Here is a 143,008-nt window from a genome sequence, read left to right on the forward strand (position 1 = left end):
TAGGACATAACTGCCCACCATAACTGCTTTTAGTTAAAGTTTAATTTCAGACCATCCTTTGTGGTTATTTTAGGTCTCTGAGTCTGCTAGGCTGCCAGGCAGGCCTTTCCTGAGCTTGTCAGGTCAGCGTGTGGCCCCTTTCGTCCACAGGTTTCAATGGTTTTTTACGTTAACAAGAGGAACAGCTTCTCTAGAGGCAATACCCAGAACACATATTCACATGCAATCTACTTTCCCCACGACATAGGACTCAGGATGGACTGGGACTGGGACTGGGAGGCCCGCCACAAAAGCCTTGGACTCAGCAAACACACGGAAAACAGACAAACCTAGGAACATAGACATGGGACAATCTCATGGCATCGTTGTTATGGGTTCAATCAGCAAGATAGACCACCAACTCAGAATTTTAAATTTAAGAGCCTTTATTAAGCTGGCCAGGTGACTACAGCACGTCCCTCCTGTAGGGAACCTCGTACTGCAGTGCCGACCGAGGGTACAGCAAAGCCTTTTATCTGCAACACTACAAACCATTTCTTAAAAAAAAGAAAAAACAAACTGCAAAGTGGCTCATTAGCCGTTCCTGGTACTGGCAGAGTAAAAACTTTACATAAAATTTACGAGCAGGGTCACGCCTGGCTGGGTTTAATCATAACACATTGCTTTTCTAGCGAGATAATTAGCAATTTTTCTCTCCCATGGTCCCTGCCCCTCAGCCCACTCAATAATTCTTCTCTGCCAGGCCCCTGCCCCTAGCACAATCGTGTCTTCAAGATTTGGATTGGGGAATCCCCTGACCCAGCAGCGATGCTCCTTCAATAAAGGTTTCTCCAGGGATAACATTTAGCTTTTCCACCAGGATGACACAACAAAAATACCAGGAAACACAATATCGGGGGCGGGGGGCGGGGGGGGAGCGGGGAGAGAGGGAGAGAGAGAGAGACAGAGCTCCAAAATGGTGGTTTCCTAACTTGTTTTATGCATGCATTGAAAACAACAGCAGACATCAATGAATGACTTGAAATCCATGGCTGATAGATGGGGGAGTAGGGACAAAGCAAAGTGGACGAAACCTCTGAGGTTGGACAAAAAAGAAAAACTATTCAGCTGGGTGCAGGGCACTTCAAAGTCAACCATTCACAGAACCTCAAGAACAATACAGGCCCTTCTGCTCCGACTGAGCCAGGGTGACGGAGCTGCACCCTCGGGGGAACGGACAAACGGAACTCCAAAGGCACAAGGACATTTCACAACTAGCTCATCTAATACACAAATAACAAAAGCCTGCATCTACATGCAAATGCATCTTTCTCAGGGAAGAGATTGCCCGAGGACATGACGAACCACTAGAAACTCACTTTTGGGTCGAGCTTTGGCTTTTCAGGCCTTTCCTCACGGGGGACGTGCAGTCTCTTCCCTTGGTGAGGCCACCGTGCAGCACTTCCCTGAGTGACTCACGCAAACCTGCAAACGGGACATTCAACACACCCAGGACTCACGATACCGCAAACATCCCATCTGCTTTCTCCTGCTACACTGCTACACACTGTTCAACGCAATTGCATGGCATCAGCGAGTCCAACTCAACACTCAATCCTAGGATTCAAACCACATGGGGGCGGGGCATGGAGAATTCCAGCTTTTCCAATGGCAGCGACCAATTCATTGTGCAAAGCTTACATCCACCACCCACCCCATCTGAGGTACTCACCCAAGATGCTCAAACACCTGGGGAGGCGTGAGCTCACAAACTCAAGCCTCCACGGACACAGGGGCACAGCGGGGGGGGTGGGGGGTGGCACGGACCCTCCATCCTCACATGGCCAAGGGAACTCACCCCCCAACGCCATCCATCCTTCCAGGAAAACACCTTCACATGCTTCGCCTGGGAATCCCACCATTTTCTCAACGACTCACACACCGAGCCTCTTCCACCACCCATCACTCGATTGCATGGCCCATCTGCAAACCAACCCCCCACAGAACCGGCTCCTCACAACATTGGGAACTGCTGGCCTCGGTTCCAACACTGAAGCCTGGGGGAGCAAAAAAATGCACAACACTATGGACGGGGGACCGCGTGCCTCAGGAACATGACAAATGGCAACACACCTTTTTCCTTAGCACCACCTGACCTGGCACGCGGTCACAGTCAAGCAGCAATTTCAGGGGGGATGCAGACAGGATTAGGCATTTGGGAGAATTCGGGTCCATTGAAAAAAGACAGGCACCCACTGGGAGAAGGGACATGGCCACAGCACAACCAAGCCAGGGGCACTCACATCTCCATAACACAAGGGAGCACCAACACTCGCATTTGCATAACACAAACGAAATGCAAATACCCCACAAAGGTCAAGATTTACAAAATAAAGACAAGGAAGCCCTGGATTCAGGTGGAAAGGAAGAAAGCCCAGAGGGAATAAGAGGCGAACCTATTACACGCGTGTCAGAGGCGACACGCGAACTCACTTTTTTGGTTGATGTTTCTTTGTTAAATGGCATTTTAATATATGAAATAAATATCAAAAATATAAATCTTTGTTTTACTATGGTTGAGAATATCAAAAAATTTCTATGTGTGACACGGCACCAGAGTTAAGTTAGGCTTTTTCAAAATGCTGACACGCCGAGCTCAAAAGGTTCGCCATCACTGGACTAGGGGAACCAACTCCAAGGGGAATATGGTCCCAGCAGAGGGAATATCAGGCACCAGGATCTGCACCCTTCACAGGCCATATGGAAAGGAACCCAGTGGGACCCCTTTCATGCTCCCTACCTGGCAGTCTGCACTACTTCTTCAACACAGCTCCACACTGGCTACAACACTTTCTGGCCGGAAATTCATTCTGCCAGTCCAGCCGACAAAAAATACAGGTTCCAGTACAAGAAGGACAGAGCCACGGGATCCCCCCTTTCAGACACCCGCTACAAAGGGGCACCTCTGCCTCGGTGCCCACTCAGTAGCCTCACACTGTGCACGGATGACAAGCAAATCACTCCAACACACACACACACACACACACGCACACGTACACGCACACGCACGCGCGCACACACACACGCACACACGCACACACACATTCCTCCTCAGCTAGCTCTTGGCTCCACCTGCTGAACAAGCAGGGACAGGCATTTCCAATTGCACTCCTCTCACCAACAGGGACAGACACACATGGGCTCCCACACAGCTTCCTGGGAGGAACTTGACAACACGACGATGCTCTCCTCCCTCCATCCTTCCATTCCAAGGAACAGCTTTTCATTAGGAATGCCTGTGCTTTCAGAAAAAATCTTCTTTCAGGAGCATCATAGTCGCACAAGGAGTGGAAGAAAAAATATAGCATAGAAACCTTTCACTTTCAACAAGGAGCGCTTCACTTTCCTCAGCTGATTTCACACACAGTGATTTTGGATTTTGAACTTCAAGGGATTCACAACATTCAGAAGCGAGGATGCACTGCTGGATGCTGATCACATTCACATTTACAATACGGAACATAACACAAGAGTCCTACTTCATCGCATGGCCCCTTCAACAGGAATGCCTATGCCTGCCACGTGCTCAAAACAGGGCAAAAGTACATGTTTATTTCCGATTACGGTGGATGGAAATGGTTTCAAATTGACAGAAACACAGACACCACGTCCGTCAGGAAAGGAGAGCACAGCCCTCTGCTCTGCCTTGTGCTCACCATGGAGACGGTTCTCAGGGTCAGAGTCCCCACAGGAGGCTCAGCACAGGCCACAGTGAGAGGCATGCAAAGAGCCAAAGGGCTGGACTGAGGGCCTGGACTTTATCAGGAGACAACAGGGGAGTGGGGTCCAGTAACGTGAGGTGGGTGATGCTCCGCAGGACAGGAACTCCCAAAAGCAGGGCGTGTGAGCCCGTTCTGTTCCCTGCTAAAGGGAGGGCTGGTCTCTGAGGAGCTGGCTGGGGCTCTAGAGACAGACAGACAAGGCTTCCCAAGCATGCTGTGCCTTTGTGCTGGCTGGTCCTGGAACCTAAAGTCCATGGGAGGGTCCAAAAGGGAGGAAGGTGTGGGATCCCAGAGACCGGCTTCCACTGGGACAGGCCAATGCCCAGTGGGTGGAGCCAAGACTCCTCAGTGAGTAGCACCCATTCAGGTGGCCTGTGAGCAGGAACTTCAGGTGATGATGGAGGCGGCTGCAGAAAGGGCACACTGAGCTCTGAGAAGGGAGGCCTCCCCGGCACTGTCACTGAGGGTGGCTCTCGGGCGCATGGACCTTGCTGCTGCTCTATTTCCCCATATCCTGGATTCCCCACTGAGGGGGGGGGGGATAGGCAGCCCACCTTAGTCTTAGAAACAGTCTCAGGCCTGGAAGGACCTTGGAAGCCAAACCTGGGGCCACCCGGTGTCTCGGCACCTGCCTCCCGCCTCCTCCTGCCCCACAGGAACCCCAACCCAAAGACCCTCTTGTCGTGGGAGGATGGAACTTCGGTTCTCAAATGTAGGACCCGCCCCTGACGAAGATGGACTAGGAGGGCAGAGGCATGAGGCTCACAGGGACCCCAGACTGGGGCCGAAATGCCGTCAGGGCCCACCTGGTGTACAACCAAGAGGGACCTGCCAAGAGTCGCACAACAGCTGACAGTGGAGCTTATCGCTCCTTTTTACCACCTCAGACCTGAGGCTGGACGGAGTGGGGTGGAAAGAATGGGAATCGGGTGGAGAGCCTGGGAGGACTTCCCGGAGAGGGTGGTGTGGGAGCAGGGTGTACAGAGGGGGCAGGGTGTACAGAGCTGGCAGGGTGTACAGAGCTGGCAGGGTGTACAGAGGGGGCAGGGTGTACAGAGGGGGCGGGGTGTACAGAGGGGGCGGGGCGTACAGAGGGGGCGGGGCGTACAGAGGGGGCGGGGCGTACAGAAGGGGGCGGGGCGTACAGAGGGGGCGGGGTACAGAGGGGGCGGGGCGTACAGAGGGGGCGGGGCGTACAGAGGGGGCGGGGCGTACAGAGGGAGCGGGGTGTACAGAGGGGGCGGGGCGTACAGAGGGGGCGGGGCGTACAGAGGGTGCGGGGCGTACAGAGGGGGCGGGCGTACAGAGGGGGCGGGGCTTACAGAAGGGGGCGGGGCGTACAGAGGGGGCGGGGCGTACAGAGGGAGGGGGCGTACAGAGGGGGCGGGGCGTACAGAGGGGGCGGGGTGTACAGAGGGGGCGGGACATACAGAGGTCGGGGCATACAGAGGGGGCGGGGTGTACAGAGGGGGCGGGGCACGGCCACAGCAGCTCCCATTCAGTGAGTGGTTACTAAGTGTCAGGCGCCCTTTCAGGCCATTTCACATGAAATCCTCACAGTGGCACCGAGAGAGTATATTCATCCCCGTTTTACAGATGAGCTCACTGAGACCCAGGTTACAGCCTGCGAGTGGCTTGGCTAGTGGGTGGCGGAGCCTCCCTTGGGAACCAGGGGTGTCTGGCTCCAAAGCACATGACTAGAGTGGGTCCCACCCTGGCCGTGTCTCCTGGAGCTGCGGTCTCAGGCTCCCTGCTCCTCGGGGAACAGTACCCCCCGAGTGGACCGTGCCCAGCATCTCAGCACTAAGCACTCTTCTGTGGTCATTTCATTCCTAGATTTTCCAAAACAGCCTCCAACACCCAGAGTCACAGCACTTCCATCAAGTAGGTGCCACCGTTCCTTCAGACCCATGGCTTCGATGGGCTGGAACTGGTCTGGCTCCACCCTGGACGAAGGGACAAGTGGCATCTTACCTCTCTGGTCAAGGTGATGGTCGGGTCTGGGACAGGGGCAGGGAGGCAGACAGGACCAGGAGGGGTGGACAGAACTGTCTCCCACTGATGTCCTGTGAGGGTGGGGAAGAGGGACTGAGGCCTCCATGCTTCAGGGTCCTGGGACCTGACCCCAGAGGTGGACCCGCAGGTCTGTGTCCAGAGACCCCACAGAACAGGAAGACGCCATGACCACAGTGGGGGTGGGGTGGGGTCAGTAAGCAAGCACCCATGTGTCGCTGCCCACTTAGTGGGTGTCACTGTGCACAGTCCCTATGACGGGGGGCACTCGGCACATCCAGGAGAGCAGCCCAAGCATCTCCAGGGACCAGCAGGGAGCGACTGTCCAGACAGATTGCCCACAGCACCAGCCCAGGCACGTTCAGAAGTGATACTTGAAGGAATCATGGCTGAGTATTTCCAAAAGACATCAAGGCACAGACTCAAGGAGCTCTAAGAACCCTTGGCTGCTCACTGCCAAATTGATGAAAAAATGAAGTTAAAGCAGTGGTTCTCAACCTTCCTAATGCCATGACCCTTTAATACAGTTCCTTATGTTGTGGTGACCCCCAACCATAAAATTATTTTTGTTGCTACTTCATTACTGTAATTTTGCTGCTATTAAGAATCGTAATGTAAATATCTGATATGCAGGATGTATTTTCATTGTTAGAAATTGAACATAATTAAAGCATAGTGATTAATCACAAAAACAATATGTAATTAGATATGTTTTCCGATGGTCTTAGGCGACCCCTAAGGGGGTCCTTCGGCCCCCTGAAAGGGTTGTTCGACCCCCAAAGGGGTCGCAACCCACAGATTGAGAACCACTGAGTTAAAGAGAGTATTTTAAAAGTAGCCAGGAGAAAAGGCACAATTATGTTAAATTGAGCAAGAAGCACTAGGCTAGAGACCCTTCAGAAGGGAACACAAAATAAAGATGGTTTTAGATCACTAAGCGGTGTCAGGATTTCTTACCAGCTCACTCAGTACTCAACATAAACATTAAATGCTCATCAGGCAGAGAGAAAACGACCCCAGGTAAAGGCAGTCAATAAAGTCAGAATAAAGAGTGACAAAGTAGCCGAAACCGGTTTGGCTCAGTGGATGGAGCATCAGCCTGAGGACTGAAAGGTCCCAGGTTCGATTCCGGTCAAGGGCATGTACCTGGGTTGCGGGCACATCCCCAGTGGGAGATGTACAGGAGGCGGCTGATCGATGTTTCTCTCTCATCGATGTTTCTTACTCTCTCTATCTCTCTCCCTTCCTCTCTGTAAAAAATCAATAAAATATATTTAAAAAAAAAAAAAGAGTGACAAAGTAAAAGGTAGATAAAACTAAATATTGACTGTTTTAAATAATACCTTGTGAGATTTAAAACATATATACAATAGACACAATTAACAACAACAACAAAAATTGCCAATGAGAACTTACAAATCTGGAATTCAAAGTCTTATCTGATCAAAAAAAAAAAAAACCACCTCCCAAACACAAAATACTGCTGTGTCTACTGCCACCTAGTGGCAGCACACAATAATTGCAGGGAGACCTGGGAGAAAAGATTTACAAGGTGTAGTAACCAAAAACCTGAATTTATCAGTAACCATAGCAACCTGGCATCAAGTTGTTCAATCAATATTTGCTGAATGAATAGTTCATTGCTGTTTTCATCCTGTATTTCTTTTTAAGGAAAAAAAATCACACTAAGATAAAAACTGGCGTCTGTTCATTATACAGAATTCAGTCAAACATGCTGAAGTCCCAAAGATAGAGGTAGAAACACAACCTCAGTCCCACCAGCCAAAATAACCAATCACATTAGGTGAGAATCATTTTGGACAACTTAATATGCAAATACAAAAACAGATGCCTGGGTAATGAACATGTGGTAGAGATACTTTTATAAAACCATAACAACCATATTTCAGATACAATTTTAAATTTAATTTTACTTGAATTTCACAAAAGAAAGAGAAATTGCCCTACCCTGTCTGGATCAGTGGATAGAGCGTCAGCCTGTGGACTCAAAGGTCCCAGGTTCGATTCCAGTCAAGGGCACATGCCCGGGTTGCAGGCTTGACCCCCAGTACAGGCAAGCAGGAGACAGCCAATCAATGATTCTATCTCCCTCTCCCTTCCTCTCTTAAATCAATAAAAATATATTTAAAAAAAAAAAAGAAGAAAAGAAAGAGAAGTTGATGGAATTGGTGAATTCATATAACGATTTCTTCTGGACAAGAGATACTTCCCCTAAAATTCCCTTCAAGATTAAAAAAAATAGAAAGAAAGAAACAGTGGGAACATTAAAGGTTGAAGTCATTATGATTTTCCCCAAGGACATATTTTCATTTTTGTGTGTATAGACTGACTTCTTGCTGTGAAAGATGAGTTTGTTGGCCCAGCCTCACGGGCATGAACACGCAGTTCTGAAAATACTGAAGCCCTTCTGTACAGTTAGTAAATAGCCACTGGACTCTCCCCAGGGCTCCCCCTCTCCTGGTTAGGCCCCACCCCACCGCCAGGACCAATCCCAACCCCCATTTCCCTGGACCCAGAGCCACAGGGGAAAGGAGACTCTGGTCCCATCTCCCAGGGGCCTTCAACACCCACCCCTTCACCCCAAGCAACTTAGCGTCCATCTGTTTTACATAATGGCCTCAGGTAAGACTTGGTTTGCAAAAAGTATTCAGTGTGAAAACAGTTTGAAAACCCCTGCTCACAGTCAGCCTTCAGGCTCTTGCAAGTTTGCACAGTCTAGGATTTCAGGATTTCCGAGAATGGAGGCCTTTCTCCCTATCACACTAGCTCCTTATGAAGTCAAGTGCCAGTCTGCCTCCTGGTGTCATTACCTCGCATCCAAATGGGCAGCAGACACAGGCCTGTGGGTATGGAGATGACCCCTGAGCTGGCCACAGGTGGGAGGGGAGGGGCCTCAGGCCGGAGGAGGCCGGGGCGAGGGACACTGGCATCATTGCAGGCCAGGCTGAGGGACCCTCCCCGCCCCCCACCCCAATGCATCATTGATGGGCTGCCTCCTGCACTCCCCCGCACTGGGGATCGAGCCCACAACCAGAGCATGTGCCCTGATTGGGAATCGAACCCTGACTTCCTGGTTCATAGGTCAACACTCAACCACTGAACTATGCCAGCTGGGCTGGTACTTTCATTTTTGACTCACATTATCCGTGATGAGTACCTGATGGGAGAAATTTTACTGAAGTAATTAATTCCAAATTTGGGCATTTTTGCTATTATCACCACACTAGAGGCCTGGTGCACGAAATTCATGCACTGGGGGTGGGGGGTGTCCCTCAGCCTGGCCTGTATGCTCTCATAGTATGGGAGCCCTTGGGGGATGTCAGTTGGATATCCTTACTGCTGCAATGGAGGCGAGAGAGGCTCCCACCACCGCTGCTCCGCTGGCCAGCCATGAGCCCAGCTTCTGGCTGAGCAGCACTCCCCCTGTGGGAGGGCACTGACCACCAGGGGGCAGCTCCTGTGTTGAGCGGGATTGGGCTGAAAGGGGCTCTCCAACATCCTCCAGGGGTCCCCGATTGTGAGAAGGTGCAGGCCAGGCCAAGGGACCCCACCAATGCATGATCACCAGGCTGGGGTGGGACGTGGGAGGTTGGCCAGCCGGGGAGGGACTGTGGGAGGGCTCCAGGGTGTGTCTGGCCCATCTCACTCAGTCCCAATCTGGCAGACCTCAGCAGCAAGCTAGCCTACCGGTCAGAGTGTCTGCCCCCTGTTGGTCAGTGCATGTCCTAGCAAGTGGTTGAGCAACCTTAGCATATCATTAGCATATTATGCTTTGATTGGTTGAATGGATGAACAGACGAGTGTACACTTAGCATATTAGGCTTTTATTATATAGGACTAGGGGCCCAGTGCACAAAATTCTTGTGTGTGTGTGTGTGGGGGGGGGGTCCCTCAGCCCAGCCTGCATCTCAAAGATGTTGACAACCCATAGCCTTAAATAAAAATGTATTCACACTCTGTCTCAGGTTTCTCAGCATTGGGCCTAGACGAGGATCATCATGAGAAATGGAAATAGGCATCCTAAGATGAAAAATAATACCAACTGAAGGGGTATATACAAATTATCAGACTAAGGCTGGAAATTCAGGAATATAATCTCTTAAGATATTTATTGTAATCTCCAAAAATTAAAACAAGATAAATCCAAAGAACCAAAATCACTTTCTATACAGAATTCACATACAACTTTAATACCTAATACAGCACATACCATTTTTACACAATTAATTTCAGTAGAGAGAACTGAAACTTCACAATGTGAATACACTTTATAGCTTTGAACCAGACAGGAGCCCCTGTGGACAGGTGGGGGCTGTGTGCCGAGTAGCAGTTTTCAACCAAACGCTGCACCCACTGGGGGAAAGCACGGAGCTGTTGCTAATATTTGCTCAGGACACGCTCCACAGTGCCCCAAGGAGCCGGTGCCATCACAGAGGGGGTTCGTCTGTGCACCCCAACACTCTGTGGCACAGGGAACACTGGCACACCTCCGGGCGCCATGGCGCTGTCTGCGGGTGACAGTGAAGGGAACCCTTGTGTTTGGCGCCTGGGAACGATGTCAATGTTTCTAATGTGTCTTCAGAACAATGCGTGTCCCGTGGCCATGTCTTCAGAACAATGCGTGTCCCGTGGCCATGTCTGGGGCTGCGCAGCACAGACAGCGACGGCGCTGCAGCCTGTCTTGCTCGTGGGACAGAAATAGGCAAATGGGGGTGGGGGTGGGGTGGATGGGCTTCACAGGCCCATTTGGCTGCGAGAACAATGGCTTACAGCTGCCCGCTGTCGTCTTTCTGTTCACGAAGAACATCTGTCCCCATCCTGCTGTGTGTTGGGCACAATCTCCTCAGGTCAGATTCTCTCCGTGGTCACATCTGACGTCTTCAATGGGGTCGTTCCCTCCTGTCCGGCAGGCCCCACTCCCTGTGCTCCCACTCCTGCCCTAACTTCACATTTAGACACATCCTGCCCGCCCCCCCCCCCCCCGGCCCTCCCCCTTCAGTCACTAAGCTGAGTGCTGGGCACATGAGACTCAGCAGCTGTGCAATGGCTGACTAAACATTAAAACACACTCTTAATTATGATTCTAATGTTGGCTACCTGCTTTCATTTTGCCTTAATTTGTTACAGGGCCATCACTAACCACCAACTTCCTCAGTGGGTTTGAGAGCTGAGTACGCGTTTCTGGCTATCCCAGGTGAGCCAGGCACACATCCCAGTGGGCGCCCAGAGCCATCGGACATGACTGGAAGGTCCTCACGGGCGATGGCCCGGCCGAGGAAGGAGTGGAGGCCTTGCAGGAGGTGCCGATGACCACGCCATCTAGACACCGCTCTTCATCCTTCTGAGTGAATAAGTCCTCACTGCTCGAGGTGTCGTGATGTCCTTTGCTGAGTGAATGGGAAGGCAAAGCACGATTTTAAGATGAATGCTGTGCCTAAAAACTGGGATGGCAGAGAGGAGTTCAAGGTCATTGCCCTACTTTAAACGTCACAAACATAAACAGTCAGAACCAGCCACCAGGCCTCATGGCTGGACTCTGCATCGCAGTGCGTTCTAGGCCATGGCTGTGAGGCTGACAGGGCTGAGGGTGCACGTGAGGCTTTGCGATACCAAAGTGATGTAGGGAACCTGGCTTTTCTGTCTCCACCTTCCTGGTGTGGACAATTGAGAACTGAACTGAAATGACATTAGCTACAACCTAAACAGATACGAATATTTTAGGATTCCCGGGTTGACAGTGTTAAATTTGAAAACAAAATACAAGATTGACTTACAATAAGTATACATACAAATACAAGAGTGAAAATTCTTAGTAGACAGAACATGTGATCAACATTTCTGAGAATAAAAACGACTTTTTCTTATGTGCATATATTTTCTTAGGTAGCTAAATTGGCCTCTTAAAAAAGGCTAAAGGAGAATTCTGAATTAACAAGAAAATTGCTATATAAAGTAAACTAACAACCATTCTGTCTTAAAAACAAAACCCACAATTCTAAAAGGCAAAACTGACATATATTTGCAGGTAACTAGACGTTTGGTCTTATAGGAAATAAAGAACTTTGAGGTAGCACAGAGGAGCTTCACACGACACAATAAGTTACTGACTGTATAAGCACACGCTAGACACACACGGCTACGGGAGATCATTTGAGTAGGTCACACGCCACCCACAGCACTTCGCACATTCGCTGTAATTCACTTTCACTCATTTATATACACTGAATAAGTCATTAAATATTGCACTTATTGGCCCATGAACCCTCAATTCTGAGGTGTTGAGAATAGAAAAAAAATCTATTTTTGTAACATATTTCATGCAACATTTAAGACATTTCAGTTCCACAAACACCATTAATAGTTGTACATGTGGACAGTCCAACGGCGTCACATCACATCTGACATTAACGACATATTCACAGGAACACGGAGAACTTCCATTCAGCACACATCCTAGGGTTGATGGGACAACGCTTGGAAACCATCCTAACGGTGCAGAAAACCCGGACGGACGCAGGACACGCTCACCTCCCTGAAAGGCAGGGGCCTGCAGCTCACACACCACATGCCATTAGGTACACAGTCATGAGCTACAGCGACCCCGGCCACCAAAAACATGGATATGGAAAATTTTCATTCAGATATAAAGTCACAGCCAACTCTCAATTGTCCACAGTAAAGGGAAGTATGAACTCAGGCAAATGAAATACTAGGTAAAGCCCCGCCTCACTTCAGCCGGTGATGCCCAGGACAGCGCAGGGCGATGTGGATGGGAGGGAGGGGAACACAAATGTCACCTCCAACTTGCGCTGTAACACGTGCAGTGACACACACCCAGCAGCTGCGGAGAGAGCTGGGCAAATAAAGCTTGATTTGCCCACAAACAGCTGGCCTGGTCTCAATACGTGAGCTCTAACATAATTTCAGAAATAATGTATTTTGTCTAGAATGTTTGCAAAATGTGTTTTCGCTCTATCCTCTTTTTAATGGGAATCAATTATGTGCACAGACACCCAAATCAGTGCGAAGAATCTATTTTATAGACCGATTTAAATAGTTGTGTGTGACAGCTGGAGTGTAGCAAAAGCTCCCTTTTTTCTGGCACTGAAAGAGCGCCGAATACAGGCATTTCCCTTCATAAAACGTGTGTCATGTGTGTGCACGTGCCTCTACATGTGTCTCTGTGTGTGCATGTGCCCATGTGTGTGCATGTGGGAGAGGCAACACTGTGTTTGTGGCCCAAGTGCAAATATTTTCATCTACCAAAGGGAAATCGTATTTGACTGGAGTGTCAAGCATTTCTGTAAAAATTTTCAAGAGAAAGCGTTTATTTATGAGACACCAATAACAATGGGTAGATGTCTTAGTCACGTTCCCCAGGCCTGGCTTTGCCCTAGGGGAGGCTATACTTCCGGCATCTGGGCCTTTGGTGCACTGCAGGGATACTGATGCTTTTTTCTGGTCATCAACTTCATCTTTTACTCAATCTGTTTCACTTCATTCCAGAACATAAAACAGGCTCATGTCTTTGACTGGCTTTGGTCAAAATTCACCTAAAATATTAAGAACTCTAACAAGCTGACCCTAACGGTCAACTCAGCAGCAAGACTCCTGGTGAGCTGTGAGGTGCAGCTGCTGTCCTAGTGAGCTGTGGGATGCAGCTGCTGTCCTGGTGAGCTGTGGGGTGCAGCTGCTGTCCTGGTGAGCTGTGGGGTGCAGCTGCTGTCCTGGTGAGCTGTGGGGTGCAGCTGTCCTGGTGACCTGTGGGGTGCAGGTGCTATCCTGGTGAGCTGTGGGGTGCAGTTGCTATGCACAGAGGGGCAAAGCTGCCACAGCTGTGGGGCTGCACCTTCCGGCCACTGGAAAGGCCCGAGCACGCTGACAGAGCACAGGGAAGAGTCCTGGAACCACACATGCACTCACATAGGGAGGATTCTAGAGAGACACAGGCCAGCTCCCAAGACACCTGATAGAGCATCTCAATACGATGTGAAAACTCCGAATAAACACTTTGGTCTAGAAGGGTTTTTAGTCATGACTTCAAAATTATCTGCTTTCCACAGGCAGCTGCTCCCTCAGCCCTGAGACAGCCTGGTGGCGTCTGGACACATTTCTAATGGAGTCCCCAGGGCCTGCAGGATGCACCAGGCAGCAGAGGAGCCTGGAGACTTTGAAAGGTCACAAGGAGGAGCTGCTGGCGGAGCGGCCGCATGAGCTCCTCCTGCCCGAGTGAGCCTTCGCAGGGGCTGTGGGGGGTGCCTGGAGCTTCCCACTTAGGACTTGACCCTCAGCACCTTCCACACCCACCCACCGTCCAGAGGCTGAGCTGCGGATCTGCTCCGTGGACGACTATTTGACAAAACAACTTCAGTCCAATGTTTCCGCTCCCTTAGGAACGAAGGCAACGTCCCCAAATCAGAGCACTCGGACATATTTGCTCAGATCCATCAGGTTTGTCTCTAAAAGTAATGGGGGGCGGGGGGGGGGGAGGTGTCCAGAGGGAGAAAAATCCAGTTGAAACACTATTAAACAGCATCGAGGACAAAAGAGGCCTGTCCGGCGTTCATAAGCTGAATGGCATCTGTTTTACGGTGTCTTCATCTTGTGGATACGCATTTAGTGAGGCCATTAGTAAAAATGGCCTCTGGTTGTTTAAGCTGCTGGCAGATGGGGAGCAGGTAGGAGGTGTCGTGTGCACGTGCGTGTGCATGTGTGTGCATGTGTGTGTGTGGGGGCACACATGGCCAAAGGCTGGAAACCCTTGGAACGACAGTGCGATAATTTATGTCATATAACTTGATGTCATACACAGGCGCTCCCTTAGTTAACCCTGGGCTGGATCCTTTTTTGCCAAATTTGACTTTAGAAGGAGGATCCCTCGCTGAGGTCAGATGGAGAATACTCTCCCCACGCGCATCACAGAAGACACACCGTGCCATTCACTCCAGCTCCGCGGGGTCCTTCCTGCAAACTTCTCCCTCGATGAAACCCACACCAAGGCTCCCCTGCGGTGGAAAACGGAGTTTACAGATGCCCCTTGGCAGGACGCTCGGCCGCGGTCCAGTCACCCCGATGATCCCTACGCAGCTCGGCCGCGGTCCAGTCACCCCGACGATCCCTACGCAGCTCGCCCGCGGTCTCCGGCATCTGAGACGTGTCCTGTCCCTGCCCACCGCTGCCCAATACACTCCCACCAGCACTTTCACAGGAAGATTCTCTACTTTAGAAAAGTGAAGAAACATCTTTAACACGAGCCCCAAAACAGGGTGAGCCCACCTCAGCAGCTGTCCTCCTCCCATTTCGGCTGTCCTCCTCCTCCTAATTCGTGCCTTCTGCCGCCTGCTGTTGGCGGGCTGGGCGGGGATGGGCCACCCAGTGAGTCTGAGCAGCAGCTGGGGTTTGCGTTACCCATGGTGTCTCAGGGTGTCGGGATGTCGGGGTGTCTCAGGGTGTCGGGGGGGGGGGGGAAGCGGTGCTGACAGTGCCCTCCTGCCTCTCACATTGCTGCTGGGTGCTGAGTGTCTCCTGGACTCGGAGCATCTGGTGACGGATGCAGGGGTGGGGAGACGCTCGAGAAGGATGAACGGCTGATGGAAAAGGTGGAGAGGACAGTGGTCTCTTTCCCAACCTGGGTCCATGGGGATCCTGTTCAGACGGCTTCTGATCAGGAAAACGCGGGCATCGAGAGCTGTGCCCTGCTGGAGGAGGGCTCCAAGGAGCTTCAATCTGCAGCTTCAATCTGCACCCAGGTCTGAGCCAGAGGGCTGGTGCTGTTGCCTGTTATGGAGCTACCATGTGTAATGGGGGCAGTGCATGTTACGGGGGTAGTGTGTGTTATGGGGGTTAGTGCGTGTTATGGGGGTTAGTGCGTGTTATGGGGGGTAGTGTGTGTTATGGGGGGTAGTGTCTGTTATGGGGGTAGTGCGTGTTATGGGGGTAGTGTGTGTTATGGGGGTAGTGTGTGTTATGGGGGTAGTGCGTGTTATGGGGGGTAGTGTGTGTTATGGGGGGTAGTGCATGTCATGGGGGGCTATCTAGTGAAGTGATGGGAGAGCTCATTCTACAGCTACTCACTGTAGAATGCAATCACCCCCATAACATACACCCTTGCTGTCAGCACGCCTATTGCATAACCTTCAGTGCAATCCTCCCGGCCACCCGGCCAGTGCCCTCCAATGCCCAGCCTGTTGGGAAGCATCAGTGGAAAGAGCAGGCCTGGTGAGGGTGCCCCTCATTTAAACATCTAAGCTATGATCCGTTCAGACCAGTTCCAGGCAGGTGAACACCCATCTCTTAGGAATCTTGCCAAGGGCCTTAAACAATATTTCAATTTCTTTATAGTTGGTCTCCCAGTTATTAATAACACTGAAAACGAGACACAGTGACCTGCCTTGTACAGTAACCAGCCCTGAAAATGGGTAATTTACTCAGAAAATATGAGTCCTGTGCCCACTTGATTTTCAATTAAAAGCAAACAAGACATCCTGAGATCTCCCACCTCCCCTCCCAACACAAGCAAGGCCTTGTTACCATCCCCTCCAGTGACCAGCAGAATTCGAACCCATGGCACAAAAGTCAGCAGAAGTGCATGTATAGCCTGAGGTCCCAGCAGTAGCCCAGTCTGAGAAGAAATCTGAAACATAAAGACCCTAGAAGACAAAGAACAAATCACATGCAAATACCAGATGTGGGTGGGTGGAGAGTCTCATGGATTTAAGATCACGTATTTGCCACATTTCCACTCAGGGAGTTGCCCAAGAATTCAGTGCATGGAACAGCCATCGACACACAGCTCTCCCTCGTCTCCCTGCGGCAGTGAGTGCAGGCTGCCGGCCTTCCGTGGATGCTGCTGGCTGGTGCCAGGCCACGCTGCCCTTGAGGGGTTAGCAGCCACAGCCAGGCTGCGGCGGGGGCGGCGTCTCCTTGAGCCTCGCGCTCTGCTTCGCAGCGGTGGCGGCCTGCTCCGTGTCTAGACTCTCTGACATTTTGTCACAGATGACGTCCACCAGGCGCTCGAAGGTCTGCTTGACGTTAATGTTGTCCTTGGCACTTGTTTCAAAAAACTCAAACCCTGCAGGGAACACAGGAAGCAGAGCCCGGTCATTCTGCCAGAAGGGAAGGGACTTGGGTGTGGTTAGGGCGGGGATGGTGGGACAGGGCGGGGGGTCTGGAGAGAGGCATGCGCTGCCATTTCCACAAACCCTGGGCTCCGTGATGCTCAGGCGCTTTCTCTCTATGATTCACCTGTGCTCCCAGCGAGGCTGCACCGACTGAAGGAGCCCTCGGCCAGGTCGGGAGCCAACACTCGGGATCCTCAACACAGGGTTTATCTTTGCTTCCGTCCCAACCCTGGCCACCGTGGAACCTCGTGAATGCTTTTCTAGCACTGATGTTATTTGGCATTTTCCTCTTTCCCCATTTGGATCCTACGAAAATAATTAATTCCCACAGTTCTCCATTAATTCGAAGCTTGGATTTCCTGTGCAGAGTCTGCGGCACCAACTTGGCCCAGCTCTGTCTCTGTCCCCAGTGGAAGGTCGGAGGGGGACTTGGTGAATGGCCACCAGGGGGCGCCGCCGTGTCACTGAGTTCCCTGGAGCTGCTGTGCCTCCTGCAGGAAAAGCTTGAGTGGGATTAGCCTCCAGGGCTTTCAGCTCGGCCATCTATCGGCAGCAACATCCTTCATCTGCGGAAGGACCCTGAGAAATTTCAAATGAGCTGCTAGAATGGCAAGTATAAAAATGCAGTGAGTTTCACACTTCTAGGATGTGTGATGGCACCTGGGCCCAGGCGGCTTTGTATGCTGCTCCGGACACAAGCTAATCTCTCCCTTCATGCCCTTCACCCCCACTTCCGCCCTGAGCTTGCCAATCAGTTGCCATGGACTGCTCTGGTCCATTTGGGGACATTGATCTGGGGTGTACTGGGTTGAACACAGAAACACTTTCCTAATCTAGTCTGCATTTTACCCTATAAATCCTTGGTTACATCTGGCCCCATCTCAGAGGAGCCACGGACTCAGAATGATTAAATCCTGTGGCTTCACCCCAGCTCCTTGGGCCAAGGACAAAGAATGGACTGACATTTTACATCCATGTCAAAATCCCTCTGGCGCCTCAGAACCACTTACTTCTTAAATAGTATCGAAGGGTAGAGAACAAAAAGCCAATACATTTCACCAGGAGGCGAGCGACCTGCAACTGAAGAGAGTACGATAACGCACGCAAAGAAGATGCAAATAAATGCAGAGATTTTATGCTCGTGGATTAGAAGAATTACAATGTCCATACTACTACCCAAAGCAATCTACAGATTTAATGCAACTCCTATTTTAAAAATACAATGGCATTGTTCACAAAAATAGAGCAAACGATCCTAAAATTTGTATAGAACCACAAAAAGACCCTGAATCGCCAAAGCAACCCTGAGCAAGAACAACAAAGCTGGAAGCATCACACTCCATGAATTCACACTCTTTTACAAAGCCACAGTCATCAAAATAGCATGATATTGGCAAAGGAACGGATCCATAAATCAATGAAACAAAACAGGAACCCAACAATAAACCTCTTCCTACACCGTCCACTCCTTTACGACAACGGAGCCGGGAGTCACAGAACACGTCCCCCATAAGTGATGCTGGGTGAACGGGACGCCATTCCAGAGAGTGGGATGGGAATGCTACCTTAGCTCACGAAGAAAGGAGCTCAACATGAATGACATGACTGTGAGACCCAGACCCTGACACCCTGGAGGACACGGGGAAGCTCCTTGACGTTGGCCTTGAAGATGATTGGGTTTGACACTAGAATGAAACTCAATGAAAGCAAGAACAAAAAACCAACAAAATCTAAACAGAAGTAACAACAACAAAACAAGTGAGAGAGATCAAACTAAAAAGCAAGAGAAACAAAACAATGAAAAAGCAATCTACTGAATGGAGGCAAATATTTCCAAATATACCTGATAAGGGTTTAATATTCAAAATATGTAAAGAGCTCATACAACTCAATAGCAAAAATTCCAATGAAAAATGGACAGGGGATCTGAACAGACATGTTTCCAAAGAGGACGCACAGCTAGGACCTCGTGGCGCAATGGTAGCCTGTCTGACTCCAAAGAGGATGCACAGATGGCCAGTAGGTCCAGGAAAGATGCTCAAAGCCACTGGTCACCAGGAAATGCAAGTCCAACCACAGGGGAGGCTGCCTCACAGTCAGGACAGGCGGTGAGCACCACATAACGGACAAGCAGGAAGTGTCGTGAGGATGTGGGGGACGGGAGCCCCCCTGCAGAGCCTGTTTCTCCTGGAGTAAGAACGGGGGCCCGTACTGGGTCACAGTTGGGCAGCCCCGTTTGCCTCTGTGAGGGGCTTGGATCCTCACGATGCCCGAGTGTGGGGGGACCCACTCGCCCTGGAGAGTGTGCGGGTTCCCACGGCCGGGCTGACCATCTCCCCCAGCCCATTCCCCCACGCAGCTGGCCTCGGGGACTGCCAGCTCCCCTCCTCGTCCGGTGCCACTTACCAAGCTGTTCCCCCAAACGCCGGCCCCTCTCCACCGAGACGACACGCTCGTCCTCCATGTCACACTTGTTCCCCACCAGGATCACCTGGGCGTTATCCCAAGAGTAGGTTTTGATCTGAGTTGACCTGAAAGAAAAAGAACAGGCAAAAAAGTGATCAGAAGACAGTGGAACAGCACAAAATGAAGGAGGAGAAATATATCCCACACGTGATGGTAACAGCAAAAAAGGCCCAAATTTGGAATTACTTAGTCCAGTAAAATATCACCCATCAGTACTCGTCAGGGATAACAAGTCAAAAATGAAAGTACCAACCCAGCCAGCGTGGCTAAGTGGTTGAGCGTCGACCTATGAACCAGGAGGTCAGGGTTCGATTCCTGGTCAGGGCACATGCCCAGGTTGCGGGTTCGATCCCCAGTGCAGGACGTGCAGGAGGCAACCCATCAATGATTCTCTCTCATTATTGATGGTTCTATTTCTCTCTCTCACTCCCCTCCTCTTTGAAATCAATAAAAATGTGTTTTTAAAAATGAAAGTACCAAAGATGCTGTGTGAAGGATTCTTCTGCACTTGATGAGCTGACATTACGACGATTCCTTCCTTGCCCACACCCACCTTCACAGCTGGCCCAATGTGCCCAGACAGTCTCTGCTTTAGGAGAAAAAGTCTCTGTTTTAGTAGAAAAAGTCGCATTTTCTGAGAAACCCCTCAGTTCCAGGAAATCCATCACACACAACCTGTCAACTGGGCCTAGGAATGGGGAGTCAATGGTAATTTTTAAAATGATTTATAAGAACTAATAGTCATTTTTAAGATAAAAATGCCAGGTTGATCAATATCAAAATTATAATACAATGGGCTGGTGCTTTAACTGACTATAAACGGGGAAACCTAGAATTCAGAATAAATTTCCATGTGACCAACTTTTGATTTTAACTTGGATAATAATTCCAACAGGCAATATTTGCAGGTGCTACTCTAACCGAATATATTCGCTACATTAATTAACCCTTAGAGTAACTCAGGGGGAGAGGGTTCAACCCCCACTTCACAGCTGAGGAAAGTGAGTCCTGGGGCGGGTGAACCATTTGTCCGGGATCACTAGGGAGAGAGGCAGGTCCGCAGCCCAGGCCCCCCGCACTGCTTGTCACAGGTGGGCAGAGGGTTCCGCAGACCTTCAGAGCTCAGGTGTCACAGGAGCAGGTCTTCAATCTCCCTCTGTGAGGGCGGAGACCTTGTCAAGGAAAAGACTCGGGTGGGAGACGTACCTCGCACTGAGTGGTCAGGAGAGAGTGGACACGTCGAAAAGCAAAATACTTGATGAAAGTTTACAGGAAAAGATCTGCAAAGTGTGAAGAAGGGAAGCTCGTGTGTGTCCTTACCAGCAAGTTCCAGATCCCTCGGGATTATTAAACGGAAAATAGCGATGAACTCCCTCAACTTGCAAAGAGAAGAAAAGCAAACAGCTCCGGCCGCGGAGGGAGGTGCACCAGGAAGGGCGCGCACCAGGAAGGTTTGACTCAGGGCACTGAACCCAGCGCAGCTTTCAGATGAGATGGAACCATCCGGTGAATGTGACCATGGCTCCATCTCAGGGGGCACCAGGTTTTATCAGGACAATCCGGGGACGTAAGCTTCCCAATTCTGGTGCCTGAGGTAACGCACCCGTTTAGCGACAGCAAGACGCAGCGCATGCCCATATCCAGGAGCAGAGGCAGCGATCTAAACGGTGCTTTCCTCTTGCTCTGCTGTGCGGGTCCATGAAAATGGTGGACCGCGGTGAACTACGGTGTAAAACAGATCCTGCACACGGAGGGACCTGAACTGCAAGCGCTCACATCGTGTGACCAAGGAATCCCACAGGTTCCTTCCAGGAGCTCAGACTGAAATGGGTGCCTCGGGGTGTTTAAGTTGCCCGCCTGCTCCCTGTGTCTTCAGAGCCACGGCCTGGCCTGGTGCAGGGGGGCCTGGGCATCCCCGATTCCCAGAGAAGGTCACCCGAGGGGGCAGTCACCCTGTGAGGAGGGGTGGCCAAGGCCAGGGACAGGCTTTCCGGATGGGAGGACCCGTGCTAGTGCCATCGGCCTCCTCTGACCTCAGCAAACCCACCCCACGCTGGTGATGTCGACACAACTCTCACCAGGGTCGTGGGGTGCTCCCTTCTCAGCACCTCAGGGTCTGGGCTCCACAGGACTGCCAGCGTGCACACCTTCCCATCCCCTCACCCCGGGAAGAGGTGAGGAAACCAACATGCAGCGATGGACGTCAGCCTGTGTTCCTCAGCCTCAGGGCTTCACAGCGAGGCTCCCACCAACCGGGGCTGCGGGGGGCTCAGGAGGTCACCCCGACTTCCTGACTCGCAAGCATCTCTTCACAGACAGACAGTCTCAGTCCCAGGTGAGGCCATTCTTCCTCCCAAACCAGCTCGACGCATCCTGACCCCTATCATCTCAATAACGATGCATTTTTTCATAGAGAATCTCAAACTTTGTCTCCCGTTCATATCCTGAGACTGAAGTCCTCCCCAGGAAAATCTCTGCCCGGAGTGAACGGTGTGCCTGTTGGGATGGGAGCGGGTCCTCCTCTCCTGCGTGTTTCCACGTGTTCACTGTTTGGATCATTGCTGTATTTTGTAAAACAACTCGCCTGCATGGGGGATGCTTTCAATCCCACTAGGGACCACCTTACTTCTTTGTTGGACACGGACACACGTGTACAGAACGTGGCTGCCACCACTTACTGTGCGTGTGAAACGATGATTTATTTCCCAGTCGCTGCAGCAGCTCCTTTGGGATTTACTTTAAACTCAACAAGATTAATGGGATCAGAAGCAAGATGCTGGTCACCATGGTTACTCAGCAAATGGCAATTAAGGCCGACCCTACCAGGACCGTTCACAGTCATTAAAAATCTGTTGTCATTTAGTGAAACACAAAACCAAAACAACCCCCTCCATGTTTACGTATTTTTTACGTTTGTATGTGTTTTCTTTCTCCCTAAATACAGTCACACACACACACACGCAGGGTTTTTGTTGGTTGGGTTTGTTCTACAACGCAAGGCAGCAGGGGAGGAGTTTTCCATGTTTGACACAGAGATGACTGCCCTCAGCACAGAAGGCGATGATGTAAGTCCATTCCTCCTGTGCTGGGCAGCAGTCACTCCCAGGGGCCCAGCCTGTGCCCCTGAGCACATCCAGCTGGTCACGAGGCCCAACCCAGTGCCCACCACGGGCCTCGTGGCCAAGAACTGCTGGCCTCTAGGCGTCTAATGGGGCCGCGTGCGGGACATGAGGCACCGGGAGCTGCCCTCCCGGCCCCACGCAGGGGACAGGCCTCAGCGAGGCCGTCCAGTCCTGAGAGCTCGCCGTCCACGCACCCCCTTCCCTCGTTCTCCCAGCACCTGGCGTCTCACTGCTCCGTGGACTCCGGATTCGTGAGGGAGTTTCCCAGCCCCCTGCTGCTCGACACACAGGACTGGCCCCTCAAGTTATGTTTTCAAACATCCAATCAGTTACTTACTCAATGTTTCTGGGCCCTTCAAGAGCTCTGAACAATGACTCCCACTTAGAACATCCCCTCAGAACCCCCGGGACCTGATCCTAGGATGGGAAACACTCCATGTGTCTGCCTGTGCCCTGGCTGGGACCCGCGCCTCTGCCCGTTTCGCACCAGGAGGAAGGAGCCCGGCTGCAGAAGGCAGCTGGCTGGCGGCAGGTCCTGTCCTTGCTGCTGGCCCAGGCTGTGGGCCCTGAGTCCCGCTGGCCGAGACACACGCTGCATCTCTACCTGAGCCACGGGATTTCTCAGCCAACGGGGGGACGATGTAGCGCCAAGATCCGTCCAAAGTAAAAACACACGGGACCGAGTTGTTCGTCTTCACGGGCTGTTTGTACAGCTGGGTCATAGAGACCAGTCTGCAAAACCTACACATGCAAACGGCCAGAAGCTCCATGAGATCCACTTCCCCAGAGGGTTAAGATTAACACACGAGAGTCAGTTCGGTCCGACGAGACTAGAACTGCTGGGGCTAGAGCTCTTGTTGTCCTGAGCCGGGTCTTGTCAGGATCCCAGGGTGATGGTTCCAGTCCAGGGGCCGGGGCCCAGGGGCAGCGATTCGGACGTCAGGCGCTGCTGAGGTGCCCACGATGGAGACCTGCCGCCTGGCCTCATCCAGGGCAGGCCAGGCCTGTGTCTGCAGACGCCAGGCACACAGACCTCTCTGCTCCGCACAGCCACCTGGTCCGCAGGAATTCTCTCCCTTTTTAAAGACAGTCAGGTGAGGCGAGCAGACAGGGTGGAGTCCCCCAGGTGCCAGTCTGTGGGGCTTGCCTCACGCTGGGGCGAGGACCCTGTTGGCTTGTGAGGCCTCGAAGCCCCACCAGCAGCAGGGCCAGCAGCCTCTCGCCCCTCGGACAAGCTTCCCCACCATCCAGCCCTTCCTGCCTTTCTCGTCACTCCCCGGGGCCCTGACTCCACTGGTTTCCACTTGAGGGAACTTTTTTTAAAGACAACCTTTCCTTCTAGCTTAAGGAAATTTTCCCTAAAATAAGCTGTTTTATCCAGCTATCTACATTCAGACAGTGTTGGTACTTTTCACATCATAAGCTGATGGGCTATAAAATTCTGTGCTCTAGCAATTTAGAAAGGACTCAGCTCCAGATATAAACTGTGAAGACAAAGATTTACATAAATTACCATATTAATATACATATTTAAAGTTATCAGTTTATGAAGTACGGAAAGATAAGAAAATAATTTTAATTCTAGCAGAGCATCCATTTTTTCACGTTGCTTAACCCTTTGAGTGCCAACCAATATCCTAGGAACAATGCTAAAACTGCCAAGGCATTTTTGCTGATTTTACAACAGATTAGGAAAAAAATTATGATAGTGCTCCCAGCACTTTTGGCGAAAAACAGGAGGAGCACGATCGCGCTCCCTGGCACTCTAGGAGTTAACTATTTGATATGCAATCAGGGAGTGCTGGGCTGGGGGCCACAGCTATGCTGTCCTTCACTCCTGAACGCCAGGTAACAAATCTTTCAAAGATGCGACCCAGAGGCTGCAGGCTGAAGGGAGGCGTTGGATGAAAGGTGGGCTTAGAGATGGAACCGGAGATAGAGATAGTTGTTGTTCTACGATTTGCTCATAAAAAGGAGTGTTTTGACATTTTGACATCAGCAGCTGATGGGCTGTGTCCACAGGACCCTGTCACACTGGCCTTGTCACTACATTTCACTTCAGAGCAACGAAGCTGATTTGAATATTTGGGAAGCCAACAGGTGTCGTCATGGCGGGTGTGGCCGTGGCGGGTGAGCACCACCCTGTCACCTTTAGGAACGTTTTCTACAACGTTCTCTTCCACAAGAAATACAATACAATACTATATTATTCAAAACTCTATATTCAATCCATCATTTTAGCATCTAGTTTTCTGTGTTTTGTAATGTGCATTATAGATTGGCACAATAGTATGTGCTTATTATTTATAAATAAATAAAGGAATGCTTTATAATAAAGAATCTGGTCAGTCTTTGTCCCTAGTTCCTGGAAGGTAACCTCTAAACCAGTGGTTCTCAACCTTGGCTGCACATTAGAATCACCTGGGAATCTTTTTAAAATCCTGATGTCTGGGCCTCATCCTCCGGAAATTCTGTTTCTTGGTTATGGGGTGGGGCCACAACATTAGTAACAAAGAAACAGAATTTCCGGAGGATGAGGCCCAGAAATCATGATTTTAAAAAGATTCCCAGGTGATTCTAATGTGCAGCCAAGGTTGAGAACCATTGCAAAGCCTTACTATTTCCAAAGTGACTGGAGTGTCTGTTATTCATGATGGGTCTCCAAAGCACACCTGATGGTTTATGCTAATGATGACCCACCTGATAGTTAATGCTAATGAGATGGCTCACCTGATGGTTTATGCTAATGAGATGACTCACCTGACAGTTAATGCTAATGAGATGACCCACCTGATAGTTAATGCTAATGAGATGGCTCACCTGATGGTTTATGCTAATGAGATGGCTCACCTGATGGTTTATGCTAATGGAATCAGAACTGGGGAGGGGTGGTCACGCCAGGAAGACCAACCATGTGACCAGACAGCTAGCACTCTGCGGAGGAGGTCAGCCTGGGGCAATGGTGCAACCAGTCAGCCTACGTGGTGACGCCCCATGAAGGTTGGGCATCAGACCTAGGGGAACCCCCGAATGGCAACGTCTCCCCAAGGACAGCCAGGCCCCCACCTGGACCCTCCCGATCTCACAGTCGCCATCGCTCCCTTTGGCTGGTTCTGAGTTGTATCCTTTTGTTATAATGAAACAAACCAGAATGGTAAGGACAGCACTTTCCTGAATTCTGTAGGTCATCCTAGCGAATTGTCAAATCTAAAATGGTTCATGGAAAACCCTGCAGTTATAGCCAGGGGGTCAGGAGTGAGGGGGCCCTGGGGACCCCATGTATAACTCGTGTCTGAAGTGAGGGGTCAGGGCCAGCCCGTGGAGGACTGCGCCTTTCGCCTTCCCTGGCTCTGGGCAGGCACGTACTTTGTGACGACTCACAGCTGGTAGTTGCTGTGAGGATGGGAACGTTTGGGAACCACCCAGCTAACCACTCAGGCCCTGCGGCCTCTCTTCCCTCACTGGCACCCCTGGTGGTTGCTCTGGGAAGGAAAAGTGTCCTAAAAATGTGTGATATTTATAGATCAAAATTAGGTCACAGGACACAATACACTGAGAGGGAGGCCGAGAGCGGGGACTGTGGCACTTCTGCGGCTGTGTGGAGTGCGTGACTCTTGCTCGGGGTTTGGAAACAGGTGGTACAGAAAGGGACAGCCAAGTGGCAACAGGACGGTTTTGTCTGAATCTAACAGAGTCCGCCACCGTACGCCATGAGCATCTTCTCTGGCAACAAGAGAGGACCCTCCTGTGACAAATGTGCTATTTTCTAATTTCCTCTTTTGAATAGTTTCCTTTCATGTCTATTTATTTACGTGGGAGAGGTGCGCAGGGTGTGGTTTACGACTGGTCACTGGATAGTTACCTTAACGAATGGAGCTGCAAAGGTGCTGTTCCACCAGCGGGGAAGGAATCACAGGGCCGGAGCCCCCACCAGGGCCAGGACCCCACGCTGGGTGGGTGGTGTCTGGGACTGCAGCGTGTAGACCTGTGACTTGGTCGCTCCGCTCACTTCCCAGGGCGGCTGCTCTGCCCGGGTATTAGAAGGTGGGCCCAGTGCCTGCGTGGGGACTGAGTGCGCTCACTGCGGGGCAGCAGCCTGGACAGAGATCCCACGGACGACGACCCGAACGCGCCATGAGGCCAGGCAGCCGCAAGCAAGGGGCCCATTTCAAAGCCCAGGCTGCTCTCTACACTGGATCCTCCTTCCCACAGGTTCGCCTGATGCAACGGCACCACCAAGCCCCCAGGAGCCACAAGGCGCACCCAGGGCTTGAGAATGTGCTCTCTTCACAGTGTCATCGTTGTCCCGCAAGGCCAATCCCCCCAAAGACAGGCAGCTAATTCAACGGAGGAGACGGCTATTCAAACGGAGAGACCCTGAGGGAGTCCTGGGAGAAAATGCCATAAATATTGTGACACCAAACTGCTCAGACCGCGTCCGTTTCAGAGAGCAGATGACGCAGAACGAGCAGCAACATGTGTGGGAAACGCTGTCATCCGAGAGCCCAGGTCTGCCTCGGACCTTCGCGTTCCCCCACGGCCTCGTGAGGTCAGGCAGAGCCACCGGACGCACTTCCCGCCCTGGCTTCCCGCCTTCAGAGCTCGGCCAGACAGGAGGCACCCGCCCTCGGCTCCCCTCCGACAGTCTGCACGCCAACCCTAACGCCCACCTCATGCTGTCTCCACGCCAAGAGCTGGCTTCTGGGTCATTCCCCTGCCTCCAAAACGTCCCCGCGCCTGGGCTCATGTGTGGAGAAGACACGGAGGCACACAATGTGCTTGGGCTTTTATTTCAGTTTCTGAAAGGAGCCATGTATCTTCTAAATACGAAGGCGAGTTCAGGTTGGGCTGTCTGTACAGGGAGAGTGTCCCATACCCGTCAGAGCAGCCTAAGAAAGGTCGTCCCTGCCCGGCAGGCATGGCTCAGTGGTTGGAAACTAGAAAACAGCACCCAGATACCAAGAGGTCTGGGCGATTCCTGGTTGGGGCAAAGCCTGGGCTTTGGGCTCTATCCCGCTGAGGCTGTGCGGGAGGCAGCCAGTCAATGTTTCTCTCTCACCAATGTTTCTTTCTCTTTCTCTCTCTCTCTCTCTCTCTCTCTCTCTCTCTCTCTCCCTCCCTCCCTCCCTCCCTCCCTCCCTCCATTAAAAAAGAAAAAAAGAAATGTCACCGCTCAGATCCTGGGACAGGAGAGACTGCCCGATGCCCAGGTGGGAGTGGGAACTTGGGGTCACCCTGTCACTGCCCCTCGGAGCTGCAGCATAACCAGACGGGGAGCTGAGAGGACCTTGGACCTTGACCGAGGTCAGGAAACACTGAGCAAATGCCCATTCCTCTCAGCAGCCCTCAGGCTACAGTTCTTTCCTGTCTGACGGAGGTCACCTGCGTTTCAGTGTGTCATTTACTCTGGAGAAAAAGGAGAGAAAGGTGAAGGTGCGCATGTTTGAAGGTGAAGTTCTTCCTGGTTAAGGTGCCCTGAACGGCACAGAGTGAATTATTAAACAGGCGGGAAGATGGGTCAGACTGTTACCCTTGGTCTGGTGGTTTCTAAACAATATCCATCTGCCCACCAGGTTTCCTGCCTGGGAACAGCCATCCTACCCATAGCTCCGCATCGTGTCATAAGGTGCGGCCTGTGATGCTAAGGTGGGCATCCTCCGAGGTGGCCACGCTCTCAGGACGGGAGCTCGGGAGGGTCGGGCAAGCAGGGCTGAGGCGGGTGGAAATGCCGTCGGTGCGGGAGACCCCGAGTCCCAGTGGGCGAGAGGCACCTCTGATTCGGGACTCAGGGCGTTGACCCCAGCGGGCCCACTTGGTGTTAATGAACTCAGGGACCTCCTGATCCCCCAAAGCTGGAGCTAAACTGGTTCTTCTGTAGAGAACCCGCCCGTCAGCCCTGAGGGCTGGACTCAGGCGCAGGGCCACCAGCTGCCTGTCCCTCCACCAGCTGCCCGTCCCTCCCCAGAGCTGGCGACCAGGCCGGGCCATCCAAGGCAGGAGCCCCAGGCGCACCACGTGGCCACACAGGCTTTCAGACGTGATGCGGCCGTGTCAGAACGGCTCTGGGTTACCTTTCCCTTCGTCCCAGACCTTTGAAACCTTTCAATTTAAAGAAAACCTGCAACAACGTGGCAGATCTGAGAAGGGGGGCGGCAAGCGTGTACAGGAGGGGCCTGATGGGAAACCGCAGGTTCAGGGGCACGCGGCGCCCGGGCAGCAGCGAGCTGCCATGTGGGGTCCCTCCCACGAAGCCTGCGAGCCGGCTGTTCTAATGCAGCTTTACTCGCAAAGCCAGTGAGGCCGGTCTGGGCGTGGACGCCCAGGCCTACAAGGCTGAGGTTCGGGCTCCAGCCCCCACGGTAGACAGTGACCGGCCGCCACACGCTGTGTTTTAGATTCAGTGATGAGTCTGGCCCCACAGAGCCAGGGGATAGGACGCCAGGCACTGAGGGCCCGCATACAGGACACCGCCACGATTGGGCCCATTGGCCCCTACACGCCACACGGGGCCCCGCTGGCCTGTGGCTGCCAGAGAGGACACGTGTGAGAACACGCTACCCCGTGGGCAGCCGCCAAGGGGGAGCTGCTGAAGAGGCCTCGCTGGGGGGCGCTAGCCACTCACCAGTCCTGCACGGCGTTGAAGGACTCCCCGTTGGTGATGTCGTACATCAGGATGAAGCCCATGGCCCCGCGGTAGTAGGCCGTGGTGATGGTCCGGTACCGCTCCTGGCCCGCTGTGTCCTGGAAAGAACGGACAAGCTCTGAGAACCAGGCCATGCATCTTCTGCAACGTGATGAATGACCCCCAACAGGCCCAACAGAGTCCAGCTGTACCAGCCACACATAGCTTCTATCTACCTCAGTCATGTCTTTCCGAGTCATTTGCATGGGTTAAGTCTGCAAATTATGAAAAACTGTTTTTTTGCAAAGATCCAGCTTAAAGCACCTTCTACATGGTTCACTCCCGCTGGCAGCAGGACATAAAGTGAGAAGGAAGATGGTGCACATAACATTCCGTGTGCTCCGCGCAGTGAAGATGGAGGTTACGTTAGCCCGTCCTGTGCATCTCCTGTGTGATGTCAGCGCGTCATGTGGACTACGCTTACGGGAAGGTCTCTGCGTGTACAAGCGTGGGCTCTCGGTTTATGCTGTAAAGTGAGGTCAGACCCCTTCTCTGTGCAGATGTCCCTCAGTCGCGGGGACCTGCCCCTGCGAGCCCAGCTGCTCCGAGGGTTAAGGACATGGAGCACATGGACCTGGCACACACCCAGTGGGAGGCAGAGCCCACAGTCGCAGGGCCCAGGCCACAGGGGAGATGGCCTGGGAGAGCCCAGCCTGGGCGTCAGCGGAATAGCCTGTGTGGGTCACAGGGACTGTGTCCTGTAGCTCGAGACACCACTGCCCACTCAGCAGCACACAGGGCCTGTGGCGCCCGTGCTCCCCTTCACCCCCAGCCGGGCCCAGATTCCCTCCACAGACTTGTGCGCTTCGAACCCAGTTTGCGGGGAAGTGTGATCTGCCTGCGGCCTTCTCCCCTTCTCCTTCAGGCTCAGTGTGCTCCCCAGTTACCCCAACACTCAATAGGCCTGAAGGTAAAGCTAATGTGTCCAATGCCCCACAAATAGGGTCCTTATCATCAGAGTGAAGCCAGCACCTCCTGGTCTCCCTGTGGGGATGGCTGGCCTCTCCCACTCCCGCTGGGACGCTACCCCGCCCTGGGCTAGCAGAGGGGTCTCAGGGCTGCTCACAATGTCCCTGATTGGAGTGGTGCAGCCTGCTTGCCCCTGCGAGTTCAGAGAAGGTGGTCAAACCAGACTAAAGAAATGTGCACATGATTTGGGAGAGCCAGCAGGTGTGAAACGGGAGCTGACGATCAGCTGAGGCCATGGTGGACAGGGATCAGCTGCCCTGATTAGAGGTGTTTATTCGATAACATTAGGGAAATAAGGCTCCAGAGGTCAGATGAACACAGAGCACAGAACCCACAAGAGCAAAAATAAAGCAACCCTGTGTGGGGAGCTTTCAGAACCCACCAAGGGCAGGGAGGCAAGCACAGGTCCCACCACATGGAACTCTGGCAATTCCTCAGATACAGAGAAGCCCTGGAGCTGAAACGGATCCAGTCGAATGATAAGCTGGAAAAACGTCCGCACTGTACCAAGACCACGGGCAATGGCTTTAATACACTAAGTGGTGGTAGAAACCATTACGGAGTAGGTTAAATATTCTGATTTTAAATTTTTTTGTAAACAGGTACATAAATAGCTAATTTTTTATAAAAGAGTTGAATCCCAAGTATAATAATACAAAGGCAATACTGCATAGCTTCACACCTATATAGAAGCAACCTAGCCATTATTTAACAAACATTTTTTGTACTTTTCTTGGTATTTTATAAATGAGAGAAAACATGGATATCATAAACTGCATGTAATTGGGACAAATAAACACAATTTTCAGCAGAAAGGAGATAATCTTGAACAGATTCTCAAAGACTATGTTTGGGAACAAGGTACAGGGGGAGACTGAGTGGTATATTTAGCTCCTTAGGGAACAGAACAACTCATAACAACTCATTCTGTCTTAAAACTCCCACAGCGACGTGAGTCCAGATCCCCAGTTGTCTATCAATCCCTTTTTCTACTGTGAATTAACCTTCTTCTTCTCCAGGTAAAAGATCCTCTGGCAGCAACTGAGCAGCTTCCTCACAGGCGAGGACCCGCCCCTCTCCCGCCCTCCGCACAGCATCCTCTACCCATCCCATCGCAGAAACAGCCTGGAGAGGTGCTGGGGCTCGGTGCCCTCTCCCCCGTCAGGCACGTCGTCAGGCACGTCCTCATCGAGGCCTAGAGTCCTGTGCGGGACGATGACGTCACCTCTTCCTCCTGACCTCTTCCCTGTGGCTCCCCTCAAAGATGTTAATTTTATTTATTTTTAAAAATATATTTTATTGATTTTTTACAGAGAGGAAGGGAGAGGGCATCAATCAGCTGCCTCCTGCACACTCCCACTGGGGATGTGCCCGCAACCAAGGTACATGCCCTTGACCGGAATCGAACCTGGGACCCTTCAGTCTGCAGGCTGACGCTCTATCCACTGAGCCAAACCGGTTAGGGCAAAGACGTTAATTTTATTTTGACAGTAAAGAACCAGCCCCGGTGTCATAAACACACCAATTCCGCACGGAGCACATGGAGGTTTTGCAGGGCAAAGTCATGACTGAAATGCTACAGGAAACCACAGGGCAGAGACCCATCACGTGTCGCAATTGAACACAAGAGAGAGGAGGACAAGCACAGTGTTCAGGAACGAACATCAAAGCTTTTAGAAGCTCTGAAGGCCCAGCAGGGGCAGGACCCTCATTTTGTCTTAAACCCAGAAACACCATCTAACTAACTGGAGTTGTGGTCACGGGAAAGCGCTCAGGGAGAATGGGAAACGCACCGGGCAGGGGAGTGAGTGAGAAATACGTACAGAGAATTCCCTCCAAGGGCAGGAGAGAGGACGACGAAGCTGAAGCTGGTAACAGACACGCTGGCCTGCAATGGTTTTGGTATTGAAACCATTTCGGGGTGACGGGCTCATTAGCTTTTCTCTCCTGTGACATCAGGGAGAAAACGGGGTCAGAAAGCGCTTCCCTGCATCAGCCGTTTACGACGAGGGCGGAGGTGATATTAGAAATAAAGAACATTGCGCACGGGCAGCGGCCCCGCCCGTAACCACAGGCGGCGGGAGGAGAGTGAAGGGCCCCTCCCCTTCCTTTGCTGGGAAATGGCTCCACGCCCGGGCTTTGGGCTGCTCCCTGCCCAGCTGATCCGAATAACTGGGCCACCTGCTGATTTTCCATGAAAACAGGCTCCTGCGATGGGAGCCACCTGAAATCTCTGGCAGAGAAAACAAGGGACGAAAGTATGACTGAAACGAAAGCTTTCTCCCAGGAGCTGGTTTTCGCCTCCCTCTCTTTAAGAAAATAAATCCCTTCAGTTGGTTTAAATATTTTGATTCTCAATCAGGTTTTTAGAAAAATGTTTGGCTTTAATGACAGGTTTGATTAGCAAACACTTGACTATCTGTCAAGAAAAAGACTGAAATGGGAAACATTTGCAGCTTGAGACATAGTAGCTGGGAACATTTCAGTTTGAATTTTGGCATTTTTGTCTTTGTCTTGAATTTCTTTCTCTGATACTACGTGTTTTTTCTTTTAAACTCTGTGTGCTGCATTTTCAATCCCCATGGAGGTCCTGCAGAGATAAGAGGCAGTTTTAATACTGAGGAAACAGCTTTCATTTGTAAGGTCTGGGCTATACTGTAATTTGGTTTTTGTCTTGGTGGTTACTTTTCTCTGTATTGGTTTACATGGAAAATGGAAGTAACCATTAGTAAAGAAACATAAATACTATCACCATAATCAAAACACATTTATTGAATGTCCACACAGAGAAGAACAGATTGAAGGGCAGGCAATCCTGTACATGATGAAGTGGGTAATTTTCTAGTTGGAGAGACCAAACCAAAGCACATTGTTGTTGACTGCTCAAAAAAAGTAATTACATGTGTTAAAGGAAACAACATGCACCAATCCAAAGAGAAAGGCCACAGACTGGAGGCTGGGGAGACGGCAACACACAGAATGCGTCTTGAGCCAGTGAATGTCCAAATGCACAAGCCCGTGGGCATCAGCATTCAAGCAGGAGTGACCCCTTAACCTGGACTTTGCTACATTTTACCTGTAGAAATTACTCTGAATTATCAAAGGAAAATGAAATTATGGGCAGTATCTTGACTATATGACTCATTCATTCATTCATTCAATAAACATTTAGTGAATGCCTATTACCAGTTAGGGACTGTGCCAGGTATATGTTAAATTCCTTTTATCTATTCTAGATATATTTTTGCACATTTTAAAATTCTACACCTAAGAGCATTCATTAATCAGATGTCACATTCTCTACATGTCTACGAAAGATGAGGTAGCCTGTGAAAACGTCATTTCTGAAGAACCAGAGAGTGTAGCAATGTCAAACGGCAACTGAGACCACAGCGCCGGCTCCGTGGTGAGCTGTCCCCTCATAGCACTGCCAGAGGTTCTATCAGGAAACCGACTGTGACCTCTTTTGGAAATAGGGTCTTTGCAGGTGGAGACAAGTTAAGTTCTCAGGGAGGAGTGTGGCCCTGATCCTATGACACAGTCCCTTGAAGAAGAGAAAACAGACACAGGCCCACGGGGGCCACACGATGGCAGAGACAGAGTCCAGTGATGCAGCCACAGCCATGGACACCAAGGCAAGGACTGGGGCAGCTGCCACAGCTGGACCGAGCCTGACAGACCTGGCCCTGCCGACACCTTCATAAAGGTTCGTGGCTTCAAAACCATGAGTCCACAATGTCTGCAGTTTTAAGCCACCCGTTGGGGCTTCATTACGGCAGCCCTAGGACCCTAGGAGCCCGGTTTGCCATCTTTATGATCAGGGCAAAAGCAATATAAATGTCACAGCTTCCCACACACACTCACTGCTTAACAGAAGAGAAAAGATAGAAAATTAGCAGTGACTTGTGAAGTCGTTGAACATAGTTTCCCTGTGTGAATTCATGTAGTTATGCTAAAATGTATTAATATATTCCCTTTATGTAAAATAATTCTGGTCAGAAAAAGGTGAGGTGATATATCTCATTGTCTTAAGACCCTGGCCACTGTGGCTCAGTTGGCTGAGCATGGTCCCATACAGCCAAAGGCTGCCAGTTCAATTCCAGTCAGGGCACATGCCCGGGTTGTGGGCTCGATCCCCAGGTGGGGTGGGGGGTGCAGGAGGCAGCCGATTGATGTTCTGCTCTAACATTGATGTTTCTCTCTCCCTCTCTCTCTAAAAATCATTAAGAAAAGTAAAGAAGTGGATCTTCCCATCTCAGCACGAATGTGCAGATATTGGAGCAACACCACTGCCTGTGGCAGAGGTTCCACCCAGAGGCTGAGCTGCTGCCACAGGGACCCTCGCACGCTGGCCACGAGGCAAGGCCTCCACCAGAACCTGCAGAGCGCGGGCTGCACACGGCACTTCTTTTGTACGATGTTCCTTTCCCCGAAGCTGCATTTACTGTTTTTATTTCCATAAAAGAGGCAGGCACAGAGCAGCATGAACTAGAGTCTTTAAAAATAGGGAGGGAAACAGGATGCTTAAATATTTTATGCTTTCCCATTGAACATTTATTTTTGGAATGAAATAAAAATGTTTTCCCCTTACCTCAGGCAGTTAATCTGTGAAAATCTACAAACCCTGCTTCCCTGCTGACCTTGTGCAAAGTCAGGCTGGATTCATTTACACGCTCTCAGATGCTCAGACACCGGGCTTTAGGAAAGAGAGGAATAAGCGGGCCGTCAGGGAGGCCTCCCTGCCCACCGTCCCCGACTGGCTCTTCCCCCAGAGGTTCTAGCATCAAATCTCCTCGTGTTGGGCTCTGAAATGCCCAGGTCTTCACTTGCAACAGCATCCGCTTCTGACTAAAACCTACTAGACTGAGCCTGAGGCGCAAGGATAGAACTTGACCTATTATTTCTGGTGATGTTTCCATGGCAACTGACTTTCCTGGGGTGCGGGGGGGGGGGGAGATCTGACCACGGCGGCGAGACCCCCACAGCTGGTTCTCTCAGGGAAGCTGGGGACCTTTTCAGTAAAATGACCTAAATCTCAGAGAACGCTTCCGGATCCGAATAACATGTAAAGCCAAACCGAGTAAAGGTGACTTCACTCACGAGTGCTTGGTGAGACGATGACCACAAAGGCAGAGAGAGGCACCGTTCTGCCACCTTTCTGGCTGATCTTTGGGACACACTCCCCCGTGGGCCTCAACGTTGTCAGAACGTGGGGCACAGACACCTCAGCGCAGGCAGCTCAGAGCTTCCCTCAACGCTGGTGACTGTCTTCTCACAGGTGCAACTCAAGATGCTCCCCGATCAGGTGCTCTGGTTAGAGGACAGGACTTTTACTGCTGCCCCAGAACAGGCAGCAAAGGCTCCAACCAGACCCTCCCAAGGCTGGGTGGCTGCAGGGCCGACAGCTGGCGATGTCCCCCTGTGCTTGTGCAGGGGTGTCTGGGACCGGAGAGGCTGGGGGTGGGGGTGGGTGGGTGAGGGCGTTCCCGTTTATTCAGAGCAGGATCCATCGCTGACATAGGAGAGGCAAATGCGATCCAGGGCCCAGCTGGCCGCGTGACTAAACCCTCCTGATCACCTTCCGGCTAAACAAGGACAATGTCTGCCTCCTCAAGGCTGTGGTAAGGACCAGGCTTCTCGCACACACTTGGGGAGCAATAACTGGGGCTTCCTGCTTTTTTCCTGTTTGTTTGTTTTCCTTTTCCAAAGCAGCCATGTGTGGGCGACAGCAGCCCCGAGACACACATGCTGTGAGGCTTTAGAAATACCACCGAACCTCTCTGAGCATCAGTTTACAGATTTCCAAAAGGGAATCAATAGCTAATGCCCAGCTGAAGTGTAACTGCCAGTGAGAGAAGGTCTTTAAGCTACAAACTGCTGTCGGTGGTGCATTCTCATTGTGTTAATGACAGTAAAGAACTGCGCCTGGCAAGTCCCCAGAGAAAGTGGCTGTTACTCTGCATCTGGATGGCTCAGCAGAACCCCAGTCCTTCCTTCCCATCCCCAGGGAGGAGGGGGGTGAAGATGCCAGTCCTTCCGAACCACCCGGCGACACCCGCTCCACAGCCCTCACTTACACCGCCTGACCCTGCTCCTGGTTTCACATTCTTGCTTTTAAGTTTTTGTTGGAACCTCATGGAGGCAAAGGGCCTTCAGGGTTCCACTGTTTCCAGGTTAAAGCCATGATTCGCTCCCGGTAGCGGAGGAAAATCATGTGACAGTGAGTGCTATGCCCACGTTCACAGGGGACGGGAAGTGAAAATGTGGAAGCAGGTGCTAGAGACAGGTTGCAGCATCTGCCACGTGCTCTGGGGCGGCGGGCTGTGCACCTGCCCGGGCAAGAGCGTAAGTGCTTCTCTGACCCTGGGGAGGCTGCAAAGCCTGGAAATGCAAGCATTTCTCTTTCAGGTGGTCTAAGCCTTTATTTGTTTCTAAATAAGTAGCCCTCATCTTAAACAATGTTTAAAATATAATGAGATAGTACAGGCAAATGGGCCATTTAAACACCGGAGGCAATCTGGGCTGCTGAGTACTGTCCCCCACTGAGTACTGTCAGTGGGAAACAGGAAGCCCACCGCCTGGCTCTCAGGAGCAGGGACACACGGCTGTCACAGCCTGGGGAGCCTCCACGGGTGACCCCGTGACCCCACATTTCTGCTGGACTTTACAGTGTTTCACAGAGTCATCCAGGGCCTCCTCAGGGCAGCTCACTGCACACAGGCTCCGGAGCCCAGCCCAGCAGATGGCAGCCTGGCTGCTGCCTCCATTTTCTCGTTCTGCTGAATCCATAGACCAATGGCTTCTGCTGCTGCAGCGATTCTCTCTTCCCAGGGCCCAGGGCCAGCTGATTGCTTTGCTGACTTACAAAATGAGAACTTAAACATTCCGTACGTGATGTGTAGTTATTTTATTCGAGTTTTTTTTCTTTTTATCTAAAAGTACTTTGAGAGCAGAGATTTCCTGAAGAAATATCTTTTCACCCAACATGAGGTCCAGTAACCAGATAGTTAGAGAAACACTGAAGACCACGGGAAGCGTGAAGGATGTGATTGTAAAAATGATAGTTATGTTCTCCTCTGCACCGAAGATGCTGGGCACAACCACCCATGAAACGGGCACAAGGAGACTCGATGGCTAACCCCTGGCTGAGTCTGACCTGGCACCATGGGAGCCTGTGGGCAATCGGCGAGCACAGCGCTGCTGACAGACGCACCTGCCTGGACTGAGCAGGGGCCACTCCTACTCGGACGGGATGGAGTGTCACCTGGAGAGGTTCTAGCACGAGGGCGGGAGAGCCCCCTTAGACATCTGAGCCACACAGCCACTGACTCAGACAAACTGAGGTCACTGTGCGCTCAGCATAGCTCCTCTGTGGCTGCAGCTCTGGGACGGAGAGTCCAGCCGAGATCCCTCGCGCACTTCACTGGGACACCCTTTGGTTTGCTTGTCCTTATCTAGTTCCTCAGGCGCTCGGTGTTTGTAAGATGTGCTGTTGTGTAGGACCGCTGTGCTGTGTGAGAGATCCCAGAACCTACGCATCTACCAGGGGCAGGTTCGTCCCGCACCGAGCTCTCTCACCCCCTCCCGCTCTCGGAAGCCACCATCTTGCCCTGTTTCTACCAGTTGGTTAGTTTAGGCCCACGAGTAGGTGACATCGCACCGTGTGCCCACACGGCTCCTGTGTCTTTACCGTGGAGCCTGGGCTCTCAGGACTCCGTGGTGGGTTATACTCAGCTGCTTGGATGACGAAGAAGAATGTCCTCCCTGGAGACAGAACACCCTGCAGGTTATCCTGGGGGAGCCCTTCCGTGGGGGCTGCCGCTTCGTCTTATCTGAGAGCCCAGCAGGCAGGGGGGACACGGGCATGAGCCATTAGCAGAGATGGCAACGCTGGGCAGCTATCTAATTACGTTACAGCCGCATGTTCCTCTTTAAACAATAAAATGTATTTTTATAAAGAGACTGTCTTCAGGATGTGCCATTAAAGAGTAAATGGCAAGGACTAACATGCTATCTGCTTGGTGAACCCAGGGCTCAAGTGAGCCCCTCCTCCAAGCATGCTCCAACCTGAGAAGGGGGGTGCACCTGCAGTCAGCGTTCTGCCAGGAACAGGGGAGGGGGTGCCCCGTCTTCCTCGGACTCACCAGCACCTCGGGGAGCTCCCTCATCTCTCCAGTTTCAGTGCCAAGACAGAATCGCACAACATTAAGGTCTCTTTCAGACGAAGCTTTCTACAGAAGTTTATTTCTGGGCCAAAGTTACATTCACAGTGCAGGCCCCAGAAAGCTATTGGTACATGGATTTTTATTTTTTTTTTTTTGATTTGATATGCTGTGACTGACTGTATTTATTTATTTATTTTTATTAGTTAAGGTATTACAAATGTGTCCACATCCCCCCCATTAACCCCCAACCTCCCCCCCCACACACACACTCATGCTCCCATCCCCCTGTTGTCCATGTCCATTGGTTTGGCTTACATACATGTATACAAGTCCTTCGGTTGACCTCTTCCCCTTACCCCCGCCCTCCCCTACTTTCCCTCTGGGGATTGATAGCCTGATCGCTGTTTCTCAGTCTTTGGTCTGTCCCTTTTCATCAGTCTATGTTGTTCTCTATAATCCACAAATGAGTGAGATCATGTGGTATTTATCTTTCTCTGACTGGCTTATTTCACTTAGCATAATGCTCTCCAGTTCCATCCATGCTGTTGCAAAAGGCAAGAGTTCCTTTTTTTTTTTTTACCGCAGCGTAGTATTCCATTGTGTATAGGTACATGGATTTTTTAAGAGTTTATGAATTTCAGTGCAGTGATTCTCAAACTTTTTTATGCAGCCAAATTAGTTAAAGTGGAAATTCCTGCCCCCCCCCCCGCCCCCACATTAGGGATGAATCCGGGGCACAGGGTGCAGAGCCTGCCAGGGATTCTGGGGTGCCCGCCAGCACCTCACCGAGATGCGCTCCTGGCTCAGAAGAAACAAAGTGATTCCTTCAGATCCTGGCTTTAATCCCTGGGAAAAGCGCTCAGCCGGAAATTAAGACACAACCACACCGAGAAAGACGTGCCCTCGGGAAACTGATGGTGAAGAAAACACTCCCTGTTGCTCACCGGGGAGGGCAGTTACTAGTATCTCTGGAGGGTTGATTTACAGTGGGTTTATTTTCTGCTTATTCTCCTGTATTTTCATTTTTACAAAGGACTTTTATCTTTTATAATGTTTCCTTTTGCCCTGGCTGGTATGGCTTAGTTGGTTGGGCATCGTCCTGTGCACCAAAAAGTCACCAGGATGATTCCCTGTCAGGGCACATGCCTGGGGTTGCAGGCTCCATCCCCAGTAGGGGGCGTGCAGGAGGCAGCCAATTGCTGTTTCTCTCTCACAGCAATGTGTTTCTCTCTCTCCCCCCGTCCCTTCCTCTCTAAAATTAATAAAGATAAATAAATAAATAAAGCCTATGTTTCCTTTAGAAAGAAGTAAAGAAAAGGAGCAGAGGAGGGAGAAGGAAGTAGATGATGTGTGTGAGGAGAGGTAGAGAGCCGCCTGGCGAGTGCTACTGCAGACCGTGGGGCTGGAATGCAGGGGTTACAGTTGCCACAGGTGTGGTGCTGACTGCGTGGAGGACATTGAGGGAGGCTTCTAGGAGGCCATGCTGTGGGCTGAGCTGGCAGATGGGAGAGCGTCAGCCGCGCGGGAAGAGGCAGCCTCAGTTCAGAGGGCGGGGCAGGCCTGTTCTGTCCGGCGTCTGCAGGTCGTTTGCAGGACGAGCACACAGCCGCCGTGGCCGTGGCCGTGGCCGTGGCCATAGATCGTCACTGGGGCCAGAAAGTGCATGAAGGCAGCCGTGACCAGCAGCGTAAGGTTCAATAGGCATCACAGGCTCATCCCACAGAGCCCTGAGTGCAGACTCCAGGGTTTCTGCGGACGTGGGAACTGGGTCACGAGGGAAATGCATTCTGTACCGAGGGCTGTGGTCACAGAGCCTTTGAGCCCCGTGAGGACAATGGCAGAGCCTCGCGCTCGGCAAAGCACCCTCGTTATCCTCGAGCACAGGTCTTCATATTGCTTTACACGTGTGTAATATGCAGCACATGTGATTCTACACACAGTGTACCATGTATCACGGCACTGCTGACAGCGGGGACCGTCTGTGGGGTTTACGCCCTTCCATCCGAATGGAACGTCACTGTCACCTCCACAGTGCAGACGGGAGAGCAAACGGAGCGTGTTTGCTGCCACTGCTGCTCCTTCACCGCCGTGCATCCTTCACCGAGGTGGTGCCCAACCTCATACTAAACCCAAAAGCAGTCCCAGAGGCAGGCGAGAGACAGCGCCACCGGAGCTTACACTCCGTCCCAAACATCACCTCAGCAGCTTCCTTCTCCCTGAACGTTACTTTCTAACTAGAACGTATTTTCTAAACACACACCCATTCCTGATAAGTGGCACAGCAATTCATTTTTTTTGACAAATACATTAGCTTAACATTTAAGCACACATTAAATATTCTACCATCTAAGCTGGGAGTATAGAAAACACTGCAATAAGAAGGCAAATGCCTGTTTGGGGATGTATGTACATTGTGAACAACCGGACTCCCTCGTTGCTGTGCTGCACACGCTTTGTGTTTTTAAGTGTCCACCCACCCGGAGCTGCCTTCATGCTCCAACACAGTGGTTCTCAACCTTCTGGCCCTTTAAATACAGTTCCTCATGTTGTGACCCAACCATACAATTATTTTCGTTGCTTCTTCATAACTGTAATGTTGCTACTGTTATGAATTGTCATGTAAATATCTGATATGCAGGATGGTCTTAGGCGACCCCTGTGAAAGGGTCGTTCGACCCCAAAGGGGTCGCGACCCACAGGTTGAGAACCACTGCTCTAGCACATGACTACTTAGTCGGACGGGGCAGGCCTGCTCGCCCTTGGTGCTCTGACCTTGAAAAAGGTCACTGTTTGCATTGGGTGAGTCTAGACCAGCCGTGGGCAAACTACGGCCCGCGGGCCGGATTCGGCCCGTTTGAAATGAATAAAACTAAAAAAAAAAAAAAAAGACCGTACCCTTTTATGGAATGATGTTTACTTTGAATTTATATTAGTTCACACAAACACTCCATCCATGCTTTTGTTCCGGCCCTCCGGTCCAGTTTAAGAACCCATTGTGGCCCTCGAGTCAAAAAGTTTGCCCACACCTGGTCTAGACAGATCCCCCTAGTCCAAGAGCGCCTGCATCCATCAGCCTCAGAACACAACCTCATTGTGTGAAGAGAGGAGAGTGACTCATTTATGGCTACAGAACAAGATGGCCAGTTCCTCACACTAATCCAATCAGGGGCAAATCGGTTTATCTGATGTGTTTCTCCAGTGATTTCAGAGGTGAGCAGAGAGTAGAGAACATCTAGTTCAAAACAACATTAAAAAAAGCACAAATGCCCATTTTGGGATCGCACTGGGCTGTGTCCTGGGTGGGCCAAGAGTCCACCCTGTTACCTATCAATCTGTTTCCAGAGGAGAAGTATTGATAAGAGTCCTCTTCTCTTGCCCACTTGAAAAGGAGAGCTGCCCTAAGAATTAAACTGCGTTTGTGTATTGGGGAGTGGGTTGGGGATGGGGGTTGGGGTGAGGAGGGAGGATGAGAATTAAAAACAAAACAAAGAAAAGACAGACACAAACAGCTATAGAACTCACAGGTCGTCATAGGAGTAATTGCTGAAACTTCCGTTAATTGGCCCTAAAATGGAGAACATTCAGGACACCTGCCGATGGTTACTTGTCTGTGTCTGTCGGGCACTGTGAGCACATACACACGCGATGCACATGCAGAGACGGCCAGACCAGAGGGCTGGGCAGCACCACAGTTCTCCTTGCCTCACACAGTGACCGGTCTGGTTCCCTAGACCTTTCATGTCTAGATAGAAACCCCAGTGAATGAGTGCTGAGGGTTAAGGCCTTCAGCAGAACCACCCAGGCACTGCCACCTCTAGGATGGAAACAGAAATGGAAATGAAGACACGCTGCACGATTTGCTCAGTTCCAGCGAGTCACTGATCACCCGAAACCTGCCCAGCACCTCCTAGTCCAGAGGAGAGAGGACCAAACCCACCCGGCCCTTAGGGACTCGCAGATGGGCGGCAGAGGGATGGGCTGCAGAGGGGGAACCAGTCCCCTGCATGACCTCACAGAAGCTGGTAGCTCCTGCTTCCTCCTCTTCCCTGGCCTTGTCCTGAGAAGTTCTTTAAACTTTTTTTTTTAATATACTTCAGAGAGGGAGAGAGATCGAAACATCAATGATGAGAGAATCATCGATCGGCTGCCTCTTGCACGTCCCCTACTGGGGATCAAGCCTGCAACCCGGGCATGTGCCGTGACCGGGAACCCAACCATGACCTCTCAGTGCACGAGAGGATGCCCAACCCACTCAGTCACACCGTCCAGGCCCCATCCACCCCTTCTTTCTTCATTGATGCAGCTCCTCGGGTCCCTTTCCCTCCTTCCCTCTGACAGTTCCTCCCACAAACTGCCACGTCCCAGCCACTTCCCTCCTTCCCTTTATCTCGACGGGGTGACTCTTGCAGCCCCAAGAGGCACTGTGATAAGGTGGCATGAGACCTGAAAACTGGAAAATCTAATTTGTAGTGTCAGCACTGCTGGTAACATCTCTGTAGCCCCAGCCAGGCACCAACTGTGCCCACACCCTCACTCTGCCCACACCCTCTGGCCTCTGCCTGCCACAGGCTGGGGTCCTAGACTCCTGCAGTTGGTGTGGGTCCTGCAGTTGGTGTGGGTCCTGCAGGCAGGTGTGGGCTCAGGTGCTCCCCAGGTGAGGTTGGCCCACTCACTTTAGTTCTCGGTGCAGATGGGTTACTAGTGTGAAGCTGGCCCTGCTGACAGGGTTTCCCCAGGAAACCTCATGAATAACAGTTTTCCTTGAAACTCATGGGAAGAGCTCACTCATATTCTTAGGGTCATTGTTTCAATATTTTCAAAACTGAGATGGGGAAGAGAATCACCGTTTACGTTGTTTATGCTGTGAAACTTCTGGGACCTCCCCGACCAGCGCTGGGCCGGCCCCTGGGGAGTGTGGTGACGGAGAGCACAGGCCGCCAGGTCCCCAGTCCGGCTCTGCCGGTCACCTGCAATCTGAGGAGCATGGCTGGAGTCCGTGTCCCTGGGCACAGAATAAACTACCTGTCCCTCAGCTCTCTCTACGAAATGGGAACAACACGGGAATGCTGAGTAACAGGGCTGTTGCTGAGCCATGCATCTGGTCCAGCCGAATGTGCGTTTCCACGGTGATGTCTATTATTCAGCCATTTGCCTGATGGGAAGCTCTGGCTGCCACCCTAGCACTGGCTCTACACATGCTGACCCGCTGAGCCTGCACCGTGACTAAGTCACAGATACCAGACCTCCAAATGGCCGGGCATTCAGTCTCGGGCTCTAGCTCGACGGAGCACAAGACAGCACTCACAGGCTGCACCCAGGGCTCCAGACTGCACCCAGCGGCTCCAGGCTGCACCCAGCAGCTCCAGGCTGCACCCAGCAGCTCCAGGCTGGGCGTTCTACCTGCTGGGCTCCTGGCCTGTAGACTTCCCGACGCAGACTTGCCTCCTTTTAACTAAGTTTTAACTGCACTTCTCAGACTCACTCTGGTGGTTGCTTTAACCTAGTTAAGTCTAGTCACCAGCCACATGCCCACGAGGGTACGATACGCAGCCCCAGTCAAATTCAAGGCATGGCGACGAGGACAGCAGGCGCTGCTCCTGTGTCACACACCCTCCCGTGGAGGAAGCCCAGCTCTGCTCAGAGGGACGTTTACAGAGGAGCCCAGGAGAGCAGCGCGTGGAGGTACCAGCATCCTCCACCCTCGTGGTGCTGTGCTCTTTACAACCAAGGACACGGTTCACGCCAGTACTTAATTCATTGTTCTCGTCCTGCTGCCCCCAGGAAACTCGCTCTGGTGTCTGCAACGCCCCAGGGAGTAAAAATGAGCTGAACCCCTAGAACAGGGGTGGGCAAACTTTTTGACTCGAGGGTCACAATGGGTTCTTAAACTGGACCGGAGGGCCGGAACAAAAGCATGGATGGAGTGTTTGTGTGAACTAATATAAATTCAAAGTAAACATCATTCCATAAAAGGGTACGGTCTTTTTTTTTTTTTTTTAGTTTTATTCATTTCAAACGGGCCGGATTCGGCCCGTGGGCCGTAGTTTGCCCACGGTTGCCCTAGAAGCTAATGAACCGAGAGGCAGGAAGCCTCTCAGGAGCCGGGTCACAAACGGGCGGTTTAAGGAGGGCATTTAGAGGGTCCCTGCAGAGCCTGGAAGGTGGGAAATCACTGCTTTCAATCCCGCTTCCACCTGGAGCCCAATCAGGCACTTTAATGCATGTTTTCTCCTGGAAACAATTTGCCTAAATTTGCAAACAGAAATGTGGCAGGTTGGCCAATGGTCCGTCTGAACAGCTAATTACCAATTACAGAGGAGCCCAGGAGAGCAGGGACCTACTGCCTGTCGCGTTGAAACCTCAGGTTCCCAGGTACGGGCGAGTGGAGGGTCCACCAGCAGGTGATGGAAGTCCTGGCCTCAGAGACCATCGTGCTGTGAAACCCGTGTGACTCCCACACGGAAGCCCTTCCCGTGGCCTCAGGGTGCAGGACACACCCCATCCGGCGCTCTCCGGCCAGCTCGGTCCTCTGCTACTGCTGACGCCTGTGGCTGTTTTTAGGGCCCAAGTAAAGTTTAATCTTTTTCTCTTTCCACCTTGTCTTCAGGAATTGATCTTCTATTTAATTATTTCATAAAAATTGGAATGCAAGTTGCATTGGCTACAATGTTACCCAATTATGAAGGCTGGATGCAGATTATGAAGTTAATTAAAACAACCATCAATTGTCATCTACATCAAAGTGTTTCCACTGACAAAGCAAGATTGTAATTTCCCAAAAATCAATGCTCTCTTATGAGTGATAAATGTAGAGTAACAGGACATGTTGTGAGAAGCTGAGTCAGACAGTAGCCTCATGGCATGGAGCTGACGATGTGTGAACTGGAGTCGAGCCCAGGGCTGTGTTGGGGAGCGGGTAGTTGGCCTTCAGCGCACGGAGAGGTGGAAGCTGAGCTCACAAGTCATTGGATGTAGTCGGAGCTGCGTGAACACTTTCCTGCCTGTCAGACTTTCTCACCTCCTCGCTCGCTTATGTGAGGAAAATAGGAACAAGCCCTGCTAATTACAGTGCAAGTGAGCCCAGGAGATGCTATTGAGAAACAGGGATCTGTCTGGACAACACAAGAAAAGTCGGGGGGAGAGCACCCTGACTGGTCTCACCTCCGTATCCACAGTAGGGTTCCTGCAGCCCCAGGGACTGATCACCGATTTCCTCATCTACTTCACGCCGAAATTCCCAAAGAACTCCCCTACTTTTCTCTTACATGGAGTCTCAGTCTTAAGAATGGGCAGACTTCCAGGTATTAACTTCTGCATTCTCATTCAGAATTTAGAACACACTTTCCTACTAAAAAATGTTATGAAGAATGTCAGTGGAGCTACACAGCCAACATAATTCATAAGTTAGCAAAACTACTGTATTTTTTCTTAAAAGAGGAAGACAGACCTCTTGGCTAAAATGAAACGACACGGTTTATATCTCCCCTAAAAGGCATCCCTCTCCCGCCTGCCTCTCAGTGTCTGACAAACGCAGTGATGGTGGCCGACCCTGATAGGCTGCGCTGGGCAGACCCAGCCTCTGCTCTCCTCCCACACCTGCGTCTCTGCCACCTGTCCAGTAAGTACCACACACAGGAAGCTTCACCCACTCGGGTTCACTTCTCAAATGCAAACCCCCAATCCAGCAGTCATGCCCCAGTCCCTCCCTCACCAGGCGCTCACCTCTGGCCCCATCCACCTGTCCACATCACCCAGGGCAGCACCGTCAGCCAGGACGCTGTGCCCAGGGCCTGCTGAGACATGCAGCCAGCCAGTCCCAATCCTGCCCACAGCCTCCCCACTCCTCCAGAAACTGCCAGAGGGGCTCCTGCCACAGGCTGCCTCTCCCTCTGCTCCTGACCCTCCCAGGGATTGGCTTGGGGTCCGTGAGTACAACACATGTGGGTGGCAGTTGTCTGCTGACCTGTCGGCCTGGCAACCCCTAAGTAATGCCAGAGCCTCTATTTTAAAACACCCTCTTCCCCCGGCTTCACGTCCACCTCCGGCACCTGACGGTGACACAGCTTCTGCGGATCGTGCGGTTGGTGAGCACACGGGGGACAAGCAGATGGCATCTCTGGGACAAGAGACCAGCACGGCTCAGACCAGGCCCTTTGGGTGGCAGCCCTGGCCCTGACCACCTGAGGACATGCTTCCTATGAGCTCAGCCAGAGCTCAGGAGTGAAGGCGGGAAGGGTGCCGATGAGGAAAAGAGATGCAACAGTGAGCAAATGCTCGTGATGACTCTTAAGGACACATAATCCCGCTGCCTACCTGCTCCATGCAGTTCACCCTTTGAGCTCTAAGCCAGTCTCCCATAGTCAGAGCCAACACCGACTTCTGGACATGAACAATGCAGACCCGTGCTTTCCTGGGGAAAGGGAGCTACGCAGTGTGGCCACCTGCACAGTGTAGCCACATGCACACAGTGTGGCCACCCGCACACATGGCTGCCCTCACAGGACCGGGCAGGAATGGCCAGACTCTACTGCAGGCTTCTCTAAGCTCAGGGCTCCCATAGCGGTTACCCGGACGATGACAATAAACACAGGAGAGGTGCTCAGTGTAGGATGCTGCATTACTTGTGATCTTCTCACTGGGAAGAAATCTCTACATGGCCATTCTTGAGGCCTAACTACTTTTTAAGTTAGAAGCAAAAGATTACAGGCCCCAGCTGTGAGATATTTCTCCATAATTAAAGTGAAAAACCACACTGAATCTGTCCCCAGTATATTCATAGCAGCATTAAATAGATACAAAGTAATAAAGGAACCAGCCTAAATACTTGGAGTCTCTGAAATCTTGAAAATCTTGATTGGAGTCTCATAAAAATGACAGTGAAACGGAAGTGCGCAGGAATGCCAAGGCAGTGAAGACAGCGGGAGCACACGTGCACTGACGGACAGAGTCTGTGACTCGTGCAAGCGAACGGCGATGTTCTCTAGACAGGCTCGCTCCCAGGCGGTGACGGACGTCAGCAGGAAGGACACGTCTGAGAAGAAACGTCACATTTCTGTGGCTGTAGCCACGCTGTACTTGGCTGTGGGCTGCGGGAAACCAGCTGTCCAGGGTGTGGGTGTGGAGACCCCATGCAGCACACCGGGGAGCAGAAACAGGGAGTCCCCAGCTCTGCCTCCTGACAGAATCCCTCCTGAGGCCTGGCCTCGGGTTGGAGCTCCCGGGCCTGTGGGTGCCTGACGAGCAGGCCCGACACAGCACAACTGCCCTGACTCAGCACTGGCCTTGCGGAACTGGCGGGTCAGCACCAGACCGGCCGGCACCAGCGGACTGGACTTGAGACCCTGCTCTGCCTTGTCTCTTAGCCTCTCTACACCTTGGTTTCCTCTCCTGAGGTAGCTCTCCTGTGGGCAGTTTAAAATCAGGAGAGTGAACAGAATTACATAGATATCTGCAGCCGTTTGGTGCATTGGACCAATCACGACGGGTTTCGTTTCTGTGAACCCACTTTGTGTCTCCCCCTTTGAAACAGACGAGAGGCTGAGATATGGCCACAGAGTAAAAGACGCAGGTCTGCTCTCCTCCTGGCTCCTGGTGCAGGCTCCTGAGACCCTGAGGTCCATCGTTGGTGACTACTCACAACAGCCCTCCCTCCACCCAGGTCTTGCCCACAAGGGGACCCCTGGTGGCCCCTCCAAGGCCTCAGGACAAGGACTGTTTGCAGAAGAGCAAACCATGGGATCAAAGGACTAGAACGTCCCCTCACCCCTCCTCCCCCACCTACTGGGGGACAGGTGCTGAATACCAGGTTAATTAGCAATGGCCAGTGATTTTAATCCACTGGGGCCTGAAATGGAAGGTCCACACACCCTGAGGAGGAAATGTGTGCGCGTCGGGGGGCGAGCGCACCATCGTGCAGGTGCCACGCCCAGAGGGGACACAGAAGCAGCACCTCATCCCTCCCACCCTCTGTCCTGTGTGCCTCTTCTCTCTTCTGCTCCTGAGTTGTGTCCTTTATAATCCTATCTTATAAAGAGGGAATATGCTAATTGACCCCACACCATTGCAATGATGGCGGCACCCACAGCCAATAAGGAGGGAATATGCTAACTGACTGTCATGTGCACCTCTTCTCTCTTCTGCTCCTGAGTTGTGTCCTATGGGCAATAAGTCGTTACCTGTGAGTCCCTACCACTCCTGGTGTCGTGTCAGACAGCAGAGAACAAAGGAACTGCTGGTGTGCCAGTCCCACACGCGTGGTATCAGTGTTGGGAGCAGGAGCGAGGGTAGCACAGGCCAAGATGACCGCACATCTCGACAACGTGTTTGCACGTTGGGAGAAGTCCGTGGAAATACCATGAACCGGGAAGAGCAGCCGGGAAGTGATGGAAATGCAATGAGACAGCACACCATCAACGTCAAACACATTCCCAAATAAATGATTTCCTGAAGCCGACAGACAGTAGGAACTGTGCAACCTCACTGTTTTCCCAGAGCTCACATTACATCACCAAGCAGACCCCAGCTGTGGAACAACACCAGGGCACTCCCTATCACTCCGCACACCTCCTCATGCCTCCGCTCACTGCTGCTCAAGCCCCTTCTAAGACACTTCCCTCAGCACCTGGGACACGCCTTGTAAGAGGGCCACCACACAACCATGCACCGCCTGCGAGGAGACTTCTCATGACAAAGCCACGGGCACATCCACTTCCCTGCACTCTCCCCTGACTGCAGCTGGGCTGGGAAGACCCCCGTTAGACAAGTGGAAGAGCAGGAACCCACTGCAGACACCTGTGAGGACGCCAGTCTGTGCACCGAGAGCTGAGCTGTGGAAGGGCACCCAGTGTCACCTGCCGGGGTCCAACCCCAGCGGGTCCAGGGGTCCCCAAAGATGTGGACGGAGTCGGCGAAGAAGGAATGACACGGAGACAGCGTTCAGTTGATCAGCATAGCCGGGTTCTCTTGTCAGGGTCTCCTGCCAAGTTCTGGTCTGGATCTCCAGCGAAGTTCTGGCTAGGATCTCTAGCCAGGTTCTGTGTCCATGTTCTCTTGCTAGGTTCTCCAGCCAGGTTCTCCAGATTCTCCAGCCAGGTTCTGTAGCCATGTTCCCTAGCTAGGTTCTCCAGCCAGGTTCTGTCCAGGTTCTCCAGCCAAGTTCAGTCACCAGGTTCTAGTCGTCAGGTTCTCTTGCCAATTTCTGTAGTCAGGTTCAGTCCAGGATCTTTTGCCATGTTCTCTCCAGCGAAGTTCTTCTGTCTCTAGATTCCGTGTAGGTTCTGTCTTCTTTCTGTCTCCTAAGTTCTGAGTCTTGCTGTCTTATTACATCTGTATTTATACCAGTTGATTCAATCCTATCAATCTCTATTCCAAAGGTTAGGGCGTTTCTTATCTCCATTCCAGGGAGTAAAGATTATGTAGCTTAAGCATGATTGTTTGTAGTTGAAGTGATTAACTACCCGCCTGGCACTTAGTTAAGGAGTTTCATCCCCTCCCTGACTTCAGGGAAAAATTCCTACCTGGGGAAACAACCTTTCTAGGAGAGGCATCCCCTCCCTGACTTCAGGGAAAAATTCCTACCTGGGGAAACAACCTTTCTTGGAGAGGTGACCTTGGTTAAAACACACAGCGCTAAGGGGAGCAAACATATTAAGAACAGTATGCCATATATGCCAGGTCCTTTGAAACAGCAAGGATGGACCGGCTCCCGGCAGTCACCGACATGTGCATAAGGGCGCTCTGCCCACAGCCTGTCTCTCAGCTCCTGCGAGCAGTAAGGCTCACCCTGGGTCGGGGCCAGCCCGGCACCTGCACCAGGTGGTGTCAGAACCAGCTCAGGAGAAACCTCCCTCGTGGGAAAAGCCTGTTTGCAGCTCAAATCAACATCAGCAGCTGAGGATCATGGACAGGAAAAGGGGCCTGCACTCATGGAAATGGCCGACCGGTGGCCGACACTTTACTTCGTAGACGTGAATGTGTAGCAGTTCTCTCCTGTGCACCCATGTTCCTGATCCTTCGTCTCCCATCTGACCTTGGCCCCACTGCCCACCTGCATTTCTTCTGTCTCTCACTGGCCACTCTGATTTACCCCAGCAGTTTGGTGACAAATCCCTGGTCTATTGATGGAAGCAGGGAGGCCGGTTGGTCTCTCAGCTGATGGAGCTCCTTGTGCTCAGGGAAACCATGTTTAAAATAAGCGTTTTATTCCTCTTGCTTTGTTTTCTTTGTGTGGATAAACATACCTATTAGGGCTGAGGACACAGAGTCTGTGAAGTGTAAATCAACCTCGTCTGAGTTTGCAGCTGGGATTTTTGAAGGGACAGACTTCGCTTCCCTGCATTTGGCTGTTTGCCTGCGTCCTGTGGCATCAAAGGTGAGACCCACTTTGCTGGTCTGTGGGTTAGAAAGGTGGTGAGGAAGGCTTCATGGTGCTCAAGGTCACAGGGGTCATAAGACCGAGCAGTCCGACCGCTCCTCCCACCAACATAGTGGCCATACGTTTTCCTTTTTCTGGGCGCTCATAAGAAGCACGACTTGACAACAGGCACAGTTTCCAAGCCTTAAAGAGGCTTCGCTCCCGCCCTAAAACAATGCCCCACAGCAAAGCGCTGCATCGGACCGTGGCGCGGAGATGGGCAGGAGCCCTCCCCGCACACGTGTGCCCCACGCCCAGGACCGAGCACACTCGGCACAGCCACTTACCCAGATCTGAAGCTTGATTCTCTTCTCGTTCTTGAACACAGTCTTCACTTTGAAGTCGATGCCCACGGTGCTGACGAAGGCGGACGTGAAGGAGTCGTCTGCGTAGCGGAACAGGAAGGAGGTCTTGCCCACGCTGCTGTTGCCGATGATGAGCAGCTTGAACATGTAATCAAAGTTCTGGTCAGAGGAGTCTTTCTGGCCAGACCGGACATCCTGGGCGGCGGCCATCTGTGGGGGAACAAGGAGGGGTCAGCCCACCGTGGACAGCAGCAGCACCCACTCGCATGGGCTGTGAGCAGATATCAGGTCCTGGGGACAGGCAGTGGCTCTGTCCCTGAGGCGTGTCCATTGCCATCGGTCCCCCTGCAAGGTGGGGGCAGGCCCACAGGTGCCCAGATGCGCTGGCGCTGGCCCTGCACGGCATTCAGAGCCAACCAGAGCACCAAGAGGACATCCATGGGCGACATGAGAAGCAAAGATGTGAGGACGGGCTGGGCACGTGGGCTCCGACACACAACCCCGCAAAGGCAACACCACGGGTCCGAGCGGCAGGAGCTGCTTCCCGAGGGACCAGTAACTAGAGGCTCCCGTCTCCTGGGCAAGCACACCCAGGCATCTCTATTTCATCTATTCCTATCTCGTTACCACAGCAGCCGAACACACGGCAGCTCTTTCAAATCGAGAACCATGACGATGGCAAGTACATATGGTTCACACAACGTGCCGGGAACCAGTCGTTCCTTTAACCCTCATGACTGCCCAGGAGGCGGTGCCTCCTTACCTCCACATGAACAGGAGAGCGCGGAGGCTTAGCATGGAGCATGCACTCGGTTTCAGTGGCACGTCCCGGAGGCGTGCGGGCAGGCCCTCCATCCTGTCTCCAGCAAGGCCGGGACTATTACGTGGGAAAGACCAAGGGGGAGGCTATGCTCTGGGAGGTGCATCGACAAGGGACCCCTCTGGATCAGCCACACACACCCCCCGCCCCCGCCCATCACATGCTCCTGTTTGTTACTGTAAGTCTGAACCTCACTTCCCTCTCACGTGAAATGGAAGAAATTGTGACCTCACTTGGGACATGTGTGAAAGTAATGCTCGTAGAGCAGACGTGTAGAGCACCGGCCCAGCATGGAGAAGGCTGCTGTTAACCACACATGCTTTACTCAGAGGCTGTTGTTCCTCTTTCTCTTTTTTAAATGATCGCCTAACATCTACGGAGACCAAGCAGCCTTACTTCCAAGTGCCATCTGGCTCGTGCAGAAGAGGCATGTGGAACGCGGAGTCACATACATCTTCCCGCCCCTTTTCTGACGCGATGAATCTTCGGCGATCGCCACTGGTCACGGGCACCTGCTCTAGTTCATGACAATGGAATGAGATAAGCACCCAGAGCCTCTGCCACACGTCACAGGCGTCCACGTCACTGCACTGGACAGGACGGGCACCAGCACGGTCCTCAGGGCAGAGAGTCCTCAGGGCAGAGCGAGGCCACACTGTCCCTTCCATTTCCCACAGAATCGGATGAACAATTACAGCTTCCTGGGGGGGGGGGGGTCAAAGAGCAAAGCCAGCGGACAGGGGGACAGAGCTAGAAACAGAACAGAGTGCTCAGCCTCAGCCACGCCAAGGTTGTTGAGGTCAGGTGTGCGTGTGTGTGTGCATGTGCATATGTGCATGTGTGCACGTGTTTATAGACAGCCGAGGGCCATGGAGAAAGGGAGAAGGTAAGATAACATTTTCCCTTTTGACAAATACTTACTGCCAGTAAGAGAACACAACTGTGAGTGTAAGAATAAAGACAAAAGAAAGCCAGTCGATATTATAAAATGCTGATTGCGCTCACACTTCCTTACTAAGTACACGCACAGGCATTTCTCTTTTTAAGTCAAGTAACGACACCGAGGTCTCCAGTCATTACGACGCACACAGCATTGGCCAGAGGGAAGGCCTGGCCACTAAATGGCAGGTGTCCCCATTTCCCTTTCTGGCTCAGGGCAAACCCCCCACGAGTACCAGCCAGGACAGACCCAGGGACGTCACCCTGACGTCGGGTGAGCAATGAGGTCTGGCTCTGAGGCCGCTGGCACCCAGACGCCTGGTGGCTGTGTTGCTGGGCACATTCCTGCCGACATCGTCCTTTCAGCTCATGCAGCTGCCGAGCTCAGCCAGGCCTGCGAGTGCCTTTGTTGGGATCCTGTCACCATCTTTTATGGAAACCAGCCCAGATCCTGCTTCTGGGTTGGCCACGTTCAGTCAGGCACAGTGAGAACAGACAACACAGACCCAGGCTGCTCACTGCTCAGCCTGACAGCGACCACTGAGGGGGGATGCTCCTGAACCCCGTTCCTTCAAAAAAAATGTGGTAAATTCTCTGCTGCTGTTAATCCCAAATCTTACTCCAAAATTAGATGCTTCCAAACCTGCAGAAATAGAGACCTCCTCAATGTATAGACTTTGAATGTAACTGTGGAGGTTTAGGTGGAGAAAATCGCAGTGCAGCTTTCCCCTGGACAGGAATTGAGTATGTTCATCCTTGCGTCTGCTAATCCTCTATGCTGGGAGCAGAGAGGAGGGTGGCACAGAGTGTGGGTGGGCACAGAGGGCTCAGGCGAGGGAGGCAGAGCTGCGGGGATGGGGACCCCAAGCCTCTGAAGGGTTAAGGAAAGGAGTTTGCTAACCACTATTCTGGAAGATTTTTGTTAATATTTCCTGATTTATATCCCCAATAAGACTCACAGAGAGCCAAGAAGCTGTGCTTGGGAATGCAGGTGTATAATTAAACTTTAGAATAAAGTAAATCCTGGCTCAGAGGGTGGACAGAGAGCCGGGCGCCTTGCTGAGAACAGAGATGAGGCAGTTCAATGGGAATGTAGAGGGAGTCACAGGCGCTCACTGAGCGAGTGTACTGACACCCTACATACCAACTCATGCGGACATTTTCCACATTTTCGTGGAAAAATAGAGCTAAAATCTGGAAACATGAATAGGCATGAGGTAACCTCCCACAGAGCAAACTGGATTTCAGAGAAGATACAGAAAAACACTCGTTAAGTTCCATTCATCTTGAATGAATTCCCAACAAGAGCACCACAGAGTAAAACGAGTGTTGAGAGCGGTGCCACCTCCCCGAGCCCGGCCCCCTTCCCAGCACCCAGGCTCAGGGGACTCTGGCCTGCCCTTCACACCAGGGGCCGGAGTGAGCCAGCTCTGAAGCAGCCTATGTCGCAGCGAAACAACTGCAATGGCCATACATTTTTTTCTTGGATTTCTGTGAAAATTCCCTCCTGTAGCTTCTACCCGTGTGTTCTACATTCTGCCGGTGGGTCCTCTCCCATCGGAGGGACCGCTGGTGTCTCAGGGACCAAGCACAGCCCCGAAGCATCATCTGCTCCTCTGGGTGGTCCCAGCTGTGAGGCTCACACAGACATCTCTCCGGGGTTGGCACAGGGGAAAGTGTGCTGTTGTGTCCAAACACACATGACTTATCGTAAAGACTCCTGGAAGGCTCAGCACTTTTTCACATTAATTGTCACACACACAGATCTCCCCCATCCCGGCCCATCCTTGGGCTATTTATTTTTAATGGAAATGTCAATCTTTATATTGACCCTATTACATTTTCTTTTGTTTGCTTTGATCTGTGATTTAATTCAGATCTGATCATTTTATGTCCTTTCATAAAAAATAGTTATCCATTCCATATTTGTGTCATTTATAAGTTTGATCAATACGAATTTAATATATTCATTGAAGACCTGATCAAAATGCAAATCAGATAGAAGACAAAAAAAATGAACTTGTTATGGTGTTGAATCTATACATCCATGCATGTGACCTCTACAGTAGAGGTCTTCTCTGAGGAATTGGACATTTTGGCACAAATCCTTCACCCTGGGTGCTGAGCTTTGCAAAGGGTCTGCACACTGGATGCCGCTGCCCAGACAAGCTGAGTTCTGGAAACTCTCTCACCCCTGGAGAGGCAGGGCCCTCTGTGGGCTCAGGCTGTGGTGTGACCTGTTGCAACTCCCTGTCAGACATGAGGAGGTCCACCCAGTAAGAAGAAGGCACTGTGTCCTTTTTTAAAAAAATTGATTTCAGAGAGGAAGGGAGAGGGAGAGAGAGAAACATCAATGATGAGAGAGAATCATTGATCAGCTGCCTCCTGCACGCCCCCTACTGGGGATCAAGTCTATAACCCGGTCATGTGCCCTTGACTGGAATCGAACCCGGGACCCTTTAGTCCACAGGCTGAAGCTCTATCCACTGAGCCAAACCAGCTAGGGCAGGCAGCGTATCTTCAGAGCAGAGCCGGGTCCTGCTCAGGTCAGCTGTGGAAGGTGGCCCTGACCTTCTCCATCAGTCATTTAAAAAAATAACACAGCTGTACTCTGCTTCCCTCACGCCACGAGAAGGCACCGAGAGCTGCAGGAGCTGCGTCCACACTGGAACCGCAGATGAAGAATGTCTCTCGCAAGAGTGTGTCGTCCCGATAACAAAGTAAGAACTAGACATAATGGACATATCCAGCACTATGCATACAAGGAAAAACCTCTCCAAAATACCAGTAAAATACTCTAACAACTTCCATGGAGGGGAAACTAAATTTTAATATTAGTATATGTGTCTCCCAAGAAATAGTCATCATTAAATACTTAAAAATATTTAATGTTATTTTTAAATATTTAAGCCCTCAAAAAATGCCTCCAGAGATTTGCTATAAAGATTCCTTCCAAGATTTGACTTTGGGTGGTAAACTCATCCGAATATATTAAGAGTATGAATATCCAAGCTACACACTGGCAGAAAATATTTTAAATATACTTAAAGAACTAATTTCAAAATTATAAACTCTCCTGAAACTAAACAATAAAAAGACAGCCCTCAACATGGACAAAAGGCTAAACAGACACGTCACAAAGGGAGACACAGTGATGGCCAGGAAACAGATGGAAATATGCAAAGCGTCACTTGTCATCAAGAAAATGCAAATTCATGCCACAGGGGGATACCACAAAACACCCATCAAAGGGGCCAACATTAGAAGGCCACTGACGCCCTTGACACCATCGAGGCTGTGGGGCCACCGGAATGTTCACGCTGCTGGTGAGAAGGTCAAATGGGAAGGTCAAACAGTGAGATAAACAGGGCTCCAGGTTTCACTGATCCTTATACAGTTGAACATGCACTTACCCTTGACACCAGCAATTCCACTTCTAGGCATTTACCCAAGAGATATAAAAACCTCATATTACAGAAAGAACAATACAATAATGTTTACAGTCTTCATCATAATCGCCTCAAATGGGAAATTACCTCGAGTCCATCAATGGAATGGATTTAAAGAGTATGACAGATTGATACAACCGTACAATACACATCAATGGAACGGAGTGAATTATTGATAAATGCAACAACACTGGATCCTCAAGACACTATTCTGAGCAAAATAAGCTGGGCTTGAGAGTACCTGCTGTATGTTGTGCAGTATGTTGATATAAGTTTTATAGAACTACATAAAGTTCTAGAATAGAACTGATTTAAGTGAAAAAAGTTAAGATTATTGTGTCAGTGGATTAACTGGAAAAAGAATATGAGTGAAGAAAGTTTGGGGGTTGATTGGAGATGTTCTGTATCTTTATCGTGGTGAGTATTACAAAGGTGTATCCATTTACCAAAGTTCATCAAAGTGCTCACTAAAGATTTTTGCATTTCAATGTATATAAATATCTCAAAAAATAAGAATGAACAAATGAGAAATGCTGACGATCTATATAATTCCAAATAAATCTAAAAGGTATAATCTTCACAGGCCACAGCATCCTTGGCAATAAATGGTGACCTACTACAATGGGGCCTCTAGCCCAGGAGTGGGGAACCTTTCTTCTGCCAAGGGCCAATTGGATATTTATAACATCATTCACGGGCCATGCAAAATTATCAACTTAAAGGTTAGCCTGCTATAGTTGGTCAAACATTTAATTAACTCACCCCTAATGCCTTGGCAGGGCCAGACCAAATGAGTTCACGGTCCTCATTTGGCCTGCGGGCCGGACATTCCCCACCCCTGCTCTAGAACCTCGGAACCCAGTTAATGAATGAAAAGGGGAAAATGTTTAGCCCGTACGGCATTTATTTCAGGTGGCACAACTGTTTGTACGCAGCAAGCTGAGTGTCCTTGGTGTAAGAACAATCACAGGAAAACCCATCCCTGAGCATGAAAATGTCGTTGCTTCCTGGAATAGGATGGTGAGGAAAGGAATTTCTAGTTCCAGTATAAGCTTAAAATGGCAGGGGAAATTGTGGTTACGCATGTAACAAACCCATACCTTCTTGGACTGAAATGTGGAACTGGAAAACCATTTTCACACCACGGAGGTTTACTTTGCTATAGGTTAACTCCCCTTTCTATCCTCACAGAGGAAAGGTGGGCACTTCAGAAATCTGCTCAAATGGAGGAGGAACGTTTCTCCAATGTCACCCAGGTTTTTCTCCGTTCCTGTAAGGTACGAAACTAAATTTCCGTTTCTTATAAAGATAAAGGGATCATCATTGAGGCTGGACAGGGACAGAAGTTCATCAGTAATGAACTGCAAGAGTGCCATGTACTTCTCATGGTCAAATGAAACCATGACAGTTTGTTCATCAGTTTTTCTATACAGCATGACTGTATTTAATAGTGAGTATGGCTTTTCACATCAACTTCATCTTCAGCCTGCATCTATATTCTTTCTTCAATCCTCCTCATTTGTAGCCAAACCTCTTTTATTTTTATTTTGTTTTCACACTCTACTTCATCCATTGGGTAGATGTTTTCCTTTGAAATTTGCCAGTCAGGAGGCTCTGCATTGATGAGATGACCCAAAAAGCTTGTGGATAACAAAACTGAAGACTAAGCATTTAATGAGAGACAATGGATTCATCCCATTTGGTCCTGTGAGAGAGTAAGCAAACCTGCAGGAAATTCAAATCCAGGAAGCAAAAAGCCGGCCATTTTTACAGCAACGTCCCTTCCGAAATGTTTGGTTTACTTCACACAAGTTTGTTTTCTAAAGAGAACATAGAGACAATTTTTCTTTCTTCTGAACCGAATGAAGGGATTAATTTACAGCAATAGAGCCCTCACTCTGCACAATCCTCTTCCGTGTCTTCTTGGGGAGCCCAAAATCACCAAAGGAAGAACCCAGGCTTCTAGCCTGAGATCTGGCAGAGTCTCGAACCTGCCATGTTCGGATAGTTCCTTATTCTTAATAAGCTGCAGTTTTGTGGCTGAAATGAGAAGTGGTGACCTCTAGGACTGCCTTATATTTACACACACACACACACACACACACACACACACACACACAGCGACCTGAATGCAAGGCACAGTGGTGCTTGGTGCAGACAAAGCACTAAATGAACTGGAATTTGTTCAGTCTGGCTCCTGAAGCAAATGACAGTTTGTCCATCAGTCTTTGCCTCATGTTATGAGCACTGCTCCACTTGGCCTCGGGATTGATGCAGGCACTGAATCAGAAGGCACACAATGACCATCTCCTGCACTAACATGTTAGCCCATCACTTGGAACAATTACCCAAAGCACACCTGGTTACTTAGTTATGAAGGAAATATAGATACTAAATGTTATCACTGTATATTATTTTAATAGTCACTATAGAAAGCAATTACTATCCATCACTTTGCATCAACTCAAAGAGCAATAGTTTTAAAAAAAATGCTTATGTCAGAAACCACTACCTTGAACAGAACACCTTTAAAAGACCTTATAGAATTTTCCAAGGCTTCTTTTATTTAAGAAAATAAGCAAGTAAAGTAGGAAATCAACAATTAAAGAGCTCATTTTGTTTCACATCAATAAATGAACTAAATATTTTTCAGTGGTGAAAAGAATCTCTTAAGATAATGTAACTATTGGATGAGATTTTGATTGTTACTCATTGTCCAGAAACCTAAATAAAATTTGGGACATATATTTAAAATAATGATGTAGTTCATTCAGTTTTAAATGGAAAGAAAAAGAAATGTCAACTATTTATCTCATTGCATTTTCATATATCAAAGTCTCCTGGGATGGGATCGTGCGTCAGAAGTATGGGTGCTGAGACATTATTGCCACTTAAGAAATATGAAGCATGTTTATAGGTTTTATTCTTCCTATCATTATGTTTGAAAACCTGATTATAATGAAGAGTGTGTCACCCAAACAACAATTTACTTGTTAAATTGAAACAATGAATGTGCTTTAAGTAAATATACCACAGAAAATTAGTTTTTGATTTCTTAAAATGTACATATTATTCATGATAGTTTTGGGGCACTTAAATATTTAAATCTCAAAAAATCTAGTCCAATCAATAAAGTACACCATAAATATGAAAATAACTGCATTCATGAACAAATTTATTTCATCACCTATTTTTATATTAATTCTTCATTTAAGTGCCTACTATATAGTTATATGAAATAACTTAAAATATTTCCTAAGGCATTAATTTCATTTAATTTTGTAACATTTTAGTGACCCTCTAAAGATTCTAAGCAACTCCTGTACACAAATAAAAATCAAGATGCAGTGTGCTGACTTTTTTCATAATTTATTTTGATTTCAGTGGATATAGGGGGTTGACTTAACTACTACCCATCTGCTTTCAAACTCTATTGTCAATGTTTACTTCTAATCAAATACAACTAATTGAGCCAGTTGGCTCCAGGCAGGACCTCCAGCAATGGCAAATTATCATAAGCCAATATATCTTGATTGCCACCGCCTGTACCTTTATTGTCTGTCCAGATTGTGTTCACATCAGTTCATAATGAAAAGCCACGTCACACACAGAGGGACAGGAAACACACCAGGGGGCTCCCCTTCTCAGGAACAATCAGATTGTCAATAACCCACAAGGTAACTGGAGGGCTTCCATCCTGTAACCTTCAACAAAGAGATTCTACGGACTGGATTTCCATTAGCGACCAATCAGTGCCCACCTTCACGCACACAGCCTATAAAATAGATGGAAGGTACACAGAGGCATGTGCTCAAAGTCCTTGATTCATGAAGAAATTCACTGAAAACGTTTAAGCAGGAGTTACGGTCAAATATTTTTTCGGTTGGATTTGGCAGCAGAGGTGGGTTCTCGGGAGAGACTCCCGTCGCAAATGGGGAGCCCCACTCTCCTGCGAACCCCGTCCCCCAGCGCCTTTCTGCTGCGCGTGGCTCGGGAACAGGCTGATGTCCAGCGTTCACTCGTCTTCACTGGGAAACAAAATGTAATCACGATGCTCAGGCGCCCGAGTCCAGGGAAGCAAGCCCAGGGGGAGTGACGGGCGAGCGCACAGCTATGGCCCCAGCGCGGGGGAGGAGGGGGCAGGGTCTGGGGGGCAGGAGTGAACTTGCCGGGGTCAGAGGTGAAGGGCAGGGGTGAGCCAGCCGGGGTCAGAGGGGAAGGGGCTCTCGGGTTCGCCAAGCCCTAAGCGCCCTTCCTGCCCCGGCTCGGACGCGGCGCGGCCGCTGACGGAGGACGGGTCGTGGGGACCGTCACACCGCCTCCCCTTCCCCTTCCCGCTCGTGGAGGCGCTCGGTCGTCCCGACCCCAGGACCGCTGGACGCCCCCCGCTCCGACGCCTATGCGCGCCCCGCGGCCACAGACCCGAGGAGACGAGGACACACGACCCCGCGCCCCGTACTGCGGTTCACAGGCTCAGGACGCGCTCAGGTCCCTGCGGAGCCCCTCATCCTGGCATAGCCCGCGGCGCGGGGACCGTCTGTCCGCGGACCGAGTCGGAGCCGGCTCCGCGCCGTGGCCGCCTGGCCCGAGCACCCCCGTCAGTCCCTCCCGAGGCCCCCCGCTCCGCACAGACCCACCTGCACGGGAGCTTCGTGCCTCATTGTTCTCGGTCCTCGCTCGCGGGGACGACGGCGCTGGCCGGGCACGCGCTCCCCGCTCTGCTCCCGGTCCGCCGACCCGCCGGGGATCAGCACCGGCGCTGTCCCCTCCTGGGGCGCATGCGCGTTGCTGCCCGGCGCGCGCGTTCCTGGGAGTTGTAGTCTGGGCCCCGGACGCGTCTTGCGAGCCTGCGAGCCGGGAACTACAACTCCCGGCGATTCAGCGGCCAGACCGCCGCCCCCACAGCCGCTCGGCCGGCTACTTCAGCAGCTACGGTGCTCAGCCCCACCGCCCGCCCCTCCCCCGGTGCGGGCGAACGTGACCCCAACTCGGCTCACTGCCGGTTTCTGGTTCCCACCTGTCACCTTGCGAAGCGACCCCGTGAGTCCCGGGTAGGAAGCGCTGCCTGGTGCTAAAGACCAACAGAAACGACCCCAGGACCGCTGGACGCCTGCGCGGGGTCCCACTCTCCGCCCTGCACCCGCCGTGCCGACCCAGAAAGTGTCTTCCACAGGCAAGGGGGCTGGTGTCACATTGTCACTCCGAAGCGCGGGGAGAAAACGACGGACAACACACACACGAGCCAAGTGAGTTCCCGCACAATCGCGTTAGGCGCGTGCGCGCGCACCCCCCCCCCCCCCGCTCACACGCATTCACATTGGCACACGCACGCGCTCACACGCACTCACACTGGCACACGCACGCGCTCACACGGACACACCCTCACACGCCGTACACTGACGCGCGCGTGCACACACAGGCACACAAACACGCGCGCTCGCACACAGCCACTCACGCACACACGCGCGCGCACACTGTCACACACACACACACACACACTCAGGTCCGGAGGCGCGGGCCCGCGGGCCCCAGGGCGCCCTCGCTCACCTTCCCGTACAGATCCATGGCGGGCGCGGCCCCTTCTCCCAGTCGGGTCTCCGCAGGAGGCGCAGACACACGCCCAGCACAAAGACGAGGTGGGGGAGGATGGCGGAGGGAGAGAGGGACGTGGCCGCCTGCTGACGCGGACAGAGGCTCGTTCCCCGGGAGGCGCGTGCAGTCCAGGCGCCACGCAGAGAACCGCTCCCAGGACCGCGCACCGAGCCGGCGGCCCCGCCGAGCCCCAGCCCGGGCGCGCGGGGATGTTCACCCAAAGCCGGTCCTACAAAGGGAGCAGGCGCATCGCTGGAGCCAGAGCCGGCAGCGGAGGGCAGCCGGGCCCTTCCTCACGTGCAGTCACTCCTCCCACAGCTCGCATGTTTCACTCTAGTGCAGTCACCTTTCCTCCTGGTTGGCTGACATGTGTGGCCGCGCATGTTCCCTGCACCGCCTACAGGCAGGTCTGTCCCAACCCAGAGGTCCGAAGGGATTGCTGTTGGAGGCGGGTGGGAAAAGATGAGCGTGTGTAGTCCTTATTCTGGGTGAACAGGTGCCCAGGGAGCGGCAGGCATTCTGTCACAGAAGAAGGGAAGAATATTGGAAGGCAGCGTAGTCTCCGCCCCAGGCACAGGGGACCCTGTGACAAAGCTTTCCCCCTTTGCAATGTGACGGAACTGGAAAAGCCTGCTTAGACATCCACGTTCCCAAGGATCTCTGAACCTGGACAGCAATCACAGCCTCAGAATCAAGGAACTGCCCCAAAGTTAGAATATTCCAGCTCCTGTGGAGAACACAGGGAGAGAGCTTTGGAAGCCTTCTCCACTGTCAGAGGAATCTGGGGTTAGTTGATAGGAAAAATGGTTTTAAAGGGAAAAATGTAGTTAACAGAAAGCAAAGGGGCCACCCAAGTGTCAGTCTGCAACGTGGGCCTCCCGGGTTGACCCTGGAGCAGGCTCAGCGGTCCTGAGGCCTCTCTCAGCGGCGTGGCTGGGTGAGGACTTCAATCTCTGTCATCGCTCTGTTTTCTCCTCTGTCCCACATCACTATTCATTGTAAATAGGCTTCTTGCTACCCTGTGTTTATTGAACATTTACTAATATTCACTTTGATTGTTGTATTTATCTAGTTTCTACATCTGTTCCCAGCCTGTGTCTGTGTCAGCTCTACTAAATAGGGAAATTCTATCAAGTGGTGATGGTCTGGCTAACACAGAGCCAAGAACAAAGGCTGTTAATTAGTGGTAATGTGACTGGTTACGTCAAAAGTAGAAATAGATGCTTTGTTTCCATCACTGTTACCACCTCTCTGTTGGGATTTACACTGCAGTCAACGCCTGGGACTTGGTGAAAGAGGGCCTCACTGACACCCTCCTCAGGCCCCACGCACACCCACAGAGCGGATGGCAGGCGTCGAGCCTAGATCGTCCCGGCCATTTCCAGTCAAGCGCCCTCTCGGACTCCGCCCCGGCTTTGATTTCAACTCTGTGCCTCCCTCGAATTAAAAATGCTATTGTGTCATGTTCCCTTTGGAAGAAATCAAACATCCTACAATGTCATTGATTTACTCTTAATTAAAAGGAAAAACCATTTTAACTCATTCCTGCTCATGATGTTTCCAACCCACATATAATCAATGTAAGTAAAAGGTGTTTTTAAAAAATAAACACATGCACCCCAATTTTCTTTTTATAACACAAATATGAGTCTATTAATGGTAACTACCTTTCCTCCATATCTTTTTGTGGGAGGCATTTTGTATATGTTATTCCATCTAATCCTGAATAATATTTCAAGGTAGTGTTATCAATCTTATTTTACAAAGAAGAAAACTAACAGGCAGGTTAAGTATTTTGCTCGTAGACACCAGGCTAGTAAGGTATTGGGCCAGGACGTGAAGCTTGGGGTCATCCGGTTCCAAAGCTCAGACTCCTGCCCATAGTTTTTCTAATGAAAGGTAATGTTGATTCAAAATAATATGTTTTATAATCTCTTACAAAGAACTTTTATCCCACAAACATACTGAGTACTGTTCAGCTACAGGTGTTAGAAGTTTGGGTAAAGGTTATGTGACCTACATCTTTATTAAGGTGTACGTCTAAAAAATAGATATTATCTTAAAAAAAAACACACCAGCACTCTTTTTTTAAAAAATTAAATCAGATTATTACAGTTGTTCCTCTTTTTTCCCCCCATAACTCCCCTCCAACAGGTTCCCACCCCACCCCTCTGCCCTTACCCGCCCCCCCACTGTCCTCATCCATAGGTGCACGATTTTTGTCCAGTCCCTTCCCGCACCCTCACACCCTTTCCCCCCCTCCCCCGAGAATAGTCAGTCCACTCCCTTTCTATGCCCCTGATTCTATTATATTCACCAGTTTATTCTGTTCATCAGATTTTTTATTCACTTGATTTTTAGATTCACTTGTTGATAGATTTGTATTTGTTGTTCATAATTTGTATCTTTATCTTTTTCTTCTTCTTCCTCTTCTTAAAGGATACCTTTCAGCATCTCATATAATACTGGTTTGGTGGTGATGAACTCCTTTAGCTTTTTCTTATCTGTGAAGCTCTTTATCTGACCTTCAATTCTGAATGATAGCTTTGCTGGGTAAAGTAATCTTGGTTGTAGGGTCTTGGTATTCATCACTTTGAATATTTCTTGCCTCTCCCTTCTGGCCTGGATAGTTTCTGTTGAGAAATCAGCTGACAGTCATATGGGTACTCCCTTGTAGGTAACTGACTGTCTTTCTCTTGCTGCTTTTAAGATTCTCTCTTTGTCTTTTGCTCTTGGCATTTTAATGATGATGTGTCTTGGTGTGGTCCTCTTTGAATTCCTTTTGTTTGGGGTTCTCTGTGCTTCCTGGACTTATAAGTCTATTTCTTTATCTTGCTCTCACTCTTCTTCTGGCACCCCCATAATTCGGATGTTGGTACGGTTGAAGTTGCCCAGAGGCTCCTTACACTATATTCTTATTTTTGGATTCTTTTTTCTTTTTGTTTTTCTGGTTGGGTGATTTTTGCTTCTTCGTATTTCAAATCTTTAACTTGATTCTTGCAATCTTCTAGTCTGCTGTCAGAACTCTGTATAATATTCTTTATTTCAGTCAGTGTATGCTTAATTTCTAGTTGGTCTTTTTTCATATCCTCCAGGGTCTCACTAAATTTATCGGCCGTCACCCACAGAATCATGAATGGTCAATTTGCATATTACCCCTTTATTATATAGGATTGCCAGTGCTGGTTCATGATTCTGTGGGTGACGGCTGGGTGTGCTGAACCAGGTCTGCTGAGCAGGTCCCTGTCTCAGTTGCGCACACACACCTGAGCAGCAAGTCAGCAGAGGGGCTGTGCTTCTTGGGTCTCTGGGCTACTGACGGGCGATGGGAGAGGGACCAGGCTGTGTGTGTACCATTTCATAGGCAACCTCAAGTCTGTACCCACAGCAGCTCTTCAGGTTCTAAGAGAAGGAGCAGAAACACCAGGCCTCAAGGGGCCTTGATTCGGAACAGGCATAGATTCCTTCAGCCAGAAGTCTCAGCTCAGAGGCAAGACATGGAGAAATAAACTCGACTTCTTGACGAGGGGAGCTACAAAGTCACATTTCGAAGCCACTCACAGGCTGGAAGGTGGAGAATGTGGCACTGTTAGGGCCCTCTGCACAGGCCCGTGCTTCGTGAGGCGTGAATCCCCAGCCTGGCCCCTGCTCCCCACACAGGACCCCGTCGCCTTCCTGCTGCAGGGTCTGTCAACCCCCTGGGCCCCGCTTCAACTCTCAGCCACCTCACTGCTGCGGATCAACCTTCCATTTGAGAAATGCAGTTTCATTATTCACAGGGGCCAAAATGTGTCCCGGCAACTCCTCCAGCTCAGGCACACCGGATGCACACCACCCCCAGCGGCAGGCAAGGTGAGGATTCCTGGACAGAACTCACAGGCCTATCTCCACCAAAGAGACATGCTGCTCATCCTCAAGCTGCACATGAGTCAGAGTCAGCATTTACAGAGACAACGTCAAAGGAATGGGTGACAGCTCCCCTCTGTTACAGTATGAATTTGGGGGACACAATCCATCAGTTCATAGCAGGCACTTAACTGAAACATGTTAGGCCTTACTGTTTATGGGGGACAGAATAAAAGGGGAAAGCGTGTTATTTAATGTGGCAATTGTCATCGATAGAAAACATACCTGTGTGGGCAGACAGGAGAGATTATGTCCAAGTGAGATGACATCGCATCGACCATATGAAAAGCCAATAAATTGTGGTCCCAGCATATTATTAAGAAATGCAATAGTATTTACAAAAAGGTCTAAAATCTGCAGCAGTGGTTGCCAGTGGAGAGGTGAATTAGGGCTGGTAACATTTAGACCCAGTTAGTTCTGTCTCTGTATTATAACGTCTTCTATTTTCTTCGATTTCTAAAAAAACAACTGTGCATGTATTATTTGGATAAAGCAGGTGTTTCAAAGAAATAAAAAATACTGTAATTCAGTTTATTTTTTCTGCCCAATGTCCTAGGCTATATTTTAAGCCCAGACAATCTGGAGGTTAAGAGATACAGAAATAGATGGAGCAGGATTGCATGTGGTTAGGAAAGATTATATCAGAAAATATCAGAAAACATATGCCCAGAAAACAGGACCTCTGGTGGCAGGAAGATTTGTGTAGAAAGAGGGGCAGCAAGAGAAAGACACAGCGAGCAATCTGGAATACAAAAGACAGGCTATCCCACTGCTTTGCTATGTGGTTGCTCGTGCAATCAGTACCCTTTGATTGAACACTTACTCTCAGGCTGTATTTAACAATCACAGTTAAATATTTAGGTTTGTGCCAGGCACTGTGATGACAGCTCAAGACAAGAGCAGGAGGGATTCATGCCTTGTGCTACGATTACACAGAACAAAGTCACCTCCCAGGTGCCTGAGGTCGCAGTTGCTTCTGCTTCTGCTTTGCTCCAGCTTCTGGCCACCTCCCCCCACAGCAGTGGTCAGGCCGAGCAGGAGGCGGTGGCCGGGGCAAGCGAGAAAGTGGCAGCTGTCACTGAGATCAGGTTCAGGGAAGAGAAAGGGGAATAAGTGACAATGAAATGAGCCATGCTGTTACCACAGAAAACAGACAAATGGGGGAGAGGGGATGAAATTAAAGATTAGAAAGGACTTACTCTGCCAGTGTTTCCCTGGAAGTGTCAGCTGAGCCTTAGAGGGCAGTCGTCTCAGGCCCATGGTGAAGTGAGTGGCAGCTGTTACTCCCCTCCTGGTGACTGTCCTGCTGGTGGATTAGAAACAGGTGAAATCGTGGGAGATTCACACTCTTCCATCATAACTAGCAACAGCCTCATGTGATGAAGCCTCTTGCTTCCATACCACTTACATCATACAAAAAGCAGCCTAGAGATGTATAACAATGCAGCTTCCTCTGCTCCATTCCAAAGGTTTGGGTTGCAGAGTACAATAGTGGAAGTGGAGAATACATTATAGAGAATCAACAGTGGAGTAGAGAAGCAGAGGATCAAACCAGCAATTTGAAAGATAAGGAAGCAGAAAGCACCCAATCAGAACAGCAAAAAAAAGGAATTTTGGAAAATGAGGATAGTGTGAGGAGCCTCTGGGACAACTTCAAGCACCAACATTCGCATCAGGGGAGTGCCAGAAGGAGATGAGAGGTAGCAAGATACTGAAAATCTATTTGAAAAAATGACAGAAAACTTCTCTTACCTAGTGAAGAAAATAGACATACAAGTCCAAGAAGCACAGAGAGTCGCAAACAAGAGGAACCCAAAGAGGCCCACACCACGACACTTCATAATTAAAATGTGAAAGGTTAAAGACAAAGAGAACCTTAAAAGCAGCAAGAGAAAAGCATTTAGTTACCTATAAGGGAGTGCCCATATGACTGTCAGCTGATTTCTCAACAGAAATTTCACAGGCCAGAAGAGAGTGGCAAGAAGTATTCAAAGTGATGAACAGCAAGGACCTATAACCAAGATTACTCTACCCAGCAAAGCTACCATTTAGAATTGAAGGTCAGATAAAGAGCTTTACAGGCAAGGAGGAAAAGCTACAAGAGTTCATCACAGTCAAACCAGTATCACAGGAAATGTTAAAGGACCTTCTTTAAGAAGAAGAAAAAGATTAAAATTATGAATAAAATATCAATAAATACATATCTATCATCCGTATGTTCATTGCAGTATTATTTACAATAGTCAAGATATGGAAGCAACCTGAGTGTTCATCAATAGATGAATGGTACAGAAGTGGTGCATGTATACAATGGAAAATGACGGCCATAAAAAGAAGGAAATCTTGCATCTGCAACAACATGGATGAACCTAGAGCAGTGGTTCTCAACCTTCCTACTGCTGCGACCCCTTAATACAGCTCCTCATGTTGTGGTGACCCCCAATTTCATTGTTACAAGTTGAACATAATTAAAGCATAGTGATTAATCACAAAAAAAATATGTAATTATATATGTGTTTTCCGATGGTCTTAGGTGACCCCTGTGAAAGGGTCGTTCGACCCCCAAAGGGGTCGCGACCCACAGGTTGAGAACCTCTGACCTAGAGGGCATCATGCTCACTGAAATAAGTCAGAGAAGACAAATGCCACGTGGTTTCACTTACATGTGGAATCTGGAAAACAAGCTAAATGAAAAAGCAGAACAGAAACAGACTCAAAAAACAAAAAAAAACCGAGAGCAGACTGGTGGGGGCCAGAAGGGGGGGCTGGGGAACTGGGTGAAAAGGTGGAGGGACTGAGAAGTACAGATTGGTGTTGCATTCCTGAGAGGCACAGGCATGTAAAGGGCAGCAGAGGGAAGAGAGTCAATGATATTGTAATAGCTACGTATGGGTCAGGTGGCACTAGATTTATCGGGGTGATCACTTCATAAGTTATGCAAATGTCTAACCACTGGGCTGTACACGTGACACTAATATAATCTTGTACATCAACTGTAATTGAAAAATAAAAAATATAGATTAAAAAAAGAAAAATAGAACCCCCCCCCCCCCCACACACACACACACACACACACAAAATAGATAAAACAGTGAATGGATGGCGGGCAATTCTGTTTTTGTTTGTAATTTGAAAATATATCGTCAGTTGTGATGATGCTGATCATAAGTTCTGATTAGTAGTTATAATATGAGATTGCTGGTAATTCCAAAAGAAATGATTATATAATAAATGAAGTTTATTTCGAGAAAAATACTTCAAAGCACAGTCTTTGAAGAAGAAAACCATGAGCCGTCCTCCCTGGAGAAAAGCCCAACACGACGCAGGCCACGCCACTGAGGCCGGCGGCCAGAGGCTGAGGTCCGGGCACCATGGGCTGGCACAACCGTAGCGGTTAAGATTTTCACATATTATCTCATTCCATTGTCACAACAGCCTTGTGGGATTTTTAACTCTTTCAGCTGTGGGTTTTCTGGCTCAGAGAAGTATTGGCAAGGCCACATGCTAATACTCATCACAACTGACAAGAGTATAGGTCTGCTATAGGTTTCAGCCTTTATTTTCTCTGGTGAATTACACTGCCTAGAAATATTTAGGTTTGTGCCCCAGATCTGTGTAGAAGGAAAGCTCTATGAATTTTTCTCAACCAATATTTTTATGTTTTTTTTTCTAATTATTATTTTTTAAAATATATTTTATTGATATTTTACAGAGAAGAAGGGAGAGGGATAGAGAGTTAGAAACATCGATGAGAGAGAAATATCAACCAACTGCCTCTTGCACGCCCCCTACTGGGGATGTGCCCGCAACCAAGGTACATGCCCTTGACTGGAATCGAACCTGGGACCTTTCAGTCCGCAGGCCGACGCTCTATCCACTGAGCCAAACCGGTTTGGCTCTAATTATTTTTAATAGCAGTTTACAAACCCTTCAAAGCAATTTGAGATTTCACCTTTCAGCAAATGAGCTGTGGCACAAACGGTAATGTTCAGTAAGGAGGGAGGTCCACTCTGCAGCAATGCAGTCATTAATTCCTGCTTTCTTCCCAGGTAAACTCTGCTCATGCACTTAGTCCATTAGTGACCCAGGGTAGCAGTGTGCCCGTCTCAGTAAGTCAGGTTCAAGATCTTCTATAGAAGCTTTAATATCACTATGTCTTTCCTTCATAGCATTTATTTATATTTCTAATTATGCATTTATTGGTGTGGGTTTTTTTGTATTTCATCTAGACTGTAGACATCGTATGTTTTTATTCACCATTCAGGCCTGGGTCTTTATTTATTTTTAAACTGTTATTTTTGATTTTGTTAGAGAGGAAGGGAGAGAGAGAGAGAGATAGAAACATCCATGCCTGCTGGCGTGGCTCAGTGGTTGAGCTTCCACCTATGAACCAGGAGATCACGGTTCGATTCCTGGTTGGGGCACATGCCTGGGTTGTGGGCTCGATCCCCAGTGTGGGGCATGCAGGAGGCAGCCGATCAGTGGTTCTCGCTCATCATTGATGTTTTCATCTCTCTCTCCCTCTCCCTTTCTGAAATCAATAAAAATACATTAAAAAAAAAAAGAGGCTGGAAGGCATGGCTCAGTGGTTGAGCGTCAACCTATGAACAGGAGGTCACAGTTCGATTCCCGGTCAGGGCACCTGCCCAGGTTGCGGGCTCGATCCCCAGCAGATCAACGATTCTCTCTCATCATTGATGTTTCTATCTCTCATTTTCTCTCTGAAATCAATAAAATTATTTTTTAAAATTAAATCTTTATTGTTCAGATTATTACAGTTGTTCCTCTTTTTTCCCCCCATAGCTCTCCTCCACCCAGTTCCCACCCCACCCTCTGCCCTTACCCCTCCCACTGTCCTCATCCATAGGTGTACGATTTTTGTCCAGTCTCTTCCTACACCCTACACCCCTTTCCCCACAAGAATTGTCAGTCCACTCTCTTTCCATGCCCTGGTTCTATTATATTCACCAGTTTACTCTGTTCATCAGATTTTTTAGTCAATTGATTTTTAGAATCACTTGTTGATAGATATGTATTTACTGTTCATAATTTTTATCTTTAGCTTTTTCTTCTTCCTCTTCTTAAAGGATACCTTTTAGCATTTCATATAATGCTGGTTTGGTGGTGATGAACTCCTTTAGCTTTTTCTTATCTGTGAAGCTCTTTATCTGACCTTCAATTCTGAATGATAGCTTTGCTGGGTAAAGTAATCTTGGTTGTAGGGTCTTGGTATTCATCACTTTGAATATTTCTTGCCACTCCCTTCTGGCCAGCATAGTTTCTGTTGAGAAATCAGCTGACAGTCATATGGGTACTCCCTTGTAGGTAACTGACTGTTTTTCTCTTGCTGCTTTTAAGATTCTCTCTTTGTCTTTTGCCCTTGGCATTTTAATGATGATGTGTCTTGGTGTGGTCCTCTTTGGATTCCTTTTGTTTGGGGTTCTCTGCGCTTCCTGGACTTGTAAGTCTATTTCTTTCACCAGGTAGGGGGAGATTTCTGTCATGATTTCTTCAAATAGGTTTTCAGTATCTTGCTCTCTCTATTCTTCTGGCACCCCTATAATTCTGATGTTGGTATGCTTGAAGTTGTCCCAAAGGCTCCTTACACTATCATCATATTTTTGGATTCTTTTTTCTTTTTGCTTTTCCGGTTGGGTATTTTTTGCGTCTTTGTATTTCAAATCTTTGACTTGATTCTTGGGATCCTCTTGTCTGCTGTTAGATCTCTGTATATTATTCTTTATTTCAGTCAGTGTATGCTTAATTTCTAGTGGGTCTTTTTTCATATCCTCCAGGGTCTCACTAAATTTATCAGCGGTTTCTAGAAAATTCTTGAAAAACCTTATAACCGTGGTTTTGAACTCTATATCCAGTAGTTTGCTTTCCTCCATTTCTGTCATTTGTGACCTGTTTCTTTGTCTCGTTTTTTATGCTTCCCTGTGTTGGTAGAGTGGCTTTGTGTGCTAAGTGTCCTATAGGGCCCAGTGGCTCAGCTTCCCCAACTACCTGAGGTGGACACTCTTGGTGCACCCCTTTGTGGGCTTGGTGCACAGTCTTGTTGTAGTTAAGCCTTGATGGTTGTAGGTATCACTGGGAGGAATTGACCTCCAGGCCAATTGGCTGTGAGAATCAGCTGTGTCTATGGTGGGAGAACTGTGCTGAAGACACCCTTCTGGGGCAAGACTTGCTTCAGTGGGGCTTTGGTGCTCACTGAGTCTGCCCCCTGAGTGTGTCCCTTATGGATCTGATTAGTTGTAATCTGGATGGTCCCACTCTGACCACTGGGTACACTGTCTCTTGGATCTAAGGAGGTGCTAATTTAGCCTCTGCCTGAGGCTACCCAGCAGGGGCTACGAAGTGATCTGCAGAGTCCCCTTCCTTGTTTGGGGTTTGGAGGTGCCCAGATGAGGCCCAGCGGTGAAGCAATGCAAGCTGCTGTGGGGCCTTGGGCCTTCTCTTGGAAGTTCTGGGTCTGTCTGGCCCAGCTGCAGTTTGTTAGGTAATTTTCAGATTGCAAAGGGCCAGGGCATTCATATGCAAAAGCCTCTACCGCAGCTTGGGTGGGGCGGGGTCTCATGGAATCAACAGGGCGGAGCAAGCAGCTATGGCTGATCCTCAGCCCTGCCCTAAGGGGCCACGCATCTCAGTGTCCGGGTAATCACTGCAAGCACCTCTGAGGGAAAGCCACCCTCAAGTTCCAAGTTCTCCCTGCTGCCAGACAGTCCAGTTTCTCCCTGTATGAGTCTGGATCCCCAGAGACTTCCCAGAACTGGAGTTCAGAGCAGTCGGGGGCTTGTGACTCCCTCCTGATTCAAAAAGACAGCCTCAGTTGCCAGCCCTTGCCGCGTGTACCTCCGTACCTCTGCACTTTGCTTCCGCAGCTCCTCTGAGTCTCAGTGTGTTTTCTCTTTCCTTCTAGTTGTAGAATTTCCATTCAGCCAGCCTTCCTGTGGTTATGGGTGATGTCTGTTTTGTCTTTTAGTTGTATTTTTAAAGTTGTTGTGCGAGGTAGCAATTTCCGATGTTTACCTATGCCGCCATCTTGGTTTCTAGTCCTGGGTCTTTAACCAAAACCAAGCGTTTTCCTGTGCCTCTCATTTGATCCTCACAGAAATCCTGGAGTAGGTAGATAGGAGACTCAGTAGAATCCTATTTTCTTTTCATTAGCCAGAAAACGGAGATTAAGAAAGTTTAGAAACTTGACCCAACTGAAAAGAAGAAATGGTGGACCTTGAAAATGACTTCAGGTTTTCTCACTGCGCAGAATATATAGTCAAACACTGCTGCAGTTAAATATTTTACCCTTTGTTCTCCCTGCATGATCTACAATAATAATCTGCTTTGTGGTGATATTTACTACTGTGTTGCTGACAATTACCTGAAAGAGAAGTTGGGGTGCTTCACTTGTTGCTGACAATTACCTGAAAGAGAAGTTGGGGTGCTTCACAGGACTGGAAAAGTTTACCTAAATCAGAAAGCAGGTCTAATTAAGCCAGTTTATTCTATATATATAAAAGGCTAAGTTGACTCACACATGCACTATACATATAAAGCTCTCACTGGCGCCAGTCACACACGTGTGTTTCCATCTGTCACTGTTGATCAAGAATGTGGTTGACAATCTATTATAGAGAAAGAGCGAATAGCGATATTAAAATAGTTCCTCTAATTAATTTCCTTTCAATGTGCACAAATCGGTGCACTGGGCCACTAGTATATGTATAAATGGGTAGATGGATAGACAGAAAAAGGAGGGAAGTCAGGAAAGGGGTCGGTCATTTTGGACTGCTAGGATTGAAGACGGCTTCATAGGTGACCTGGGATTTAATCTGGGCTTTGGAAAGGGGGTAAGAGTAGGATCTCAGCCCACATGTTGAAATACACAACCTTTATCACAGCTTTAATTTTTCTGTTAAGTGCATTCAAGGAGATGCATTCTAAATTGAGCCTCCCAGCTTTCTTCTTCAACACCTGTGGGTAAAGAGGGCATTGCTATGTTAAGCAACAGAGCTAATGAAAAGAGGAAATGAAAACCATTCTTAAATGAATAGAGTCCCACTTCCTCTCCAGCTTCCTTTAATACGATGTATCCTTGTACAAAAAAATGTTTCACTAGAAAGGACTTCTTACTGAAAGGCAAAATTAAGCCATATTCACCTTTCCCACAGACCTGCAGGATGCATGAGAAACAGTGGGAACTTAGGGCTGAGGAATAAATTGTTTGCTGCTCTGCAGAATGTCTGAAATGCAATGCGACTAGGCAGTGCTTCTCCTGCTCAACCCAGAACCCGAGCCTTTAGCGCCTGATTGGCGACTGTTCCCTGCCTCGCCTTGCAGATGGCCGAGGTTTCAACTTCTCATAAGACTTTCTCTCTTTTGATGGCAATTAAGGGGATTATACGACTCCAACAAGGCCTCCTTTCTCTACGTTCTCTCTCCCATGCACTTTCCTCCCCTCTTCTAAATGTTTGCTCTGAGATTTAATTTGTTGATCTAGCAAATTAAAAAGTACTTATCCCTTTGCATTTACTTTTACATCTTTTGGTGTTAGAAGGAGACTCTCCCTTCATGGCATGTCAGGTTTTTGCTAACAGGTCAAACCTCATTCACTGCAGTCCTCCTCCTGAGCTCTGAGCAGCTCATTAGTGTCCGGCTGGTACACAGGGCCGCTGGGCAGGGGGTCTCCTGTTCCAGCCGAGCTCTGGGCTTCACTGAGCTTCCGTCTTTGTCTTTGGCAGCTTCCGGGCACCTGGGGACTCATGGCAGCCCCGCTAGCCCTTGCCTCCGTCACCTGCAGGGACCTGGGATCCGAGAAGTGATGGATCGCCCAGCTTCCACGATTTGCAGCCTTAACAATTCAGGAAAGCCAATCTGGCCTTCAAAAAGGGAAACACTGCAGGACCGCGGAGCATTGGTTCCCATGGCAACGGCATGGGTCAATTGCACTGTCACCCCTTCCGCAGCCTTGATTGCATCTGCAACTACCATCTCCTGGCTTTCTTTTGTGTGAGCCTCTCTCCTTAGCTCAATTGCCATCTCTGCTGGGAGAATCTCAAGCTGCGAAACGACAGGAGCTGAATTTAAAGTAAAAGCTGCGGAAACCTTAATAAGACACCGCAGCCAGGCCGGCGTGGCTTGGTGGTTGAGCATCAACCTATGAGCCAGGAGGCCAGGGTTCAATTCCAGGTCAGGGCACATGCCTGGGTTGTGGGCTCGGTCCCCAGTAGGGGGCTTGCAGGAGGCAGCCGGTCCATGATTCTCTCTCATCATTGTTGCTTCCATCTCTCTCTCCCTCTCCCTTCCTCTGGGAAATCAATATATATATAATTTTAGACACCACAGAGCTCTGCTTATTTGGAAACTCAGACACATGCTTGCTGAAATCCAGGCCTGCATCTTGAACCTCAGACCCTTTCTTCCCACCTCCTGTCCCAGCTCGGAAATTCGTGACTTGCGATTCCCAGTGGTTTTGGAAAAGTCCATGCCATTCTGCCGTCCAAGGCCGTGTACATTGTGGACAGACACCAGCTTTATTAGGGCAAAGCCCACACCCTCCAGCTGTGGCAGACGCCCTGTGCTGTGTATGTTCCCCCACGTCCCATGTGGTTCAGGGTTCAGGATCTGGAAGAGGGGCTGCACGCAAATGAAAGAGACGAGACAAGAAATAATAATTTGGAAATATTGGGGGCCAGGCTGGCAAGCCCAACTCAAGGGGAAGGACTTCCACTGGTGCCCAGGCCTCGCCAGCCTTTTATTCAATATCGGATACACATCTAGCTCTTAGGCAGGCAGGCAATTGCGGCAACAGACAGACTATCTTAAAGGTCAGTAAATATTAGAAGGATTTACTCTGAGACTATTTGGTCAGGAAGTAGCTTGAACCCCATTGTCTGGACTGGACGATCGGTGCATAGCTCTGGCTTTGCCATGGGTTCAAGGTCCACCAGCGTCCCGGGCTCCTTGTTGGCACTTCTCTGCTAGTGAAGACAATGGCGGCCTCCTGCGCTGTGCCATGGCCTTGGCTCACGGGACTCCCTGCCTCTTGCTTTTCTCATCTGCACTCTTCAGGTAAGTGGCGTGTAGCTCTGTCAGGTTCTTGAACACACCCTGTACTCTGGGCCCCACACTGGCTGTCCCTCTTTCTGGAACACTGTTCCCTCAGCCTCAGCCTGCCTGGCAGGCACCTTGCGACGGGGGAGCTGAATGGGATGAGCTCACTAGCTGGGCGTCTGGGAGAAGAGCATCTGGCTGAGAGGCTGCCACGTCCCCATGTTCAGGCAGATGGGAGACCTGGCAGGAAGGTCAGGGTCCAATACCCTCCCTGACAAGGGCATGCAGTTTCCACATGGTTCCTAGTAGCCAGTTAGTCTCTGCATTCAACCCGGTTATAAACGCTTTTCTTGTTACAGCTAACCTTACTAGCAGTTACGGGGGGTGGCGAAAACAATGGAAATCGTATTCAGTATCTCTTTTTCTGCACATACTCCATTCTTGTCTTTCCCATTTCCTATTCTCTTTTCTCCTTCTCTCATTTTCAACCCTTGTCACGTCTCCTCCTCCCTCTTCTTCCCAGCACCCTTCACATTTGTCTCCTATCTGCATCCTTTATTACAATATTTCTCTGTCTTCTTAAAGTCTCAAGAATAAAGCTGTCCCTGTGAGATAAAGATAAGAAAGTCTGTCTGCATCTATTGAAAATAGCAGTTTGGATTTGTGTTGTGTTACTAGCGAACGTGACCACATTACCGCGAATATGAGGAAGGATGGGGGGGGGGGGGCAGGAGACAGCGAGTGTGGCTTGTCGTGTATGCACACAAGCGTGGGCTCGTCTGGCCTGGGACACAGATCTGGGCTCTGAGACCACAGCCAACAGCGACGGGCACCTGCTCTCAGCTTGTGACCTGAAACACCCGCTCCTCTCTGCCTTATACTTCAGTGCAGAGGTAATGACAACAGACCACCCTATCATGATCTGACGGTGGACGGGTTCTGCCTAAACCACAAAAGCCTGCATGACAGCCTCCCCTCCTCCCCCATCACACACACACACACACACACACACACACACACACACCGGGGCTCTCAGCCTGCTGCCTGCCTGGATCCCTGTCGTCCCAGCGGATCCCGGCCCCTCCCAAGCACAGGCTATTCCCCTGTCACAGGTGCTGGGGAGGCAGGGGAGTGGTTACTTTAGCAAAAGGCGTCCTCCTGAGCCTTGAACACGGCCACGTGCTCCAGTCCAGAGCGCGCTGTAACCTTTCTTCTCGAGAAGGGAAAGGAGACATTTCTAACCTTTATGCCTTTTCATCACGAATTCCCATCTGGCCCCTTGCCACTCATTCCTCAGCCGTGTCTCCGTTCAAAATGTAAATGTTATCATGTCCCTGCTCTGCTGGCCTCTGAGCCACACACCAGCCCTACAAGCAGCTGCGTCTCCGGGTCCTCCTGCACCCCCACCAGGTGTCACCACAGGCCCCACTACGCTCCAGCTACAGAGCTGTCTTAGGCTCCCAGAGCACCCCAATCTTTCATGCCTCAGATCCACTCCCCAAGCTGGCCCCATCCTGCCCACCACATTTACACGAATAACTCGTTTCTTCCTCGCCTCAGCTCAAGTCTGTCCTCAGAGAGGCCTCCTTTGACCGTCCCATTAAACTCAAACCTTCTTCCTGTCCCAACTCCATGGCTCTCAAAAGCAGACGCAGAACACTTTTTTTTTCTTTAAAACACCTGCTATACATTTTCTTTGTACCATTTGGGGTCCACTTTGGAGAAAAAACAACATACCAGGTTGTTTTAACAGGGAGAATTGAATACAGAAAATTGGCCAAAAAGGAACTGAGGGATGGAAAAGTGGGAAATTAGAGAAGGGGGTAGGCTTAGCAGGAAGCAGCCTGAGCAGAGGGCCGGGGGCCATCAGGACCAGAAGGGGGCGGCTGCAGGGCCGTCCAGAGCTGGGAGGGCCCTGTCCTTGGGGAGCTGGGAGGGGCTCTGGAGAGTGGCTCTCAGCCCAGTGGGTGGGAGGGTGCTGCTTGGCAGGTGCTGATGTTGCTGACGGACAGGTGGAGGAACTGGTGGTGGGAGGCTGGAAGGAACTAGAATCTGCAAGCAGCAGTGATGCTGGGCCAGTCACAGGACGGCAGGACACAGAACATTCCCCCCAGGTCCCCCTCGCCCCCCACAGTCAGAACCCAATGCGGGCCCACCTGTCGGAGGAATAGCGCCAGCACCAGGCGGGTGTGAGGAGGGTCGGCTCACTAGCCAGCACAGCTGCTTGTCTCCATTGCATGTTCTTTCCTACCAGACTGTTGGGTCGGGACCCATGCCTTTCCTGTGCCTACTCACCCCCTCCCCACCAAGGGCCCAGCACAGTGAGAAGTGGACAGAGGCACTCAGTACATATTCCTTGGACGGACACATTCTTTTTTAAAAAAAACAAAAAACCTACAACTGCTTAGCAGAATGTAGGTTCATTCTTGTCCACTGAACAGTAATGATCCAGACCCTGTGAGCGTGAGGCCCTTCGCATTAGCGAGGAGTTGAAGGCAGGCTCAGGGTCACATGTAAAGCCAATGGCCACGGCCCAGGCGCAGGTGTAACTGCCCAGGGAGCAGGCAGCAGAATCCGGAGGTCGGGCAGGAGGCGGACAATGTCCTGGGCTGACAGGCCCTGGGAGGCTCTGAGCAGAGGCAGGTGAGGGCGACCAGGAGAGCGGGGACCGGGGCGCCGGGGGTGGCCGTCCCAGGTGCGGAGAAGTCGCTGGGGAAGCAAATGGAAACCACCTGCGGGCGGCCATGACTCCGCAGCCGGCAGTGTATCCGGTCTTTTGCAAAACGTTACAGGCAAAGGAGTGAGGTGGCCCTGGAAGATGTTTTCTGGGGAGAAATGGGCAGCCTGGGGAACTCAGGGCGCAGCAACCACAGGACTATTCACCTGAGCAGAGAACCGTGGGGAGCGCGGACGGAGGCAAAGGGAACAGGTGACCTGAGGGGAGGAGCGGTGCACCGCGCGCAGGAGTCAGGACCCGCGGGCGGAGGGGGCGGGCGGGAGGGGAAGGGGGAGAAGGGGGGACAGATGCAGGAGGAAGGCGGAGGGGAAGGGGGCGGACGCACGCGGGGAGGGGTGGGAGCTGAGACTCCCCCCAGGGGCGCCCGTGAAGACTCGGGCCGGCATCCGAGTGACGGCGGCGCCGCCCTCCGCTCAGTATGCGTCCGGGAGGATGTAGATGTCCTCGTCCGGCGGCGCCGCGGGGGCCCCGGGCGCGTGGAGGTTGTAATAGTCGCCCGCCGGCTGGTTCCCGTAGACGTGCTCCTCGCAGGCGCCGCCCCCCGCGTTCTCGTACAGCCCGCGGGCGAGCGCGGCGCCGGGGCCCCGGGCGGGCAGGTTCTCGTAGTGGCCCTGCGGGTCCTGGGGGTCCGCCGCCCCGGCTCGGGGGTCGGGGGCCGCGGCCTTGGCGCCGAGGCCGGGGGGGCCCGCGGAGAGCGTCTGGGAATAGTCCCCCCGCCGGCGCCGCGGCCGCAGGAACCCCGGGAGGGCGAGGGGCGCGCGGCCCCGGCGCTTCCAGCGCCAGACGCACCCGACGCCGCCGGCGAGCGCCAGCAGCAGCAGCGCCAGCCCCACGGCCAGGGCCACGGCCCCGCCGCCGCCACAGCCCCGCAGCATCTGGGCGCAGGCGGTGCCGTTCGGGGGGACGCGGAGGCCCCCGAGGAACTCACAGGCGCAGCCCGCGGTGAGGGCGCGGCGGGTGTGGTTCCGGTTCTGGTTCTGGACCGACGGTAGCTCCTCCGGGCATCGCCCTCTCAGCCCCGAGAGGACGGGGCCGGGCAGAGTCGCGATGCAGGCGGCGGCGAGGCGGACGAGGCGCGGCCGGGGGACTCGGTTCTCTTCGTCGCTGCGGTTCCCCGCCTCGTGCCCGGCGACCAGCAGCTGCGCGGCGTCGGGGGGCGCTCGGCTCCACGGTCCGTCCTGCGCGGCGTCGGGGGGCGCGGCGGGCGAGCAGGGCGGGCAGCAGCAGAACAGGAAACCCAGGGACAGGAAGGCGGGGCGGCCTGCCATCCAGACCTGCTGCGAGTGGGAGCGCGTCAGTGCCGTCTGTTCCGTCCGAACGAACCTGCAATTCCCACCCCCGCGAGGCGGCTCGGCGCACGGCCACCTCCAGCTGCGGAGGGTCGGCCGCGCCCGGCACCGCCCTGCCCCGCGTCAGGGAGGGTGGAGGGCCCTGCGGTGCCGCGACCACGCCCTCCTCCCCGGGCGCCCACATCCACGCAGCGGGACAGCCTCCTCCACGGGGAACGGAAACTGTCTTCCCACCTGGTGACTGGTGGGCAGAGCTCAGCCTGTGCATCTTTACAGTCTAGACAGGAGCAAAACCTGGCGCAGAGGAGGCCTCACTGTTTACTGAATGAACGATGAAATACACAACTGGCTCCAAATCTTAGCATCAAATGGCTTCAACTGACACTTTAGAACTTGAGATATGGCCCAGCTGGCGTGGCTCAGCTGCTGGTGGTGTCCGCCGGTTCAGTGCTTCAATGGCACATCCCCAGGTTGCGGCTCCAACCCCAGCAGGGGGAGCGCAGGAGGCAGCCAATGGTTGTTCCGGTCTCAGGTCAATGTTTCTATCTCTTTCTCTCCCTTCTTCTATCTAAAAATCAATAATAACAATAAAAAACCTTTAAAAATATACCTCAAGATATGTCTTCTACAGGAGGGTATAGTTTATGCTTAAGAGAAGAACTCTGTGCGTTGGCCTGTGGACTGAAGGGGCCCAGGATCGATTCCAGTCGAGGGCATGTACCTTGGTTGCGGGCACATCCCCAGTGGGGAGTGTGCAGGAGGCAGCTGATCGATGTTTCGCTCTCATCGATGTTTCTAAGTCTCTATCCCTCTCCCTTCCTCTCTGTAAAAATCAATAAAATATATTTTAAAAAGAGAAGAGCTCTGTGACATAAAACAAATTATCTTTCAAAGCCTTCCTAGCACCATTCTCAAAACTTCCAGCCAACAACTTCCATTCAATTAAGATAATGTTAGAGTGTGTTCTTCAATGTTTTAAAATTGCAAAGAGGAGAGAAACAGAAAGGACTGTACTGAATGTTCTATTTTGATTTTATCAACAAAATACTACTGTGTGTTCTCCAACTACACAGAGAAATAGTTACATCCAGTAGTTTTTTGTTTTATTGATATAATTGACATAATATTGGATATGTTTAAGATGTGCAACATGATTTGACAGATGTGTATATTGTGAAATGACTGCTACATTAAGTTTAGTTTACATTCAGCACCTCCCATAGTTACAATTTTTTTCTTGTGATGAGAAATTTTAAGATCTATTCTCTTAGCCAATTTCAAATATGCAATATTGTTAACAATACAGTCATCCAGTATTGTTCATTGTGCTTGAGAAAGGATTACCATCTTTAATTAATTAATCTTTAGTGAAGAGTTTACGTTGGGTCACCTTCTAACACCTTTCCCTGGATTTCTATCTCCTTCAACCCTATGGCTGCCACATGAAGCAGACATTACTGTAATCTCCACATGACAAATGAGAAAGGACAACATTAAAGTAGTTAGGTAAGGCCGGAACCGGTTTGGCTCAGTGGTAGAGCGTCGGCCTGCGGACTGAAAGGTCCCAGGTTCGATTCCGGTCAAGGGCATGCACCTGGGTTGTGGGCACATCCCCAGTAGGAGGTGTGCAGGAGGCCGCTGATCGATGTTTCTCTCTCATCGATGTTTCTAACTCTCTATCTCTCTCCCTTCCTCTCTGTAAAAAAATCAATAAAATATATTAAAAAAAAAAAAAGTAGTTAGGTAAGTTCTTTAACAACCAAGGAGCTACTCACGATTCAGGTAAAACTCCCCCCCCAACATTGTTCTTACCCAGATTCCCGTACACAGCTGTCAAGCACAGCTGTCACTGTGAAGGGCTGGGTGACCTGGGTCTCCAGGGCCGGGAGCTTATCTAACTCACCTGTTACCAGCACGGCACTGGACACAGCACAGCCAGGTTATTAAATATTGGTTAACGAATGAGCAGCCTGCCTTAGGTAACATAATAACCATAAACAGGAACAAGGAAGCCCACAACTTGGGCCCAGCTTTCTGTGACTAGTCAAGTCCACTAGTGAGCCTGTCCAAGCTATTCGTGGTCAGAACACATCAGGTGGCATGCCACACTGGGTAGGAGATGCAGCTCATTTATAACATGTGGCTGAAACAACCACAGGGACAGGTGGCCCCGGCCGAGACAGGTTGGAACCTCCGGCACTTTTGTGGGTCCCTCCTCCTCAAACTGGACTCCAAGGACAAAGGTTTGGCAAATGACTCGCCACGGGGGACACATTTCCCTTCTGAAACAGATGAGAGCTGATCACATGTTATGTTTTACAGCATAAGTACTTACTAAGCAATTATTTGCTAGCATATGTGAGCTGAATTTTAGACACTGATTGAGATGTATCCGCTCTTTAGAAGGCGCCAGGCCTGCACCCACTGGGGATGACTCTTGTCGCTGCAGAGGGTCATGAGTTACCCCTCAGTTCCCAAGAGGAGGCTGTGTTTGACCATCGATGCTGCTCTGAGCAGAACAGATATTGCAGGACAGCCTAATGTTAGAACTGCTTGTCAGAGACGTGTCACTCAGACAAGAGACGACTTTCTACAAGAAAATAAATGCACCCTTTCTTTTCTTTAAAGCAATGGTTCTCAATCTTCCTAATGCCACGACCCTTTAGTACAGTTCCTCATGTTGTGGTGACCCCCAACCATAAAATTATTTTCGTTGCTACTTCATAACTGTAATGTTGCTACTGTTATGAATCGCAATGTAAATATCTGATATGCAGGATGTATTTAGGCGACCCCTGTGAAAGGGTCGTTCGACCCCCAAAGGGGTCGCGACCCACAGGTTGAGAACCACTGCTTTAAAGAAAGTTAACAGGAAAAACCCGCAATACATACACAAGGGCCTGGTCAAATGAAAACACGTTTAACAAAAGCCTTCCAAATAGTCTCACCCTAAATAAGCTTCTCTTTGCCCAATCTGGAAGAAGACTTTTTGGGTTTTTTTGGGAAAATAGTTCCAACAGGTTACCCAACAATTCTTCATTTGTCTTAAAATCACAACTTGTTGATAAACTTCTGGATTTTCAAAGTCAGACCCTGCCCTTCTGTTTGGAAACAAAGCAACAGCCAAGCAAACCTCACACTTGTGAGCAGACACACCTGCAAAGAACCAGCAACACACCCACCCCACCCAAGGCTGCCACCGACACGGCCTGGTGAGGTAAAAAGTCATCAACTATTACACTGAGCTCGGCTCTCAGCTCTCACCAGCACAGGCGGGTTCGCTTACCTCGACGGCACGCCGGGCGCTCCACTGCTCTCTGGGTCCGTTTTAAACCTGCTCTGGTGGAGCCTGTTCCTCTTTTCACTTGGCCGGCACTTCCTCCTCACCCTCCTTTCCGATGATTTCGTGCTTGCAGAGCTTCCTGGCTCGGGGGAAGTTCCTGTCAGATGCCCAGGTGTCTGATCAGGGAAGGCCCAGCCTTCATCTTTATCACATCCTCTCCCACTTCATCAAAACGATGCACAAAGCCTCGATGGTCTCTAATTGGAGCAATATTTGCAGTCCTCACTTTAGAATCCATCCAATTCATTTCACTGACACTTCAGTTTATAAAAAGAAAATTTTTTAAACACAGTATCGCAGAGGTCTTGGTTATTTACTTGTTTCCTCCCCAATGGCTGGGACACTTCTCATTGTGCACAGTATGTCCCAGTGCCCAGGAGCCTCCACACTGTACCCTGATGCCCAGGTGCCTCCACACTGTGCCCTGATGCCCAGGTGCCTCCACACTGTGTCCCGATGCCCAGGAGCCTCCACACTGTGCCCCGATGCCCAGGAGCCTCCACACTGTGCCCTGATGCCCAGGTGCCTCCACACTGTGTCCCGATGCCCAGGAGCCTCCACACTGTACCCTGATGCCCAGGTGCCTCCACACTGTGTCCCGATGCCCAGGAGCCTCCACACTGTACCCCGATGCCCAGGTGCCTCCACACTGTGCCCCGATGCCCAGGTGCCTCCACACTGTGTCCCGATGCCCAGGAGCCTCCACACTGTGTCCCGATGCCCAGGAGCCTCCACACTGTGTCCCGATGCCCAGGAGCCTCCACACTGTGTCCCGATGCCCAGGTGCCTCCACACTGTGTCCCGATGCCCAGGAGCCTCCACACTGTGTCCCGATGCCCAGGAGCCTCCACACTGTACCCTGATGCCCAGGTGCCTCCACACTGTGTCCCGATGCCCAGGAGCCTCCACACTGTGTCCCGATGCCCAGGTGCCCCACACTGTACCCCGTGCCCAGGTGCATCACACTGTGTCTGCAGGATCTCTACGACCCGCTCCCTGGAGCACTAAATGGAAAGTGCTGAGGTGGGCAGAGGAGAGGATGGGGATGGGTTCTGCCTGTCACACGCACTGGTGACTCCTCAGCTGCAGGGTGAACAAGAGGGATCTGAAGACCGACATCCCGAGGTGCAGAGTGGGCAGCAAGAGGAAGGCACGCCCTGCAGCCTCCCACTGACCATGTCAGACCAGGAGCCAAGGCTCAGAGCACACCACGCACAGGGCTGTGGGAGCAGAGGCCCCTCAGGGTGTCCTGCAGAGCACGGGCTGGTGAGGGTCAGCAGGGGCTCCTCGCAGGTCCCAGCCTGACCGCACCTCAGCCGTCCTCCAAACGGGGACACAGGTGTATGCACAATCGCACACGCTCTCTGCAGGTGAGGATGGCGGCACATGCACCCAGGCTTCCCTTTAAAACTGGGAGTTACTAAGCCCTTACACTCCAGGTTTCCTAAAGACGAACAGGTGCAGGGACACTGCGCCCCTCGCTCCAGATAGGAATTTTTTAAAGTAATAGAATCATTCTCTGAGGTGTTAGAAGGAACGCCATGTATATTCAAAACAGATTGACTGTATAATTGTCTTGTAGTGTCAGGTCCGGCCTGAGTTCCGTGTTTCCTCTTTCCTATCTTTGGCCTGGACACACATTTTTATTGTCACTGTCTGTCACGGGACCAAGCCTGGGTTCCTTCACCGGTTTGGGTGGTTTCGGTAGCTCGGGGCCTGGAGGTGACTCTCTGTCCTGCAGTAATTGGGTCTGGATAGTTCATATCAAATAAACGCCCCTCTCCTAGTCACTGATTAACAACCACTTTATCTAATTGAAACTTAGATTCCCAGTAATTTCTTTTGTGTCAATTAATATATTTATTTTAACCATGTTTTTGTTTTTACTTTTTTCAGGTATGTGGACGAGCACTGTGGTGGTGAGCGTGGACATGTTTGTTCCGTGGGCTCTGTCTGGACGCTGCTGGATTACAGCGCCTGCCTGCTTGCTCGGCGAGGAGCCCGCACTGCACCCAGGCGTCAGGAGCCTCAGGGACCGGCCCGGTGGCATAAGGCAGGGTGTTCCCTGGGAAAGGTGGGATGCACAATAGCCTAGAGGTTCGTTAACATTGACTGGCTTACGGGATTAACCAAAAGCTTTAATGGAATGAGTCGCTGCCTCCCAACCATGCGGGGCAAGGAGTTAAGGAAACATGTAAAGTGCGGGAAGGGAGCAGCTGAAGACGGAGAGAAGGCGGGTGAACAAGAAGTCACTTCCGTTCACAGGGGCCCGTCCTGTTGGCAGCTGGCAAACTGAATCCTACAATGTTGGGTCTCAGATATGATGTAGCCAAGGAGCTCATTCCCAAACCTGAAAGTCTATCAAAACCACGTAGGAAGGTTTTTTTCTTTAAATACAAATTCCTAGGACCCTGGGGATCATGCTTCATGAAGTCTGGAGTGGGGCCGAGGGATCTTTTAATTTAGCATTAAACACCCCCAAGGCCTTCTCGGAGTGACGGACGGGGGTAGAGGGTTACTTTTCATTTTACACTCTTTCATACGATTTGACTTTTTCCATTAATATGCACCCCTTTTAACACAAAACAAACACGGAAATGTCCCAGATGCTGCTGGTTTGTGGCCGGGTTAGAAACAAATGAAGTTCTGTGAGGTTCGCTTTGGGGCCGAGGAAGAAAGGGGAGCAGGCTGTGTCGGATCCGCCTCCCCCGTCCATCAGGTGCCTGAATGTCCGATTCCCTTTGCTCCCCCCGGCCGCCCCCCCCCCCCCCACCTTCACTAAGACCCAGCCACCTCCCAAACACTGGGGTGGTGACAGGTGTGTCTACAGGCAGCCATGCTCCAGGCTGCCTGTGAAACTCCTGTGCTATAATTAATGGTATCGTAATTTAAAAAAGAAACAAGTAAGACAGTTATTTTAAAAGTCACGAAAAGTTGAGGCCATCAGCTAGGATATGCTTTTGATTCTTTCGGGTCACCATCTTCTCTGTAGAGGAGTCCTCGGTGGCACGGGAGGGAGACGAGCGGGCGCGTGGAGCTTCTCTGGAGCCTCCAAGCCTGGGGCTGGTGAGGCTGGCGGAAGAGGCCTCGGGACTGAATTTTGAGGGCCACCCGTCACAGCAGGGGTTTCTGCTTTCTAAGACTAAAGTTCCGTTTGCCCTGAAACCAGGTACAAAGCAATCGTACCCAAGCAAACAGTTCTGGCCTCTTGGGCAAGTGACAGCGTGCAGGAGGCTGCACCGGGGGAGCCCCGAGTCCTTCGATTCCACCAGGGCCGAGCGGCTGTCAGTCAGGGAGGGTGTTCAAAAAAAAGCGGTTTTCGTGTTTAGCATCCACTTCCTTTTAGTGCAACTACCTCTTTTCATCACAAGTGTTTCCTCATTGCAACCCAGACCAGATAACAAGCCTGGACACTTGCTTCAGCGTTAACCTCACTCTCTCCCCCAATTCCTTCCCCGTTATCCCTTCAGAACAGAAAATAAGGGACATTGGGAAGCTGAGTAATTGCTCAGCATGGAAACATTTTACTTCTTCATGAATACAACTGACAGCTGCATAATTAGCGTCCCCATAGCAGAAAGTCTTAGGCTGTGAACACAATTTCACAAGTCAGAGAGCTGATAAATTATGTCAGCAGGTCTTGCTGTTGTTCATTGGAGGAGGAGCGTCCTTTAAACTAGGATTAATAAGACATCCACTTGGACAACGTTTGCTCTGCCAACTTCCTCAGTAACTGCTGAGAGGTGCGCTGGAGATTAGACCTCAGTAACTGACTCCTTCACCCAGGACCAGAGATGGCCGGTGCCATTACCATTTCAAACCGGGAGAGTGGATGAGGCCTCAGGGAGAAGCTGGCTGCAATCTTCTCTGGCGCTGGAAGCTGGTGGGGACCTCTCTCCTGAGGAGCTTTGAGGACTCATGCTTGCGTTCCAGGCCACAAGCATTTTCGAAAGATTCCTGAGGGTCTAATTGAACATTCGTAGTTTCAAAGGTCGCCAGCGAGCCAATCCTGATCTCGGGGTTTTCTGAGCTAGCACCCCTCTCTGCTGTCTGATCTTGAGCAAACCAGTTCTGTTCCGTGTAAAAGGGAACTGGGGAGTGCTGCAAGACAAAGAAATAGCCTGCAAAGAGCTCCCAGTTCACCTGCCGGACCCCCCACCCTCGCCCACACACTGTGCCTCGAGCTGGCAGGGATGGTTTCAAATACACACCGGCCACTTCGCCCTCTGCTCTGCGTAAGATCCGTGACTCCCTCGCATCGAATTTAACTCCAACCCAAACTCAGTGGAACAGCTTTCAGATGGGGCCCCACCCTTTGCGGCCACCCCCTCGGCCTCCTCCCTAATCCCTCCTGGCTTGTCCTGCCTTTAGAGAGAACTCCTTACTCCCTCTGACTCGACATTATACCCCCGGGGTGTGCCCATGCCTGGTCAGTCATTCAGCCTTCCTCCTCAGTGTCCCCCCTCAGGGAGGCTTTCTATGCCCCCAGACACGCTGCCAGTCACTGTCCCCCACACACATGCTGTCACTGTCCCCCCACACGCTGTCACTGTCCCCCCGACACACACTGTCACTGCCCCCCCACACGCTGTCACTGTCCCCCCCACACGCTGTCACTGCCCCCCTGACACACGCTGTCACTGTCCCCCCCACACGCTGTCACTGCCCCCCTGACACACGCTGTCACTGCCCCCCCACACGCTGTCACTGTCCCCCCCACACGCTGTCACTGCCCCCCCACACGCTGTCACTGTCCCCCCACACGCTGTCAGTCACTGTCCCCCCCACACGCTGTCACTGTCCCCCTGGAGGCAATGACCACCCACATGCTGCTCGTCTTCCTCTCCCTTCCCACTTCCCAAGTAAAAAGTGACCAGAAAGCCAACCAGAAAGGGAGCTCCTACGTTATTGACATGGGATAATTAGTCTCCTGCCGGGGTCCAGCCCCAGCAGGTCCAGGGATCCCCAAAGGCGTAGACGGAGTCGGTGAAGAAGGAAGGACACGGAGACAGCGTTCAGTTGATCAGCAGCCTAGCCAGGATCTCCAGCCAAGTTCTGGTCTCGATCTCCAGAGAGGTTCTGCCGTTTATTGTTTTGTTACATCTGTATTTATACCAGTTGATTTTAATCCTGTCAATTTCTATTACAAAGGTTAGGGCGTTTCTTATCTCCATTCCAGGGAGTAAAGATTATGTAGCTTAAGCATGATTGTTCATAGTTGAAGTGATTAACTACCCGCCTGGCACTTAGTTAAGGAGTTTCATCCCCTCCCTAACTTCAGGGAAAAATTCCTACCTGGGGAAACAACCTTTCTAGGAGAGGCATCCCCTCCCTGACTTCAGGGAAAAGTTCCTACCTGGGGAAACAACCTTTCTCGGAGAGGTGACCTTGGTTAAAACACACAGCGCTAAGGGGAGCAAACATATTAAGAACAGTATGCTATATACGCCAGGTCCCTTGAAACATATGCTGTGCAGATGTTTCTTTCCTGCAGCGACTGTGTCAAGCAGCAAGGATGGACCGGCTTCCGGCAGTCTCCAATTGTTCCTTAAATTTCCTCTCTGGTTATTTTAAGTACATTTTCTGTCTCTCTGTTGCCCTCTTTTCTGAGGGAAAGGGAAAATAGATGCTGGGCTAGCTAACAGTTTATGTTTTACTACTTTTTTATTGACTTTAGAGAGAGAGGAAGGGAGAGAGAAGCACTGACTTGAGAAACACCAACAGTCCCTCCCATACACGCCCTGACCTCCCAGTGCACGGACGACATGCAGCCAGCGGAGCCGCACTGGCCAGGGCCATCTTATTACTTTTTAAATAGATCTGCTTCTTTTCATTCTTCTTCGTCTACTGGCATAAAACTGAAGCTGTGACTTTGCCTCCAAGCACTGTTCAGCTCAGAGGTCCCTCCTGTGCCGGCCTTCCTTGCACATCCCTGGCCTCCGCCTTCTAGAAGCCAGCAGCCGCCTCCCCACTCGGGACACCTGGTGCCTTTGCCAAAGTCCCCTCGTGGAAGGCAGACTGTCCCAGTCCAGAAACAACGCTTCAGCTGTATTCCGAGGCCTGATAGCTAGGGTTTCCTCATTTTTCTACACATTCTAAGATTTAGGTTTGCGTTTTTTATGTGATGCAGCTGTTTTTTTAAGATTGACTCTGACAAACCTTACAAATGTTGTGGAACCTTTCCCCATAGTTCTGAGTGGGACTGAGAAAACGTCAGGCCTGACTCTCGGACGGAGCAAGCCCAGGTGTGGCCCTCTTGCTAAGAAGCTCCAGCTGTGGGAGAACAGCGCCTGGCCTGTCCGTCTGCCTGCCTGCCTGCCCGTCTGCCTGCCTGCCTGCCTTCTGAGGACATGGAGACCCTCCCCAGGGGGAGAAGTCCCTCTGTCATTGCTGCTAAATACCCTTGTCCGCACTGAGTTGATAAATACTCTCTTCTGCAGCAGGAGCAGTGTTTTGGGCTCTAACACGCTTCCTTGTATCTGCTGGGCTGAAAGCTGGGGGCGGGGGAGGGAGGGGAGGTTAAAACTCACCGAGTTAGATATCCTTCCTGGTTTTCATTTCCCACCTGCAGTGCCCAGAGGTTTCCCAATACAATAAATATCAAGGTTAATGAACAGGAAGGGACCAGTTTCTTCAAATAATTTTAAAAATAGTAAAACTGGATCTCGTCAGGCATTGGTATTAAAATAAGATGACAAAAAAGGGCCTTCACTCTCAAGAAAAGTTTTTAAGGGGCTATAGGGTGATGTTGGTCCACACAACATTCCACGTGAGTGGGTTTCTGGAGAAGTTTGTGGCGAGCTCTCCACTGTCTAGACTCCAGTGGACTGGAAGGTCTGAGGGAAAGGTGTCGTTGCTTTCTAAGAAACGGTCTTAAATGAACAGGAAGTTCAGACCTGCATGCGTGGAGGAGATGCAAATTGCAAGACGCAAACATTCAAAAGGGGAGGAGAGAGAGATGTTCTCTAAAAGTTTTATAAGACGCCAACAAGTCAGGTTTTTCATATTAATACTTACAGAAGGTTTTCATTTCCAAGAATGAGGAAAAGCTAAAACATCTTGAGCTTACTTTTGTTACATTCTCTTAATAATTTTTTTATTTCTAAAACTTTAAATAAATTGACTTTAGGAAAAAAGTGTGCCCTTTAAGACAGATGCAAAAGTGAGGTGACTTCGAGGTGGGCATGACTTGACAGCACTGAGTGGCGTTACCATTTTGTACCAGCAGAGGGAGCGCTAAGCCCACTGCAATGACAGCTGTGGTTTGTGCAACAGTGAATGGGGTTGGGGTGCTCTTGAAGGGAAGCAACTGGCCCCCACAATATGCCTTTTGGAATATTGATTTCAAGCTGGTTATCAAGGAACAAAAGACTCTGGAGGAAACCCGTGAACTCCCCTAACTGCCTAAAAGGACTTTAGACAGAGGACCTGTTCCTGGAAGGAAGACCCCCTCCGCGCCCTGCAGGTCCCGGGAGCTCCTGTGATGCACAGGAGGAGCGCCAGGCCCTCTGTTCACGGTGCCGTGTCCCGTGGTCCAAGAGGCAGCAAACAGTCTTTCCCCAAACACTGGCTTTTCCATCCCACGTGAGTGTCTCCCAGCCACACATGGATGCAACCCTCGACTGCCCAAGCTTCGTTGGGTCTCTATGCTCATGGCAGCCCCGAATGTGTTCATAAAACAAATGTAGGGCATTTTCTCCTGTTAATCTGTTTCTTTAATTTGATTATCAGCCCAGCTAGAAGGTGAGAGGAAAAGTTCTTTCTTTAGCCCTCACACTCTCAAAAACTGTTATTACTACCATGTCCCAAACACTGACAGATGAATGGTAGGTGGGTAGGTAGGTAAACAGACAGACAGGTGAATAAGTAAGAGGTTTTGGTCAAATACTTTAACAAATGTATGTATAATATCAACTTCACCAAAGATACTGGCAGGACTTGCTGGGGAGTTTTATTCATTTACAAAATGCCAATATGTCAAAATGACCACAACATAAAGGATATGCAATACGCAGTCCTATATAATAAAAGCCTAATATGCTTAGTGACCAGTCAGCCGTTCAACCAATCAAAGCATACTATGCTAATGATATCCTAAGGCTGCTCGACCGCTCGCTATGACGTGCACTGCCCACCAGGGGGCAGACGCTCTGACCGGTAGGTTAGCTTGCTGCTTGGGTCCGGCCGATCGGGACTGAGTGAGTCTGGCTGGACACGCCCTGGAGCCCTCCCACAGTCCCTCCCCGGCCGGCCAACATCCCACATCCCTCCCCGGCCCCAATGGTGAACCGGTGGGTTCCCTTGGCCTCGCCTGTGCCCTCTCACAATCCAGAACCCCTCGGGGGATGTTGGAGAGCCGGTTTCGTCCCGATCCCGCAGGCCAGGCCAAGGGACCCCACTGGTGCAAGAATTTGTGCACTGAGCCTCTAGTATACTTAATATTTGAATGCTAAACATAACCTTTTATTTTATATTGTTTTATATTCATTAAGTTAGATATTAAACCTAAAAATCCAATCAAATATATTGTGATGGACATAAAACGAGGTTTGGACTCTTTTCACCTAGAGCAAAGCCCTGGTGCCCAGGATAGTTCGACAGACTCGACACACCCAGCGGAGTCCTGCGGCCTCCAGACAGCACATTTCTATGCCACACTGTTCTCTTTGCTTTACTTCCCTCACATCATTATGCTCATCAGAATTTTTTAAAAATATATTTTTATTGCTTTCAGAGAGGAAGGAAGAGGGAGAGAGGGATAGAAACATCAATGATGAGAGAGAATCATGGATTGGCTGCCTCCTGCACGCCCCCTATTGGGGATGGAGCCCACAACCCAGGCATGTGCCCTGACCAGGAATCGAACCATGATCTCCTGATTCATAGATTGACACTCAACCACTGAAGCATGCTGGCCGGGCTCATCAGGACTTTTTAAACCTGAATTTAAGGTATTCATAACGGGACTAACCCTACTCCTTGGCTCATGGCATAGTTATCATTGATCTACGCAAGCAGCCTCCTTTTTAGTTTCTGTAATCCAACCCAAGAAGAAAATCCCTGACAATAATTTACACAAACCCACATCTTTGTCTCTCCTATATCCCTGCCTCACTCATGCAAGGTAACCATTAGCCTACATTTTGTGTTTAACATTTCCTTGTTTTATAAAATAATTTTTTAAGATTTTGTGTTTTTAACATTTCCTTATTTTTTAAAAGAAATCAATATATATAAATGCATGAGCATAATATTTAGATTTAGATCTTGAATTTTATAAAAGAGTCACCTTAAATTTGCCATTTTAAAACACAACATTAAGATGTATTCATGCTGATGTGGATACCTGTAATTCATTGATTTTCACATAATATCCCATTATGAGTATATACCACATCTCCTGTCTAATGGGCATTTGAGTCTCTTTTAGGGTTGTGTTGTTGGGTTTTTTTGCTTTTACTAAGGTGTTGTCATGACTATGTTTCTATGTGTCCCTTAGTGCACAGAATGATCACTTCGCTGCTCTCCCAGAGTAATTATATAAGTGAACTAGAGGCCTGGTGCATGGGATCCGTGCACTGGTGGGGCGTGGCCTGCAGGAGCAGCAGCTCATCCTGGTCAGCGGAGTGGCTGTGCACCCGCCATCTGAGCACCTGCTCCCTCTATGGGAGTGCACTGACCACCAAGAAAGCAGGGGGTAAGCTTCTTGGTTTTGTTTGTTTGTTTGTTTGTTTTGGGGGTAAGCTTCTTGACGTTGGTCTTGGCAGAAAATAAGTGGAGCCACATCAAATTAAAAATCTCTGCACAGCCCAACAGAATGACAAGGCAGCCTACAAAACAAGGAAAGCCATTTCCAAATCCTATATCTGATAAAGAATTAGCATCCAAAATATATGAAGAACTTATACAATTCAATATAAAACAGAAAAACAATTTGATTTTAAAATGGGCAGAGGACTTGAGTAGACATTCTCCCAAGAAGACATATACATGGTCAACAGGTACATGAGAAGATTCTCAACATCACTAGTCATCAGGGAAATACAAATCAAAACCACAAAATACCATCATAACCGCCAGAATGGCTATTATCAAAAAGATGAGAAATAAGTGTTGGCGAGGATGTGGAGAAAAGGAAGGAAACCCTCCCGCACTGTTGTAAATTGGTGCAGCCACTGCGGAAAGCAGTATGGAGGTTCCTCAAAAATTAAAAATAGAACTACCACATGCCCCAGCAATTCCTCGCCTGGGTATGTAGCCAAAGGAAACAAAAACCACAATCTCCAAGAGAAAAAAGCACTCCTGTGTTCACTGCAGCATGACTCATAATCGACCAGGTATGGAATCCCCCGACGTGCCCTCAATGCACCCTGAATACAGAAACTGTGGTACACACATATAGCGGAACATTATTCAACCTTAAAAAAGAAGGAAATCCTGCCTTTGAGACAACATAGACGGATGGGCCTTGAGGGCATAGTGCTAACTGAAATAAGCCAGAGAGACAAATACATACTGTATGTTCCCATTGTTAACGTAAAAAACATTCAAACCTGTAAAGCATTTTTGTGAGTTTATTTGAGCCAAACTGTTGACAATTGCCAGGAAGCAGAATCTCAAGGGATTGGGATAGTGTTTTCACCTGGTTTTATACATTACAACCAAAGGAGGAAGGTAGGTGAGTTACATGAAATCCATTGGTGATAGATTAGGGAGGCAGGAGAAAGCAAAGGGGGGTGGCCTCTGGGATTGGGTAAAAAGTAAAATGATAGACACAGGATTCTTTTACTTGGGTGGGTCCAGGATAGTTAACAGTCAACAATTAACATGATAACAATAACAATGAAGGGATTTGTGTCTCGGTCCTGGCACCCAGGGCATGTGATTGTACCCTGAGGGGTCCAGGAAAAAGGGAAGTTACAAGTGACCCTGACATTTCAAGGATGTTATCACAGATGCAGAAAGACGATCAGCTCAGTGAAGGTAAAGGCTGACCTTTTCAGGGAGGACACCGGCCTAGGAGGTGAGTCCCGCCATAGCTGCGTTTAGTTAAAGTTTAATTTCAGACCATCCTTGTGGTGACTTTAGGTCTTAGAGTTTGCAAGACCACCATGCAGGCCTCCCCTGAGCGTGTCAGGTCAGCATGTGGCCCCTTCTGTCCACACACTTATATGTGGAATCCAGAGAACAGACTGGTGGTTGCCAGAGACAGGGTGGGGTGAGCGAAATGGGTGACAGTGGCCAAGCTTCTGTGAAAGATGAATTAGTCCTGGAATGTAAGGTACAGCAGGGTGGCTGCGATGAATGGCACCTATTGCGTATCTGGAAGTTGCTAAGAGTAGATCTTAGTTCTCATCACAAGAAAAAAAAATTGTAACTATGCATGGCGGTGTAAACTTTTGTGTTAATCATTTCACAATATGTACCAATATCAAATCATTATGTTGTATAACTAAAACTGATACGTTATACGGCGATTATATCTCAATTTAAAAAGTCTTTCCCTACTCTATGCTCAAAGAATTGGCGTCCTACATTTTCTACTTGATCTTTCCGTCCATATGCTGTCTGGAGTAGGCATTTTGTACCTGGTGTGGGTGTTATGGACTGAACAGGGTCCCCTCCCAATTCATATGCAGCCCTAACCACAGAACATGACTGTATTTGGACATAAGGCCTTTAAAGAGGTAACTGAGGTGAAATGAGGTCACATGGGTGGGTCCTAATCCAAACTAACTACTGTTCTTATACCAGGAAAGGTGGGCACACACAGGGACACCAGTGATGCTCGGCCCAGAGCAACCGCCTGTGAGGAGGTGGCCCTCTGCAGTCGGGGAGGGGTCTCAGGGGAAACCAACTCCCTGCGCTTCGGTCTTGGCCTTCAGCTGCAGAACCGTGAGGAAATCCATTTCTGTTGTTTAAGGACCCACAGTCTGGGGCCCTTTGCAATGGAAGCCTAGAGAAGTAACACAGTGTAAGGCATAAATTTAATTTTGTAGATGAAAAAAAGCCACATGCTAACCTGACTAACTCGGGGAAGACCTGTGTGAAGAGACCTAAAGTAACCACAAAAATGGTCTGAAATGAAAACATTTAATTAAACAGCAGTCTGCGGTGGGTAGTCATGTCCGAGGCCAGTATCTTCCCTGACAAAGATCAACTTCGATCTTTACTGAGCCTGTTGTCTTTTTGCATCCACGATAACACACCTGAGGAAGGTCAGGGTAACGTGTAACTTCCCTTTATCCGGACCCCTCAGGGCACCACCAATGGGGCAGGGCACCAAGGGCGGAGACCACAAAGCCCCACATTGTTAGTTATCTTGTTAACTAGAGGCCCGGTGCACAAAATTTGTGCACGGGGGAGGGCCCTCAGCCCAGCCTGCACCCTCTCCAATCCGGGACCCCTCGGAGGATGTCCGACTGCTGGTTTAGGCCCGATCTCTGCTGCCTAATAGCTCACCTGCCTATCTGCCTGATTGCCCCTAACCACTTCTGCCTGCCAGCTTGATCCCCCCTAACCACTCTGCCTATCTGCCTGATCACCCCTAACCACTCTGCCTATCTGCCTGATCGCCCCTACCCACTCTGCCTATCTGCCTGATCGCCCCTAACCACTCTGCCTATCAGCCTGATCGCCCCTAACCACTCTGCCTATCAGCCTGATCGCCCCTAACCACTCTGCCTATCTGCCTGATCGCCCCTAACCACTCTGCCAATCTGCCTGATCGCCCCTAACCACTCTGCCTATCTGCTTGATCACCCCTAACCACCCTGCCTATCTGCCTGATCGCCCCTAACCGCCTCTGCCTGCCTGCATGATCTCACCACTAACTGCTCCCCAGCCGGCCTGATCTCTCCTAACTGCTTGCTCCCCTGCCGGCCTGATCACTCCTAACTGCCTCTGCCTGGGCCCCCACCACCGTGGCTTTGTCAGGAAGATGTCCGGTTGATCCGGTCTAATTAGCATATTACCCTTTTATTAGTACAGTTTGTTGACTGTTAACTATTCTGTACCCACTTGTGTAAAAGAATTATGTGTCTATCATTTTACTTTTTATCCAATCTCAGAGGTTCCCCCCTTTGCTTTCTCCTGCCTCCCTAATCTCTCGCCGATGGATTTCATGTGACCCACTTAAGTCTCCTTTGATTATAATGTGTAAAGCAAGGTGAGAAACCACCATTCTCCGTACGTAGCATTATATCAAGACACTGAGATTCTGCTTCCTGGCAATTGTCCACAGTTTGGCTCCAATAAACTCACAAAAATTCTTCACAGGTTTGAATGTTTTCTATGTAACAGGTTTTTCAATATGGAAAAACCGTTTGTTTCCAGCGCCATTTACTGACCAGCCCCTCCATCCTGGGCACCACCCTCATTCTCAGCATCCCACACACATGTGGGTGTATTTCCCGCTCTCTGCTCTAGCCCACCGGCACCTGCTCCTGTGAGAGGACCAAACTCTCCACCGGCTACAGCTCATGGCCCTCGTGAGGCTGGGAGAGGCAGGCCTCTTTCGAGCTCCTTTCAGTGGCCTTGCTGGTTTTGATCACTTACTTCCACAGAAGTTAAAAAATCAGCTTGTCAGGTTCCACTGAAAAACCTCATTGGGACTTTAACTGCACCTGCATTACATCCACAGAACTAAAGAGAAATGGTTTGCAATTAAACATCCGTCTCCACTGGAAAGAACATTTTCTTTTGTGCTCTATGGACTGCAGTTCCGGTTCTGTCCACAGGATGGCACCACCAACCAAAAAATCAAATGTCACAGCCGAACCCGTAACACAAACACAGGGTTAATATTGTATTAAATGCTCAAGGGTTTTGGAGGGCAGACCTACATTTCACACGAAACGTTCAATAGCCTATCCAATTCTTGGTACATTTGGTAAAGATGTGGCAAGTAGTATGTGATAATCAAATAAATGAAAGAAGGAAAAATACGACAATCTCTTCTTCACAGTCCTTTTACCGTAGGAAACCATAACCAATTATAGGTTAAAAATTCATTACCAAACCAGAGGACAAAGGCACGGTGAAAAATCGGTCAGGAAAGGAAGGCTGCGTTTCTAAACCAGCGAGCCCAGTACAGGCAGCGAGCAAAGTCCCCAGGTTGAGGCCCTGGTTCTGCCCGGCCCGCCGCGCGCGCCCGGGGCTGGCGGAGGGCTTCCCTGGAGACGCCCGAGCGCGCCCGCCGCCCCCACCGCCCCATTCCTTCCGGCCTGGGAGCCCCTCCTGCTCCACGTCGGGGTGAACAGACAGAAGGGTTAGGAACGTGTCCACTCCACGCAAACGTGTCCACGGCATCTGAGATGACAGATGGGCCGCGGGCGGCCTCGGCCTGGGCACCTCCCGGCCGGGAAGGGGCGGCCTCTGGCGGAGCGCGGACCCGGCGGGAGCGCCTGGCAGACACCGGTGCGCAGTGGCGCCTCCCTCCCCTGGACGGTCCGGACACGGAGAGCGACCTCACCGCCGGCGCCGCGCCCCGGCTGTGCAGCGGGAACAGCACGGCGCCCGGTTCAGTCGGGCTCTAGCCCTGCCCGCCGCCCCGGGGCTCAGAGTGGCACCCGCCGCAGGAGCAGGGACCGCGGTGCCCTGGACACCCGGGGGCGGGAAGCGCGAGGAACCCGGGTGACGCCCCTCCACCGGCGCCGGGCGCACCCCCTCCGCCCCCTGGGAGCACGTGACGGCGACATCCCTGCGAACCCGCACCCCGCGCGGCACCTGCCCGCTCACCTGGCGGGCGGTCCACGTGCCACCGTCGCGAGCCCATTGCGCTTCAGCGACGTCCCGCCAGGGGGCGCCCTGGCCCCGCGCTCGGTTGCCTGCGAGGCGGGGGCCACGCGGGGCGTGCGGGGCGCTCACCCCGGACACTAGCGGTCGGGCTGCGGGGGGTCCGCGGGTGCGGGGCCGGGACGGAGGGCTTCGGGGCGGTGCCTCGACACCCGCGGCGGCGACAGCCCGGAGGGCGGGGCCGCGGCCCCGGGGGTGCGGGGATCTCGGCCGCCCCTGCGCCCCGGCTGTGCTCCGCCCCGCGCGACTGGTGGGCGTGGCGACGTCGTGACGTCCCCGGCGTGGCCGCGGCCCCCGTATAAGAAGCCACGCGGCGCTCGCCCTCGCACCAGTGGCGGCGGCGACATGGAACTGCTCCGCACCATCGCGGTGCCGCCGGCGGGCGCCAAGGGCGGCGAGCAGCCGGGCCGGGCGGGCGGGGACCCGAAGCGCAGGCGGCCGTCCCCCGCCGAGGACCCGGAGCCGCCGGCCGCCCCGCAGCCCCGCCACCACGCGGGCGCCGAGGTGTCCCGGGTCGTCGTGGACCCCACGACGGGGCGGCGCTACTGCCGCGGCCGGGTGCTGGGCAAGGTGAGGGCGCCGCCGGGGCTCCCGCGGGGAAGGAGCTCGGGGAGCAGCCTGCGCCCCCCCCCCCGCGCTTTTCTTGCTGATTTTTGCTGGATTCTAGATCGGCCCGCCGCCCACCGCTCCGCCGGGCTCAGTTCCGTCTCGGCTTTGTTTCCTTGCAGGGCGGCTTCGCCAAATGTTACGAGATGACGGACTTGACCAGCAACAAAGTCTACGCGGCCAAGATCATCCCGCACAGCCGGGTGGCCAAGCCCCACCAGCGGGAGAAGGTGCGTGCGGTGGGGGCCTCGGGGGGCCGCGGGTGGGAGCCGCCGGCCGCGGCGGCGGGCTGAGCCTGTGCCTCCCGCAGATCGACAAGGAGATCGAGCTGCACCGGCTCCTGCACCACAAGCACGTCGTCCAGTTCCATCACCACTTCGAGGACCAGGAGAACATCTACATCCTGCTCGAGTACTGCAGCCGGCGGGTGCGTGCGGGCGGGGCGCGCGCGGGGCAGGGAGCGGCGGGGCCGGGGGTGCGCGCGCCCTGGGCGCCGCGGGCGCTGGGGTCCGTGTGGGGGTGAGGGAACCCCACATCCCGAAGCTGATGGCCGCGCCTGACAGCGCCTCCCCTCCCCTCCCCTCCCCTCCCCCCAGTCCATGGCTCACATCCTGAAAGCGAGGAAGGTGCTGACGGAGCCCGAAGTCCGATACTACCTCCGGCAGATCGTGTCGGGGCTGAAGTACCTTCACGAGCAGGAAATCCTGCACCGGGACCTCAAACTCGGTGAGTCCTCCCCTGGGACACGGACTTGCTGGCGGGGCCCCTCTTCTCTCTCGCTCCCTGACACATGCACGCCCCTCCCCCCCATCCAGCCTTTAGTTTTGTTGTGAATGGGGGTCGTGAATAGTCAGGGGCTGGCCGCTGGCCCCCAAAGCGTGTGTGTGCACTTGCTTTGTGGGCCTTCAAAGGACTCAGGCGCGTGCTGTTTGTCACCCAGGGAACTTTTTTATTAACGAGGCCATGGAGCTGAAAGTCGGGGACTTCGGTTTGGCAGCCAGGCTGGAGCCCTTGGAGCACCGAAGGAGGTGAGAGCCAGAAAGACCCCTCCCCTGGGGTCTGTGCAGATCAGACACCCCGTTATTTCCCAGTTGGGGGCAGAGAAGGTCAGTGGATGCTCAATGTAAAAACCACGACAGTGTGAACTTGGGTCCACGTGGGGCCAGGGCCAGCGCCTTATGTCTGCACGCTGATCATGAAATAAACCTGTCCTAAGTTTGCCTGCTGTGGGTAAAACGGCCTGGTCCCAGTTGGTTAAAACACTTTGTCCGTGTGAGCGGAGGAAACTACATGCCTTAAAAAAAATACCAAGAATCACTTGGTCAGATGCCAGCTGTTCAAATGCCAAAACCAAAAGTCAAATGTTTCCAAACAGAAACTCCACACAGTGCTTTCAAGGTTTTATCGAGGGAGCCAAATTCAAACAATGGAACAGTCCCTAATGAGCTCTTCCTATTTTGTCTTTGCAGAACAATATGTGGTACCCCAAACTATCTCTCCCCCGAAGTCCTCAACAAGCAAGGGCACGGCTGTGAGTCGGACATCTGGGCGTTGGGCTGTGTAATGTAAGTAGCTGCACCTCGATGACCAAAAGCAGGTGTGGGTTTAGGTTTTGGTATTTGAGAAGCGTTGCTGTGTGACCTTCCTGAAGACGAGCTTCCTTTCCCCAGGTACACGATGCTGCTCGGAAGACCCCCGTTTGAAACCACGAACCTGAAGGAAACGTACAGGTGCATCCGAGAGGCCAGGTACACCATGCCGTCGTCCTTGCTGGCCCCTGCTAAGCACTTGATAGCGAGCATGTTGTCCAAAAACCCCGAGGACCGGCCCCGTCTGGATGACATCGTTCGCCATGAGTTCTTTGTGCAGGTGGGTGTGCGTCCTGGGTCTCTGGGTGGAGTGCTGCGGATGCCCGCGCCAGCAGGTCACTGACAGCCTTTCTCGCGCCCCACAGGGCTTCACTCCCGACAGGCTCTCCTCCAGCTGCTGCCACACGGTCCCCGATTTCCACCTGTCCAGCCCCGCAAAGAATTTCTTTAGGAAAGCCGCTGCTGCTCTTTTTGGTGGCAAAAAAGACAAAGCAAGATACATTGACACACACAGTAAGTCTGAAGACCTCACTGTTCTGAATCAATTGTTATGTTTAAGTCGGATCCGTTAGTTCAGAGAGGCTTTGGCAGTGGCGTAGCGTAGCCAGTGTGTGTACACTCTTGCACTTTGTCTGGCACAATAAATCCGCACGGCACAATAACTCCTCACGGCACAATGGGGCTGGTGGCTTTCTGTGGATAGGCAGTGAAGTGTGCTTCTTGCATAATTGAAGCTAATGGCCGCGATGAAAATGCTGTTTTTGCCCTGGATGCTCAGAGCTCGTTATTAATGCAAAGTGAGGAACTACGCTGGCTCTGTTCCTACCTGATGAGGATAGAGTAACGCTCAAAATCCTTGTCCTTGATTTGCAGATAGAGCATCTAAAGAAGATGAAGACATTTACAAGCTCAGGAACGATTTGAAAAAGACTTCAATAACGCAGCAACCCAGCAAACACAGGACAGACGAGGTATGCTGGCAGAGACCAAAGTAGATACTGATGCTTTATATCATTTCACTCTGTTAACTGTCGCTTGCTCTGGGATTGTCAGAGTTCGGGCATGTCAGTGTTTGTTTATTTTCTTCCATCCCTTTACCCTTTGAGAGGAAAGATTTCTGTCTTTCAGTTGAACAATGCATGCAATGGAGCTGCTGCAGTAGCTCTTGCCTGGCCGTGTCCACTGCTCTTAACTGCTGTGCCCACTGCTCTTGCCTGGCCGTGTCCACTGCTCTTCCTCCATGTCCACTGCTCTTGCCTGGCCATGTCCACTGCTCTTACCTCCATGTCCACTGCTCTTGCCTGGCCGTGTCCACTGCTCTTACCTCCATGTCCACTGCTCTTACCTCCATGTCCACTGCTCTTGCCTGGCCGTGTCCACTGCTCTTACCTCCATGTCCACTGCTCTTACCTGCTGTGCCCACTGCTCTTACCTCCATGTCCACTGCTCTTGCCTGCTGTGTCCACTACTTTAGAAGCTTTCCCAGCAGTGGCCACGATCCCCTCTGAACCTGGACTTCTCAGGCCTAAGTGACTTTCAGGTGCTGGATTCATTGTGTGGTTCTCTTCCCAGGAACTCCAGCCGCCTCCCGCCACAGTGGCCGGGTCGGGAACGGCTGTGGTGGAAAACAGGCAGCAGGTGGGGGACGTGATTCGGATGATCGTCCGAGGGACCCTGGGCAGCTGCAGCAGCAGCAGTGAGTGTAAGTGATGCCGACAACGCTTCCAGCAGTGAGACGTCGGTGCCCGGGCTCAGCACTGGGTAGCAGGCCCTCCCCTGCACTAACTACCGTGCCATCGAAGGAGCAGGCAGAGGGCCTGGGAGGAGCCTGGGAGGAGTTTTGAGTTCCCTGTGCTTAGGAGAACCAGTGGAGGGAAACATGGCATCTGCCGAGGCCGAGCGGCTTTGTTAATTATTCCATCACTTTCTCGACTGCTCAGGCCTGGAGGACAGCACCATGGGGAGTGTGGCGGACACGGTGGCCAGAGTCCTCCGCGGGTGCCTGGAGAACATGCCGGAGGCCGACTGCATTCCCAGGGAGCAGCTGAGCACCTCCTTCCAGTGGGTCACCAAGTGGGTCGATTACTCCAACAAGTACGGCTTCGGGTACCAGCTCTCCGACCACACGGTGGGCGTCCTCTTCAACAACGGGGCCCACATGAGCCTCCTTCCAGACAAGAGGTGAGTGGCACGCGCCGCCCTGCGCACCCGGTCTGGCGCTGAGACGTGGAAACAGCGACTGACGCGTCTGTCCTCCCCGCCACAGGACCGTCCACTACTACGCGGAGCTCGGCCAGTGCTCTGTCTTCACAGCGACAGCCGCCCCCGAGCAGTTCATCAGCCAAGTGACGGTGCTGAAGTACTTCTCCCACTACATGGAGGAGAACCTGATGGACGTAGGTGCTGGGCTCAGGGCAGATGCTGGGAGGGGGGTCCGGCCGGGGCGGCTGCGTGGCCTCGGGGCAGCTGGGGGCAGCTGGGGGGAGGGGGCGGGGATCCCTGGGCCACCGGACATCTGCTTCCCTTGGAGAGGCACTTGCCTCGAGAGGAATGCAGTGCTCGCTGCAGTCTCCCCAGTCCCCTCTCTGCCAATCTCTTCAGGGTGGAGACCTGCCCAGCGTCACTGACACCCGGCGGCCTCGGCTCTACCTCCTTCAGTGGCTCAAGTCCGACAAGGCCTTAATGATGCTCTTCAACGACGGCACCTTCCAGGTGAGCAGCCCTAGGGAAGGGCAGGGGGGGGTGCTGAAGAGTTACTTGCACTTGCCGTCCCGTCCGTGACCCGACGTTCCCCATTCATGTTCAGAGGCCTAATCATGTCTTCGTTTGCTCTCCAAGGTGAACTTCTACCACGACCACACGAAGGTCATCCTCTGCAGCCAGGACGAGGAGTACCTGCTCACCTACATCAACGAGGACCGGCTCTCCACCACCTTCCGGCTGACCACGCTGCTGGTGTCGGGCTGCGCGCCGGAGCTGAAGCAGCGGATGGAGTACGCGCTGAACATGCTCCTGCAGAGATGCAACTAGCGACTGGGACGGAGGCCCGCAGCTCCTCCCACGGAGCCACGCGGCCAGGGAAGGTTCCGCACGTTGGGAGGCGGGCAGCGGTGGTACGAAGGCCGTCCTCTGGCTGCGGGACTGTCTGAGGATGCCGCTCTTGACCTGGACAGTCCGAGTGGGAACCCGAATGCAGGGACCTGTTCTAAAAGGTTTTCCGGACAATTTCAGAGGAAGGTGCATTGACTGACTCCTGCTGAGTGTTTCAGGCAGAGGACGGACTGTGACCTCCTTCCCGAAGGGGCGGAGCCGCATGGAGAGGCTGTGACGGGCAGCGCTGGGCTGCTTAACTGTGAACTATGGCCATCGACAATGTTTTTGGTTACTTCTTAAGACACTTGTGGCTGGAAAAGTGCATTCCTTGTTAATAAACTTTTTATTTATTACAGCCAAAGAGCAGTATTTATTATCAGATGTTTGTTTTTTTATGTTGACCATTTTAAACTGTTGGCAATAAAGCTCATGGAGAAGCAGCAACACTTGTCCAGTGGTCTGTCTGTCACGGTGCGTCGCTGGGCGCAGCCTTCTCGGTCTGGACTCGGCATTGCATGGGGCATAGACGCGTACTGGAGAGTTAGGTCTTGGCTTTTCTACTAGGTTCCAGGCAGGCAGGGTAGATCTCGCTTGACGAGAGTGAAACAAAAATACTGCTCTCATTGCAAATACAGGCCTCCTACTAACTCCAAAACCAGTTTCTCTCCGGAGGTTCAGCTCGGAGCTGAAGCTGCTGGGATCTGTGTAAACAGACTCTGTTATTAGTGTCAGGAGGTTCAGGAAGTTTATCTTAATATGGACAAAATGCTATGCTGTGTGTGCCCGCACCTCCAAGTGCATTACTCACCCGAACCTGCCCCAACGCCTCCCGCGCCCCCGGCAGGACCAGCGCCCGCTCGATGGGGGAAGGGCTTCCTACACAGTCGTTCTGTTTTCCTTCTGGTGCGCGGTGGCGAGGATGGCATGGGAACCAGCTCTGCTTTCAAACGATCAAGTCATCCCAGAGCAGACCAAGCTTCTCTTCAGTGGGACCTGCCCTGGGACAGACACGGAAAGCTGCCCGGCCTGTTCCCTGAACTTGCAGTGACCCGTCCGAGAGGCAATGCCTTGTGCTGGGTGGTGACCTGCTGTGAGGAAGGTGCTGTCCTGAGAAGTCAGCATCTCTCACATCTGGGCGAGGGCCACGCTGGGATCCTGCACTGTGGTGCCAGAATGGAGGTGTGATCGTCCACGTCTCTTAAAATTATCACCAACTGCTCCTGACGTATTTTATTCCTAAAAGTCAGATCTGGAGAATTTGCCTTGGGTATTCCACAGGTCCTAGTTGGCTGGAATGCTCCGGCTGTGCATACAATGTGAGTCTTTGTTAAATGGCTTAGGGTAATAGCTGAAAAAAAATTACACTAATCGCTGGGTGTGCAAAAGTAGAATCTATTCTAGGCAGAGAAGGAAAAAGCAGGTGCTGGCAAACGGTAGAACATGTTCCTTCACTGAGTTGCACAGTGTCAGGCTGTGTATTACTTTGCAGCTTGAAAACATGTGCTTGTCCATTGTGTGTGTGGAGGGTCCCTGGGTTGGAGGTGTGGAGTAAACCCACACCCCTCCCTGCCCGCAAGGAAGTCCCAGCGAGTGGAGGAGATAGTGCATTTACTTATTAGCCTGATACATGCCGTGATGTAATGATCCAGGTATGCACTGGGTGTTCTGGGAACCAGCCGAGACTAGGACCCATGAGGAAGGAGCCCCAGGCGTGGGGTGGGCGCAGAGACTAAATTCCAGAGGAGGAAGTTCTTGTTCATTGGGCTTTGAAGATGAGTGGGGTTAGGAGAGGAATGCGCAGGGAAGGGTTCTCAGAGTGGGAATTATGGGCACGGTGCCCAAGGACGAGCCTTCACAGTGCCAGTGGGTGTGTCGCCCGGCAGGTAGAGGCTGGAAGGAGCAGACGGCAGGCCTTCTGTGTGCCGCCCGGGCGTGTGGGCTGCACCGAAGGTTATGCTGGTCACAAGGTTTTAAGGAGGAAAGGGACCTTGTATTTCAGTTTTAGAGAATTCATTCTGGTGGCAAATGGACGGGAAGAAGGTGGAGAAAGAAACCGACTGCACAGCGCTTAGTGCTCTGATCCAGGTGAGAAGGGACCGAATGACAAGGAGGATGTGGAGTCAGACGCAGCAACTCCTTGCCCCCTGGCTCACGGCAGTGACCTGGAGCTGGGTACCATGCCTAGCGGGAGGCGGCCGGATGCTGAGGGAACAAGTGGATGGCAGTAGATTGGGGAGGGATTTGGAAAGAGGACTTGCAGAGCGTTGGCTGATTGACTGTGAAGCCTGAGGAAGAGGGTGGGGCTCAGGATGACTGGCTGGAGCAGTCCCTGCGGGGAGGGGTGTTGTGTGGGGCCGGGGATGGAAATAAATTAGGAATACAGAAGGAAGAGCCGAGTCAGGGAAGGATGGTGAGTTCAGGACGTGCTGAGTCAGACCTGTGTGAGGACGCCCCAATAGATCCAGAAAACAGTTGAATATACATGTCTATGTCTTGAGAGAGCAAGACTGGGGAGTAGCCAGGCTTGGGCAACATCATAGGAGGGCAAGAGGGTACAGAGGATGGGTCCCTATCACCCAGCCGCGTTCCTATGGTGCTGAGGTCAGCCACAGAGGACACAGCAAGGCCGTGGAAGTCGGGGAAAGAGGCTAAAATATTCCCCAATACATTCTACTCTTCCAGACCAAGGGAGCCTGCAGTCCGTAAAAACACCAACATGACAGCTGTGCTTCATGAGCACCTTTGAGCCTTGAGAATGTCTCTCAGCCGCCTCCAGTCCTGGAAGCAGACGGGCTGAGGGAAAAGGCGATATCTGAAGGCGCCCTGACTTCCACGCATCCTCATGAAATGAAAGGGAAGGTGAAGTCGACATGAAGGCTCAGGCACTGCAGAGCCAGATGGGGAGGGGCCAGCAGACTCTTGGTTGGAGTCCATTGTCCAATAATTGTCATCATTGAACCACTGGGAGCTTTCAGACAAAAACAAGCATTTCCAACTTCTTTTGAAAAATGTCAAGATCAGGCAAAATTGGGTTTGCATTTCTGCGTCAGGCCGGTCAGCTGGAGCCGAGAAGCACCCGCCCCTGAGGGGGGGAAAAGCCCTCCCCAGGGTCCTCACCTGATTGCTTTTCTCACCTGGCCCCTCCCCTCACCTGGCCGCTCCCCTCACCTGGCCCCTCTGGACCTGTGAATGAAGCCTCTCTTAGAACCAGGTGAGACTGAGGAAACCTATCTTCAAATTCTGATTACAAAAGCTGGCTTCATGTCTATAAATTTCTGGTTATTCAAAAGAATAACAAAGGAGAAATGACCATGTAAGTTTTCTCTATTTTAATATTGTCTTTATTAATAATTCCCTGTCCATTACCTTTTTGTTTCATATTTTGGATGACTTAGGGGAAAGTGTGGGTTGGATGTTGAAGGTCAGGCGGAGCTGAAGGGAAATGAAGCAGTCAGTCCTGACACAGACAAATGGAGACCGGCCAAGCCTTCAGACACATGGGTTTCACCGGAATGTGCTTGACTTCTGTTCATCAGGGTTTCTACCCAACCAGCAGAAGGCGTTAAGGTCATCTCACAGAATTCGTGATGAAATTCAGGGTGACGGTGAAGTTGGAGGTTTTGTAGATGAGGAACAAGAGATCATTCCTCATCTGACTTGCACGCTGGTTCAGATACAAATCTTGTTAGCAGTGACCATAGCCCATCCCCGCTCCCTCTGCCGACCTGCTGCTAGACCCGGTTGTTGACTCAGACGCCTGAGCTGTGGGCTGGCGGCTGATTGTTCGCTCCCTCCCACCGGGGTGGAGGGGGAGGCAGGGCATTGAGGTGGACCCCGCAGCAGCGGCCCCTGCCCACCTGGGCTTGACCTCAGGTCGCCTGTTTCCATCCGCTGCCCTACAGGCCTGCAGCTCTGCCACAGGGATTAGGACTAAACTCTGAGGAATGTTCTCCTTTGGGATCAGTCACAGGGAAGGGCAAGTGACTAAACTGGCCCAAGACCAGCACCAGGCTTTTTGGTTTTATCTAAATAATACACTCTGAGTTGAAGCAGTTAAATCTTCCTCCAAATACAACGTTTGTACCTAAAAAACAGAATAACTTCTGACACTTGTGCAATCTGACATATTCTCTCAGGCTCACCCCTTCCCCAACAAATGTTCGCCTGGCATTGCTCAAGTTAAAACGATATACTGGACAGTACAGAACTGGTGCTTAACACCATAATTAAAAAACTGCGTTAGAAAACATCATTGCAAGTAGACTTTGATAAATGCATTCAGAAATAGCAATGAAAACATGATTGTTCATCTGAACATAAGAATGTAAATTAATACATTTCCAAAGCCCTAATGGGTGAAAAAACTATTGTTTACCTCAAAGGAAACATGCCAGTTAAAACTTACCGCAAAAACAAAATCAGTTCCCCAAATAAGAAACATTTGTGGCTGAAACAAAAAGTAAACAAATTATGGAAATAGATGATGCAGCAGAAAAAGCTTAGACTTCTCATCAGGGCTCAGGCTGGATGCAGCCGGGCCAGTGCTGCTGGGTGATCCTGAGCAGCCACTCCAGGTTCTGACATTGCTCCGCTGCGAAGCAATAATCGTAAAAACTGTGTTAGAATCTATTAAGTCGATCAGTGTCATGCTGCCAATATCTGACCATTTTTGACCTAGAACAAAGGCTATTTCTGGCCATTCAGAAGAGGAGAAATGACAATGTACGTTCTCTCCCCTATTTTAACCTTGTCTTTATTAATATTTCCCTGTGCCCATTACCTCTTGTGTCATATGGACCTCAGTGGTTAGCTTATCCCACATCACGTCGTATCGTCGTCATCCAGTAAAAGGCACAACTTAACAACTTAACCGTTCTTAGCACTTTTCATCCGCAATCGCCATGTCGTCACGCTCCTGGGAACCACGTCCAAGGACTACAAGTGGGCGCAGTTTTCTTTCTATGACTGACAGCCGTGCAGGCAGGTCACGCAAACGTTCCCCATGTGTTGTGTTTGCCTTTGAGACTTTCTTTTACCGTCCCCTCACCTCCATTCAGAACATACTCCCCACTGTTTTCCAAGGAACAAAATGCCTTTGATGTCAAAATATCCCCTGTGAGACTCGTCCCCGGCACGTTATTCGGGGAAATGGCGACGTGAAAGTAGAGAGAGTTCCAGAAGTCAGGACTGCAGGAGCGTTCAGACGCTGAGTCTGCCCCGTGGGTCTCCGTGGGAGGAATGGGCTTTTCCACACTTGCTGGCTGTGCAGTTTCTCTTGGATTCACTTTTAAATCACAAGGAATGTTCCTTGGAATAGTTTGTCCGTGATAGAGTGATCGTACTTGGTAGCCCAGGTTTACTTTTAAAAGATTGCGAACCTGCCAGATGGGTTGGGATGAAAGCCCAGATCCTTACAGCAGGACGATATTCAGGTAAATAGGAACTTTAACCCCCTCTCTGACATCACGGTTCCAGGCCCCTTAGATAGCTCATGATGACCTCATCAGGAAAGATCATTCCCTCTAGAACCACTGCTCTAGAAGAACTCTTGGCTCTAAAACGAACTCTTGGCGAGGGAGCGAGGTTGACTTTTCATGCAGACACCTCACCCCTAGATGATGAAGAGTGGTCTACCATGGACTTTTGCACATTGCTGTTTCCTTGTGATGATAGAATTAAAATGCTTTAACACATTGCGTACCACATAGAAATCTCTAAGACATACGCCAGGGACCACACGTTTTTGGGAAAACTGCACGTTATTTAAATCATCATAATGCACGTTAGGTGTTGTTTTTCTTTCTTTCTTTTTTTAAAAAATATATTTTATTGATTTTTTTACAGAGAGGAAGGGAGAAGGATAGAGAGTTAGAAACATCAATGAGAGAGAAACATCGATCAGCTGCCTCTTGCACACCCCCTACCGGGGAGGTGCCTGCAACCAAGGCACATGCCCTTGACCGGAATCGAACCTGGGACCTTTCAGTCGGCAGGCCGACACTCTATCCACTGAGCCAAACCAGACAGGGCAGGTGTTGTTTTTCAATAATTATAACATTTTTATTTACATAAACAATTAAACAATTAAAGTTCTTAGTACTTTTTTAACGTATGGTGCTGCGTAGAACATTTTCCTCTATGAAGAGGGACCAAACAAAATTTACATAAGTATCTAGATTCGCGCCTTTTCCCATGGGCATGAGAACACTCGTGAGCAGTCCTGAACAGATGGCGCGGGAAACACGAGAACACTCCTGAGTGGTATGAAATATGTTAAAATAACATTTTGCCCCTGGTCACTGATGGGTTTGGAAGAGAGCACGTTGGCGGTGGTCACACTGAACGCACGGTACAAGCTGCTGAGAGCCCTTCCCTACCTTCCCCATGAGACCCCACTGCAGAGAGGAGCAGCTGTATGGGTACATCAGGGCACGATGTTAATCAAACGTTCAGCTTGGAGACTATTGGAGGAGGCCAGCTTTAACTGGTTCACGTGAATGGCAATGAGGAAAGGGGTTATGCATTCAAAACAGACAGAAACGCCATCAGTGCAGAGTCAGGAAGCCGGAGATGATGGTCCGCACGGCTCCTCTGCAGGACTAGAAGCGGCATTTCTAGTCCCACTGAAGGGAGAGGGTCTTCAGGTCCACCACGTGGTTTGGAACTAGTCCTGCAGCCTGCCAACGAAATCGTCCTCTCCTTGGGCTTTTCCTCACTGTTACTGAGCGGCTGTGAACTGCCTACAGCACAGTGCATGTGTGTAGCAGGTGATTACACAATTCAGTTTGTCTGGGGAAGGACTAGCCATGTCCTGTCCCAAACATGTCTGCGTTTGGAGGATACACACATGGCTGCTTATGAAATTTTCATTGTGGTTCGCGTGAGTTTCATGCAGCTGAGATGCATCTGGTATGAGTCCCGTGTTACCCACGTTTGCCACCCCCCCCCCCCCCGCCTCCCCCATGAAAGGCAGGTCAGGAATTCCAAGGCTGCTGCTGTCTGGGCCTCATTTTTATCTCCATTAAGCAGAGCAGCAGAAAAGTGAGTCCAGGCTGTTCAAATCCATTCAGATCCATGACACACGATGTGCGTCTTCATCGGCGTGGTGACAATGGTGGTAAAAAATGTTAGTGACAGCCAATGGTTCAGGTCCCGCCAGGTAAAGGAGAATGAAAGAAACGTATGTGGGCAGAAAATGGTTTCTCTAATCCCTCATCTTCTACAGACGCTGATTCAGAATCAACTACTTGTCATTTCAACTTGGAGGCATATGGTTGCGTTAAACAGGGACACGGTTTCATCCTGGCTTCAAGGAGGAAGGCCTCGAATAGAAATACCAAGTCCTTGTCGCAGATGAAAGCGATTTCCTTCACTTCAGGTGAATTCGCAACGTCCTCTGAGAAGAATACATCTCACTGATTAAAAAAAGTATATATTAAAATACTCTGTGGACTGTGGTAATGCTCTAATGGAGATAAGAGCTTAAATATATCCACACCATTTATTTGGCAGTATTAGCTTAAATGCCAAGACTAAGTCTACCCAGATGTCACAATTATTTTTCCAGGAAAGGAAGTAATAAAATAATATTCTTCTGAGTTCCTAGATACACCAAAGAATTCTTCCTTGCCCGTGGTGCATTGTGACTTACGGGTGCGTTTAGAACTGCAGTCGCACTAGCATCATGGGCTCCGCTAAGAATTAAGTGTAAGAATGCTCTTTGTGTCGGGCATGTGCCGCCTGTTGGCTTTCGTGAGGTAGATGATGCACTGAACCTACCACGTAGCGATTGGAGTTTTTCAGGAGGGTTTGCCAGATCCCACGTGGCCTTCCTTGTAGCATCTATGGTACAAGAGGGACATGTCACGGTACCTGCAGCTGTCCTTTCCTTTTAATGGGGAGAAGGATAAAAAAGGAAGATTAGGAATCATAATTTTAAAGAAACTTTAATTACAAGCATTTAATAATTTCCAATAATTAGTAGTCAAGGTAAAGTTTTTTTAAATCTCTAGGGTAAGTCAATATTTTTGTTTAAATCTGAAAGTTTGTGATTTAAAAAAATGCAGCGACTACAGGGCACATCGCAATAGTCCACACTCGGGAAGAGGGGGACGCGGCTCCGCCTCTTCCACTCGGTCAGCTCAGCACTCACACGGCTGAGTCACTTGCTTTGTGTTAAATATCATTGACTTTAGTTACACAGAGACGTCGTAATTTGTCCAGGTGTTTTGGTGACTTCTTTTCAGGGAAGTGCTGTGCCTTGTTTAGAAAAAGTATTAAACATACTGATATTATTTCAGTCTGATGTTCACGCATAACGGGTGTCTGTCGGGCAGGTTTCCTGCCCAAGTGAAGGGATTTGGGGTCAACGACGCCGCAGAATCTCCATGTGGTTGTGTTCCGGTTTTCAGACTCTAAGTAGCTGCGAGGTGAACGAAAGCCGGTATCCTGACCAGCGAATGGTGAACAGCGCTCGCTTTACATAATGAAGCAAAACCAACAAAAAGCACATCCCTCACGGAGTGTCCACAAGACAAGGCAAGGCGGGTCCCGAGGAAGCGCACGTGCTGGAGAACTGAGCCAGGACCCCTGCGTTTAAGAAAATGAGCGAATCACTAAGACCTTTTGGGAGATGAAGGGTTCAGTTTGCTCCATGCCCAGCCCTTTCTCGTGTGCACAGGGGACCTGTGAGCTGAGGTCGAAAGGGGGTGAGGGAGGTAGAAGAGGGCGAAGAGTTATTTTGGTTTCTGGGTTACATGCTGCATCTTCGCAAAGGGAAGCCTATGAAATAAAAACAAAACCCAAGCTTCAAAAATTAAACTTCATCTTTTTTTTCACGTAGGTACTTTGAAGCATTAAAGTTCGATTTCCAAAAAGCGCCCCTGCAGTGGGAGGTTTGGGTTGAAGAAACAGACCCTTGTGTTGCGAAGTCCTCAGAGGGTCTCAACGCACAGGCATCCTTTTACTCATGAGGAATCGGTGCCAAGGCTTATTTCAAAGTGTAATGATGAATAAGCTGCTGGAAATCCTGTTCTCTCCACGAGGAACCGAATCCCTTACAGACAACACCAGCTCACTATCAGCGTGAACGTGGGACCCCCTGGGTTGTTGGGGGCATTCTCGATCTCATTGCACAAACAAGACTGCGCGGAACCAAGTTGTTACAAACACATTCGTACAAGATCAATTTTCCCTCCACTGGGTCAGCTGACACCCTCGAATGGTGTTGGCCAACAGCAAAATTCAGACTATTTTATATTTTTTCTGTCCTTTCCTAGAGTGGAGGTCCTGGGATTTTAAGACCTAAAGTCATTAGCTGTACACAATTACTGATAATCACTGGGTGAAGGTGCAGTTCTGTGAGAAGGGATGAAATCCAACTGTATCTCTACTTAACCAGGTAAGATGTAGAGACGCTGCTAAAAATAGTGAAGGGTTTGAATAATAAACACATTACTGCCAAGTCAAGGATGTCACAATGCATCTAATAACAGGGAGCATTTATTTATTAGAATAAAAAACAACTAAAATAAGTTTCACATCTATGCTACTTGCAAAAATTACATCATTATCAAAATAACACCACATTATTGACAACATGGTATAGGTTTTACATTATTTTATTTTTTACTGTGGGTTTTAGGTTCAATCTATGCTTCTACACTATCAAATCTTAACATTTCAAAATCGAGGTTCAAAAATCAGCTTCCATCAAACAATCAGATCCAAGGCTCAGATATCAGGCTGTAGGAGACATGTGCATTGTCCTTTATGGCATCAACCGGCAGTCCCACAAATTTCAAGAGATTCGAGAAGTTATTGTGAAGTAACAGAGGAGAGATGGCTTTTGTTTGTGGGTGGTTTTAACAGTGATAAGGAAATGTACTTAGATGAGTTGAGTCAGACTGTGCCATTTTTGCTAAAATGGGTATTTACCATTTCCAAAATTAAAGACCAAAAATATCTTCATCACAATCAATCATTGTGTTCAGATTTCTCACTCTGTCACAGCTCTGAGCACTGAGGGTGACATTCATTGTGGGGGTTTGCTGATCTCGGTGCTCAACTCATTTGAAAAGCAATGATACTATTTTCAGAAGGCAATTAACTTTAAACTTCCAAACATAGCACATCCATGGCTTTGCGTTCACAGCATTCACATTAGCATTGTTGAATCATCTCTTTGAAATCCCCAGTCTCATGCAGAACTGGTGCTCCTTGGTAGACTTGCTTCTCTTTAGAAGCGACGAAAGTGAGGCTACGTCCTGGAGATTCAATGATGGTTTTTCTCTTTTCTGGTTAGTTTTGTGGTCAGACAACCAGGATGTTTGACTTCATTAGCAAAAAATAAATTTCTTTTTAAAAGACAGAACAAAACAAACCAAGAAAAACAACAAACAAACAACCAGACTGAATTTAGCTCTCCTTGCTCATCGAGACAGCATTTTTGGAAATGAGACATTTCTTAAAGGAAAGATACTTTATATGGAGACTTCCTCTGTAAAACCGGTGTTGGGTGTTGGGGTGTTGGGCTGCTGGCGTGTTGGGGTGTTGGGGTGTTTGGGTGCTGAGGAAGGTGGCTGTGCCTTTGCTCTGGACTACTTCTGAATCAGGCACCTTTCATTTTACAAAGTGGAGGATGTTTTAGACCCTTTGCTCTGATTGGCGGCTGTAGGGAGGAGTGTTGTTCAGAAGGGTGGTCTGGCCGGGAAGGACTCAGACCCGTGTCAGGTGGGCCCAGGATCTGCATCTGTAACAAACGTCCAGGGCTCTGAGCTGCTGACCCTCAGTCTGCGACCACGAGGCAGGATCACGGGGGTCATTTGGAAAATGCTTTATTTGTTCAAGAAAATGAAATAAGAATCATAGATCCTTCCTGCAAACAGGACTTTCCCGTGAGGAAGCGGGTGCTGGGTTCACAGACGTACGCGAGAGGGAGACTGGCTGCCTCTCCAAAGGAAAGCTTCTCCCCTTTGAGGCTAAAGGTCCTCGCTGAGGCAGCGGTTAATCTTCAAGTCAAATTCTGCGGGTGGAGAGTCTGTTTGTGGAGGGTCTGCTTGGGAATTTTGAGACGACACCGGCTGGACCTGACCTTCTCCGCCATGAACTTGCTGTGCGCTTCTGTTCTTATCAGGGAAAACTCGGTGTGCTTGGGAGTTAACGGACGGACTGCGTGCTGTACCATTTTATCCGTTTCTATCTGTGGAACGTCCACTCTTTCAAAGGCCACTCATACAAGGTCCCCACTATTTCTGACTTACACGGAGCTCGGAGATGAAGAAAATGGTTGTAGGGCCACGGGAGGGATCGGCAATCACAAGCCGCGTGCGCCAGGTGGACAGGATGTTTCCTTAACAGCACAGTGGCCGCCGTCAATAGCGCTGGTTGAAGGCAAAATTGTGAAGACGTCTTGGTGGCCCCAGGTCCTCGATGTCCTCGCCTCCCTCTCAGGTGTCCCATGCTCTATCCCTCCCAGAGGACCTATGACGTTTCTCTCTCAATCGTCTATAATCTCTCATAGAAAACAACCGACAGCATACATTTCACCCAAATGCATGGCCTCTTTCAGTCTACGTTAGAACGGACATGCGTCCCACAGAAGAGAACTTCCGGTCTGAGGGGACGGAATACTCATCTACGCACCCTGAAACCTGCAAAGTGGATGCTCAGTGCGAGGGCGTGGCCTCACCTTTAAAGGGTGCAAAGGCTGGGAGGATGCCATACAAATTGGAATTATAATAGAATGTTTATTTTACTCAGATACTTTTTGTAAATTAAAATATGTACATTCCTACAAGTTAAAAAATGTAAAATAAGACCAATACATTTATTTTTTTATTTTTATTTTTTTTAAAATATATTTTATTGATGTTTTACAGAGAGAAAGGGAGAGAGAGAGTTAGAAACATTGATGAGAGAGAAACATCGATCAGCCGCCTCCTGCACATCTCCTACTGGGGATGTGCGCGCAACCCAGGTACATGCCCTTGACCGGAATCGAACCTGGGACCTTTCAGTCCTCAGGCCAATGCTCTATCCACTGAGTCAAACCGGTCTCGGCCAATACATTTATTTTAATGTACTCATACAGGGAAAGGATGCAATTTCAGGGCGTGTGAATATATGAATTTGCAAAACGTGTGATATTGAAAGCCATTATGACAAGGTTCCTTAGACTGCAGGACAGACAGGTGAGGCAATTTAGCCTTAATCTTCAAAAACACACTGCCCCAGAACCCAGCCCTGCCAAGCTGACCCAAAGAATGCAAAATCTTCCTTTTTGAGATCTTTTACTTCAGAATTGCTAATCTAGACGTAGAATTATGATCTAATTATGAGTTATATACAAAAATATATTAAAGAAAGACTGCCTTTACACCCCTTGTTAATTTAATCTGCCGAAATACAGTCTATTTGCAAAGTGGAAACCTGAATTAACAAGGCATCATTCATACAGAGATGACATAAAAACCTCTATTTAGCTTCTGGGCTTCTACGTACATTCTGAATTTCCCCAATCACGTTTCATTGCTCATGCCACTGAATTAGCTTAGTACATTTTCAAAGGAGCTGGTATAGGGTGAGTGAATTACCATCATCTCCATCATCATCATCCTGATAAAAACACACATACATATCCATAAACATATTGATAACATAGCCGAAGAGTAAAATGCTTAAAAAACAATATTCCCTGGATCAGAGTGGTTTTTATATTTGAATATTAACTCCCTCACTGTGGGTAAACTTAGGGTTCACAGCATTGGGAACAAAAACCGAGCTTCACAAGTTTGTGAAATTGGCCAAGATCACATCCTCATGTGAGAACCATCCATGACAGCTGGGACCCGAGCCTCTTTCACACACAAACATGAGGGAAGCCAAAGAAGCCACACTGAAATATAAAGATAAAAAAATTATGATCAAACATCTATAATAATAAAAGGGTAATATGCTAATTAGACCAGACATCTTCTGGGCGTCATTCCAGACGTCCTTCCTGAGTAAGCCGGGGCCTGAGAGAAGCCAGCCCGGGTCCCAGGTGCCAGAGAGAAGCCGGTGAGGCAGCCCAGGTCCTGGGTGCTGGAGGGAAGCCGGTGCCGGCAGCCAGGGGAAGGAAGGCCTACTCTTGCATGAATTTTCATGCATTGGGCCTCTAGTATTAAATATTTTCAAAACCCAGTGGCAGAACAAGGCCTTTTTTGTATTTAAGAGTACAGTCTAATGTTTTTCCTATTTCTTTTGATGATGAAAAAGATTCATGTAGTAACTAAAGGTCTTTGAAAACTTCAACCTTTGTTAAATATCTAGATGAACACAGTTTTCAAATATATTATAAATACACATACTATCCTATACAGTGGGGCCTTGACTTATGAGTATCCCAACTAACGAGTTTTTCGAGATACAAGTTGTCTCTTGGCCGATTTTTTGCTTTGAGTTGCGAGCTAAAATTCAGGTTACGAGCCAGCTTCAGATACCCCACCGCTAGTTGGCGCAGCGAACGTCACAGTGAACACCACGACATCAGCCCAGCATCATGTGTCTCACTTGTTCACTTTTTGATTTGACATACGAGTAATTTGAGTTACAAGCTCTGTCACGGAACGAATTAAACTCGTAAGTCAAGGCCCCACTGTAAAAAAAAAGCCTAATATGCAAATTGTCCCCTCAACTGGGAGTTCGACTGGGAGTCCGACCGCTTGCTATGACATGCGCTGACCACCAGGGGGCGGCGCGGAACATGGTGGGCGTCAGCAACGTGGCACTGGCAGCGGGCAGCAGTGGAGGCGCTGCCAGCCTGTTGGGCCCTGACAAGAGCGAGACCCCAGAGGGATGGCGGAGCAGGTGAGCGGGCAGCGCCAGTCCAAGGCGGGTGCAAGTGGGGGCCTGATCGCCCCACAGATGGTGACCAGTGGAGGCTCTGACACTTCCATTACAGAGAAAAGGCAAATAACAATATTAAAACATTTCTTCTAATTATTTTCCTCTCAATGTGCACAAATCCATGCACTGGGCCACTAGTTGTTATAATAACATTTCACAGATAAGAAAACTGAGTCTCAAAAAAGCAAAATGAACTTTATTCAAAGTCAAGAGCAGAAAAATGACAGAATCAGACTCAAACCCCCATCTCCACACATCACATGAACTCTTTATAAGGTACTTTGCACTCTGAACAGGACAATTCCCTCGCCTGCCCTGCCTGCCCTGCCATTCCCCGACCTTCCCCATTCTCGCTCTCTCTTCTGTCAGCATGTTCAATGCCTACATTTTGCTTTCAGTGGCTGGGTTTGTGCCCCCACTTTCAAGGAACTAATAGAAAAATGACAAGTGAACAAATAAGTACAAAAAAAATCTAACACGTGATAGAATTAGTCACAGGCTGCTAGAATGGGGGCGGTAGGTGGGAGGGCAAAAATATCAGAAAAAGAAGTTGAAAGGCCAAGAAAGATCTTGTTGACTTTTTACAAAAAACTATATGTTTCTCCAGGAAAATGGGTTTATTCGCGATAAGAGTTGCAATTGGATACGTGTGGTCTGAGTGTGAACCAAGCCAAGTCCAGGGGCACAAAAGGACAGGACCCTCTTTTATGGATTTGGGAGGCGACTGTAAGCAGACGCCATTGGAGGACAGAGATGTCTCATTGGCTGAGCTCTGGTAGCCTACCATTGGCTGAGCTGTTACTGAGGGCAAAAAGTAGAAACTTCTCATTGGTTGAGCTCAGGCAGCCTCCCATTGGCTGAACTGTCCCAGTAAGGAGAGCGAAAGATAGAGACTTCTCATTGGCTGAGATTAGGCAAGCTCCCATTGGCTGAGCTGTTATGAGTCAGGAGGGCAGAGAGAGACTTGTCATTGGCTGAGTCCAGGCAAGCTCCCATTGGCTGAGCTGTTACTGGGTGAGGCAGACGAAGGACGGAGACTTCCCATTGGCTGAATCTGACAGCTCTCCGGAAGAGAAGGGGTCTTAGCGGTTCGCGGATGGACTCCCTGTTGCAGGTGCGTCCAGTGAAGCAGCGAAGCAGTACCTGCCGGAGCTCCCGGGTGGGAACAACGAAACGTTCCCACCTGGGCGGGTGCACGGAGCTCTGTCAGGGGAACGAGAGCCTGCGGAGCTGGAGCCCCCGTGGCGGTGGGGCCGCCCGCGTCCCAGGTAGGACCCCCGGGCGGCTGACCGGCGGCAGGAGGCGGCAGGGCGGGTGGGCTCCTCTCTCACAGAAGGCGCTCCCGCCCGACCGACTGAGGGCGGAGGCCCGACAGCAGCTGCGAGGCCGCCCTGAGCTCGGCGCGAGGGGGCCACCGGGCAGGAGTGAGGGGCTGGGGGGGGGGGGGGGAGGCTGGGGGTGGGCGCCATCCTTAAAGCGGGAGGAGGAGTGTTTTGTCCCAAGACCCCGACCCTTCGGGACACAATGCTTTAAATTCGCGTGGTGAACGATGGCGCCGTTGTGACGCGGCGGCCTCAGCAAGGCCTCGGCTGGGTCCTGGGCAGCAGCTCAGGCCGGACGCTGAGGTTTGCGGCGTCGAGGGGGCGGGGAGGGCGGGGAGGGCTGCTCCGGGCCTGGCCCCTGACCCTCCCGCCGTTTGCACAAACACGTCACAGGAGAAGTGAACCCTGGGCCTGACCCATCGAAATGGGAATTTGCCCTTGACCCTAAAGAAGGTGAATAAAGCCAGAGACTCGGGGTTCAGAGGTCAAGGTCAAGACAAAAGGCATGGGTGTGCCCTTCCCCACCTGGAGGCTGTGTATGCAGAAGGCGCTACCGGAAGGTGACAGCTAAACCGAAGGAGGGGTTAAAAAGCCCTTTTTTGAGCTTGGGACATGCATGTGGACTTGGACATTTCCCAAGAAGTTTATTCTTTCCACGTTGACTCCAGCCTCGGCCGGAGGAAGCCTTCGGACTTGCTGACCTTGTTGTGGAACGAGGATCGGGCATGAGCAGCTGTTTGCCAGCTTCCCAGCTGCTCAGTGCGGAGACCGCCAACGCCCTTTGCTGGTGCCTGTCCTTTCGCGGGCAGGTTAGTTTCCCAGGTCCAACCACTGAGAACCAAGCTGGGTGTGGGGGAAGGAATGTTCGCCTTTCGGTCTTTTCAGGTTTTCTGGTTTGTGGAGCATTGGACATCGTATCACAGTTCCAAAAGGGAGCGGACAAGAGATGAATGGGTAGGACTCCCTGTTCTATTCGCTCAGGCCACAGTCTTAAAATCATAATAAGAGAGAGAAAAAATACTTCTTTGACTTCTTCCAAATTGTGCGAGTGGGGTCTCGGTCACGTCTGTCTCCACTCCCCTCCTGGCAGGGCACAGGTGTCCCTCCTAATATGTGGGGGTTGGGATTTTCCAAAGCTGAAATTTGAAGTTAGAGGCAGAGTATTGAATAGCTCTTTGGGGATCATAGCATTTGAGTTTCTTGACATTGTTTACAAAAAGGGGTCTGAGAACATGTATGTCTGCACTTAGCTCATACAGTCAAAGGGTTTTTGAGAGAAAAGCCATTTCGCCTTGCTCAGGGTCTTAAACACTGCTTTCCTTACGGATTAAAGAACTGAGACAACAATACATTGAGTTTATGAAGCAGACATCACTAATTTAGTGTGTTGAGCTTAGCAGAACTATTGAGTGCTATACAGTCATAATTTGCTTTAATCCTCAAAAGTCAGAGGAGGTAAGAGTATTGTTTTCCCATTTTACAAAACTTCTAGATAAATAACTTGTCCGCATCATCAATAATAAGGGGCGGAGCCAGAGTGTCCCGTCCTAGCCGAGCCCCGTCCACGGTGCTTGCTCTGCTGCCCTGCACTTGCTTCTGTAACCAGGGAAGCTCCTGGTGGAGAGGGTACCGCAGGCCATTGCACAGCATGGGCTGGCTTCGCTCTGCCTGAGGCTCCGTGGGGTTATCGGGAAGGCGCTCCTGGACAGGGGCCGAGTCCTCAGGAGGCTGTTCTCAGCATGGCGTCAGCCGATGAAGGCTGTTAGTCTCAAAGGATTTAAGATGTTTTGGGCTTTCCCCCCCATACTCCCAAGTTGTTTGCTGCCACTCCTGCTTGAATGTCCCCATTCCAGACGGGAAGCAGGAGGGGGACGATGAGTCAGCTCTGGGGGCTCTTTTATCAGAGAACATGAAAGTTTCCCCCAAATGTCCCAGGCGTTGTCTAGTCCTATGATGCCACGGACACTCCAGGGGGAGTGAAGAACAGCGTGACCAGGGCCAGTCGGATCGTGGCCCCTCACCAGGGCAGGCGGCCTGTGAAGGGCCACACGCTAAGTACCGTAGGCTTTGCAGCCCAGCTGGGGGGCTGTTCTGGTGGAAAAGCAGCCACAGACACACACAAATGGGCTCATCTGTGGCTCCAGCAGAACTTTACTTACACGTGGGCAGTGGGACCCGTTGGGCTGGTGGCTGTGGTTTACTGGGCCCTAGCCTGGAACTTGGTGCATTGTTTCCCAGACAGATGGGTGTGTTATGAGTAAGGAAGCGACTCAGGTGGGCACTAGGTGGTGGGCAGCTTTGCTACCTGCCTCCTTCCATTCGCTTCCTTCTTCCTTATTATTCTGCGAGGAGAGTGCTGTGCTCAGATAGGAACTGTCATTCCGGCTGCCCACGCAGCGAGAAGCGGCCATCGGACCGCCTCCTGGCTGCGAGACCGTGGAAGTAGACAGAACGCTCCTTCCTTCGGTGCAGCTCCCCTGGGCAGGAGCCCGCCCTCCTCTGTCCGCTTTGCCCTCCTGCAGCCACAGCGCAACAAGCCTGGGAAAGCGCCTGTGAGAGTGCCTGGCCCCAGGAGGAAGGAGCAGGTCCTGACCACCTCGGGGAGCTCTGCCTGAGCTGCTGTGTGGAGCTCCTGTGGCCAGTGCGTCCGGGGCAGAGGCGCAGGAGCCTGTGCTAAAGGGGAGGGGAGCGGCTCTCCTCCGCCTCGGGGTCGGGGCCACAGGGCTCCACTTTCTGCTTCTGACTCGCGCTGACACTGGAAGCTTCTTAGTCAGGGTTCCGCTCCTGCAGTTTTGATGCCGTTTTGCTGAGATTGGCACAGTGTGTCCCAGGACAGAGGACACGAGGTGAGGTGAGGTGGTGTCTGGGAGCCTGATTTTCCACTTTGGTTCCCACCACACCTTATTTGTTTATTAGGTCACAGGTGTTTCTTCCATCGATTCAAGCAGGTAGTTCCTGGGACTGCTCTCCCCAGCTCATCTGTTGAATGTATGTTGAGTGTCAGGCAAATACATTCACTACAGAGTTCATAACATTTCGATTGACACACAGTTTGGTTACATATTTTCTCCATAAAAATAATTTGAATTCCACCATGCAGGGCTTGCATTGTTAACATTTAATAGTAGTGCCTCCTAGACACAGAGACAGACCGTATGTTGCACACGCTCATCGGCTTGAAGTCTCCATGCACACGCAGCTTTGCGTCTTGCTGGTTTCTCACATTATACAGTGAACTCCTCTCTGGTCTCCCTATAGCATATAGTTTTTAAAACGTATTTTTTAAAATTACTGCGTAATATTGCATCATACTACAAATTTATTATTTCTTTATTAGTCCCCACCCAAGGATATTTTTCCATTGATTATAGAGAGAATGGAAAAGGGGGATGGGGGGAGATAGAGGAGACAGAGATAGAGATAGAAACACTGATGTGAGAGAGACACAGTGATTGGTTGCCTCCCCCATGCGCCCTGGGCTGAGGATTGAACCTGCAACCCAGGTACATTCCCTTGACTGGGAGTCGAACCTGAGACCCTTTGGTCCTTGGGCCGGTGCTCTAACCATTGGGCCACTGGCCAGGGCCAAACTATATTATATTTTTAAAACTCACTATAGGTGAATGTTTTAGTTGTTTTTTAATATCTGGCCATCATAAACGATACTGTCATGAACAATCTTATATGGACATTTTGTACTCTTGTATTTTCTTAGGATAGATTACTAGAAATGAAACTTATAAATCAAAGAGTCACAATCATTTTTAAATTTTGCCAAATGGCCCTTCAGAATAAGTGGAACTGAGTTCTGATTCCATCAGTGGTGTGTGTGTAGCTTTCTCTGTTTGCACTCCTCCCACACTGTCATATAACTTTAGCCAAATTAAACCAAGTTTGAAGTTAGTCTCATGGGGAAAAGTCTTTAAATCTCATGTGTCTCTAATGAGTGAGACTGAGTATCCACCTCATATGCTAATTTGGCTATTTTTTAAAAAAATATATTTCTTTATTGATTTCAGAGAGGAAGGGAGAAGGAAAGAGAGATAGAAACATCAGTGATGAGAGAGAGAATCACTGATCGGCTGCCTCATGCATGCCCCACATTGTGGATCGAGCCAGCAACCTGGGATGTGCCCTTGATCAGAATCGAACCCAGGACCCCTCAGTCCACAGGCCGACACTGTATCCACTGAGCCAAACAGGGCACAGTCTTTTCTTAAACTGAAGCAAAGTCTTACATGGGATATGGTCTTCCACATTTTTATTTTAATAACATATTATAAATTAGATAACTCTCAAATACCTGCTCTTCAACCACTTTAATCACCCCCTTTGGTCTCATGAAAAGATTCTAGAATTCCTGGAAAGCTTATTTCAAATGGATATATTTTTTAAAAGTAACTGTTCTTCAGAGTTTAAAAAATTTAAATGCTGAAGAAGTTGCCTCATTCTCCCCTGACTATGGAGTGAGACTCCGCATTGTGAAACCAGAAACTGATGATGTCATGTCTAAGAATTTCATTGTGTAGCAGTTACAGTGGGAAGGAAAGTACTTTTTTTCTTCCTCTCTGAATGAAACACTGTATTATTCTCACTCTTGCCTAAAATGCACGTATTCTATGCCTGATTATAGGACTACTATAGGACTATGAGCCGTTCTCTAACCTGCCAGACAACTAAGTCGGTTATTATGTTTCATAATTAAAGTAAGGGATAGAGTCTCTTTTAAAGGAAGGTTCCTGTTTTCAAAGCTTGAGGAAGGCCCACCCCATCAAGGGATCCTTTTGGCTAGTCCCTGAGCTTGCAGTGCACTCTGTCTGGTTGAGGGCTGTGTGTCCATCCATTCACAGCCCCACGTCCTTGGTGTCTCATCTGTTCTGAGCCCATCTCTTTGAGGCAGCCACTATTTAGGCTCAGTAATAAGAGTTATGATGACTAGGTTTTATCAAGCTGGTGCCAGGCCCCAGCATAGCCTGCACTGGCCTACCCAGGGCCTTCATATGACTCAGAGAGAAGCCCGCTGCCTGGCGGCATGAGGCTGACAAACCAGGGCACCTTTGTGCAGAGCAGACAAGCTGCTGCCTCACCCTCTAGGCAGTGATGGTGAACCTTTTGAGCTCGGCGTGTCAGTATTTTGAAAAACCCTAACTTCACTCTGGTGCCGTGTCACATATAGAAATGTTTTGATATTTGCAAGCATAGTAAAACAAAGACTTATATTTTTGATATTTATTTTATATATTTAAATGCCATTTAACAAAGAAAAATCAACCAAAAAAAATGAGTTCACGGTCACCTCTGACACGCGTGCCACAGGTTGGCCATCACTGCTCTAGGCTGACCAGCCCCAGGCCAGGCCGGGGAATGGAGCGTGGCCTGCATTAGAGGAAACTGTCTCCCTTGCTCCGTTAGAAACCTTGGGGCTGACATGTAGCCTGGGAGCGCCTCAGGGGGAGGGAAGGAGCAGGCTTGGGACACACGGGCAAGCAGGCTGATAAAGGAAGCGTAGGAACAGTTGCTGAAGCCACAACGAGGGCGGCCCGCAGGCTACACAGGTTGTGTCACTTGGACTCATCTCTCGCGTTAGATAAATCAATGCACCTGGACCAGAGAAGATGAAGTCATGTCCTTAAGTCACCCTGGACTCCACAGTTCCCTGGACGACTTAGTGCCGTCAGATGCGACCGTGAGCGAGGGACAGAGTGGGCAGGGACCCTGAGGCCATGCTGGGAGGATGTGTGATGACAGCTCAGGGTCCATGGAAGGGTGGTTAGGAGGAGGATGAGTGACGTGTAGCGAGGTGGCAAAGCCAGGCACCAGCACAGAGGTGACATGGTCCCAGCCAGGAGACTGTGACTCCCACAGTCCCCGACCAGGGAGGGGTGCCTGGAGGGTCCGAGCCAAGACAAGACCATTTCCACACGCTACTTTGAAGACCCCGCTTCCCTCCTGGACAGCAGAGGGAAGAACGGAGGCAACATGGACTAGTCATCAGAGAATTTGTACAGAGAGAAAGGGGACGGGCATCGTCAGGATGGGGGACACCCCAGCGTGATTGAGAGCAGTGTGTCCGTGGGTCAGGGAGTGGATTCCAGCTGGGGATAGACACTTTCTGAGCCTTTTCTACTTGCTGGGCAATTTATGAACATACGGTCATTGCATTCTCACCATAGCGACTGTTTTTATTTATTTTATTGATGAGGAAGATGAATTTAAGGGAGGTCAAGTAACTTGTCTGATTTAGAGGTAGATCAGGGATTTGAACCCTAATTTATTTGATTCCAAAACCCAATCACTTTTTATTTCATTTTATTTTATCCCATGCTATCAGATTTCAGTGAGGGGGTTCTTGAAAAACATGATGAAATTAATGTCTGGGAAGATGAAAATGAATGCAAAATAGAGTCTACAGATGTCGTATTATAAAATGATGCACCTGAAATTTATGTAATATTAGAGGTCCGGTGCATGAAATTCGTGCACTGGGGGGCGGGGGGGCCTCAGCCTGGCCTGTGCGCCCTCGCAATCCGAGAGCCCCACGATCGATCCTCCCAAAGAGGTAGACCCTGCCCACCCAGCCGGGGCTCCACAATCGGCACTGTGCTGAGGTGGGTGGGCAGGGCCTCCCTCTGAAGGGCGCTCGATAGTGGAGCCCTGCAGAGGGTGGCCTGGGCTCCCCTCTTTGGGGCAATCATGGAGCCCCCCCAAATGATTGCCCCGCCAGCTGGTTGCCTGGACCTCCCTCTGCAGGGCGATAGTGAGGCGATGGCGCCCCCGCACCCCCCAGACCAATCTCATTGCACCCGCCTTGGCTGGCCTGGCTCCAGTGCGTGTCATGGCATGGTCGTCTGGACGGTAGTTCTGCTCTTCGGTGGTTCGGTTGATTTGCATATTATGCTTTTATTATTATAGATTATTGACCAATGTTATCCCAATAAATTAAATTTAAAAAGCAAGTAAAGCCCTAACCGGTTTGGCTCAGTGGATAGAGCGTCGGCCTGCGGACTGAAAGGTCCCAGGTTCGATTCCGGTCAAGGGCATGTACCTGGGTTGCGGGCACATCCCCAGTAGGGAGCGTGCAGGAGGCAGCTGATCGGTGTTTCTCTCTCATCGATGTTTCTGACTCTCTGTCCCTCTCCCTTCCTCTCTGTAAAAAGTCAATAAAATATATTTAAAAAACAAGTAAAAATGTAACTTTGGGGAGCACCAAGGGCTGGAGACGTGAAGCGTTTTTAGGAAGGGATTTTAAGTGGGGCGTGGCTAGGTTGGCGGCAAAGGAAAGGACAGACATGAGCGCTGTTCCAGGGAAGGTAGTGTCTGGCTGCATAAAAGTGAGGCAGGGGAAGAACTGGGGGGCCCGTGGGGGGAGCACCTCAGAGGGGCCCCACAGAAACAGGAGTCCTTCCCCCGCAGACTGGGTCTGAGGAGTGAGGGGATGGATTATGTGCACCTATGACTTCACCAGCTCTAACATTCTGTGCACGCTGACTCAACAATGACTCAAGGCTGCAAGCCTGTGTTGTTGAAGAAATGTTCTTTCATTGATGGAAAGACACTAATAAGGAGTGGTTATGATTTTGGATTAAAAAAAACTTGTTTTCAAGCTTGCATATGACCTTTGGCCCACACGCACCCTCACCCTTCACCTACTTCCCCACCGCAAACATCTTCCACCTCCCCACCCACCGACCCTCCATCTCCCAGCCGCAGCCCTGCATCCCCATCATGGGGTCCCATGTCCCCACCCTGCGCTGATACCACGCTGCGTGCTCCCTTTGAGGCTTAAAAAGTCTATCCTTACAGTCCCCAGTCTACCTCCTCTTTTCCTAAAATGGAAGGCAAGACCAAGAAAAGCTCTCACATTCTTTACTGAAGATATACTTGTAGTTTGACATCAAAACTGTGTATCTTGACGTCATCATCACAATAAGATCTGGTGTATGTGGAGACCTTTTCTCAAAATATTTGTAATTCCCTTTAACCAAGAACAGCACATGGAAGTCTAAATTGGCAAATTGAATAAATGTGAATAACCATGACTTGGAAAAAGCTTTCAGTAGAGACTCCCTTAAGTAGTGAAATTATCTAAAGCATTTAAAATATGACTCGAATGTTAAAAAATGTAATTGGCATGAGTTTTTAGGAATTTACATGTGGTGTAACCTGGGTACAGTTGTGAATGGAAGGGTAACCACAGCAACCACATTAGTAATCAACCTGAAACAGTGTTTGAAGAAAGATGACTCAAAAGGGCAACAGGAAACATGGTAATTAACTCTTCCCCAACCTTCTGGTTCAGACCAGATCTGCAAAGCAACAGGGAGTGCTGCTCATCAGAATGAATTCTTAGACGTTCCGTGGCGAGACATTTTCTCAGTGTTTCAGGTGACATTGTGGATAACACAGCCTCAGTTTCTCCCATATTTTTGCAAAGCAGGACTGCAGGGTGGGTTGCCCTCTTCAGGCCACATGGAGTGGCCCTGGGCTTCTCCTAGGTCCCAGGCATTCCAGGTAAGACTGCTGGTCACACCTGTCTGTCAGAACTGACATTCCACCATTAGAAACTGCCCTTGATGTCAGGGAACTTTGGTTCCAGGAACAGTGGTTAAAGGCAAGTGTATGATCTGAATAACAACACGCAGATTTGCCATGATTCCTGCCCCCACTTCTCAGGCCTGTGGAGCTTTAGGCCACATACTACCCCGCGTGTCCCTTTTAGCTCACAAATGTGCCTCTAGTGGGCGCTCCCAGTGACGAAGGCCAGGACAAGGATGTCATTGTCAGATGGAGGAATAAGTGACACCTGATTGTCGTGCAGTCACAGAGTTGGACATGACATGCTGAGTATGTCAGTGACTGATCCCAAGGTCACAGCATCAGTTAATGGCAGAGGGGAAGCCCGGTCTTCAAACTGTGACCTACAAAAGCATCGCTGCTGGGGAAGGCCCAGGGGTTTGCAGACTGCGGGCCCCCTGGGATGCTGAGGAAGCCATCAGTGACCGTCACAAAACAAGGAGCATGTCGGCAGGGCAGAGGGCAGGGGAAGGCTGGACACAGTTTCCCAGCACCCACGGGAGCCCAGGAGACGGTCACAGACGTGGACTCGCAGCAGCTGCTCACAAAGGTGCTCTCGGGATCCACTCCGAGGGCTCCTGTTGGGTTTGGCCACTGTGCGTGCTACAGCAATTGCTGTCTTTATTTGGGGTTGAAGTGGATGATCGTCCTGAGAGGGAAGAGCAGGCTTTTCTGACATACCCACACCTGCGGTTGCCCGCTCACCTAGCCACTGAGTGACTCCGTGGTTGCCGCGTGCACTGGCTTTTCTTGGCGTAGAGAAAGGAGAGGGAGAGGAAGCAGCACGCTGCAGGAGAAAGGCTGGGAGCTGGTTCTTTCCCTGCTGCAGGTATTGTCTCACTTCCTCGCTGAAGTCAGCGGCTGCCTGCAGGGACCGGCCAGTGTGGAGCCCCGGGCCAGTGTGGAGCCCCGGGCCAGGATGGGGACCAGGACCGAGCTGCTTCCTCTCCCAGCTCACAGGGTGACTGCCAAGGCTTTCAGAGCTCCCCTCCCAGGTTGTGGCTCCCAGCGTGGCCTGGGGCACCTCTTCATGGCAGGTTCCCTTCGTAAACAATTGTGCGTTCCATCTGGAATCAGACTTGCTGAGGGAGGGGTGCCCATTCCTCTTCTCCTTTTGCCACAGGCCGGCTGTGCTGCTGATAGGGCACTGATTTAATGGCCTTACCTGCCCCCTGCTAAATCCCAGGCTGCTGAAGCAGCTGGAATTCTGCTCATAAAACCATGTGGAATCCACATTTTAAAGGGCTGCTCCCTGCAGTAGGTAATCATCTTCCAGTAAAACACGGTGCCAAGCTGCCAAGTGCTAATCGCCCTTGGGTGGGGCTGGGAGCTCCGGGTAAGGGAACATCATGGATTTAAGGCAGGTAGTCGGTTCTCTCTGTCACAGCGACAGCTCAGGAGAAGCCTTGTTCCCACCAGCAAATCATTGTTCAAACCTTGTCCAGGAACTAAAGCGACGGGACAGAAGGACAGAAGACGGGACAGATGCAAGAAATGGCATCTCCTCATGCGGGTCCCAGTGTTTGCCCCTGTCCTGCCGTCTGACCCCATGCAGACACTTGTGGGGGTGGTGGCTGCTGCGAAGACCTCATTCAGCGAGGACACCCGCTGTGAACATCCCACACGGCCCGTCTGCAGACGTCACGTGTATAACTTGGCCTCAGGTTTCATGACCAGAGTGTCTCTCTGTTTTAGTGTCACTGCTTTAAATGTTTGATGTTGAATATCAAGTGCAATTAATGGTTTCCATCAGGCCAATGGGAAATTTAAAGAATGGACATGCGTTAAACATTTTGATGCAATTCAAGCACAAATTCATACAGGCTCTTTTGTTTTGTTTTGCTGGGGGCAGGTACTGAGGAGGTGTTGGTCAGGTGCATGGTTTTAGGGTCTGTACCTGTGTACATAGGCAGCAGAGTTGTGTCCATGTCGCACATTCTTTGCACTAGAGCTCTGAGCATAAGGTATTAGGATGGTTTCACAATCGTTCCTGTCCCAGCACGTCTCATTTCTCAGGAACAGCTTTGCAGAGAGACTACATAGAATCATGAAGCTCTGTGGTTTAGGCAGGCAGCTGTTGACTGCACAAACCTCCCTCTGCAGAGTCACAGGATTGCAGGGGGCTGTGGTCCCTCTCAGTGCCTGACGATGCACGAGAGGAGGCCGTCTGCGCCCCTGGGCCTCAGAGTCTGCCTGGGTCAGCGACCCGGCTGCCGCCTGTGGCTGAGTGAGGAGATGAGCTCACCCACGGGGTGCCCTCCAGGACGGCCAGAGCAGAGGCAGCTCCCTGTCAGAGCCCTCTTCCTGGGAATTACTCCTTGGGCAGCGGCGATGTTGCCGTACCTCTCAGAGTGTTTTCTCCTCTCCTGAGGGCCGTGCTCGGTGGATGAGTGAGGCTTTGAGGAGGCCAGGAGGAACCTCCAACACTGAGGAGCCATTCTGTCTCTATGAGAAGAAGCTAGTGTTGGTAAGACTTTCTCGCAGGTAGTTGTGTGGAATGAAGAATTGGAGGAAGGGGAGCTGGTGACCGGTCTGGGCGCCGTGGTGCGGAGTTGTAAACTAGGAAGACACCCACTGGATCCACTGTGTGGAGATCCCGCCCTCCAGGGCAGGGCGTCCTCTGCAGTTGTGTGATTTCATGGCCTTAAATCCAGGACGTCCTTTTCCCCTGAGCAAACAGGCCTGCACAGCAGCTTTGGGGCAGCTAAGTCCTCCTGAGAGGCTGAGGGGAAGCCACTGGGTTAGGGAGAGGAGCTGGAGTAGGAATTGTCCCATGTCCGTCAGGTTTCTTCTGGGGAATGTAAGTGCTGGCAGGAGCCAGTAGGACCTGCACGGTTCGGGTTGCTGCGTAACGCATGAGATGTGAACACGAAGCCACTCAAATGCACAGGGTCCCTCTAACACTGGAAGGAGGGCTAGTCAAGCCACAGTGTTGGGAGTGAATGACTCAGTGGGAGGCAGTGATGGGGCCGGAGCTGGTCAGTGGCCCGGGAGGAGTGGGAGTGTTTTCTCTGACTGACCCGTCCTTCCTTCCCACTCGGGGCAGCCCTGGGTCCTCCCACCTCTCTGGCTGGCACAAAAGTGAGGAACCAAGAAATGCTCTTAATCACTCCCCATGGGTAAGTTTATTTTCTATGACAACGATGCTGCATGAAAAGTAGGACAGCAGCTTAATGAACAGATGTGACAAAGGCACTCTAAGCAGTCACTGCAGACCAGGGCCTGGCTCTCCTGCGGCACCCATCCCTGCACTGGACTGGATCGCGCCCAGCACACAACCGTCTGGGCTGCCGCCCCTCCCCCAGCACAGCCACCCTGGCTCTGGACCTTGGAATGTGGGCTAAGAGGGAGGGCAGGCGATGTTTGGGGCTCGTGTCTTAAGGCAGAACAAGATGGTGGGAAAAGGGGGAACAGAACACAGCTAGATCCTCTGCTCTCTGTCCTCCTCCTCCTCTAACTGTTCACACGTGTCCCAGGCGTGAAACCCTAAAACTTGCACCTGCAGACGCAGCGTTTCCTTTCTGGTGCAGGTCAGCGCTGTCACGTTCTCATGCTGCCGGTGGGGGGCACAGAGGTACAAAGGCACGTGCCTGCCGGATCAGAGGGGTTGTGAGGATCAAGCCCTTTGTCCCCATCTAGGACTCTCAGAATTGGGGGAGTCTAGTTCCAGGGGCGGAATTCTAGTTATGGAGAAAGAAGGCAATGTTTACTTTCATATTTCTTCTGAGTCAGGCTGGGGTTCAGCTGTGCTGGACAAGCACCCACCTGCTCCCCTCAGGTGGTTCTCAGTGACGGGCGAGGGGCCAGGCTCCATGCGGTGTTTGTGGGGGGTCTTCCATCTGAGCAGGAGGCCAGAGGAGGAGGTGGTGCTGGTCCCTGGGACTCTGAGCATGAGTGGCCTGTGGAAGCCTAGAACCATGGTCAGGAAAAGTCCTGGCCCTGGTTCAGTGAAAGGTGCCCGGCCAGAATGCCACCTGCACACCAGGAGCTCTGGGAGGCTGACAGCCGAGGCCCCTGCCCCTGGGACGGCCCTGCCACTCAGGGGGGTCGTGGCAGAGTCCAAAGGCTGGGTGGGTCCGGTCCCAGCTGTCTCTAAGTCACTGTGCTCTGGGCTGCTACTTGGGCTGTTTCTGAGATACCATGAACATACGAAATTAGGGCTGTTTGGGCGACCCTATTGATGGAGCCTGTGAGGGCACTTGGCACACGCGCTCTGAGCTGAAGGATCGCTGCCAGGCCTAAGCTGCCTGTGGGGGACATGGAGGGCAGAACCACCCTGGGCCGTGAGACCAGATCGGGTTACGCTCATCACGTTATTACACGAACTGGCCACGAACCAGGGTTGGGGTGGTGCCCCCCCCCCAAAAAAAAAAACTGATTGGCAAGCTCTGCACAGCTTTACATCTTCCGAACCGGTGTTCCTCTTCGTGTCCATGCGTAAGTCAGGGGAGTGGGATGTAGTTGTTCCACTCTGAGCTTCTTCCCAGCCCCGTCCTCCTCAGGAAACAGAATCCACAGCACAGCAGCGTTTTCTGAGGAGATCTCAGCACGGCATTTGGCAGGTAAATGGACAGTCACAAATCCTGTAGCGAACACGGGCATGTCAGCTGCCTGAGTGGAAAAGGGGCTGGGGCCTGCCTGACTGTTGCTTTTCCACGGTCTGGTCTAAGCACACGTCCTGAACCAGCTTCTCTTCAGAACAGGCGGTCCACGGAAACGATCCATTCCTGGCAGATTCCAAGCACGCGGTTTCATCTCCTGGTTGGCAGAGGTCACTTTTCCTGAGGTTGGTCCCTGAAGAACAGGGACCCTGGGATCTCACTGGTCTTCAGCGAGATGTGTTTACAGCCTTTGTGTCTGTGACACCCGGTGCCTCATTCGCCGGCAGTACATGTTGACTACTGTTCTTAACAATAAAGCTCAAAGACCTTTTGATCTCTCACCGAGAATAAGGAATAACAGGCCTTCATCTCCCTGTTTGCCCATTCGTATCAGTGCAGATTCACCTGCAGTTGAGTCATTCACATCAACAGCTATTTTTGAGCACCAAGCCTGCTTGAAGGACAGAAAACAGCAGTAAACAACTCCAAAGACCTGCCTTTCTGCAGCGTATGATCTAGTGCGGACGACCATGGGACGGGTAGTAGTCGGTGTCAAAGGCGCTGTCGATGTGGCGGGTTTTGACGGCCAGAGCGTGGAGGCTTCCAGAGGAAACCCGTGGTTGGAAAGCGCTGGCCAGCCAGGCCCTGAGGAGGGCTGACAGGTGCTGTTTTTCTTCAGGGTTTAATACACATTGAGCATGAAGGTGACACCGGCAGGGCTTCCTTATAAAACTGTTGTCTTTCTATGATCCTGAAGCCGAGTCACAGCTGACACCAGAGAGACCACAGGAAGGGTAGTTAGGAGGAGTCACACAGCCTCGGGAGAGGGCTGTGAGTGACTGTGGATATATACGGAGGCCGGATGGGGGCAGCCCAGTAGGAGGTGAGAAGTGTCACGGAGGCCTTGGGCCAACTCAGGGACCATGCCCCGCGTCTGCACACCACGACGAAGCAGCAGGTCGTGGCGACTAGAGTGATGTGGTAAATAACAAAGTTGCTCGGAATAGGATTTAAAAGTTCCCAACAGTTTGTGAGGGGAATGACCGGCTGGCCGTCGGCTTTGGTGGACTTAGGTGAGTGCTGACTGGACCTCACAATGATGGGCAGGGTTTTCATCAGTGAGAAGTTAAACACTAACCATGTCCAAAGTCTAGTTCTAAAATTTCAGAGCAGGTCCAAGCCAAAGGCTTTCCACGTCGAAGGACCCAAGAGAAAAAGAAACCTATAGTTATATCTTGAGGGTTTCCCTTTTCCCAAGAGTAGAGGCAGAGGATGAGGAGTATCTGTCCCCTCGACTTTGTGGTCTTAGTGGATTATCGTGCCGCTTCCAATGCCGGTGCTGTGGCTCAAGGTGCCAGCACCGCGAGTCAGCCCTCTGCTCCACCTCCTTTCCTCAGTCGGGCCTGCGGCTGCTCTGAAAGTGAGACCCAGTCACTGTCTCCTCCTCTCCTCTCCCCCTTTCCCACTCGCCTTCTGTGCTGCCTGTGGGTAGGAAGAGCGCCAAGTTCAGTGTTCCCGGTCCTCCCCCTCCGGTTACTCAGAATGACTGTTTCTTGCTTCTGATCTCTGGTGAGGGCAGCTCGTTAGCAAAAGCTCGTCTCTAAAGGACGCGCCGGTCCCAGCTGCTCTGAGAACGTTGAAGAAGCTCCTGGATGCAGTTGGTAAGGCTGGCATTCAGCCAGTTTCAGGAGTCAGAGGGCATGGGACAGTGTGGGGGTGCCGCTGGTGCGGAGTGTGCTCCTGGACATGCCCACTGCCTGACCTCGACACGCCTGACCTTGACATGCCTGCAGCCTGACCTTGACAGGCCACAGTTCAGAAAACAGAGCTTGTTTTATAGCCCTCGTTCTGACCATCACTAGCCAGTCCGGAGGGGAGCGGGACACTCGCAGGAGTTTTATTTGGTGTCTGGAAGGCATTTCTGAGCAGGATTGAAGCCGTTTCTATGAAAGGCACACAGGTAACACAATCTTCAGCACTCTTATTTCATTTTCTTTTTTCCCCTATCTTCCTAATGTAGTTGGCTAAATTAGCGTTTCATCTCTTTTCAGTGAGTTACAGGAAGAATAACTATTTAATCTGGTGGCGTTTGGCAGTGGCTCACGTTCTCTCAACTCTCAGCTCTTCTGCCGCCCCTGCCGCCTCTCAGTCAGAGAAGAGCAGGGCTCGGGAATCACTGCCCGGCTTATTTCTGTGTCCGTCAGCTTTTCTCACACGACTGCTGCGTAACAAGGCCACACTTCCAGTGGATTGAACAGTACGCCCTTATTTCCCACACACAGGACGTCAGCTGGATGGCTCTGCTGATCTCCCCTGATTTGGTCGTGCGTCTGCCTGTCTTCTGAGGGTCTGGGGCTCTAGACAGGTCTGCTGGGGGTGCAGCCAGCTGCCGACAGAGGCCGTGAGGTCACTCAGTCACCTCCCACCGTGACCTCAGGGTGGTGCAGGGAGAACACCATGGACACACCAAGATATGGCTGCTGCTGATGGGTGATCTGAATAAGGTAAAATAGAACTGGAGAGTATGACCCAGTTCTAGATAATAAATAACATAGGTTTTGAAACAAACTAGAACCAGAACCACTACATTTAAATGATCCCATTGCGAGAAATATTTGACCTTGATTTTTTTCTTCGTCTCCTATTTTCTGTGCTTCAATCTTAAGTACTAAATTATCATAAGAACTTCTTTTGTTAAGGGTTAGTCTTAGTTTGCCGTGGGAGGTGGTATGCTCTGTAGCACAGTGCCTGGAATATCTAATTGGAGTCCTTAGAATCCAAATCCCAGCTCTTAAAAAAAGGGCAGATGTCTTCACTAATGTGTCTCAGCTTCATTGTTGTTCCTTGGGAATTAATTCTAGTTCTCATGCAGCCTCAACCAACAATTAAAATATCCAGTTGGTACCTGTCTTGTCAACACCAGCTGACAACCGGCCTGCCCTCTGTTACTCTGAGCTTGTAAAATATTCTCAGCGGGGAGTTTTCTCCTCTGAGGCTTCAAGGACTCCTTAAGCTAAATTTAGTGCCTCAATTAGGGATCATCATTATTACCCCACCTAAAGTGAACCAACACCTTTGTTCATAATAATTACTTAGTCTCATGAAAGCTGCAGTTGGAATACATGATAGAATTTCCTACCCATGAGAATTATTTGGTATGAAATTATCTTCAAAGGGAAGTATTAGTATCATCGAGGCTTATAAACTCACCTGGGACTCTCCCCAGCCACTGCAGGAAATAACCTGGGGAAGATCTCAAGAAATGGGAACGAAAGTACTGCTCCTGCTGTCTACATTTCTCAATCTTAGGAAAACTTGGAGCAGAGTTTGGAAAGAGAATTGTAAAGTTATTGGTTGTGAGCGATGGTTCCTTGTAGAGAAAGAGATGTTAACTGGCTAATGATAGGATTTTAAATGGATGATTCTCCACTGTTTTAAGCCAATTAGGTTTATATTAAACCATTGCTTTATATTGTATTCATATATGAATTGTCTTATTGCTTCTATCTTTATGTTGACTTCTTATCTGTCTCTGCTTTTACTTCCAAATCTATATTTCTGCCGGCAAAACCTGCTTCCTCTCTGCTCTCTATGTTAATCCCATCCATCTCTAATCTATTTGATGTGTTACTATAGACCAGTTTCTCTTTAAAAAGTCCATTTTATGTAAATTTTTAAAAATCCTTCATGGCTCTCTTTTGGTCATGGGAGTGAGAGGGAATGAGGAATCAAAGATGCCTCTGAAGGGTGAGCACTGGGTCGGCAGAGATGTTGACAGCACGGGGGGCCCGGAAGAGGAGAGATGGGTTGGGAGCGGGGGGAGATGGTGAAGGGATAGCCAATAAGTGGGTGCTTAGATCTGATGCCCAAGAGAGGGCTGAGCTGGGGATAACACGTCTGGAGTCATCATGATATTGAGAATTATAACACCACAGAATAGATAAGCCACTCGGAAAGTACATTAAATGAGAAGGCATAATCTTAGACATACACCTGGTATTATCAAAAGTCCCAATGTTTGAGAAGCTCACGTGTGGAAGAAGAACCCATTTAACACCTAGGGCCAGTGGGAAAAGGTGTAGGAAGTCCAGCTGCACCTGTTGTTTGATGGAAACGTGTGCTGAGTGGGTCTGTCAATGGCAGGGATTCCCCCCTTAGGAAGCTAGGAGTCGGGGCTGAGACAGTGCCTGCGTCTTGTGGAGGGGCCTCCAAGCAGTAAGACAGGTGGCCATGTTGTTTCTCAGGTTCTTTTACTTCTCAGGCTGTGATTCAGCACATGCTCCATTTTCCTCCCCAGTCTGTACGTACCTGGGGCATGAGGGTCATGTCTCAGAACTGACAAATACTGGATGGGAAGTGGATCTCAGCAAGTGCCTATCGCTAGCTCGTTAGAAAGTGCTGTAAAAATAGGTCAGCACACGCTTTTTAACCACACATGTTCAAGGAGCATTGCAAAAATGAGGTGTGGAGGCAGGGTGCGTTAATTAGGAGGAGAGAGGAGGAGGGCAGATCCTGGAGGAGGAGAGGAGCCCCAGCAGAGGGGAACTGGTGGGTTTGCTTTGAATCAGGGCTGAGTGAAAGAATGCGTGTAGTACAGGTGCCGGGAGACATCGTACTGTAACGCGCTGGGATGGTCTGGGGAGGGCTGAGCATATTGTTAGGAGCAAACACTACACATACAGAGACACACACAGACACATTTCCACACTGTGACAGTCTCCCTGCCAAACAGATCATGTCAGGCGATGGCACCCTACACGATGCTGCTCGGACACACACCAGTTAGTGGTTAGCGGCATCTCCTGTATCCCATCCAGTGCCAAAGCCAGCGTTGGTTCTTTCCTGAAACCTCGTTCTCTGAGTCCCTCCAGGTGCAGTCGCCGAAGCACCAGCTCAGGCTGCCTGCAGCTGGAATGTGTCTGCTCCCAGGTGTCCTATGTTCAAAGGGCCCATGAGGCCGAAAGCGTCATTTCCCTCGTGTCACGGGTAGTAAACGCTGTAGAATAGCTGCTCTTCATCCCCGTCGCCTCCTGCAGGCAGCTACACATGAAAGCGAACACAATGTTATCGATCTCAGGGCAGAAATAATCCTTGGAACCGGGTCATGTTGCATGTGTTTGGCAGCCATTCCCGGGGCTCAGCCAGTAGCTCATTTCAAAGGTGGATGATAATTTGCAGATTCATTCAATAGAATTGAAAGTAGTTTCCTATGTCCCAGTGTTTTGTACTCTGTCTGCAGCTGCCAAAATGATCTCTGCTTGCCCCAGCTGGTTTGTCTCAGTGGATAGAGTGCTGGCCTGCGGATTGAAGGGTCCTGGGTTCTATTCAGGTCAAGGGCACATGCCCGGGTTGTGGGCTCGATCCCCAGTAGGGGGCGTGCAGGAGGCAGCCAATCAATGATTCTCTCTCATCACTAATGTTTCTCTCTCTCCCTCTCTGAAATCAATACAAATGTATTTTAAGAAAAGACCTCTGCTTAATCCTAAGCTAAATGGGGCTAAATCCAATTCAACAAATCAGTGGTGACTGCATTTCGATGGTTTAGAGCTGGTGTGCCACGGTAATGTTTAACACATGTGACACCTGACTGTTTAGTCAGGGGCACTGACCTCTTTTCCCTTAGTCCAGTGGTTTTCAACCTCGGCTGCACATTAGAATCACCTGGGAATCTTTTTAAAATCCTGATTTGTGGGCCTCATCCTCCGGAAATTCTGTTTCTTTGTTACTAATGTTGTGGCCCCACCCCATAACAAAGAAACAGAATTTCCGGAGGATGAGGCCCAGAAATCAGGATTTTAAAAAGATTCCCAGGTGATTCTAATGTGCAGCCAAGGTTGAGAATCACTGCCTTAGATTATCAAATTAAAAAATGGCAGCAGCCAACACAACAATACCCGTCCAGTGTGAATGAATCAAAATCATACCTTTTGTGTGTGTCAGATCGGCAAAAATAAACTTTTTGGTGTGCTACAGAATTTTATTAATTAGTTTGTGTGCCATGAGCTGAAAAAGGTTGAAAATTGCTGGGTTAGAGGAATACACGTTGTCTTTTTAGAAAACGAAGGCACCTGCAGATAGGGGACTTCATCCTGCAGCGGCACAATGCCTGGCAGGAAGTAGATTTCCCAGCCTCTTGCATCATGGACCTCCTGTGTGCACCCGCATTCCCAGTGGGCTGCCTGTCACTTCAGAACCTGCACTTTCTGTTTGCAGGTGAAGGGCAAGGCTGTCGGGTGACTTTGCTTATGTCAACTCCTGAGGGTAAGACCCTCAAAACTATGGGCGTGGTCCCAGAGAAGCTCTGAAAACTCTTCCCACCCCTACCCCTGCCCCCCCCCCCAACAAAAACCAACAAGAAGTACCCCATCTTCAACAAATTCCAGCTCCAATGGTGTAGCAGTCCATATCAAACAGTGCTGACTTTGTGCCAGGAACTGTTCTAAGCACTTTAGTTTTTAAAATATAATTTTACTGATTTCAGAGAGGAAGGAGGAGGGAGAGAAAGATAGCAACATCAGTAATGAGAGAATCATTGATGGGCTGCCTCCTGCATGCCCCCTACTGGGGATCAAGCCCACAACCCAGACATGTACCCTGACCTGGAATTGAACTGTGACCTCCTGGTTCATATGTTGATGCTCAACCACTGAACCATACTGGCCGGTCTCTAAGTACTTTATGTAAACACACACATTTAATTCCCAGTAAGCTAATAAGATGGGTACTATCCAATATGTCCCTCGTTTTATATTTGGGGATAATGAGGCTGGGAGTGGTTAAGGAAGTTGCTGGGTTCATATAACTGTGGGCTTGTAGGGTCAGGATACCAGCAAAGGCAGCGGGCTCCGGGGTCCTGGCCCATACCCACCTACAGAGGTCACTCTGACTTTCAGCTTGATGGTCCTCATCGTGAGCGCATTCCCCCTGTTGTTCAGACTGCTTCCTTTAAAAATATCTGTGGGTCTGAACTCAAGTTTTCCCGTGTTCTCCACCAAAGGAAGAGACGGCACTCCTCCGCGCAGGAAAGGAGGTTGTTTCGTCTCAGAGGCTCTGCTACTGTGCGTTTAAAACATTGCTGCTTTAGCAATACTGTCGGAGGACTGACGCCCAGAGAAGGTGGCAAAGGGATGTTGGAGCCCATTCTGTTATATTCAGATCTCCCTTTTCCAGGGAATGTCAGGCTGAGGCTGTGAGAGGCGAGGCCCTGCCTGTTCTGCTGAGCTGGTGAGTCACTCGAGGTGGAGAGTCACATCTCGTGGAGCTGGTGGCTCTGCCTCAGCAGCCGCAGACACTGCTTCTCTGCAGAGCTCAGGCAGCAGCCCTGGTGTGACCCCCCCACAGCCAGAGACCAGCATGGAGCCCCGCCCCTCTGGAAAGGTGTTTGGACACCCCCACAGCCAGAGACCAGCATGGAGCCCCGCCCCGCTGGAAAGGTGTTTGGACACCCCCACAGCCAGAGACCAGCATGGAGCCAGGCCCCACTGGAAAGGTGTTTGGACACCACCACAGCCAGAGACCAGCATGGAGCCAGGCCCCGCTGGAAAGGTGTTTGGAGCAGGACGTATGGTGAAGTGAGGTTGTGGGCACACCAAGGAGTTCTTAGAAAGCAATGTACTACCCACAGTAAGGGAAGATATTTCAACTGTATGTGTTTGGGCCTCATGGAATAATCTTGATCCAGTTTTTGATTTAATTCATCTATAAAAATGCTGCTTATATTCTGTTATCAGTATTTAAAATAATCTTTTATGTGATGCTTTTTAAATGGCATGACTCGGGATGGATGCAAGCCAGGTTCAGCTGTACTGCTCACCTCTTTCACACTCACCTTTGACCACTCCTGGTGTGACCCCGAGATGCTGGCCACACCGAGCACTTGTATTCTCAGCACACCGTTTCTTACATCCTCACTCGTCCTGTTCCACCAAATTTTTCTCTGTTTTTATTCATCTTCTGCGCTCTCATAATACCCTATGCAGCCCACTGTTAACATACCTACTACCATGGGGTCTGGAGACGATTTTATTTATTTATTTATTTATTTATTTATTTATTTACTTACTTGAGGTCCATTGCACAAAGATTTGTGCAATTGGCCTTCCTTCCCCTGGCTGCCAGCACCGGGTTTCCTCTGGCATCCGGGACCCAGGCCTTTGGTCGAGGCTTGGCTTCTCCGCTCCGGCTGCAGGGGAGAAGCCAAGCCTCTTCAGTCTTCAATCGTCTTCAGTCTTCACTCTGCGCCTGCATATGCAAATTTGCGTGCAAATTTGGCAGGTTAATTTGCATACTCATCCTGATTGGCTGGTGGGCATAGGGGGTGACACTAATTTGCATGTTTCTCTTTTATTAGTGTACTAGAGGCCTGGTGCATGAAATTCATGCATGGGTAGGGTCCCTAGACCTGGCTGGTGATCAGGGCCAATCTGTGGGGCGACCAGTGGGGTGATTGCGGTGGGGAGCCCGCTGGCACCTGCCTTGGCTGGCCTGGGGGCAGCTCCCCTTTGAGCATCTGCCCCCTGGTGGTCAGTGCGAGTCATAGCGACCAGTTCCACCATTCGGTTGATTTGCATATTAGGCTTTTATTATATAGGACTAGGGGCCCGGTGCACGAAATTCTTGCACTGGGTATGTGTGTGCGGGCGGGGGGGGGGTGTCCCTCAGCCCAGCCTGCCCCCTCTCACATACTGGGAGCCCTCAGGCGTTGACCCCCATCACCCTCCAATCGCAGGATCGGCCCCTTGCCCAGGCCTGACGCCTCTGACAGAGGTGTCAGGTCTGGGCAGGGGACCCTCATTTCCCCCCATCACTGGTTCTGCCCCCAGCCCAGGCCTGATACCTCTGGCCCAGGCGTCAGGCCTGGGCAGGGGACCCCCAGCTCCCCGCGGTTGCAGGCTCTGCCCCTGCCCAGGCCTAACGCCTCTGGCCTAGGCGTCCGTCTGGCCCGGGCAGCGGGGACCTGCAGTGGCAGCTTTAGGCCCAGGCAAGGGATCCCTAGCTCCTGGGACTGCCAGCTTCGACCGTGCCCAGCTCCCATTGCTGGCTCCACCCCTACTTCCTGCTATCACTGGCCAGGGCGGCAAAGGCGCCTGATTCTCCGATCATGGCTGGGGGGCAGGGCAAAGGCGGCCCCAGGGCCGCCTTTGCCCTGCCCCCCAGCTCTTAGCTCCCCCCTGTGTTTCCGATCACTGTCAGTGGCAGGGGGCTTCTTCCTGCTTTCCCTTTCGCCTCCCTGCATTGTGCCTACATATGCAAATTAGCCGCCATCTTGTTGGCAGTTAACTGCCAATCTTAGTTGGCAGTTAACTGCCAATCTTAGTTGGCAGTTAATTTGCATATAGCCCTGATTAGCCAATGAAAAGGGTATCGTCGTACGCCAATTACCATTTTTCTCTTTTATTAGTGTAGACTAGTAGCCCATTGTGCAATATTGCGCAGTAGGCTGCCCACTACTTCTGCGGGAGCTGGCAGGAACCGCAGTGCACCGCCCGGAGCTGCGCTACTTCGGCCAGAGGCAGGAGGGAGCCGCGCTGATTCCGTGGGAGGCGGAAGGGACCTGTGCTGCTTCTGCGGGAGGCAGGCCCGCCATCTCCTCTCCGGGCCTGCGCTCAGCTGTGGAGGTTGCAGAGCATTCCCCTGTCCCTGTCCGTGTCTGTTCCAGTCGGACCGCCTCCAAGCCTTCATGGGCCCCGGGCGGGAGCCGCCTCCAAGCCTTCGCGATCAGGATCACAGGCCGCAGGCAAGGTGGCTCCTGGGTCCCAGGGGTGCCGCCTTGCCTGCAGCCTGGCTTTCCAATCGCGATCACCGGCTGGGGGCGGGCAAAGGCACCCCGGTTCTCCAATCCAGGGCTGGGGGCCGCCTTTGCCCTGCCCCCTGGCTCTTGCCTGTCACCTGGGTTTTCGATCACTGTTCTTCTGTCCTTCCCCTTTCGCCTCCCATCATTGCGCCTATGTATGCAAATTAACCGCCATCTTTCTTGGCAGTTAATTTGCATATCACCTTGATTAGCCAATAGGAAGCGTAGCAAAGGTATGGTCAATTACCCTGTTTGTCTTTTATTAGATAGGAAATTTATTTATCTATCTATCTTTAGTGCTAAAAGTATTACATATGTTCCCTTTTTTCTCCCATTGACCCCTTTTAGTCCTCCCCTTCCCTTCCCCTGCCTTCACCACCCTATTGTCTGTGTCCATGGACTGTGCATACAGGGTCTTTGGTTGATCACTTCTTACCCACCAAACCTCCCCCATTTTCCCTCTGAGATTCTCAGTCTGTTCCATGCTTCTGTGTCTCTGGGTCTATTCTGTTCGTCTGTTTATTCTGTTCATTAGATTCCCATATGCGTGAGAGCATGTGATACTTGTCTTTCTCTGACTGGTTTATTTTGCTTAGCATAATGCTCTCCAGGTTCCTCCATGCTGTGGAGACAGTTTTGATTGTTGCAGCTGGTGGCGGAGGTTGTGCTGCTGGCATCTCACAGGCAGAGGTGAGGGAGCTGCTGAATATGGTGCCAGCACAGGTCCAACAGGAATCATGCAGTAGTGTTGATGTCAAGGACCCCGATGTAGAGCATCTGCTCCATCAAAAAAGCTGAGTGAATGTACGAGGAAAGAAGGAGCGAGCGATTTCCCTAAAAGGGTGGTTTCAGCAATTTCACAGATAGTGGTAGCATTCTGAGAAGGGTGTCAATTATAAGAGTGGATCTGTATAAGTTAAAGCAACTCAGTGATCCCAAGTTTGCAAAACATTTTTTAAAGACAAAAATCTAGCAGAGCACGGTTATGGCATTTCCAGATATAATATCTTAAAACTGGATTTGATGACTGAAACCAAGATTTTTTTCCGGAGGGAAAATGTTGGATTCCAGGAGTGTATCTGCTAGGCATGGGTTTCTGTTTGGATGGGATCTGGATTTTCTAAGGATTTGGAATATGGCACTTTGCCTCTTTGATCAGAGCTCATATATTGAGAAACAGTTAAAGAAATATAATTTGTTGTGGCAGAATGCATGGGAGAACGATCAGCCAGCACTCTGAGGGAGGAAAGTTTAACCTTTATTTTGCAGGTCTACTAGTCCAGGGGAATTCGGATCCAAAGCCTGAACTGAACTCGTGGGGAGGCTCTGATCTATATATCTCCTCCTGTGGCGGCCCCTGAGGGTCCCTGCAGCTCGGCCCAAGTCAACTGTGTCAGGGCCCTGGGGTTAGCTTCTGCAGCTCTGCCCAAGTCAGTCAGAGTGGGGAAGTAAGACTACAGTTTTAACCAGACACTGAGCTAGGTTGCAAGCCCCACCAGTTTCCTTTTTAGTTCACAAAGTGTATATTCTCTACAAACCTTTCCTAACATCTTCCACTAGTCTTGGGCCGAGGAATGACATTTATC

The 143,008-nt window shown here is 50.6% G+C and overlaps 3 protein-coding genes and 2 long non-coding RNA genes across 6 annotated transcripts; 2 read left to right on the plus strand and 3 right to left on the minus strand.

Moving 5' to 3' along the window:
* Nucleotides 1–16,115: 16,115 nt before the first annotated feature.
* RAB3C (RAB3C, member RAS oncogene family) lies at nucleotides 16,116–61,018 on the minus strand. The gene is made up of 5 exons (XM_081089097.1): nucleotides 60,882–61,018; nucleotides 51,019–51,246; nucleotides 29,126–29,244; nucleotides 19,322–19,446; nucleotides 16,116–16,866 (listed from the first exon to the last, which is right to left on the minus strand). The coding sequence occupies exons 1-5, from the start codon at nucleotides 60,903–60,905 to the stop codon at nucleotides 16,679–16,681; spliced, it is 684 nt and encodes a 227-aa protein (XP_080945223.1). The 5' UTR covers nucleotides 60,906–61,018; the 3' UTR covers nucleotides 16,116–16,678.
* Nucleotides 61,019–61,116: 98 nt separating this feature from the next.
* Nucleotides 61,117–89,777, plus strand: LOC308517747. Its single transcript, XR_013995885.1, has 3 exons — nucleotides 61,117–61,490; nucleotides 85,058–85,258; nucleotides 89,352–89,777. It is a non-coding gene; the product is annotated as an uncharacterized lncRNA (long non-coding RNA).
* Nucleotides 64,202–98,079, minus strand: LOC308517748. Of its 2 annotated transcripts, none has more exons than XR_013995886.1 (3): nucleotides 97,901–98,079; nucleotides 66,942–67,045; nucleotides 64,202–66,820 (listed from the first exon to the last, which is right to left on the minus strand). It is a non-coding gene; the product is annotated as an uncharacterized lncRNA (long non-coding RNA). The 2 variants fall into 2 exon arrangements; XR_013995887.1 differs by lacking the exon at nucleotides 97,901–98,079 and adding an exon at nucleotides 79,458–79,522 and having other exon boundaries at nucleotides 66,942–67,048.
* On the minus strand, nucleotides 78,838–79,404 carry GAPT (GRB2 binding adaptor protein, transmembrane; the record flags this gene model as incomplete). Its single annotated transcript, XM_081089098.1, has 1 exon — nucleotides 78,838–79,404. One exon carries the CDS (start codon nucleotides 79,402–79,404, stop codon nucleotides 78,943–78,945), a length of 462 nt encoding a protein of 153 aa, XP_080945224.1. The 3' UTR covers nucleotides 78,838–78,942.
* A 217-nt stretch (nucleotides 98,080–98,296) lies between the features above and the next one.
* On the plus strand, nucleotides 98,297–103,685 carry PLK2 (polo like kinase 2). Its single transcript, XM_081089099.1, has 14 exons — nucleotides 98,297–98,527; nucleotides 98,686–98,793; nucleotides 98,874–98,990; nucleotides 99,160–99,289; nucleotides 99,504–99,591; nucleotides 100,033–100,128; nucleotides 100,234–100,432; nucleotides 100,518–100,665; nucleotides 101,026–101,123; nucleotides 101,725–101,854; nucleotides 102,093–102,333; nucleotides 102,419–102,548; nucleotides 102,754–102,864; nucleotides 102,991–103,685. Exons 1-14 carry the CDS (start codon nucleotides 98,303–98,305, stop codon nucleotides 103,180–103,182), a joined length of 2,013 nt encoding a protein of 670 aa, XP_080945225.1. The 5' UTR covers nucleotides 98,297–98,302; the 3' UTR covers nucleotides 103,183–103,685.
* The last annotated feature ends 39,323 nt before the right edge of the window (nucleotides 103,686–143,008 follow it).

Source organism: Myotis nattereri (genome assembly GCF_964212035.1).
Source record: "Myotis nattereri genome assembly, chromosome: 4".
Lineage (NCBI taxonomy): Eukaryota > Metazoa > Chordata > Mammalia > Chiroptera > Vespertilionidae > Myotis > Myotis nattereri.

Coding starts and splice junctions, on each gene's coding strand:
- RAB3C (XM_081089097.1), bottom strand. CDS start 60,905: ATGAGGCACGAAGCTCCCGTGCAG. Junction 19,447..29,125: donor TTCAACGCCGTGCAGGACTG/GTGAGTGGCTAG, acceptor TTTTTCTTTCAG/GTCAACTCAGATCAAAACCT. Junction 16,867..19,321: donor GCGTTTGGGGGAACAGCTTG/GTAAGTGGCACC, acceptor TGTTCCCTGCAG/GGTTTGAGTTTTTTGAAACA.
- PLK2 (XM_081089099.1), top strand. CDS start 98,303: ATGGAACTGCTCCGCACCATCGCGGTGCCGCCGGCGGGCGCCAAGGGC. Junction 100,129..100,233: donor TGGGCGTTGGGCTGTGTAAT/GTAAGTAGCTGC, acceptor TCCTTTCCCCAG/GTACACGATGCTGCTCGGAA. Junction 102,549..102,753: donor TGGAGGAGAACCTGATGGAC/GTAGGTGCTGGG, acceptor CAATCTCTTCAG/GGTGGAGACCTGCCCAGCGT.